The 144,179-nt window shown below is 46.9% G+C and overlaps 1 protein-coding gene across 1 annotated transcript; it reads right to left on the reverse strand.

Annotated features, from left to right (window-relative positions):
* Positions 1-72,853: 72,853 nt before the first annotated feature.
* On the reverse strand, positions 72,854-118,213 carry trib1 (tribbles pseudokinase 1). The gene is made up of 3 exons (XM_071374396.1): positions 117,432-118,213; positions 114,432-114,724; positions 72,854-75,486 (listed from the first exon to the last, which is right to left on the reverse strand). Exons 1-3 carry the CDS (start codon positions 117,738-117,740, stop codon positions 75,018-75,020), a joined length of 1,071 nt encoding a protein of 356 aa, XP_071230497.1. The 5' UTR covers positions 117,741-118,213; the 3' UTR covers positions 72,854-75,017.
* Positions 118,214-144,179: the final 25,966 nt, after the last annotated feature.

The raw sequence follows: 144,179 nt of genomic DNA on the forward strand, positions 1-144,179 counted from the left end.
TACTGAGATGAAACCTGTATTTAGTAGGGTCATACTGAGATGAAACCTGTATTTAGTAGGGTCGTACTGAGATGAAACCTGTATTTAGTAGGGTCATACTGAGATGAAACCTGTATTTAGTAGGGTCGTACTGAGATGAAACCTGTATTTAGTAGGGTCACTCTGAGATGAAACCTGTATTTAGTAGGGTCGTACTGAGATGAAACCTGTATTTAGTAGGGTCATACTGAGATGAAACCTGTATTTAGTAGGGTCATACTGAGATGAAACCTGTATTTAGTAGGGTCGTACTGAGATGAAACCTGTATTTAGTAGGGTCATACTGAGATGAAACCTGTATTTAGTAGGGTCATACTGAGATGAAACCTGTATTTAGTAGGGTCGTACTGAGATGAAACCTGTATTTAGTAGGGTCATACTGAGATGAAACCTGTATTTAGTAGGGTCATACTGAGATGAAACCTGTATTTAGTAGGGTCACTCTGAGATGAAACCTGTGTTTAGTAGGGTCGTACTGAGATGAAACCTGTATTTAGTAGGGTCGTACTGAGATGAAACCTGTATTTAGTAGGGTCGTTCTGAGATGAAACCTGTATTTAGTAGGGTCGTACTGAGATGAAACCTGTATTTAGTAGGGTCGTACTGAGATGAACCCTGTATTTAGTAGGGTCACTCTGAGATGAAACCTGTATTTAGTAGGGTCGTACTGAGATGAAACCTGTATTTAGTAGGGTCATACTGAGATGAAACCTGTATTTAGTAGGGTCATACTGAGATGAAACCTGTATTTAGTAGGGTCGTACTGAGATGAAACCTGTATTTAGTAGGGTCACTCTGAGATGAAACCTGTATTTAGTAGGGTCATACTGAGATGAAACCTGTATTTAGTAGGGTCATACTGAGATGAAACCTGTATTTAGTAGGGTCGTACTGAGATGAAACCTGTATTTAGTAGGGTCATACTGAGATGAAACCTGTATTTAGTAGGGTCATACTGAGATGAAACCTGTATTTAGTAGGGTCGTACTGAGATGAAACCTGTATTTAGTAGGGTCACTCTGAGATGAAACCTGTATTTAGTAGGGTCATACTGAGATGAAACCTGTATTTAGTAGGGTCATACTGAGATGAAACCTGTATTTAGTAGGGTCGTACTGAGATGAAACCTGTATTTAGTAGGGTCATACTGAGATGAAACCTGTATTTAGTAGGGTCGTACTGAGATGAAACCTGTATTTAGTAGGGTCACTCTGAGATGAAACCTGTATTTAGTAGGGTCATACTGAGATGAAACCTGTATTTAGTAGGGTCATACTGAGATGAAACCTGTATTTAGTAGGGTCGTACTGAGATGAAACCTGTATTTAGTAGGGTCATACTGAGATGAAACCTGTATTTAGTAGGGTCGTACTGAGATGAAACCTGTATTTAGTAGGGTCACTCTGAGATGAAACCTGTATTTAGTAGGGTCGTACTGAGATGAAACCTGTATTTAGTAGGGTCATACTGAGATGAAACCTGTATTTAGTAGGGTCATACTGAGATGAAACCTGTATTTAGTAGGGTCGTACTGAGATGAAACCTGTATTTAGTAGGGTCATACTGAGATGAAACCTGTATTTAGTAGGGTCATACTGAGATGAAACCTGTATTTAGTAGGGTCGTACTGAGATGAAACCTGTATTTAGTAGGGTCATACTGAGATGAAACCTGTATTTAGTAGGGTCATACTGAGATGAAACCTGTATTTAGTAGGGTCACTCTGAGATGAAACCTGTATTTAGTAGGGTCATACTGAGATGAAACCTGTATTTAGTAGGGTCACTCTGAGATGAAACCTGTATTTAGTAGGGTCACACTGAGATGAAACCTGTATTTAGTAGGGTCGTACTGATATGAAACCTGTATTTAGTAGGGTCATACTGAGATGAAACCTGTATTTAGTAGGGTCATACTGAGATGAAACCTGTATTTAGTAGGGTCATACTGAGATGAAACCTGTATTTAGTAGGGTCACTCTGAGATGAAACCTGTATTTAGTAGGGTCATACTGAGATGAAACCTGTATTTAGTAGGGTCATACTGAGATGAAACCTGTATTTAGTAGGGTCATACTGAGATGAAACCTGTATTTAGTAGGGTCACTCTGAGATGAAACCTGTATTTAGTAGGGTCACTCTGAGATGAAACCTGTGTTTAGTAGGGTCGTACTGAGATGAAACCTGTATTTAGTAGGGTCGTACTGAGATGAAACCTGTATTTAGTAGGGTCGTTCTGAGATGAAACCTGTATTTAGTAGGGTCATACTGAGATGAATCCTGTATTTAGTAGGGTCGTACTGAGATGAAACCTGTATTTAGTAGGGTCACTCTGAGATGAAACCTGTATTTAGTAGGGTCGTACTGAGATGAAACCTGTATTTAGTAGGGTCATACTGAGATGAAACCTGTATTTAGTAGGGTCATACTGAGATGAAACCTGTATTTAGTAGGGTCGTACTGAGATGAAACCTGTATTTAGTAGGGTCACTCTGAGATGAAACCTGTATTTAGTAGGGTCATACTGAGATGAAACCTGTATTTAGTAGGGTCATACTGAGATGAAACCTGTATTTAGTAGGGTCGTACTGAGATGAAACCTGTATTTAGTAGGGTCATACTGAGATGAAACCTGTATTTAGTAGGGTCATACTGAGATGAAACCTGTATTTAGTAGGGTCGTACTGAGATGAAACCTGTATTTAGTAGGGTCATACTGAGATGAAACCTGTATTTAGTACGGTCATACTGAGATGAAACCTGTATTTAGTAGGGTCATACTGAGATGAAACCTGTATTTAGTAGGGTCGTACTGAGATGAAACCTGTATTTAGTAGGGTCGTACTGAGATGAAACCTGTATTTAGTAGGGTCGTACTGAGATGAAACCTGTATTTAGTAGGGTCACTCTGAGATGAAACCTGTATTTAGTAGGGTCACACTGAGATGAAACCTGTATTTAGTAGGGTCGTACTGATATGAAACCTGTATTTAGTAGGGTCATACTGAGATGAAACCTGTATTTAGTAGGGTCATACTGAGATGAAACCTGTATTTAGTAGGGTCATACTGAGATGAAACCTGTATTTAGTAGGGTCACTCTGAGATGAAACCTGTATTTAGTAGGGTCATACTGAGATGAAACCTGTATTTAGTAGGGTCATACTGAGATGAAACCTGTATTTAGTAGGGTCATACTGAGATGAAACCTGTATTTAGTAGGGTCACTCTGAGATGAAACCTGTATTTAGTAGGGTCACTCTGAGAGGAAACCTGTGTTTAGTAGGGTCGTACTGAGATGAAACCTGTATTTAGTAGGGTCATACTGAGATGAAACCTGTATTTAGTAGGGTCATACTGAGATGAAACCTGTATTTAGTAGGGTCACTCTGAGATGAAACCTGTATTTAGTAGGGTCATACTGAGATGAAACCTGTATTTAGTAGGGTCATACTGAGATGAAACCTGTATTTAGTAGGGTCATACTGAGATGAAACCTGTATTTAGTAGGGTCATACTGAGATGAAACCTGTATTTAGTAGGGTCATACTGAGATGAAACCTGTATTTAGTAGGGTCATACTGAGATGAAACCTGTATTTAGTAGGGTCATACTGAGATGAAACCTGTATTTAGTAGGGTCATACTGAGATGAAACCTGTATTTAGTAGGGTCATACTGAGATGAAACCTGTATTTAGTAGGGTCATACTGAGATGAAACCTGTATTTAGTAGGGTCATACTGAGATGAAACCTGTATTTAGTAGGGTCACTCTGAGATGAAACCTGTGTTTAGTAGGGTCATACTGAGATGAAACCTGTATTTAGTAGGGTCACTCTGAGATGAAACCTGTATTTAGTAGGGTCACTCTGAGATGAAACCTGTATTTAGTAGGGTCACTCTGAGATGAAACCTGTATTTAGTAGGGTCATACTGAGATGAAACCTGTATTTAGTAGGGTCATACTGAGATGAAACCTGTATTTAGTAGGGTCATACTGAGATGAAACCTGTATTTAGTAGGGTCATACTGAGATGAAACCTGTATTTAGTAGGGTCACTCTGAGATGAAACCTGTATTTAGTAGGGTCACTCTGAGATGAAACCTGTATTTAGTAGGGTCATACTGAGATGAAACCTGTATTTAGTAGGGTCACTCTGAGATGAAACCTGTATTTAGTAGGGTCACTCTGAGATGAAACCTGTATTTAGTAGGGTCATACTGAGATGAAACCTGTATTTAGTAGGGTCATACTGAGATGAAACCTGTATTTAGTAGGGTCGTACTGAGATGAAACCTGTATTTAGTAGGGTCACTCTGAGATGAAACCTGTATTTAGTAGGGTCACTCTGAGATGAAACCTGTATTTAGTAGGGTCGTACTGAGATGAAACCTGTATTTAGTAGGGTCACTCTGAGATGAAACCTGTATTTAGTAGGGTCATACTGAGATGAAACCTGTATTTAGTAGGGTCATACTGAGATGAAACCTGTATTTAGTAGGGTCATACTGAGATGAAACCTGTATTTAGTAGGGTCATACTGAGATGAAACCTGTATTTAGTAGGGTCACTCTGAGATGAAACCTGTATTTAGTAGGGTCATACTGAGATGAAACCTGTATTTAGTAGGGTCATACTGAGATGAAACCTGTATTTAGTAGGGTCATACTGAGATGAAACCTGTATTTAGTAGGGTCATACTGAGATGAAACCTGTATTTAGTAGGGTCACTCTGAGATGAAACCTGTATTTAGTAGGGTCATACTGAGATGAAACCTGTATTTAGTAGGGTCACTCTGAGATGAAACCTGTATTTAGTAGGGTCATACTGAGATGAAACCTGTATTTAGTAGGGTCGTACTGAGATGAAACCTGTATTTAGTAGGGTCGTACTGAGATGAAACCTGTATTTAGTAGGGTCACTCTGAGATGAAACCTGTATTTAGTAGGGTCGTACTGAGATGAAACCTGTATTTAGTAGGGTCATACTGAGATGAAACCTGTATTTAGTAGGGTCATACTGAGATGAAACCTGTATTTAGTAGGGTCGTACTGAGATGAAACCTGTATTTAGTAGGGTCATACTGAGATGAAACCTGTATTTAGTAGGGTCGTACTGAGATGAAACCTGTATTTAGTAGGGTCACACTGAGATGAAACCTGTATTTAGTAGGGTCATACTGAGATGAAACCTGTATTTAGTAGGGTCGTACTGAGATGAAACCTGTATTTAGTAGGGTCATACTGAGATGAAACCTGTATTTAGTAGGGTCACTCTGAGATGAAACCTGTATTTAGTAGGGTCATACTGAGATGAAACCTGTATTTAGTAGGGTCATACTGAGATGAAACCTGTATTTAGTAGGGTCGTACTGAGATGAAACCTGTATTTAGTAGGGTCACACTGAGATGAAACCTGTATTTAGTAGGGTCACTCTGAGATGAAACCTGTATTTAGTAGGGTCATACTGAGATGAAACCTGTATTTAGTAGGGTCATACTGAGATGAAACCTGTATTTAGTAGGGTCATACTGAGATGAAACCTGTATTTAGTAGGGTCGTACTGAGATGAAACCTGTATTTAGTAGGGTCGTACTGAGATGAAACCTGTATTTAGTAGGGTCATACTGAGATGAAACCTGTATTTAGTAGGGTCATACTGAGATGAAACCTGTATTTAGTAGGGTCATACTGAGATGAAACCTGTATTTAGTAGGGTCATACTGAGATGAAACCTGTATTTAGTAGGGTCATACTGAGATGAAACCTGTATTTAGTAGGGTCATACTGAGATGAAACCTGTATTTAGTAGGGTCACTCTGAGATGAAATCCTGTATTTAGTAGGGTCATACTGAGATGAAACCTGTATTTAGTAGGGTCATACTGAGATGAAACCTGTATTTAGTAGGGTCATACTGAGATGAAACCTGTATTTAGTAGGGTCACTCTGAGATGAAACCTGTATTTAGTAGGGTCATACTGAGATGAAACCTGTATTTAGTAGGGTCGTACTGAGATGAAACCTGTATTTAGTAGGGTCATACTGAGATGAAACCTGTATTTAGTAGGGTCACACTGAGATGAAACCTGTATTTAGTAGGGTCATACTGAGATGAAACCTGTATTTAGTAGGGTCATACTGAGATGAAACCTGTATTTAGTAGGGTCATACTGAGATGAAACCTGTATTTAGTAGGGTCATACTGAGATGAAACCTGTATTTAGTAGGGTCGTACTGAGATGAAACCTGTATTTAGTAGGGTCGTACTGAGATGAAACCTGTATTTAGTAGGGTCACACTGAGATGAAACCTGTATTTAGTAGGGTCATACTGAGATGAAACCTGTATTTAGTAGGGTCACACTGTGATGAAACCTGTATTTAGTAGGGTCATACTGAGATGAAACCTGTATTTAGTAGGGTCACTCTGAGATGAAACCTGTATTTAGTAGGGTCATACTGAGATGAAACCTGTATTTAGTAGGGTCGTACTGAGATGAAACCTGTATTTAGTAGGGTCATACTGAGATGAAACCTGTATTTAGTAGGGTCATACTGAGATGAAACCTGTATTTAGTAGGGTCACACTGAGATGAAACCTGTATTTAGTAGGGTCATACTGAGATGAAACCTGTATTTAGTAGGGTCATACTGAGATGAAACCTGTATTTAGTAGGGTCATACTGAGATGAAACCTGTATTTAGTATGGTCATACTGAGATGAAACCTGTATTTAGTATGGTCATACTGAGATGAAACCTGTATTTAGTATGGTCATACTGAGATGAAACCTGTATTTAGTAGGGTCGTACTGAGATGAAACCTGTATTTAGTAGGGTCATACTGAGATGAAACCTGTATTTAGTAGGGTCATACTGAGATGAAACCTGTGTTTAGTAGGGTCGTACTGAGATGAAACCTGTATTTAGTAGGGTCGTACTGAGATGAAACCTGTATTTAGTAGGGTCGTACTGAGATGAAACCTGTATTTAGTAGGGTCATACTGAGATGAAACCTGTATTTAGTAGGGTCATACTGAGATGAAACCTGTATTTAGTAGGGTCGTACTGAGATGAAACCTGTATTTAGTAGGGTCATACTGAGATGAAACCTGTATTTAGTAGGGTCATACTGAGATGAAACCTGTATTTAGTAGGGTCATACTGAGATGAAACCTGTATTTAGTAGGGTCACTCTGAGATGAAACCTGTATTTAGTAGGGTCATACTGAGATGAAACCTGTATTTAGTAGGGTCGTACTGAGATGAAACCTGTATTTAGTAGGGTCATACTGAGATGAAACCTGTATTTAGTAGGGTCGTACTGAGATGAAACCTGTATTTAGTAGGGTCGTACTGAGATGAAACCTATATTTAGTAGGGTCATACTGAGATGAAACCTGTATTTAGTAGGGTCATACTGAGATGAAACCTGTATTTAGTAGGGTCACTCTGAGATGAAACCTGTATTTAGTAGGGTCGTACTGAGATGAAACCTGTATTTAGTAGGGTCATACTGAGATGAAACCTGTATTTAGTAGGGTCATACTGAGATGAAACCTGTATTTAGTAGGGTCACTCTGAGATGAAACCTGTATTTAGTAGGGTCGTACTGAGATGAAACCTGTATTTAGTAGGGTCGTACTGAGATGAAACCTGTATTTAGTAGGGTCATACTGAGATGAAACCTGTATTTAGTAGGGTCATACTGAGATGAAACCTGTATTTAGTAGGGTCGTACTGAGATGAAACCTGTATTTAGTAGGGTCATACTGAGATGAAACCTGTATTTAGTAGGGTCGTACTGAGATGAAACCTGTATTTAGTAGGGTCGTACTGAGATGAAACCTGTATTTAGTAGGGTCGTACTGAGATGAAACCTGTATTTAGTAGGGTCGTACTGAGATGAAACCTGTATTTAGTAGGGTCGTACTGAGATGAAACCTGTATTTAGTAGGGTCATACTGAGATGAAACCTGTATTTAGTAGGGTCACTCTGAGATGAAACCTGTATTTAGTAGGGTCACTCTGAGATGAAACCTGTATTTAGTAGGGTCATACTGAGATGAAACCTGTATTTAGTAGGGTCATACTGAGATGAAACCTGTGTTTAGTAGGGTCATACTGAGATGAAACCTGTATTTAGTAGGGTCATACTGAGATGAAACCTGTATTTAGTAGGGTCATACTGAGATGAAACCTGTATTTAATAGGGTCATACTGAGATGAAACCTGTATTTAGTAGGGTCATACTGAGATGAAACCTGTATTTAGTAGGGTCATACTGAGATGAAACCTGTATTTAGTAGGGTCGTACTGAGATGAAACCTGTATTTAGTAGGGTCATACTGAGATGAAACCTGTATTTAGTAGGGTCATACTGAGATGAAACCTGTATTTAGTAGGGTCACTCTGAGATGAAACCTGTATTTAGTAGGGTCATACTGAGATGAAACCTGTATTTAGTAGGGTCATACTGAGATGAAACCTGTATTTAGTAGGGTCATACTGAGATTAAACCTGTATTTAGTAGGGTCACACTGAGATGAAACCTGTATTTAGTAGGGTCATACTGAGATGAAACCTGTATTTAGTAGGGTCATACTGAGATGAAACCTGTATTTAGTAGGGTCATACTGAGATGAAACCTGTATTTAGTAGGGTCATACTGAGATGAAACCTGTATTTAGTAGGGTCATACTGAGATGAAACCTGTATTTAGTAGGGTCATACTGAGATGAAACCTGTATTTAGTAGGGTCATACTGAGATGAAACCTGTATTTAGTAGGGTCATACTGAGATGAAACCTGTATTTAGTAGGGTCATACTGAGATGAAACCTGTATTTAGTAGGGTCATACTGAGATGAAACCTGTATTTAGTAGGGTCGTACTGAGATGAAACCTGTATTTAGTAGGGTCATACTGAGATGAAACCTGTATTTAGTAGGGTCATACTGAGATGAAACCTGTATTTAGTAGGGTCATACTGAGATGAAACCTGTATTTAGTAGGGTCATACTGAGATGAAACCTGTATTTAGTAGGGTCATACTGAGATGAAACCTGTATTTAGTAGGGTCATACTGAGATGAAACCTGTATTTAGTAGGGTCACTCTGAGATGAAACCTGTATTTAGTAGGGTCATACTGAGATGAAACCTGTATTTAGTAGGGTCATACTGAGATGAAACCTGTATTTAGTAGGGTCATACTGAGATGAAACCTGTATTTAGTAGGGTCATACTGAGATGAAACCTGTATTTAGTAGGGTCATACTGAGATGAAACCTGTATTTAGTAGGGTCGTACTGAGATGAAACCTGTATTTAGTAGGGTCATACTGAGATGAAACCTGTATTTAGTAGGGTCGTACTGATATGAAACCTGTATTTAGTAGGGTCGTACTGAGATGAAACCTGTATTTAGTAGGGTCATACTGAGATGAAACCTGTATTTAGTAGGGTCATACTGAGATGAAACCTGTATTTAGTAGGGTCATACTGAGATGAAACCTGTATTTAGTAGGGTCGTACTGAGATGAAACCTGTATTTAGTAGGGTCATACTGAGATGAAACCTGTATTTAGTAGGGTCATACTGAGATGAAACCTGTATTTAGTAGGGTCATACTGAGATGAAACCTGTATTTAGTAGGGTCGTACTGAGATGAAACCTGTATTTAGTAGGGTCATACTGAGATGAAACCTGTATTTAGTAGGGTCATACTGAGATGAAACCTGTATTTAGTAGGGTCATACTGAGATGAAACCTGTATTTAGTAGGGTCGTACTGAGATGAAACCTGTATTTAGTAGGGTCATACTGAGATGAAACCTGTATTTAGTAGGGTCATACTGAGATGAAACCTGTATTTAGTAGGGTCATACTGAGATGAAACCTGTATTTAGTAGGGTCATACTGAGATGAAACCTGTATTTAGTAGGGTCACACTGAGATGAAACCTGTATTTAGTAGGGTCATACTGAGATGAAACCTGTATTTAGTAGGGTCGTACTGAGATGAAACCTGTATTTAGTAGGGTCATACTGAGATGAAACCTGTATTTAGTAGGGTCATACTGAGATGAAACCTGTATTTAGTAGGGTCATACTGAGATGAAACCTGTATTTAGTAGGGTCATACTGAGATGAAACCTGTATTTAGTAGGGTCATACTGAGATGAAACCTGTATTTAGTAGGGTCACTCTGAGATGAAACCTGTATTTAGTAGGGTCATACTGAGATGAAACCTGTATTTAGTAGGGTCGTACTGAGATGAAACCTGTATTTAGTAGGGTCATACTGAGATGAAACCTGTATTTAGTAGGGTCATACTGAGATGAAACCTGTATTTAGTAGGGTCATACTGAGATGAAACCTGTATTTAGTAGGGTCATACTGAGATGAAACCTGTATTTAGTAGGGTCATACTGAGATGAAACCTGTATTTAGTAGGGTCATACTGAGATGAAACCTGTATTTAGTAGGGTCATACTGAGATGAAACCTGTATTTAGTCGGGTGATACTCTGAGATTAGGCTTGTGTTTAGTCGGGTGATAGACTGAGATTAAGGGTTGGCAGAACTCAGTACTCTTATTTATATACTGTGTTATATTATCACTGGACCAGGGATCTATCTGTTAGAACCAGGACTGGGCTGGATACTGTGTTATATCCTGATAGACTAGGTGTGTTTACTCAGCGGTGTGTTGGCAGAACTCAGTACTCTTATTTATGTTATATAGTGCTTGTCCAAACTAGTGCACTATGTAGGAAACAGTGTATCATTTGGGATAGACCATAGCTTTGTGTGGTGGTGAGGTAAAACGATCAAACTAACCAACAGCACTGGAGTTTTCACTTTTCACTGTGAAACTCAATTCATAAACGTTAGCTAATTTGCATTATATTATGTGACCTATCAGGAAGACACAAAACGTTCCACTGATCTTTTAAGCCCATTACAGCTCGTTATCAATTCATCTGGAGGGGTGTTTCATTTAACAGGGTGGATAATGTGGCTTATTGGGGGGGGGGTGGGAGTGTCTTATGGGGGGGGTGGGGGGGGGGGGGGGGGGGGGAAAAAGTGTCTTCTGGGGGGGGGGGGGGGGTTGCTTTAAGCATTTGTTCTTCTTTTCTGATGTCCTGCTTTTACCTGAGCTGTGCCTTCGCGTCTTCCAACTCGTTGTCATTGGTCACAGTGTCCCTCGTCTTTAGTAGCCCCCCCCCCCGGGTGAAGCTTCAAAGTGTCTCTTTCATTTTGGTAAGCCATGTATACAATTATGCAAATATTACACGAATAAGATATAGTTGGGTAATTTTATTTTTTAACATCTGTGCTTATCATGGATAAAGTCCTATTATGCTGTGTAGTGGAATCAGACAAACATCGAGCTCTGATGTAACCCACAGAACATCAAGTCATTTACATAACGTTAACACCGTAACTACTGTTTTGGATCATTCCTGCGTCTGTGTTGGGTAGAGGTGAAAGGGAGGGAGTGTAGAGAGAGTGTGTTGGGTAGAGATGAAAGGGAGGGAGTGTAGAGAGAGTGTGTTGGGTAGAGATGAAAGGGAGGGAGTGTAGAGAGAGTGTGTTGGGTAGAGGTGAAGGGAGGGAGTGTAGAGAGAGTGTGTTGGGTAGAGATGAAAGGGAGGGAGTGTAGAGAGAGTGTGTTGGGTAGAGGTGAAGGGAGGGAGTGTAGAGAGAGTGTGTTGGGTAGAGATGAAAGGGAGGGAGTGTAGAGAGAGTGTGTTGGGTAGAGATGAAAGGGAGGGAGTGTAGAGAGAGTGTGTTGGGTAGAGGTGAAGGGAGGGAGTGTAGAGAGAGTGTGTTGGGTAGAGATGAAAGGGAGGGAGTGTAGAGAGAGTGTGTTGGGTAGAGGTGAAGGGAGGGAGTGTAGAGAGAGTGTGTTGGGTAGAGATGAAAGGGAGGGAGTGTAGAGAGAGTGTGTTGGGTAGAGATGAAAGGGAGGGAGTGTAGAGAGAGTGTGTTGGGTAGAGGTGAAGGGAGGGAGTGTAGAGAGAGTGTGTTGGGTAGAGATGAAAGGGAGGGAGTGTAGAGAGAGTGTGTTGGGTAGAGATGAAAGGGAGGGAGTGTAGAGAGAGTGTGTTGGGTAGAGATGAAAGGGAGGGAGTGTAGAAAGAGTGTGTTGGGTAGAGGTGAAGGGAGGGAGTGTAGAGAGAGTGTGTTGGGTAGAGGTGAAAGGGAGGGAGTGTAGAGAGAGTGTGTTGGGTAGAGATGAAAGGGAGGGAGTGTAGAGAGAGTGTGTTGGGTAGAGGTGAAGGGAGGGAGTGTAGAGAGAGTGTGTTGGGTAGAGATGAAAGGGAGGGAGTGTAGAGAGAGTGTGTTGGGTAGAGGTGAAAGGGAGGTAGTGTAGAGAGAGTGTGTTGGGTAGAGGTGAAAGGGAGGTAGTGTAGAGAGAGTGTGTTGGGTAGAGATGAAAGGGAGGGAGTGTAGAGAGAGTGTGTTGGGTAGAGATGAAAGGGAGGGAGTGTAGAGAGAGTGTGTTGGGTAGAGGTGAAGGGAGGGAGTGTAGAGAGAGTGTGTTGGGTAGAGGTGAAGGGAGGGAGTGTAGAGAGAGTGTGTTGGGTAGAGATGAAAGGGAGGGAGTGTAGAGAGAGTGTGTTGGGTAGAGGTGAAGGGAGGGAGTGTAGAGAGAGTGTGTTGGGTAGAGGTGAAAGGGAGGGAGTGTAGAGAGAGTGTGTTGGGTAGAGATGAAAGGGAGGGAGTGTAGAGAGAGTGTGTTGGGTAGAGGTGAAGGGAGGGAGTGTAGAGAGAGTGTGTTGGGTAGAGGTGAAAGGGAGGTAGTGTAGAGAGAGTGTGTTGGGTAGAGGTGAAAGGGAGGTAGTGTAGAGAGAGTGTGTTGGGTAGAGATGAAAGGGAGGGAGTGTAGAGAGAGTGTGTTGGGTAGAGATGAAAGGGAGGGAGTGTAGAGAGAGTGTGTTGGGTAGAGGTGAAGGGAGGGAGTGTAGAGAGAGTGTGTTGGGTAGAGATGAAAGGGAGGGAGTGTAGAGAGAGTGTGTTGGGTAGAGGTGAAGGGAGGGAGTGTAGAGAGAGTGTGTTGGGTAGAGATGAAAGGGAGGGAGTGTAGAGAGAGTGTGTTGGGTAGAGGTGAAGGGAGGGAGTGTAGAGAGAGTGTGTTGGGTAGAGGTGAAAGGGAGGGAGTGTAGAGAGAGTGTGTTGGGTAGAGATGAAAGGGAGGGAGTGTAGAGAGAGTGTGTTGGGTAGAGGTGAAGGGAGGGAGTGTAGAGAGAGTGTGTTGGGTAGAGATGAAAGGGAGGGAGTGTAGAGAGAGTGTGTTGGGTAGAGGTGAAAGGGAGGTAGTGTAGAGAGAGTGTGTTGGGTAGAGGTGAAAGGGAGGTAGTGTAGAGAGAGTGTGTTGGGTAGAGATGAAAGGGAGGGAGTGTAGAGAGAGTGTGTTGGGTAGAGATGAAAGGGAGGGAGTGTAGAGAGAGTGTGTTGGGTAGAGGTGAAGGGAGGGAGTGTAGAGAGAGTGTGTTGGGTAGAGATGAAAGGGAGGGAGTGTAGAGAGAGTGTGTTGGGTAGAGGTGAAGGGAGGGAGTGTAGAGAGAGTGTGTTGGGTAGAGGTGAAGGGAGGGAGTGTAGAGAGAGTGTGTTGGGTAGAGATGAAAGGGAGGGAGTGTAGAGAGAGTGTGTTGGGTAGAGATGAAAGGGAGGGAGTGTAGAGAGAGTGTGTTGGGTAGAGATGAAAGGGAGGGAGTGTAGAGAGAGTGTGTTGGGTAGAGGTGAAGGGAGGGAGTGTAGAGAGAGTGTGTTGGGTAGAGGTGAAAGGGAGGGAGTGTAGAGAGAGTGTGTTGGGTAGAGATGAAAGGGAGGGAGTGTAGAGAGAGTGTGTTGGGTAGAGGTGAAGGGAGGGAGTGTAGAGAGAGTGTGTTGGGTAGAGATGAAAGGGAGGGAGTGTAGAGAGAGTGTGTTGGGTAGAGGTGAAAGGGAGGTAGTGTAGAGAGAGTGTGTTGGGTAGAGGTGAAAGGGAGGTAGTGTAGAGAGAGTGTGTTGGGTAGAGATGAAAGGGAGGGAGTGTAGAGAGAGTGTGTTGGGTAGAGATGAAAGGGAGGGAGTGTAGAGAGAGTGTGTTGGGTAGAGGTGAAGGGAGGGAGTGTAGAGAGAGTGTGTTGGGTAGAGGTGAAGGGAGGGAGTGTAGAGAGAGTGTGTTGGGTAGAGATGAAAGGGAGGGAGTGTAGAGAGAGTGTGTTGGGTAGAGGTGAAGGGAGGGAGTGTAGAGAGAGTGTGTTGGGTAGAGGTGAAAGGGAGGGAGTGTAGAGAGAGTGTGTTGGGTAGAGATGAAAGGGAGGGAGTGTAGAGAGAGTGTGTTGGGTAGAGGTGAAGGGAGGGAGTGTAGAGAGAGTGTGTTGGGTAGAGGTGAAAGGGAGGTAGTGTAGAGAGAGTGTGTTGGGTAGAGGTGAAAGGGAGGTAGTGTAGAGAGAGTGTGTTGGGTAGAGATGAAAGGGAGGGAGTGTAGAGAGAGTGTGTTGGGTAGAGATGAAAGGGAGGGAGTGTAGAGAGAGTGTGTTGGGTAGAGGTGAAGGGAGGGAGTGTAGAGAGAGTGTGTTGGGTAGAGATGAAAGGGAGGGAGTGTAGAGAGAGTGTGTTGGGTAGAGGTGAAGGGAGGGAGTGTAGAGAGAGTGTGTTGGGTAGAGATGAAAGGGAGGGAGTGTAGAGAGAGTGTGTTGGGTAGAGGTGAAGGGAGGGAGTGTAGAGAGAGTGTGTTGGGTAGAGGTGAAAGGGAGGGAGTGTAGAGAGAGTGTGTTGGGTAGAGATGAAAGGGAGGGAGTGTAGAGAGAGTGTGTTGGGTAGAGGTGAAGGGAGGGAGTGTAGAGAGAGTGTGTTGGGTAGAGGTGAAAGGGAGGGAGTGTAGAGAGAGTGTGTTGGGTAGAGGTGAAAGGGAGGTAGTGTAGAGAGAGTGTGTTGGGTAGAGGTGAAAGGGAGGTAGTGTAGAGAGAGTGTGTTGGGTAGAGATGAAAGGGAGGGAGTGTAGAGAGAGTGTGTTGGGTAGAGATGAAAGGGAGGGAGTGTAGAGAGAGTGTGTTGGGTAGAGGTGAAGGGAGGGAGTGTAGAGAGAGTGTGTTGGGTAGAGATGAAAGGGAGGGAGTGTAGAGAGAGTGTGTTGGGTAGAGGTGAAGGGAGGGAGTGTAGAGAGAGTGTGTTGGGTAGAGATGAAAGGGAGGGAGTGTAGAGAGAGTGTGTTGGGTAGAGGTGAAGGGAGGGAGTGTAGAGAGAGTGTGTTGGGTAGAGGTGAAAGGGAGGGAGTGTAGAGAGAGTGTGTTGGGTAGAGATGAAAGGGAGGGAGTGTAGAGAGAGTGTGTTGGGTAGAGGTGAAAGGGAGGTAGTGTAGAGAGAGTGTGTTGGGTAGAGGTGAAAGGGAGGGAGTGTAGAGAGAGTGTGTTGGGTAGAGATGAAAGGGAGGGAGTGTAGAGAGAGTGTGTTGGGTAGAGGTGAAAGGGAGGGAGTGTAGAGAGAGTGTGTTGGGTAGAGGTGAAAGGGAGGGAGTGTAGAGAGAGTGTGTTGGGTAGAGGTGAAAGGGAGGGAGTGTAGAGAGATTGTGTTGGGTAGAGGTGAAGGGAGGGAGTGTAGAGAGAGTGTGTTGGGTAGAGGTGAAAGGGAGGGAGTGTAGAGAGAGTGTGTTGGGTAGAGGTGAAGGGAGGGAGTGTAGAGAGAGTGTGTTGGGTAGAGGTGAAGGGAGGGAGTGTAGAGAGAGTGTGTTGGGTAGAGGTGAAAGGGAGGGAGTGTAGAGAGAGTGTGTTGGGTAGAGATGAAAGGGAGGGAGTGTAGAGAGAGTGTGTTGGGTAGAGGTGAAGGGAGGGAGTGTAGAGAGAGTGTGTTGGGTAGAGGTGAAAGGGAGGGAGTGTAGAGAGAGTGTGTTGGGTAGAGGTGAAGGGAGGGAGTGTAGAGAGAGTGTGTTGGGTAGAGATGAAAGGGAGGGAGTGTAGAGAGAGTGTGTTGGGTAGAGGTGAAGGGAGGGAGTGTAGAGAGAGTGTGTTGGGTAGAGGTGAAAGGGAGGTAGTGTAGAGAGAGTGTGTTGGGTAGAGGTGAAAGGGAGGGAGTGTAGAGAGAGTGTGTTGGGTAGAGATGAAAGGGAGGGAGTGTAGAGAGAGTGTGTTGGGTAGAGGTGAAGGGAGGGAGTGTAGAGAGAGTGTGTTGGGTAGAGGTGAAAGGGAGGGAGCGTAGAGAGAGTGTGTTGGGTAGAGGTGAAGGGAGGGAGCGTAGAGAGAGTGTGTTGGGTAGAGGTGAAAGGGAGGGAGTGTAGAGAGAGTGTGTTGGGTAGAGGTGAAAGGGAGGGAGTGTAGAGAGAGTGTGTTGGGTAGAGGTGTAAGGGAGGGAGTGTTGAGAGAGTGTGTTGGGTAGAGGTGAAGGGAGGGAGTGTAGAGAGAGTGTGTTGGGTAGAGGTGAAAGGGAGGGAGTGTAGAGTGTTTATAGGGCTGGAACAAAGCAGAGGGTGAGTAGTCAAACAATAGTATGCAAGTATAAACACCATGGGACCATGCAGCCATCATACCGCTCAGGAAGGAGACCCGATCTGTCTCCTAGAGATGAATGTACTTTGGGGCGAAAAGTGTAAATTAATCCCAGAACAACAGCAAAGGACCTTGTGAAGATGCTGGAGGAAATAGATACAAAATTATCTATATTCACAGTAAAACGAGTCCTATATCGACATAACCTGAAAGGCCGCTCAGCAAGGAAGGAGCCACTTCTCCAAAACCGCCATACAAAAAGCCAGACTACGGTTTGCAACTGCACATGGGGACAAAGATCGTACTTTTTGGAGAAATATCCTCTGGTCTGATGAAACAAAAATAGAACTGTTTGGCCATAATGACCATCGGCTTACAAGCCGAAGAACACCATCTCAGCCGTGAAGCACGGGGGTGGCAGCATCATGTTGTGGGGGTGCTTTGCTGCAGGAGGGACTGGTGCACTTCACAAAATAGATGGCTTCATGAGGAGGGAAAATGATGTGGATATTGTGGCAAAGAAGGGGGTCGAGTGATAAACGGCAGATATGTGAGAGCAGAACTAATAAACGGGCTCTGCCCGATCATTAAAATGGCCACCCAGATCAGAACTACAGATCACAACATGGCCGACTGCCAAAACTACAATTCCCAGAAGCAAGGGGAACCCTCAGAAGGTGGGGCCGACCCACAGATAAAGGGTCAAGACAAACCAGGAAGAGAGATAGAGAGGACTGGAACGATCTGTGAACCGTAGAGAAAGAGACGATATATATTGACTGAATTTACCGTGTATGAGCTGGACTGTTTTGGACTGTTGGCGTATGGACCGGGACCTACTGAGAACCCAATTCGTGTACCGAACCCTGCTATCCTTGACCTTGTCTGCAGCCTGGGTGGACCAGGACGGAGAAACAAACACAGGTACTGTCCTGTTCAAAATAACTCTAATTCTGGGGTGATTTTGGTGACGGCTTCCCACTTAATTTGTGACGAACGCTCCTAACCTTGAAGAGGTTTGCCACAATATATTGAAGCAACATCTCAAGACATCAGTCAGGAAGTTAAAGCTTGGTTGCAAATGGGTCTTCCAAATGGACAATGACCCCAAGCATACTTCCAAAGTTGTGGCAAATTCCCTAAGGACAACAAAGTCAAGGTATTGGAGTGGCCACCACAAAGCCCTGACCTCAACCCTGTAGAAAATTTGTGGGCAGAACTGAAAAAGCGTCTGCGAGCAAGGAGGCCTACAAAACTGACTCAGTTACACCAGCTCTGTCAGTAGGAATGGGCCAAAATTCACACAACTTATTGTGGGAAGCTTGTGGAAGGCTACCCGAAACGTTTGACCCGAAGTTAAACAATTTAAAGGCAATGCTACCAAATACCTCTCCTCTCTTCCTCTCCTCCTTCTCCTCCTCCTATCCTCCTTCACTACTCTTCCTTTCCTCCTCTTCATCTTCTCTCCTTGTCATCTCTTCCTTTCCTCCTTCTCTCCTCCTTCTATACTCTCCTCCTCTCCTCCTTTCCTCCTTCTGTCCTCTTTCTCTCCTCTTCCTGTTCTCCTCCTCCTCTGCTCTTTCACTCCTCCTTCTCTCTTCCTTATCCACTCATCTCCCCCTCCTCTCCTCCTTCTCCCCCATCTCTTCTCTTCCCTTCCTCTTGTTCTCCTTCTCTCCTTCTCTCCTCCTTTCCTCATCCTTCTCTGCTCCTTCTCTCCACCTTCTCATATCATCCTCTTCTTTCTCCTCCTCTCATCCTTCTCACCCTCTCTTTCTCTCATCCTCTCCTCATCCTTTCCTCCTCATTTTCTACTCTCCTCCTCTCCTCTTCCTGTCCTCCTCCTTTCCTCCTTCTCTACTCTCCTTCTCTCCTCATCCTCTCCTCATCTCTCCTCCTCTCCCATCTCTCCTCCTTCTCTCCTCTTCCTCTCTACTCTTCCTGTCCTCCTTTCCTCATCTTTCTCTGCTCTCTCCTACTCTCCACCTACTCTTCTCCTTCTCATCTCCTCTTCTCGTCCTCTCCTTCTCCTCCTTCTCCCTGTCCTCCTTCTCTCCTCCTTCCCTCCTTCTCTACTCTCCTCTCTCCTCTCTTTCTCTCGTCCTCCTCTCCTCATCCTCTCCTCCTCCTTCTATACTCTCCTCCTTCTCTCCTCATCCTCATCTTTCCTCCTCTCCTCCTTCTCTCCTCTTCCTCTCTCCTCCGCTCCCATCTCTCCTCTTCCTCTACTCTTCCTGTCCTCCTCCTTTCCTCATCATTCTCTGCTCTCTCCTACTCCTTCTCATCTCCTCTTCTCCTTCTCCCTGTCCTCCTTCTCTCCCCATCTCTCCTCCCTTTCTCCTTACTCTTCTTCTCCCCTCTCCACCCCTCCTTCTTTTCTCCTCCTCTCCTTCATCTTCTCCTGCTCCTTCACTCCTCCTTCTCCCCTCTCATCTCCTTCTCTCCTCCTTATCCACTCTCATCTCCTTCTCTCCTCCTTATCCACTCATCTCCTCCTCCTCTCCTCCTTCTCCCCCATCTCTTCTCTTCCCTTCTTCTTGTCCTCCTTCTCTCCTCCTCTCCTCCTTTCCTCATCCTTCTCTGCTCCTTCTCTCCACCTTCTCATCTCCTCCTCTTATTTCTCCTCCTCTCATCTTTCTCTCACCCTCCTCTCTTTCTTTCATCCTCCTCTCCTCATCCTCTTCTCCTAATTTTCTACTCTCCTCCTCTCCTCTTCCTGTCCCCCTTTCCTCCTTCTCTCCTGTCCTCCTCCTCTCCTCCTCTCCTCCTTCTCTACTCTCCCCCTCTCCTCCTTCTCTCCTCATCCTCATCTCTCCTCCTCCTCTCTTCCTCTCTCCTCCTCTCCCATCTCTCCTCTTCCTCTAATCTTCCTGTCCTCCTCCTTTCCTCTTCCTGTCCTCCTCCTTTCCTCATCCTTCCTGCTCTCTCTCCTACTCTTCTCCTCCCTTTCTCCTTACGCTCCTTCCTCTCCTCCTCTCCTCCTCTCCTCCTCTCCTTCTTCTCTACTCTCCTCCTCTCCTCTCCTTCTCCCCTCCTTCTCTGCTCCAACTCTCCTCCTCTCCGTGTCTCTCCTGTTCCCGTCCTCCTTCTCTCATTCCTCCTCCTCTCCTCCTGTCTCTCCTCCTCTCCCTCCTTCTCTCCCATCTCTCCTCTTCCCCTCCTCCTCCTCCCCTTCTCTCCTTCTCCTCTCCACTTTTTCTCCTATCCTCCTCATTTTCTCTTCCTCCATTCCTCCTCTCCTCTTTCTCTCATCCTTCTCTCCTCTTTCTCTTCTCTCTTCCTCTCCTCTCCCCCTCTCATCCTTTCCTCCGTCTCTCCTCTCCTCCTCCACTCCTCCGTCTCTCCTTCTGTCCTCCTCCTCTCCTCTTTCTCTCCTCCTCTCTTCCTTCTCTCTCTCTCCATCTAACTCCACATGTAGATAGTTAATTTATTCTCGGTCACATCGCTCTCTGTTTCTGGTACAAGAAACCCTTAAGGCTAAGAGTTCTCACAGAGACATATTTGAAACAGCTTTATAAAATAGTACACACGTCTTCAATTCATTAAAGGTGCACTATGCAGAAATCGCTCTGCCATTTCCTGGTTGCTAAAATTCTAATAGTTCTCATAATTTCAGTTTGTGTCAAAACAAGCGAATATAGTTTTTAGAGAATCATTGTACCATCTAAACCACTGTGAAATATATTTTCCATAACCAAAAATATAGTATTTTCATCTGTTTGAAGCTGGTGTACAAAACCTAAACTAAAAGATACAAAAACTAGAGTACACAGAACAGATCGTGCACTTCTTAGATTTGCTTTCAATGAGAATGACAGATCTATAACTCGCATTTCTATGTGAATTTGTTCAGGTCGCCCAAAAAGTTACATAGCTTTAAATACTATTTCTCAACATGGTTAATCCTAGGAAATTGCTACTGTAAATATTGCTACTTTTTGGCTGTCAGGCATGGTTACCGCCTGCCGTTCCAAAGCTAATGTGATCCATTCACTGCAGCAGCTCCCTAAGAATCATTAGAAATTCAAATTAGGCTACGGTAACTAAATCTCTAGCTATCAGCATATAGAAGGTAGTTATATCTCCAGGACTCTATCTATCCCCACCACCCAGAAAGAAAACACTTTATTCATGCTACAAATGGAGTCTGAGACTACCAATAGCATCCCAGCCTGAGAAGTAAGTACCTTTTCAATCCTATGGCACGGTAACATTTCCTGGTTCCAGACCCTTGGTCTCTTCTGTGATGCAGAGCATGCTTCCCCTATTTGACCCTGGCCCATAGAGACTATATAGGGAATAGGGGGCTATTTGACCCTGGCCCGTAGAGACTATATAGGGAATAGGGGACTATTTGACCCTGGCCCGTAGAGACTATATAGGGAATAGGAGGCTATTTGACCCTGGCCCATAGAGACTATATAGGGAATAGGAGGCTATTTGACCCTGGCCCATAGAGACTATATAGGGAATAGGAGGCTATTTGACCCTGGCCCGTAGAGACTATATAGGGAATAGGAGGCTATTTGACCCTGGCCCGTAGAGACTATATAGGGAATAGGGGGCTATTTGACCCTGGCCCGTAGAGACTATATAGGGAATAGGGGACTATTCGACCCTGGCCCATAGAGACTATATAGGGAATAGGGGGCTATTTGTAGCACACAATAGACTGCATTGCACTCTTTTAATCAGTCAGGAGCCCCGACATCTTCTCATTACCAATACCCATGAATTATATCTTCAGTATTTCCCCCTAATTATAGCCAAACTGAATATCTGCATCGCAGCAGGAGTCAGGAGTTGTCCTGGTCAGACCTGGTGGAGTCGGGAGTTATCCTGGTCAGACCTGGTGGAGTCGGGAGTTATCCTGGTCGGACCTGGTGGAGTCGGGAGTTATCCTGGTCAGACCTGGTGGAGTCGGGAGTTATCCTGGTCAGACCTGGTGGAGTCGGGAGTTATCCTGGTCGGACCTGATGGAGTCGGGAGTGATCCTGGTCGGACCTGGTGGAGTCGGGAGTGATCCTGGTTGGACCTGGTGGAGTCGGGAGTGATCCTGGTCGGACCTGGTGGAGTCGGGAGTTGTCCTGGTCGGACCTGGTGGAGTCGGGAGTGATCCTGGTCGGACTTGGTGGAGTCGGGAGTGATCCTGGTCGGACCTGGTGGAGTCGGGAGTTATCCTGGTCAGACCTGGTGGAGTCGGGAGTTATCCTGGTCGGACCTGGTGGAGTCGGGAGTGATCCTGGTGGAGTCGGGAGTGATCCTGGTCGGACCTGGTGGAGTCGGGAAAGAGAAGAGATGGAGAAAAAGCAGGCTTGGGCAGGTCGAACCCAGAGTAGTGATGGACTCAGCTGAATTTGGACTTTTATGTGTCAACATTTGGAGTCATTGGTGCTGCTTGCACATGGTGAAGACTATAAAAAGGTTCCATTCAGGGGTGAAAGCTGAGAGACGTCACTCTGAAACTCAACTATGGAAAATACATTAAAAATCTAATTTTCACATGACAAAATGATTTCACTCCCGGCACCCAGTTCCCCGGGTTCCCCCCTGATTCCATCCTGTAATAATGCCTAGTTGCAGTTCCAGTCCTGTAATAATGCCTAGTTGCAGTTCCAGTCCTGTAATAATGCCTAGTTGCAGTTCTAGTCCTGTAATAATGCCTAGTTGCAGTTCTAGTCCTGTAATAATGCCTAGTTGCAGTTCTAGTCCTGTAATAATGCCTAGTTGCAGTTCTAGTCCTGTAATAATGCCTAGTTGCAGTTCTAGTCCTGTAATAATGCCTAGTTGCAGTTCTAGTCCTGTAATAATGCCTAGTTGCAGTTCTAGTCCTGTAATAATGCCTAGTTGCAGTTCTAGTCCTGTAATAATGCCTAGTTGCAGTTCTAGTCCTGTAATAATGCCTAGTTGCAGTTCCAGTCCTGTAATAATGCCTAGTTGCAGTTCCAGTCCTGTAATAATGCCTAGTTGCAGTTCTAGTCCTGTAATAATGCCTAGTTGCAGTTCTAGTCCTGTAATAATGCCTAGTTGCAGTTCTAGTCCTGTAATAATGCCTAGTTGCAGTTCTAGTCCTGTAATAATGCCTAGTTGCAGTTCTAGTCCTGTAATAATGCCTAGTTGCAGTTCTAGTCCTGTAATAATGCCTAGTTGCAGTTCTAGTCCTGTAATAATGCCTAGTTGCAGTTCTAGTCCTGTAATAATGCCTAGTTGCAGTTCTAGTCCTGTAATAATGCCTAGTTGCAGTTCTAGTCCTGTAATAATGCCTAGTTGCAGTTCTAGTCCTGTAATAATGCCTAGTTGCAGTTCTAGTCCTGTAATAATGCCTAGTTGCAGTTCTAGTCCTGTAATAATGCCTAGTTGCAGTTCCAGTCCTGTAATAATGCCTAGTTGCAGTTCCAGTCCTGTAATAATGCCTAGTTGCAGTTCCAGTCCTGTAATAATGCCTAGTTGCAGTTCCAGTCCTGTAATAATGCCTAGTTGCAGTTCCAGTCCTGTAATAATGCCTAGTTGCAGTTCTAGTCCTGTAATAATGCCTAGTTGCAGTTCTAGTCCTGTAATAATGCCTAGTTGCAGTTCTAGTCCTGTAATAATGCCTAGAGACAGTTCCAGTCCTGTAATAATGCCTAGAGACAGTTCCAGTCCTGTAATAATGCCTAGTTGCAGTTCTAGTCCTGTAATAATGCCTAGTTGCAGTTCTAGTCCTGTAATAATGCCTAGAGACAGTTCTAGTCCTGTAATAATGCCTAGTTGCAGTTCTAGTCCACACTGGGATACAATAGCAACATGTAACAATGCTATGATCCTTTAATTACACTGATTACTAATATACAAGAGTTTCTGTGTGTGTGTGTGTGTGTGTGTGTGTGTGTGTGTGTGTGTGTGTGTGTGTGTGTGTGTGTGTGTGTGTGCACACGCACGCCAAGTCCCTGATCGATGCTTCTGTCTGGTCAAGAGGTAGGGAACAAAACACAGTCTCTCTCGCCCTCCAAGGGGCTTGATTGGCATGGGAAACATATGTTAACATTGCCAAAGCAAGTGAAGTAGATAATATACAAAAGTGAAAGGAACAGTAAACATTAAACTCCCAGAAGTTCCAAAAGAATAAAGACATTTCAAATGTCATATTATGTATATAAAGTTGAAGTCGAAAGTTTACATACAGCTTAGCCAAATTCCCCGTCTTAGGTCAGTTATGATCACCACTTTATTTTAATCTTGTCACTACAGGGGGTGCTGTTTCAACTTCGACATTTAGCGTTCCCAAATTAAACTGCCTCGTACTCAATTCTTGCTCGTACAATATTCATATTATTATTACTATTGGATAGAAAACAATCTCTAGTTTCTAAAACCGTTTGAATTATGTCTGTGGGTGAACCAGAACTCTTTCTGCAGCGAAATTCATGACAGGAACTGCGAAGGTCTGAACTAGGCTCTGTTCTCAGATCAGTTTAAAGCTCTGTATGTATCCTATGGGTCGACATGAACTGCACCCGCCTTCCCCTGGATGTCAGTAACCAATGAGAATTGGAATGGAGTTTCTACGTAGCTCTCAGACCTTATAAAAGGCCATGACATGCAGTGTCCGCTCTTTTCGACTTTCGTCAAGACGCAGAGGAGGACATCAGGATGGCATGCTCAAACGCTCTCGTTTTAGGTCTTATATATGTCCATCTGTGATTTAATTCGATATAGGTGTTAGAAACATCATAACGAAGTTATTTTAAACCGAGTTATATCAGTTTATGCAAGTATATTGCTATTTTCGGTATTTCCTTAGTATTGCGCACTGACGATTTGGGCATGTCTGTGCGACATAGCTATTGTTAGCTGCTAATTCCAAAGTTGAAGAGGACGTTTTACAACTGTGCAACGATTCTTTTGGACAAAGGACAACTTGCCCAAGATTCTGATGGAAGCTCGTCCAAAAGTAAGAGCTATTTATGATGTTATTCCGTATTTATGTGGAAAAATGTAAAAGTGTTTGGCCGCTATTATTGCGGCACTGGTCTGGCTGTAACGCACACTGTATGTCTAGTAACGTTAATTTAAAAAATCTAACACAGCGATTGCATTAAGAACTAATTTATCTTTCATTTGCTGTCCAACTTGTATTTTTTAGTCAAGTTTATGAATAGTTTTCGATTAGAATAGGTGCTTCTCCAAGATGGCGCCGGACAGATTGCTCTAAGTTTTGGCCACTATTCTCATTGTATAACCACGATTTGTGCCGCTAAATATGCACATTTTCGAACAAACTCCATATGCATTGTGTAATATGATGTTATAGGACTGTCATCTGAAGAATTCTGAGAAGGTTAGTGAAAAAATTAATATATTTTGGTGGCTTATACTTATCGCTATGTTTTTGCTTGAATCAATGCTGTTGTGATGTTTGCTATTGTGGTAAGCTAATATAACGTTATATTGTGTTTTCGCTGTAAAACACTTAGAAAATCTGAAATATTGTCTGGATTCACAAGATCTGTGTCTTTCAATTGCTGTACGCTGTGTATTTTTAAGAAATGTTTTATGATGAGTAATTAGGTAATACACGTTGCTCTCTGTAGTTATTCTAGTCGCTTCGGTGAGAGTTGTGATGGTGGCTGCAATGGTAAACTATGATTTATACCTGAAATATGCACATTTTTCTAACAAAACATATGCTATACAATAAATATGTTATCAGACTGTCATCTGATGAAGTTTTTTCTTGGTTAGTGGCTATTTATATCTTTATTTGGTCGAATTTGTGATAGCTACCTATGCAGGGAAAAATGGTGGAGAAAAAAAAAGTTGTGTCTTTTGCTATGGTGGTTAGCTAATAGAAATACATATTTTGTCTTCCCTGTAAAACATTTAAAACATCGGAAACGATGGCTGGATTCACAAGATCTGTATCTTTCATTTGGTGTCTTGGACTTGTGATTTCATGAACATTTTATTATATGATATCCCTGTGGCTTTAGGCTAGGCTATGCTTTGTCAGCTTTTTTGATGGGGGGATCCCGGATCCGGGTTTGTGACTCGTTAGAGGTTAAGAATGTGAAATGTCAGAATAATAGTAGAGAGAATTATTTATTTCAGCTTTTATTTCTTTCATCACAATCCCAGTGGGTCAGAAGTTTACATACACTCTATTAGTATTTGGTACCATTGCCTTTAAATTGTTTAACTTAGGTAAAATGTTTCGGGTAGCTTCCCACAATAAGTTGGGTGAATTTTGGCCCATTCCTCCTGACAGAGCTGGTGTAACTGAGTCAGGTTTGTAGGCCTCCTTGCTCGCACACGCTTTTTCAGTTCTGTCCACAAATTTTTCAATAGGATTGAGGTCAGGGCTTTGTGAACTTTGGAAGTATGCTTGGGGTCATTGTCCATTTGGAAGACCCATTTGCGACAAAGCTTTAACTTCCTGACTGATGTCTTGAGATGCTGCTTCAAATCAAATGTTATTGGTCACATGGTTAGCAGATGTTAATGCGAGTGTAACGAAGTAACGAAGCTTCTAGTTACGACCATGCAGTAATATCTAACAATATCTAACAATTTCACAACAACTACCTTATACACACAAGTGTAAAGGAATGAATAAGAATATGTACATATAAATATATGGATGAGCGATGGCCGAATACATCCACATACATTTCCTCCCTCATGATGCCATCTATTTTGTGAAGTGCACTAGTCTCTCCTGCAGCAAAGCACCCCCACAACATGATGCTGCCACCCCCGTGCTTCACGGTTGGGATGTGTTCTTCGGCTTGCAAGCCTCCCCCTTTTTCCTCCAAACATAACAATGGTCATTATGGCCAAACAGTTCTATTTTTTTTTTCATCAGACCAGAAGACATTTCTCCAAAAAGTACAATCTTTGTCCCCATGTGCAGTTGCAAACCGTAGTCTGGCTTTTTTTATGGCGGTTTTGGAGCAGTGGCTTCTTCCATGCTGAGCGGCCTTTCAGGTTATGTCGATATAGGACTTGTTTTACTGTGGGTATAGATAATTTTGTATTTATTTCCTCCAGCATCTTCACAAGGTCCTTTACTGTTGTTCCGTGATTGATTTGCACTTTTTGCACCAAAGTACGTTCATCTCTAGGAGACAGAACGCATCCTCCTTCCTGAGCGGTATGACGGCTGCGTGGTCCCATGGTGTTTATACTTGCGTTCTATTGTTTGTACAGATGAACGTGGTATCTTCAGGCATTTGGAAATTGCTCCCAAGGATGAACCAGACTTGTGGAGGTCCACAATTTTTTTTCTGAGGTCTTGGCTCATTTCTTTTGATTTTCCCATGATGTCAAGCAAAGGCACTAAGTTTGAAGGTAGGCCTTGAAATACATCCACAGGTACACCTCCAATTGACTCCAATTATGTTAATTAGCCTATCAGAAGCTTCTAAAGCCAAGACATAATTTTCTGTAATTTTCCAAGCTGTTTCACCACTTCTGGGAAAATTGGAAAGCTCTAAACAAACAACAAAACAAAGAATTATCTATCCAAAAAGGAGATGTATGGGTAAAGCACTTCTCCAATCTTTTTGGCTCCGTAACAAAGAACATACAGCAAAAACATTTACATGATCAATTACAAATCTCAGAATCAACTATTAAAGACTACCAGAACCCACTGGATTCTACAATTACCTTGAATGAACTACAGGACAAAATGAAAACCATCCAACACAAATTCCAATTGGCTATACTAAAACTCTTTAACTTCATCCTCAACTCTGGCATCTTTCTCAATATTTGGATCCAAGGACTGATCCCCCCAATCCACAAAAGTGGAGACAAATTTGACCCCAGTAACTACCGTGGAATATGCGTCAACAGCAACAAAGGGAAAATACTCTGCATTATCATTAACAGCAGACTCGTACGTTTCCTCAGTGAAAACAATGTACTGAGCAAATGTCAAATTGTCTTTTTACCAAATTATCATACGACAGACCACGTATTCACCCTGCACACCCTAATTTAAAAACAAACAAACCAAAACAAAGGCAAAGTCTTCTCATGCTTTGTTGATTTAAAAAAATCCTTCAACTCAATTTGGCATGAGGGTCTGCTATACAAATTGATGGAAGGTGGTGGTTGGGGGAAAAACATACAACATACAACAAGTGTGCGGTTAAAATAGGCAAATAACACAAATTTCTTCCCACAGGGCCGTGGGGTGAGACAGGGATGCAGCTTAAGCCCCACCCTCTTCAACATATATATCAATGAGGGCAATGGAAAAGTCTGCAGCACCCAGCCTCACCCTACTAGAATCTGAAGTCAAATGTCTACTGTTTGCTGATGATCTGGTGCTTCTGTCCCCAACCAAGGAGGGCCTACAGCAGCACCTAGATCTTCTGCACAGATTCTGCCAGAACTGGGCACTGACAGTAAATCTCAGTAAGACCAAAATAATGGTGTTCCCAAAAAGGTCCAGTCGCCAGGACCACAAATACAAATTCCGTCTAGACACGTTGCACACAAAAAAACTATAAATACCTTGGCCTAAACATCAGCGCCACAGGTAACTTCCACAAAGCTGTGAACGATCTGAGAGACAAGGCAAGAAGGGCATTCTATGCCATCAAAAGGAACATGAAATTTGACATACCAATTAGGATCTGGCTAAAAATATTTGAATCAGTTATAGAACCCATTGTCCTTCATGGTTGCGAGGTCTGGGGTCCGCTCACCAACCAAGAATTCACAAAATGGGACAAACTGTCACACCCTGATCAGTTTCCTCGATTTTGTCTCCACCCCCTACAGGTGTTGCTTGTTTTCCCCAGTGTATATATCCCTGTGTTTCATGTCTCTCTGTGCCAGTGTATATATCCCTGTGTTTCCTGTCTCTCTGAGCCAGTTCGTCTTGTATGTTTCCAAGTCAACCAGCGTTTTTTCCCGTTTTCCTGTATTTGCATTCTCCTTTTTTCTAGTCCTCCCGGTTTTGACCCTTGCCTGTTTCTGGACTTTGTACCCACCTGCCTGACCATTCTGCCTGCCTTGACCACGAGCCTGTCTGCCACTCTGTACCTCCTGGACTCTGTTCTGGATTTGACCTTTTTGCATGTCAACGACCATTTTGTTGCCTACTCCTTTGATTTATTAAACATTGTTAGACTCCAACTATCTGCCTCCTGGGTCTGCAGTTGGGTATCGCCTTGATACAAACACCAAATTGAGACTGCATGCAGAATTCTGCAAAAATATCCTCCGTGTACAACGTAGAACACCAGATAATGCATGCAGAGCAGAATTAGGCTAATACCCGCTAATTAACAAAATCCAGAAAAGAGCCGTTAAATTCTACAACCACCTGAAAGGAAACGATTCACAAACCTTCCATAACAAAGCCATCACCTACAGAGAGATGAACCTGGAGGAGAGTCCCCTAAGCAAGCCATCTATAGCATTTCTTAATATTATTCACTTCCTTTGGCTTTGATGCCTCATGATTGAGTATTACTCTGTTCAAGTAGACTGTGATTTTGCTGTGATCTGATAGGGGTGTCAGTGGACTGACTGTGAACGCTCTGAGAGACTCTGGGTTGAGGTCAGTGATAAAGTAGTCTACAGTGCTACTGCCAAGAGATGAGCTATAGGTGTACCTACCATAGGAGTCCCCTCGAAGCCTACTATTGACTACGTACATACCCAGCGTAAGACAGAGTTGCAGGAGTTGTGACCCGTTTCTGTTGGTTATGTTGTTATAGTTGTGCCTAGGGGGGCATATGGGGGAGGGAATGTTGTCACCTCCAGGTAGGTGTTTGTCCCCCTGTGTGCTGAGGGTGTCAGGTTCTTGTCCAGTTCTGGCATTTAGGTCACCACAGACTAGTACATGTCCCTGGGCCTGGAAATGATTGATTTCCCCCTCCAGGATGGAGAAGCTGTCTTCATTAAAGTATGGGGATTCTAGTGGGAGGATATAGGTAGCACACAGGAGGAAATATTTCTCTGTTGAGATAATATCCTTATTATTTTCTAGCCAAATGTAAAATGTTCCTGTTTTGATTAATTTAATAGAGTGAGTTAGGTCTGCTCTATATTAGCATACCCCCTGAGTCTCTTCCCTGTTTCACACCTGGTAGTTTGGTGGATGGGACTACCAGCTCTCTGTAACCTAGAGGGCAACCAGTGGGTCCGTCTCCTCTATACCACCCACCTGGTAGTGTGGTGGATGGGACTACCAGCTCTCTGTAACCTAGAGGGCAACCAGTGGGTCCGTCTCCTCTATACCATGTTTCTTGTAGGATGACAATGTCTGTATTTATGATTTCTTTAATGAAGTTCAGGTTCCTGCTCTTTAGGCCAAAGGCAGATGACCTCAGGCCTTGGATATTCCAGGATGAGATAGTGAAGGCTTTGTGTTCCATAAATTGTTCAATGTTGTTGGTCGTGTGGTTTCAGGTCTCTCTCTCTATGTCTCTGTGTCTCTCTGTCTGTGTCTCTCTCCCTCCCCTGCCTCTCCCTCCTGTCTCTCCCTCCTCTGTCTCTCCCTCCTTTCTCTCTCCCTCTCCTTTCTCTCGCTCTCTCGCTCCTCTCTGTCTCTCTGTCTAATTTGCTTTGTTGGCATGAGAAAACAATGTAATGATAAAATGAATCAATATTGTCAGCGGGACAACAGTAACAACAATAATCAAATGTCAAAATAACCATACGTTGAACAATAACAATAAGCACAGAGGACAGGTTGGTTGGTCTGTCAGACTCTGTCCTTCATCAATGTAGTGCCAACCCACAGCTCTATACTCTTTCCTGAATTCCTCAGTCCATTAAGACTAATATAACATGTGGTGTGACTTTACAGAGGCTTATCTGGACCTCAGCGCTATGTCCCAAATCAAATTGTATTGTTCACATACACGTGGTTAGCAGATGTTATTGTGAGTGTAGCAAAATTCTTGTGCTTCTAGTTCCGACAGTGCAGTAATATCTAACATTCTAACAACAACTAACTTATACACACACATATAAATAAAGGAATGGGAAAATAATTCAACAAAAAAATTAATATGTACACATAAATATATGGATGAGCAATGACTGAGTGGCATAGGCAAGATGGAACGGTATATAAATATGAGATGAGTAATGTAAGATATGTTAACACTAATAAAGCGACTAGTGATCCATTTATTAAAGTGGCCAATGATTTCAAGTCTGTATTTAGGCAGCAGCCGCTCTGTGTCAGTGACTGCTTGCTGTTTAACAGTCTGATGGCCTTGAGATAGAAGCTGTTTTTCAGTCTCTCGGTCCCAGCTTTGATGCACCTGTACTGACCTCGCCTTCTGGATGATAGCGGGGTGAACAGGCAGTGGCTCGGTGTGTTTGTTGTCCGTGATGATCTTTTTGGCCTTCCTGTGACATCGGGTGGTGTAGGTGTCCTGGAGGGCAGGTAGTTTGCCCCCGGTGATGCGTTGTGCAGACCTCACTACCCTCTGGAGAACCCTGCGGTCGAGGGCGGTGCAGTTGCTGTACCAGGCGGTGATACAGCCCGACAGGATGCTCTCAATTGCGCATCTGTAAAAGTTTGAGGGTTTTAGGTGACAAGCCAAATTTATTCAGCCTCCTGAGGTTGAGAAGGCGTTGTTGCACCTTCTGTTCCACACTGTTTGTGTACACCAAGGAACTTAAAACGTTCCACCTTCTCCACTGCTGACCCTTCGACGTGGATAGGGCGGTGCTCCTTTCGCTGTTTCCTGAAGTCCACGATCATCTCCTTTATTTTGTTGACGTTGAGTGAGAGGTTATTTTCCTGACACAACACTTCGAGTGCCCTCACCTCCTCCCTGTAGGCTGTCTCATCATTGTTGGTAATCAAGCCCACTATTGTTGTCGTCTGCAAACTTGATGATTGAGTTGGTGGCGTGAATGGCCACGCAGTCATGGGTGAACATGGAGTACAGGAGGGGCCCCTGTGTTGAGGATCAGCGGGGTGGAGATGTTGTTTCCTACCTTCACCAACTGGGGGTGGCCCATCAGAAAGTCCAGGACCCAATTGCACAGGGCGGGGTTGAGCTTGAAGGGTACTATGGTGTTGAATGCTGAGCTGTAGTCAATGAACAGCATTCTTACATAGGTATTCCTCTTGTCCAGATGGGCAGTGTGATGGTGATTGCATCATCTATGGACCTTTTGAGGCAGTATGCAAATTGAAGTGGGTCTAGGGTGGCAGGTAAGGTGGCGGTGAAATTATCCTTGACTAGTCTCTCAAAGCACTTCATGATGACAGCTTCGGGCGGGAGTCATTTAGTTCAGTTATCTTTGCCTTCTTGTGTACAGGAACAATAGTGGCCATCTTGATGCATGTGGGGACAGCAGACTGGGATAGGGAGAGATTGAACATGGTCTGCGCATGCTCTGAGGACACGGCTAGGGATGCCGTCTGGGCCGGCAGCCTTGCGAGGGTTAAGACATTTATCGCGTTGGTGGCACTGTGTAATCCTCAAAGCGGGCAAAGAAGGTGTTTAGTTTGTCTGGAAGCAGTGTTCGTGACGTGGCTGGTTTTCTTTATTGCATTTTGGCACCAAGACTGAAATAAAATACAGGAAAGATAGGCATTGAGTTACACCTATTGAGCTGCAATAATCCCGTTGCCAGTTGTGAAGAGAAAGAATCCTGCTTAATGCCACGATTCAGAGAGGGCACAGGGCCAGATAGGATGGGTCTTTTATTAGTGTCTAGCAGAAAGTCAATACGTTCTTTAAAATCCAGTTTCAACTGTTCAGAGCTTCCCTTCACAATGTCATTAAAACCCATATGGACTAAGATAGAATCGATGTGGTGGGAAAAAGTACCCAATTGTCATACTTGAGTTAAAGTAAAGATGAAAATGACACAAGTAAAAGTGAAAGTCACCCACTTAAATCCTACTTGAGTAAAAGTCTAAAAGTATTTGGTTTTAAATATACTTAAGTATCAAAAGTACAAATATAAATCACTTCAAATTCATTGTATAAAGCAAACCAGACGGAATAATTTTAAATGTATTTTTATTTATGGATAGCAAGGGGTTCGCTCCAACACTCAGACATCATTTACAAATTAAAATTGTAGGGACAAGGGATTGTCACACCCTGGCCTTAGTTATCTTTGTTTTCTTTATTATTTTAGTTAGGTCAGGGTGTGACATGGGGGATGTATGTGTTTTGTATTGTCTAGGGTTTTTGTATGTTTATGGGGCAGTGTTCAGTCTAGGTGTATGTATGTCTATGGTTGCCTAGATTGGTTCTCAATTAGAGACAGCTGTCTATCGTTGTCTCTGATTGGGAACCATATTTAGGCAGCCATATTCATTAGGTAGTTCGTGGGTGATTGTCTATGTCTTTACGTTAGTTGCTTGTGTCTGCACTTTCGTTTTATAGCTTCACGGTCATTTGTTGTTTTGTATAGTTTGTCAGTGTCCTTCGTTTTGTTTTCGTCTTCAAATAAAAGAAGATGTATAGTTATCACGCTGCGCCTTGGTCCTCCTCTCTTCCACAATGTTACGACGATCGTGACAGGGATATTTTCTTGATAAGCGAATTAGATCATTTTCCTGTCCTGCTAAGCATTCAAAATGTAATAAGTACTTTTGGGTGTCAGGGAAAATGTACGGAGTAAAAATAATATTATTTTCTTTAGGAACGTAGTGAAGTAAAAGTTGTCAAATATATAAATAGTAAAGAAAAGTACAGATACCCCCAAAAACTACTTAAGTAGCACTTTAATACTTTCAAATATTTTTACTTAAGTATTTTACACCACTGGTCTTAGTACATTCAGGAGCAGCTTAGTAATGTAATTTACTTGCGCTCCGGGATAGAACATTGTTTTTGCACCAGGAATGTGCACATTTCTTACCATGGAGCGTGCCCAAAATCACTACCGACTCCCGCGCTTCACAGGATTCGGAGAAACCTTTACGGACGGTCGAGAGACGGGATAACTTGAGCCTGTAGCTCTTGGCGACTGGTGCCTCCGAAAGATGGACAAGTCCCGCTCGATCCAGAGAACGGAAGGTTGTCGACTTGTAGGAGTAGGCACAGCGGCCGCAGACACCGGTACCCCCGGCGACGAAGGTGCAGGAAGATCAGGCTCCAGACACCGGTACCCCCTGCGACGAAGGTGCAGGAAGATCAGGCTCCAGACACCGGTACCCCCCGCGACGAAGGTGCAGGAAGATCTGGCTCCAGACACCGGTACCCCCGGCGACGAAGGTGCAGGAAGATCAGGCTCCAGGGTGGCGGTTATTTTGGTTGTGTATATCCGTTCCGGAACTTGCATTGGGAGTATAGACTGCAATGCGGGAGGCCGCTGTCTTCAGCTTCCTCGGTTCGTGACATGGGGCCATCGTCCTCTTGCTGTGCTCCTTCAACGCCACTATCAGATGGGGGAGGCAGGAGATGGCTCCCCTGAACTCCAGGCAACACTGGCCAGTCAGAAAACGACAAACGACAAGGCGGAGATGCATCTAACAAGCACGAACGCCGTCCAGCCAAAGGCGTAGAAACAAAGCGTAGTAGATACAAACTCCTACAGTGCTGGAAACGTAGCCTCTGCCACTGGCTCTATTTTTTTACAGTGTTGTCTTGTCTTACCCTGTAACTTAAGGAGTTGCCTCTGCTCTAACAGTATTGTCATGTAAGTAAGCATTTCACGGTAAGGTCTACACTTGTTGTATTCGGCCAGGTGACAAAGTTTGGTTTGATTTGATGTCTTGCACTGTAACTTAAGGAGTAGCCTCTGCTACTGGCTCTATGCTCTAACAGTGCTGTCCTGTCTTACACTGTAACTTAAGCCTCTGCCACTGGCTCTCATCTCAACATGAGCGATGCTTCGGAGCCAGGCTTGGGAGCCAGGCTTGGGAGCCAGGAAAAATATTGTAAAATGCCCATGACTCCCCTGCCTGAGGGCAGACCTAGCCAATGGACAAACCTAGCCAGTGGACCGACCTAGCCAATGGACCAGGGGGGTATAAAGGGATGAGGCTGTAGAAAACATAATCAAGTTTCTCGATTTAAGATTTAAAGACTGATTCCGCAGTAGGGGGAAACACTGGCCACCGTAATTGACTACCTCATGAGGCTGGTTGAGAGAATGTCAAGAGTGTGCCAAGCTGTCATAAAGGCAAAGGGCGGCTATTTGAAGATTCTCAAATATAAGTTACCTTGTAGAGGGTTAGGGTTAAGTTACCTTGTAGAGGGTTTTTTTTATTTTTTTATTTCACCTTTATTTAACCAGGTAGGCTAGTTGAGAACAAGTTCTCATTTACAACTGCGACCTGGCCAAGATAAAGCATAGCAGTGTGAACAGACAACACAGAGTTACACATGGAGTAAACAATAAACAAGTCAATAACATGGTAGAAAAAAAAGAGAATCTACAGTGGGGAGAACAAGTATTTGATACACTGCCGATTTTGCAGATTTTCCTACTTAAAAAGCATGTAGAGGTCTGTAATTTTTATCATAGGTACACTTCAACTGTGAGAGACGGAATCTAAAACAAAAATCCAGAAAATCACATTGTATGATTTTTAAGTAATTAATTAGCATTTTATTGCATGACATAAGTATTTGATACATCAGAAAAGCAGAACTTAATATTTGGTACAGAATCCTTTGTTTGCAATTACAGAGATCATACGTTTCCTGTAGTTCTTGACCAGGTTTGCACACACTGCAGCAGGGATTTTGGCCCACTCCTCCATACAGACCTTCTCCAGATCCTTCAGGTTTCGGGGCTGTCGCTGGGCAATACGGACTTTCAGCTCCCTCCAAAGATTTTCTATTGGGTTTAGGTCTGGAGACTGGCTAGGCCACTCCAGGACCTTGAGATACTTCTTACGGAGCCACTCCTTAGTTGCCCTGGCTGTGTGTTTCGGGTCGTTGTCATGCTGGAAGACCCAGCCACGACCCATCATCAATGCTCTTACTGAGGGAAGGAGGTTGTTGGCTAAGATCTCGCAATACATGGCCCCATCCATCCTCCCCTCAATACGGTGCAGTCGTCCTGTCCCCTTTGCAGAAAAGCATCCCCAAAGAATGATGTTTCCACCTCCATGCTTTACGGTTGGGATGGTGTTCTTGGGGTTGTACTCATCCTTCTTCTTCCTCCAAACACGGCGAGTGGAGTTTAGACCAAAAAGCTCTATTTTTGAATCATCAGACCACATGACCTTCTCCCATTCCTCCTCTGGATCATCCAGATGGTCATTGGCAAACTTCAGATGGGCCTGGACATGCGCCTGCTTGAGCAGGGGGACCTTGTGTGCGCTGCAGGATTTTAATCCATGACGGCGTAGTGTGTTACTAATGGTTTTCTTTGAGACTGTGGTCCCAGCTCTCTTCAGGTCATTGACCAGGTCCTGCCGTGTAGTTCTGGGCTGATCCCTCACCTTCCTCATGATCATTGATGCCCCACGAGGTGAGATCTTGCATGGAGCCCCAGACCGAGGGTGATTGACCATCATCTTGAACTTCTTCTATTTTCTTCTATCTTCTAATAATTGCGCCAACAGTTGTTGCCTTCTCACCAAGCTGCTTGCCTATTGTCCTGTAGCCCATCCCAGCCTTGTGCAGGTCTACAATTTTATCCCTGATGTCCTTACACAGCTCTCTGGTCTTGGCCATTGTGGAGAGGTTGGAGTCTGTTTGATTGAGTGTGTGGACAGGTGTCTTTTATACAGGTAACGAGTTCAAACAGGTGCAGTTAATACAGGTAATGAGTGGAGAACAGGAGGGCTTCTTAAAGAAAAACTAACAGGTCTGTGAGAGCTGGAATTCTTACTGGTTGGTAGGTGATCAAATACTTATGTCATGCAATAAAATGCAAATGAATTACTTAAAAATCATACAATGTGATTTTCTGGATTTTTGTTTTAGATTCCGTCTCTCACAGTTGAAGTGTACCTATGATAAAAATTACAGACCTCTACATGCTTTGTAAGTAGGAAAACCTGCAAAATCGGCAGTGTATCAAATACTTGTTCTCCCCACTGTATATACAATGTGTGCAAAAGGCATGAGGTAGGCAATAAATCGAATAATTACAATTTAGCAGATTAACACTGGAGTGATAATTCATCAGATGATCATGTGCAAGAAGAGATACTGGTGTGCAAAAGAGCAGAAAAGTAAATAAATAAAAGCAGTATGGGGGGTGAGGTAGGTCAATTGGGTGGGTAGTTTACAGATGGACTATGTACAGCTGCAGCGATCGGTTAGCTGCTCGGATAGCAGATTTTTAAAGTTGTTGAGGGAGATAAAAGTCTCCAACTTCAGAGATTTTTGCAATTCGTTCCAGTCGCAGGCAGCAGAGAACTGGAAGGAAAGGCGTCCAAATGAGGTTTTGGCTTTAGGGATGATCAGTGAGATACACCTGCTGGAGCGCGTGCTGCGGGTGGGTGTAGCCATCGTGACCAGTGAACTGAGATAAGGCGGCACTTTACCTAGCATAGCCTTGTAGATGACCTGGAGCCAGTGGGTCTGACGACGAACATGTAGCGAGGGCCAGCCGACTAGGGCATACAGGTCGCAGTGGTGGGTCGTATAAGGTGCTTTAGTAACAAAACGAATGGCACTGTGATAAACTGCATCCAGTTTGCTGAGTAGAGTATTGGAAGCTATTTTGTAGATGACATCGCCGAAGTCGAGGATCGGTAGGATAGTCAGTTTTACTAGGGTAAGTTTGGCGGCGTGAGTGAAGGAGGCTTTGTTGCGGAATAGAAAGCCGATTCTTGATTTGATTTTGGATTGGAGATGTTTGATATGAGTCTGGAAGGAGAGTTTGCAGTCTAGCCAGACACCTAGGTACTTATAGATGTCCACATATTCTAGGTCGGAACCGTCCAGGGTGGTGATGCTAGTCGGGCGTGCGGGTGCAGGCAGCGAACGGTTGAAAAGCATGCATTTGGTTTTACTAGCGTTTAAGAGCAGTTGGAGGCCACGGAAGGAGTGTTGTATGGCATTGAAGCTCGTTTGGAGGTTAGATAGCACAGTGTCCAAGGAAGGGCCGGAAGTATATAGAATGGTGTCGTCTGCGTAGAGGTGGATCAGGGAATCGCCCGCAGCAAGAGCAACATCATTGATGTATACAGAGAAAAGAGTCGGCCCGAGAATTGAACCCTGTGGTACCCCCATAGAGACTGCCAGAGGACCGGACAACATGCCCTCCGATTTGACACACTGAACTCTGTCTGCAAAGTAGTTGGTGAACCAGGCAAGGCAGTCATTAGAAAAACCGAGGCTACTGAGTCTGCCGATAAGAATATGGTGATTGACAGAGTCGAAAGCCTTGGCCAGGTCGATGAAGACGGCTGCACAGTAATGTCTTTTATCGATGGCGGTTATGATATCGTTTAGTACCTTGAGCGTGGCTGAGGTGCACCCGTGACCGGCTCGGAAACCGTATTGCACAGCGGAGAAGGTACGGTGGGATTCGAGATGGTCAGTGATCTGTTTGTTGACTTGGCTTTCGAAGACCTTAGATAGGCAGGGCAGGATGGATATAGGTCTGTAACAGTTTGGGTCCAGGGTGTCTCCCCCTTTGAAGAGGGGGATGACCGCGGCAGCTTTCCAATCCTTGGGGATCTCAGATGATACGAAGGAGAGGTTGAACAGGCTGGTAATAGGGGGTGCGACAATGGCGGCGGACAGTTTCAGAAATAGGGGGTCCAGATTGTCAAGCCCAGCTGATTTGTATGGGTCCAGGTTTTCCAGCTCTTTCAGAACATCTGCTATCTGGATTTGGGTAAAGGAGAAGCTGGGGAGGCTTGGGCGAGTAGCAGCGGGGGGGGCGGGGCTGTTGGCCAAGGTTGGAGTCGCCAGGAGGAAGGCATGGCCAGCCATTGAGAAATGCTTGTTGAAGTCTTCGATTATCACGGATTTATCGGTGGTGACCGTGTTACCTAGCCTCAGTGCAGTGGGCAGCTGGGAGGAGGTGCTCTTGTTCTCCATGGACTTTACAGTATCCCAGAACTTTTTGGAGTTAGAGGACAGCTACAGGATGCAAATTTCTGCTTGAAAAAGCTGGCCTTTGCTTTCCTGACTGACTGCGTGTATTGGTTCCTGACTTCCCTGAACAGTTGCATATCGCGGGGGCTCTTCGATGCTATTGCAGTTCGCCACAGGATGTTTTTGTGCTGGTCGAGGGCAGTCAGGTCTGGAGTGAACCAAGGGCTATATCTGTTCTTGGTTCTGCATTTTTTGAACGGAGCATGCTTGTCTAATATGGTGAGGAAGTAACATTTAAAGAATGACCAGGCATCCTCAACTGACGGGATGAGGTCAATATCCTTCCAGGGTACCCGGGCCAGGTCGATTAGAAAGGCCTGCTCGCAGAAGTGTTTTAGGGAGCGTTTGACAGTGATGGGGGGTGGTCGTTTGACCGCGGACCCGTGGCGGATACAGGCAATGAGGCAGTGATCGCTGAGATCTTGATTGAAGACAGCAGAGGTGTATTTGGAGGGCAGGTTGGTCAGGATAATGTCTATTAGGGTGCCCATGTTTACGGATTTAGGGTTGTACCTGGTGGGTTCCTTGATGATTTGTGTCACGCCCTGGCCTTAGTATTATTTGTTTTATTTATTATTTTAGTTAGGTCAGGGTGTGACATGGGTTATGTGTGTATTTTGGGGTATTATATGGTAGAGCGGGGTGTTGGTTGTAGTGTATGGGTTTGTGTTGAGTGTATGTATCTAGCTGTGTCTATGGGTGTGTGTAGTTTTCTAGGAAAGTCTATGGTGGCCTGAATGGGTTCTCAATTAGAGACAGCTGGTTTCTGTTGTCTCTAATTGGGAACCATATTTAAGGCTGCCATAGGCTTTAGCTGTTTGTGGGTCATTGTATATGTATATGTCGACGTAAGTAGTTTGTGTGTGCACTTGCGTTTTAGGTTTCACGATCGTTTGTTGTTTGGTTAATCAATCAATCAATTTTATTTTATATAGCCCTTCGTACATCAGCTAATATCTCGAAGTGCTGTACAGACACCCAGCCTAAAACCCCAAACAGCTAGTAATGCAGGTGTAGAAGCACGGTGGCTAGGAAAAACTCCCTAGTGTGTTAGTGTGTTAAGTGTTACGTGTTCATCTTCGTCGTTATAATTAAAGAAGATGTATTCAAGTCATGTTGCGCCTTGGTCCTCTCTTTCACGTCAACACGATCGTGACAGAATGACCCACCAATCTACGACCAAGCAACATGACCAGCGGCAACAGGAGCAGCGCAAGGAGAAATGGACTTGGGAGGAGATCCTGGACGGTAAAGGACCCTGGGCTCAGCCAGGGGAATATCGCCGTCCCAAGGCGGAGCTGGAGGCAGCGAAGGCAGAGAGGCGCTGGTATGAGGAGGCAGCGCGGCGACGCGGTTGGGAGCCCGAGAGTCAGACCCAAAAATGTCTTGGGGGGGGGAACACGAGGGGTGTGGCAAAGCCGGGTAGGATACCTGAGCCAACTCCCCGTGCTTACCGTGGAGTGAGAGAGCGTCGTACTGGTCAGACACCGTGTTATGCGGTAAAGCGCACGGTGTCCCCAGTACGCGTGCTTAGCCCAGTGCGGGCTATTCCACCTTGCCGCACTGGGAGGGCTAGGTTGGGCATCGAGCCAGATGTCATGAAGCCGGCCCAACGTATCTGGTCTCCAGTACGTCTCCTCGGGCCGGCATACATGGCACCAGCCTTACGAATGGTGTCCCCGGTTCGCCAGCATAGCCCAGTGCGGGCTATTCCACCTCGCCGCACTGGCAGGGCTACGGGCACCATTCAACCTGGTAAGGTTGGGCAGGCTCGGTGCTCAAGAGCACGTGTCCTCCTTCACGGTCCGGTATACCCGGTGCCACCTCCAAGTACCAGTCCACCGGTGGCAGCCCCCCGCACCAGGCTGTCTCTCCGGGTTCTCTCTCCAGCTGCTCCCACCTGTCCAGCGCTGTCAGAGCTTTCCTCCTCTCCAGCGCAGCCAGTGCCTATACCACGCACCAGGCCTACTGTGCGCCTCAGCAGGGCAGAGTCGGCCGTCTGCCCAACGCCTTCTGCACTGCCTGTCTGCCCAGCGCCGTCTGAGCCATCTGTCTGCCCAGCGCCGTCGGAGCCATCTGTCTGCCCAGCGCCGTCGGAGCCATCTGTCTGCCCAGCGCCGTCTGAGCCCGTCTGCCCAGCGGCGCCTGAACTGCCCGTCTGCCCAGCGGCGCCTGAACTGCCCGTCTGCCCAGCGGCGCCTGAACTGCCCGTCTGCCCAGCGGCGCCTGAACTGCCCGTCTGCCCAGCGGTGCCTGAACTGCCCGTCTGCCCAGCGGCGCCTGAACTGCCCGTCTGCCATGAGCCTGCAAAGCTGCCCGTCTGCCATGAGCCTGCAAAGCCGCCCGTCTGCCAAGAGCCTACAGAGCCTTCCGCCAGACCGGATCAGCCAGAGCCTTCCGCCAGACCGGATCAGCCAGAGCCTTCCGCCAGACCGGATCAGCCAGAGCCTTCCGCCAGACCGGGTCAGCCAGAGCCTTCCGCCAGACCGGATCAGCCAGAGCCTTCCGCCAGACCGGATCAGCCAGAGCCTTCCGCCAGACCGGATCAGCCAGAGCCTTCCGCCAGACCGGATCAGCCAGAGCCTTCCGCCACACCGGATCAGCCAGAGCCTTCCGCCAGACCGGATCAGCCAGAGCCGTCCAGCCAGGACCTGCCAGAGCCGTCCAGCCAGGACCTGCCAGAGCCGTCCAGCCAGGACCTGCCAGAGTCCCTCAGCCAGGACCTGCCAGAGTCCCTCAGCCAGGACCTGCCAGAGTCCCTCAGCCAGGACCTGCCAGAGTCCCTCAGCCAGGACCTGCCAGAGTCCCTCAGCCAGGACCTGCCAGAGTCCCTCAGCCAGGACCTGCCCCTTATCCCGGTGCTGCCCCTTATCCCGGTGCTGCCCCTTATCCCGGTGCTGGCCCTTATCCCGGTGCTGCCCCTTATCCCGGTGCTGCCCCTTATCCCGGTGCTGCCCCTTATCCCGGTGCTGCCACTTATCCCGGTGCTGCCCCTTATGACTATGGTGGGGTGGGGACCACGACCAGTGCCGGAGCCGCCGCCGTGGAAGGAAGCCCACCCAGACCCTCCCCTAGACTATGTGCTGGTGCGCCCGGAGTTCGCACCTTAAGGGGGGGGTTATGTCACGCCCTGGCCTTAGTATTATTTGTTTTATTTATTATTTTAGTTAGGTCAGGGTGTGACATGGGTTATGTGTGTATTTTGGGGTATTATATGGTAGAGCGGGGTGTTGGTTGTAGTGTATGGGTTTGTGTTGAGTGTATGTATCTAGCTGTGTCTATGGGTGTGTGTAGTTTTCTAGGAAAGTCTATGGTGGCCTGAATGGGTTCTCAATTAGAGACAGCTGGTTTCTGTTGTCTCTAATTGGGAACCATATTTAAGGCTGCCATAGGCTTTAGCTGTTTGTGGGTCATTGTATATGTATATGTCGACGTAAGTAGTTTGTGTGTGCACTTGCGTTTTAGGTTTCACGATCGTTTGTTGTTTGGTTAGTGTGTTAAGTGTTACGTGTTCATCTTCGTCGTTATAATTAAAGAAGATGTATTCAAGTCATGTTGCGCCTTGGTCCTCTCTTTCACGTCAACACGATCGTGACAATTTGTGTGAGATTGAGGGCATCAAGCTTGGATTGTAGGACTGCCGGGGTGTTAAGCATATCCCAGTTTAGGTCACCTAACAGAACAAACTCTGAAGCTAGATGGGGAGCGATCAATTCACAGATGGTGTCCAGGGCACAGCTGGGAGCTGAGGGGGGTCGGTAGCAGGCGGCAACAGTGAGAGACTTATTTCTGGAGAGATTAATTTTTAAAATTAGAAGTTCGAACTGTTTGGGCATAGACCTGGAAAGTATGACAGAACTTTGCAGGCTATCTCTGCAGTAGATTGCAACTCCTCCCCCTTTGGCAGTTCTATCTTGACGGAAAGTGTTATAGTTGGGTATGGAAATCTCAGAATTTTTGGTGGCCTTCCTAAGCCAGGATTCGGACACGGCAAGGACATCAGGATTGGCAGAGTGTGCTAAAGCGGTGAGTAAGGCAAACTTAGGGAGGAGGCTTCTGATGTTGACATGCATGAGGCCAAGGCTTTTTCGATCACAGAAGTCAACAAATGAGGGTGTCTGGGGACATGCAGGGCCTGGGTTTACCTCCACATCACCCGAGGAACAGAGGAGTAGTAGGATGAGGGTGCGGCTAAAGGCTATCAAAACTGGTCGCCTAGAGCGTTGGGGACAAAGAATAAAAGGAGCAGATTTATGGGCGTGGTAGAATAGATTCTGGGCATAATGTGCAGACAGGGGTATGGTGGGGCGCGGTTACAGCGGAGGTAAGCCCAGGCACTGGGTGATGATAAGAGAGGTTGTATCTCTGGACATGCTGGTCTCAATGGGTGAGGTCACCGCATGTGTGGGGGGTGGGACAAAGGAGGTATCAGAGGTACGGAGAGTGGAACTACAGGGTCCATTGCAAACCAAAACAATGATAATGATGACTAGCCTGAACAACAGTATGCAAGGCATATTGATATTTGAGAGAGACATACAATAAGGCATAAAGTGATTGCAGGTCTTGATTGGGAGAGCTAGCTAAAACAACAGGTAAGATAACAGCAGCAATAACAGGGTGCTAGTCTAACACAGCAACAACAGGTAAAAATGGCGACGACTAGGCAGAGAGGGTCGGATTAACTACACACAGATCCTGAGTTAAAGCACAGAGCCGACAGATAAAACACAAATAAACAGAATGGAGTACCGTGAATTAATGGACAGTCAAGCATGCATCAGCTAAGTAGCCAAGTGATCATAGTGTCCAGGGGGCAGCCGTAGATGGAGCAGGGAGGCCTCCACTAAGCTAGCACGCGGCGTTTAAAGTTAGTAGCCCGGGGGGTGGTCTGCTCAGACGTGGTCGTGTCGACAGAGAATCCAAGCCGGATGGCGAAAGAGAGGTTGTGAATTGTAGAATTGTGTTTGCTAACTGGTGCTAGCTTCGTGGCAGTGGCGCTAGCTGCGCTAGCTGCAAGCTAGCTGTGAGGATCAGAAGTAGTGGCTCAGGGATTACGGCAGGAATCCGGCGTTGTTGTCGAGAGACAGTCCGATGCTGGTAAATTGGTGAGTAATATCCAGGCTAATAACAGGGCTGGTGTCTGTGCAGAAGGTAAAGCTACTAGCAGCGGCAAAAAAAAAATGGCTAAATTAGCTTGTAGCTGATTTAGACCAGTTGTGATGGATTGGCAGGGCTCTGTGTCGGCAAAAAAAGGTCCAGTCCAATTGGCAAAAGAGGTATTGTAGCCCAAGAATTCGCTGGTAGACCTCTTCGGCTAGCCGGCAGATGGGCCTAGCTCGAGGCTAGCTCAAGGCTAACTGGTGCTTGCTTCGGGACAGAGGTGTTAGCCAGTAGTAGCCACTTGGTTGCAGCTAGCTAGCTGTGATGATACGGTGTAATTGTCCAGAGCTTGCGTCAGGAATCCGGTGATGTGGTAGAGAAAAAGCAGTCCTATATGCTCTGGGTTGATATCGCGCTTGCAGACTGGCAGGTATTGGCCCGGTATTGAAGCTGGCTGTGTCCGAGTTGAGGGTGAAGACCGCAGCAGTGGCTAACTGACTACTAGCTAGTAGCTAGTTATCTGGCTAGCTTCTGATTGGGGTTACGGTTCTAAAGTATAAAAAAATAGCAGGTCCGTACCACATTGGGTGAGGCGGAATGTAGGAATGTATATTCAGTTCCTAGATGGAAAGTGAAATTAAAATATATACGAAATGTATACGAAAAATACGAAGACTATTTACACGGGACAAGACAAGACAACACACGTCCGACTGCTACGCCATCTTGGATCACATCCACAGGTTAGGGTTAACTTGTTAGAGGGTTAGGGTTTAGTTACCTAGTAGAGTGTTAGGGTTAAGTTACCTTAGAGGGTTAGGGTTAATGAGTCCTTATGAGGCCTTATTATTATTATGAGTCCTTATGAGTCCTTATTATTATGAGTCCTTATTATGAGGCCTTATTATTATTATGAGTCCTTATGAGTACTTATTAATATGAGTCCTTATTATGCGGCCTTATTATTATTATGAGTCCTTATGAGTACTTATTAATATGAGTCCTTATTATGCGGCCTTATTATTATTATGAGTCATTATTGTTATTATGAGTCCTTATTATTATTATGAGTCCTTATGAGTCCTTATTATTATGAGTCCTTATTATGCATGAAGTTTGTAATGCATTCTGATTGTAGTGCATTCTGTTATTACTAAATGTGGAATATCATAGGTATTTTAATATTACTAACACAAACAAACATTTGTTTAATAAAATATTTAATCAGTCTTTCTCAAATGAAGGGGATAATGACGCAATCTTGGAGTTTGTGAGAGGGAGGGAATCAGATTTTATCGGTCCTCAACTCGCAGCTCAGACAGGATGAATGGAGTTAGCCCTCAATTAGCCTGCCCCGGAACAAGCCGCTTCTGAAGGATTCGTTGAAATATATATTTACCTTGCTAAAAGGTGAGCCCCTTTTGTGGTACCAGTTATCCCTAGTTAAATTCAGAGTTGAATAATGTTACCTGGTATCTAGTAGAGGGTTAGGGTTTAGTTACCTGGTGCCTAGTAGAGGGTTAGGGTTAAGTTACCTGGTACCTAGTAGAGGGTTAGGGTTAAGTCACCTGGTACCTAGTAGAGGGTTAGGGTTTAGTTACCTAGTAGAGGGTTAGGGTTTAGTTACCTGGTAGAGGGTTAGGGTTAAGTCACCTGGTACCTAGTGGAGGGTTAGGGTTTAGTTACCTGGTAGAGGGTTAGGGTTTAGTTACCTGGTACCTAGTAGAGGGTTAGGGTTTAGTTACCTAGTAGAGGGTTAGGGTTTAGTTACCTGGTACCTAGTAGAGGGTTAGGGTTTAGTTACCTAGTAGAGGGTTAGGGTTTAGTTACCTAGTAGGGGGTTAGGGTTTAGTTACCTGGTAGAGGGTTAGGGTTTAGTTACCTGGTAGAGGGTTAGGGTTTAGTTACCTGGTACCTAGTAGAGGGTTAGGGTTTAGTTACCTGGTAGAGGGTTAGGGTTTAGTTACCTGGTAGAGGGTTAGGGTTAAGTCACCTGGTACCTAGTAGAGGGTTAGGGTTTAGTTACCTGGTAGAGGGTTAGGGTTTAGTTACCTGGTACCTAGTAGAGGGTTAGGGTTTAGTTACCTAGTAGAGGGTTAGGGTTTAGTTACCTGGTACCTAGTAGAGGGTTAGGGTTTAGTTACCTGGTAGAGGGTTAGGGTTAAGTTACCTAGTAGAGGGTTAGGGTTTAGTTACCTGGTACCTAGTAGAGGGTTAGGGTTTAGTTACCTGGTAGAGGGTTAGGGTTTAGTTACCTAGTAGAGGGTTAGGGTTTAGTTACCTAGTAGAGGGTTAGGGTTTAGTTACCTAGTAGAGGGTTAGGGTTTAGTTACCTAGTAGAGGGTTAGGGTTTAGTTACCTGGTAGAGGGTTAGGGTTTAGTTACCTGGTAGAGGGTTAGGGTTTAGTTACCTGGTAGAGGGTTAGGGTTTAGTTACCTGGTAGAGGGTTAGGGTTTAGTTACCTAGTAGAGGGTTAGGGTTTAGTTACCTGGTAGAGGGTTAGGGTTTAGTTACCTAGTAGAGGGTTAGGGTTTAGTTACCTAGTAGAGGGTTAGGGTTTAGTTACCTAGTAGAGGGTTAGGGTTTAGTTACCTGGTAGAAGGTTAGGGTTTAGTTACCTGGTAGAGGGTTAGGGTTTAGTTACCTGGTAGAGGGTTAGGGTTTAGTTACCTGGTAGAGGGTTAGGGTTTAGTTACCTAGTAGAGTGTTAGGGTTAAGTTATCTTTTAGAGGGTTAGGGTTTAGTTACCTAGTTGAGGGTTAGGGGTAAGTTACCTAGTTGAGGGTTAGGGGTAAGGTACCTAGTAGAGTGTTAGGGTTGTGTACTTTATTGTTGTTGTTTACATCCACGTGTATATTCCAGGTAGTCCACTGTATCTTATTTTACCAGGTCTGTGGACTGAGAACACGTTCTCATTTACAGCTACAACCTGGGGAATAGTTACAGGGGACAAATGAGCCAGTTGGAAGCTGGCGATGATTAGGTGGTCATGATGGTATGAGGGCCAGATTGGGAATTTAGCCAGGACACCAGCTCTTACAATAAGTGCCAAGGGGTCTTTAGTGACCACAGAGAGTTAGGACACCGTTCAACGTCCATTCGGATAAAGACCGCATTCTACACAGGTCAAAGTCCCCAATCACTGCCCTGGGGCAATTGGATATTATTTTAGACCAGAGGAAAGGGTGCCTCCTACTGGCCCTCCATCACTTCCAGTAGCATCTGGTCTCCCATCCAGGGACTAACCAGGACCAACCCTGCTTAGCTTCAGAGACAAGCCAGCAGTGGGACTGACCAGGACCAACCCTGTTTAGCATCAGAGGCAAGCCAGCAGTGGGATGCAGGGTGGTATGCTGCTGGCCCATCACTTTATTCTCCCTGGTAGACTCCAGCTGATCTACTCCATCACTTTATTCTCCCTGGTAGACTCCAGCTCGATCTACTCCATCACTTTATTCTCCCTGGTAGACTCCAGCTGATCCACTCCATCTCTTTATTCTCCCTGGTAGACTCCAGCTGATCCACTCCATCTCTTATTCTCCCTGGTAGACTCCAGCTGATCCACTCCATCTCTTTATTCTCCCTGGTAGACTCCAGCTGATCCACTCCATCTCTTTATTCTCCCTGGTAGACTCCAGCTGATCCACTCCATCTCTTTATTCTCCCTGGTAGACTCCAGCTGATCTACTCCATCTCTTTATTCTCCCTGGTAGACTCCAGCTGATCTACTCCATCTCTTTATTCTCCCTGGTAGACTCCAGCTGATCTACTCCATCTCTTTATTCTTCCTGGTAGACTCCAGCTGATCTACTCCATCTCTTTATTCTCCCTGGTAGACTCCAGCTGATCCACTCCATCTCTTTATTCTCCCTGGTAGACTCCAGCTGATCCACTCCATCTCTTTATTCTCCCTGGTAGACTCCAGCTGATCTACTCCATCTCTTTATTCTCCCTGGTAGACTCCAGCTGATATACTCCATCTCTTTATTCTCCCTGGTAGACTCCAGCTGATCTACTCCATCTCTTTATTCTCCCTGGTAGACTCCAGCTGATCCACTCCATCTCTTTATTCTCCCTGGTAGACTCCAGCTGATCCACTCCATCTCTTTATTCTCCCTGGTAGACTCCAGCTGATCTACTCCATCTCTTTATTCTCCCTGGTAGACTCCAGCTGATCCACTCCATCTCTTTATTCTCCCTGGTAGACTCCAGCTGATCTACTCCATCTCTTTATTCTCCCTGGTAGACTCCAGCTGATCCACTCCATCTCTTTATTCTCCCTGGTAGACTCCAGCTGATCTACTCCATCTCTTTATTCTCCCTGGTAGACTCCAGCTGATCCACTCCATCTCTTTATTCTCCCTGGTAGACTCCAGCTGATCCACTCCATCTCTTTATTCTCCCTGGTAGACTCCAGCTGATCTACTCCATCTCTTTATTCTCCCTGGTAGACTCCAGCTGATCCACTCCATCTCTTTATTCTCCCTGGTAGACTCCAGCTGATCTACTCCATCTCTTTATTCTCCCTGGTAGACTCCAGCTGATCCACTCCATCTCTTTATTCTCCCTGGTAGACTCCAGCTGATCTACTCCATCTCTTTATTCTCCCTGGTAGACTCCAGCTGATCCACTCCATCTCTTTATTCTCCCTGGTAGACTCCAGCTGATCTACTCCATCACTTTATTCTCCCTGGTAGACTCCAGCTGATCTACTCCATCTCTTTATTCTCCCTGGTAGACTCCAGCTGATCCACTCCATCTCTTTATTCTCCCTGGTAGACTCCAGCTGATCTACTCCATCTCTTTATTCTCCCTGGTAGACTCCAGCTGATCCACTCCATCTCTTTATTCTCCCTGGTAGACTCCAGCTGATCTACTCCATCTCTTTATTCTCCCTGGTAGACTCCAGCTGATCCACTCCATCACTTTATTCTCCCTGGTAGACTCCAGCTGATCCACTCCATCACTTTATTCTCCCTGGTAGACTCCAGCTGATCCACTCCATCTCTTTATTCTCCCTGGTAGACTCCAGCTGATCCACTCCATCTCTTTATTCTCCCTGGTAGACTCCAGCTGATCTACTCCATCTCTTTATTCTCCCTGGTAGACTCCAGCTGATCTACTCCATCTCTTTATTCTCCCTGGTAGACTCCAGCTGATCTACTCCATCTCTTTATTCTCCCTGGTAGACTCCAGCTGATCTACTCCATCTCTTTATTCTCCCTGGTAGACTCCAGCTGATCTACTCCATCTCTTTATTCTCCCTGGTAGACTCCAGCTGATCTACTCCATCTCTTTATTCTCCCTGGTAGACTCCAGCTGATCTACTCCATCTCTTTATTCTCCCTGGTAGACTCCAGCTGATCTACTCCATCTCTTTATTCTCCCTGGTAGACTCCAGCTGATCCACTCCATCTCTTTATTCTCCCTGGTAGACTCCAGCTGATCCACTCCATCTCTTTATTCTCCCTGGTAGACTCCAGCTGATCTACTCCATCTCTTTATTCTCCCTGGTAGACTCCAGCTGATCCACTCCATCTCTTTATTCTCCCTGGTAGACTCCAGCTGATCTACTCCATCTCTTTATTCTCCCTGGTAGACTCCAGCTGATCCACTCCATCTCTTTATTCTCCCTGGTAGACTCCAGCTGATCTACTCCATCTCTTTATTCTCCCTGGTAGACTCCAGCTGATCCACTCCATCTCTTTATTCTCCCTGGTAGACTCCAGCTGATCTACTCCATCACTTTATTCTCCCTGGTAGACTCCAGCTGATCTACTCCATCTCTTTATTCTCCCTGGTAGACTCCAGCTGATCCACTCCATCTCTTTATTCTCCCTGGTAGACTCCAGCTGATCTACTCCATCTCTTTATTCTCCCTGGTAGACTCCAGCTGATCCACTCCATCTCTTTATTCTCCCTGGTAGACTCCAGCTGATCTACTCCATCTCTTTATTCTCCCTGGTAGACTCCAGCTGATCCACTCCATCACTTTATTCTCCCTGGTAGACTCCAGCTGATCCACTCCATCACTTTATTCTCCCTGGTAGACTCCAGCTGATCCACTCCATCTCTTTATTCTCCCTGGTAGACTCCAGCTGATCCACTCCATCTCTTTATTCTCCCTGGTAGACTCCAGCTGATCTACTCCATCACTTTATTCTCCCTGGTAGACTCCAGCTGATCCACTCCATCTCTTTATTCTCCCTGGTAGACTCCAGCTGATCTACTCCATCTCTTTATTCTCCCTGGTAGACTCCAGCTGATCTACTCCATCTCTTTATTCTCCCTGGTAGACTCCAGCTGATCTACTCCATCTCTTTATTCTCCCTGGTAGACTCCAGCTGATCTACTCCATCTCTTTATTCTCCCTGGTAGACTCCAGCTGATCTACTCCATCTCTTTATTCTCCCTGGTAGACTCCAGCTGATCTACTCCATCTCTTTATTCTCCCTGGTAGACTCCAGCTGATCTACTCCATCTCTTTATTCTCCCTGGTAGACTCCAGCTGATCTACTCCATCTCTTTATTCTCCCTGGTAGACTCCAGCTGATCTACTCCATCTCTTTATTCTCCCTGGTAGACTCCAGCTGATCTACTCCATCTCTTTATTCTCCCTGGTAGACTCCAGCTGATCCACTCCATCTCTTTATTCTCCCTGGTAGACTCCAGCTGATCCACTCCATCTCTTTATTCTCCCTGGTAGACTCCAGCTGATCTACTCCATCTCTTTATTCTCCCTGGTAGACTCCAGCTGATCCACTCCATCTCTTTATTCTCCCTGGTAGACTCCAGCTGATCTACTCCATCTCTTTATTCTCCCTGGTAGACTCCAGCTGATCTACTCCATCTCTTTATTCTCCCTGGTAGACTCCAGCTGATCTACTCCATCTCTTTATTCTCCCTGGTAGACTCCAGCTGATCCACTCCATCTCTTTATTCTCCCTGGTAGACTCCAGCTGATCCACTCCATCTCTTTATTCTCCCTGGTAGACTCCAGCTGATCTACTCCATCTCTTTATTCTCCCTGGTAGACTCCAGCTGATCTACTCCATCTCTTTATTCTCCCTGGTAGACTCCAGCTGATCTACTCCATCACTTTATTCTCCCTGGTAGACTCCAGCTGATCTACTCCATCTCTTTATTCTCCCTGGTAGACTCCAGCTGATCCACTACATCTCTTTATTCTCCCTGGTAGACTCCAGCTGATCCACTCCATCTCTTTATTCTCCCTGGTAGACTCCAGCTGATCTACTCCTTCTCGTTATTCTCCCTGGTAGACTCCAGCTGATCTACTCCATCTCTTTATTCTCCCTGGTAGACTCCAGCTGATCCACTCCATCTCTTTATTCTCCCTGGTAGACTCCAGCTGATCCACTCCATCTCTTTATTCTCCCTGGTAGACTCCAGCTGATCTACTCCATCTCGTTATTCTCCCTGGTAGACTCCAGCTGATCCACTCCATCTCTTTATTCTCCCTGGTAGACTCCAGCTGATCCACTCCATCTCTTTATTCTCCCTGGTAGACTCCAGCTGATCTACTCCATCTCGTTATTCTCCCTGGTAGACTCCAGCTGATCCACTCCATCTCTTTATTCTCCCTGGTAGACTCCAGCTGATCCACTCCATCTCTTTATTCTCCCTGGTAGACTCCAGCTGATCCACTCCATCTCTTTATTCTCCCTGGTAGACTCCAGCTGATCCACTCCATCTCTTTATTCTCCCTGGTAGACTCCAGCTGATCCACTCCATCTCTTTATTCTCCCTGGTAGACTCCAGCTGATCTACTCCATCTCTTTATTCTCCCTGGTAGACTCCAGCTGGGTCGCGAGGGGAGAACAAGGAGAACAACAGCGTGGCTGTTGCTGAGACAACTGATCCGGGATTTAAACAGAGGTACAATGGGAGCTGTGTGTGTGTTAAACCAGAGGTACAATGAGGGCTATGTACTAAGAAGGCTGAGGGCCTGCTCTCACTAATGGACTCTACACAGGACAAGGCACTATATCATTATAATCAGAACCAATAGCTATGTCATTATAGCCAGGACCAAGCAATACATCATTATAGCCAGGACAAAGCACTACATCATTATAGCCAGGACAAAGCACTACATCATTATAGCCTGGCCCAAGCACTATATCATTATAGCCAGGACCAAGCACTACATCATTATAGCCTGGACCAAGCACTACATCATTATAGCCAGGACCAAGCACTACATCATTATAGCCTGGACCAAGCACTACATCATTATAGCCTGGACAAAGCACTACATCATTACAGCCAGGACCAAGCACTACATCATTATAGCCAGGACCAAGCACTACATCATTATAGCCTGGACCAAGCACTACATCATTATAGCCTGGCCCAAGCACTACATCATTATAGCCTGGACCAAGCACTACATCATTATAGCCTGGACCAAGCACTACATCATTATAGCCTGGACCAAGCACTACATCATTATAGCCTGGACAAAGCACTACATCATTATAGCCAGGACCAAGCACTACATCATTATAGCCTGGCCCAAGCACTACATCATTATAGCCAGGACAAAGCACTACATCATTATAGCCTGGACAAAACAGTACATCATTATAGCCAGGACCAAGCACTACATCATTATAGCCAGGACCAAGCACTACATCATTATAGCCAGGACCAAGCACTACATCATTATAGCCAGGACCAAGCACTACATCATTATAGCCAGGACCAAGCACTACATCATTACAGCCAGGACCAAGCACTACATCATTACAGCCAGGACCAAGCACTACATCATTATAGCCAGGACCAAGCACTACATCATTATAGCCAGGACCAAGCACTACATCATTATAGCCAGGACCAAGCACTACATCATTATAGCCAGGACCAAGCACCACATCATTATAGCCTGGACCAAGCACTACATCATTATAGCCTGGACCAAGCACTACATCGTTATAGCCTGGCCCAAGCACTACATCATTATAGCCAGGACCAAGCATTACATCATTATAGCCAGGACCAAGCATTACATCATTATAGCCAGGACCAAGCACTACATCATTATAGCCTGGACCAAGCACTACATCATTATAGCCTGGACCAAGCACTACATCATTATAGCCTGGACCAAGCACTACATCATTATAGCCAGGACCAAGCACTACATCATTAAATCACCATCATTGTAAAGCCCTAGTTATTTGTTGCTTTGTCAAAGTCATTTCTGTAGATTCTTATTCTTAGTGCATTTTTACAATATAGCCAATTCTGACTTTGCAGCTGGCTCATGAAGTGGAAACCTTTCAGTTATGCCTCCAAGAGAAGAATGGTGACAATAATAACCATCATTAAGCATCATTAACCAAACACAACCATCATTAACCAAACACAACCATCATTAACCAAATACAACCATCATTAACCAAACACAACCATCATTAACCAAACACAACCATCATTAACCAAACATAACCATCATTAAGCCATCATAACCATCATTAACCAAACACAACCATCATTAACCAAACATAACCATCATTAACCAAACACAACCATCATTAACCATCATTAACCAAACACAACCATCATTAACCAAACACAACCATCATTAACCAAACACAACCATCATTAACCAAACACAACCATCATTAACCAAACATAACCATCATTAACCAAACATAACCATCATTAACCAAACATAACCATCATTAACCAAACACAACCATCATTAACCATCATTAACCAAACACAACCATCATTAACCATCATAACCATCATAGGTAGCATTAACATTAGGTGGCTATCTCCCTGTCCTATTCCTCATACTGTACACACACACAGAGCGTACAAGGCCGACGGCAGGAAATAACTAAGAGGCGAGGCGAGCAGCAAAAGCTGTGAATGGATGATTGCTCCTCTCTTCAAATCAAATTTGATTTGTCACGTGCACCAAATACAATAGCTGTAGACCTTACCGTGAAATGCTTACTTACAAGCCTTCAACCAATGCAGTTCAAGAGATAGAGTTAATAAAATATTTACAAAATTAACTAAAGTAAAAAAAAAATCAAATCAATCAAAAAGTAACACAAGAAATTTGCTACCGCTTTCCGTGCATTAGTAGAGAGAATAGTCTATTACTTGGGTGACAGGAGTCTTTGACATTTTTTTGGGCCTTCCTAACACCGCCAAGTATAGAGGTCCTGGATGTCAGGAAGCTTGACCCCAGTGATGTACTGGGCCGTTCGCACTACCCTCTGTAGTGCCTTGCGGTCGGAGGCTGAGCAGTTGCCATACCAGGCGGTGATGCAACCGGTCAGGATGCTCTCGATGGTGCAGCTGTAGAACTTTTTGGAGAATCTGAGGACCCATGCCACATCTTTTCAGTCCTCTGAGGGAGAAAAGGTGTTGTCGTGCCCTCTTCACAACTGTCTTGGTGTGTTTGGACCATGCTAGTTTGTTGGTGATGTGGACACCAAGGAACTTGAAACTCTCGACCCGCTCCACTTCTGTCCCGTCGATGTTAATGGGGGCCTGGTCCTCTCTCTGTATGAGGCTGGTCCTCTCTCTGTATGAGGCTGGTCCTCTCTCTGTATGAGGCTGGTCCTCTCTCTGTATGAGGCTGGTCCTCTCTCTGTATGAGGCTGGTCCTCTCTCTGTATGAGGCTGGTCCTCTCTCTGTATGAGGCTGTGGATAAATGCTCCAGCTGGAGTCAGTTACAAGGCCCTTACTGGAGGCTAGTAGCCTCGCTGTGTGTTTAAATCCCCTGTGTGTTTGTTTAACTATCCTTGTGTGTACCAGAAGTCCTCATAAGGATAGAAAAACAAGGAACATTCTGACAAGTGGGGACATTTTGCTGGTCCCCACAAGGACAAATTGTAGTCTGGGCTTAGGGGTTAGGTTGATGGTTAGGGTTAAGGGTTAGAATTAACGTTAGGGTCAGGAGTTACTTTTAGGTTTAGTTTTAGGGTTTGGGGTTAGGGAAAATAGGATTTTGGATGGGAATCAATTCTTTGGTCCCCACATGGAAAGCAACACAAAACTGTGTGTTTATTCGAGCTGAAGGCTGTAACAGTCTATCAATGAAACCTGTTTATTCGAGCTGAAGGCTGTAACAGTCTATCAATGAAACCTTTGTTGTGGAAATGCTGCAGGACTATTATAATGAATTGAATTTTAATTTTGTCCTACGATCTGTTGAACGCCCCTACATCACGCCCCTACATCACGCCCCAAAGTAATTCCCCTATATCACGCCCCTACATCACGCCCCTACATCACGCCCCTACATCACGCCCCTACATCACGCCCCAAAGTAATTCCCCTATATCACGCCCCTACATCACGCCCCCAAAGTAATTCCCCTACATCACGCCCCTACGTCACGCCCCTACATCACGCCCCTACATCACGCCCCAAAGTAATTCCCCTATATCACGCCCCTACATCACGCCCCAAAGTAATTCCCCTATATCACGCCCCTACATCACGCCCCAAAATAATACCCCTATATCACGCCCCTACATCACGCCCCCAAAGTAATTCCCCTATATCACCCCCCTACATCACGCCCCAAAATAATTCCCCTATATCACGCCCCTACATCACGCCCCAAAATAATTCCCCTATATCACGCCCCTACATCACGCCCCCAAAGTAATTCCCCTACATCACGCCCCTACATCACGCCCCTACATCACGCCCCAAAATAATTCCCCTATATCACGCCCCTACATCACGCCCCTACATCACGCCCCAAAATAATTCCCCTATATCACGCCCCTACATCACGCCCCAAAGTAATTCCCCTACATCGCGCCCCTACGTCACGCCCTTACATAACGCCCCTACCTAACGCCCTTACATAACGCCCTTACATAACGCCCCTACGTCATGCCCCTACCTAACGCCCCTACATAACGCCCCTACGTCGCGCCCCTACATAACGCCCCTACATAACGCCCTACATAACGCCCCTATGTCACGCCCCTACGTCACGCCCCTACGTCACGCCCCTACGTCACGCCCCTACGTCACGCCCTTACATAATGCCCCTATGTCACGCCCCTACGTCACGCCCCTACGTCACGCCCCTACGTCACGCCCTTACATAACGCCACTACGTCACGCCCCTACGTCACGCCCTTACATAACGCCACTACGTCACGCCCCTACGTCACGCCCTTACATAACGCCCCTACGTCATGCCCCTACGTCACGCCCCTACATAACGCCCCTACGTCACGCCCCTACGTCACGGCCCTACATAACGCCCTTACATAACGCCCCTACGTCATGCCCCTACATAACGCCCCTACGTCACGCCCCTACGTCACGCCCCTACGTCACGCCCTTACATAACGCCCCTACATCGCGCCCCTACGTCATGCCCCTACATAACGCCCCTACGTCGCTTCCCTACGTCCCGCCCCTACATAACGCCCTTACATAACGCCCCTACGTCACGCCCCTACGTCACGCCCTTACATAACGCCCCTATGTCACGCCCCTACGTCACGCCCCTACGTCACGCCCCTACGTCACGCCCCTACGTCACGCCCTTACATAACGCCCCTATGTCACGCCCCTACGTCACGCCCCTACATAACGCCCCTACGTCACGCCCCTACGTCACGCCCTTACATAACGCCCCTATGTCACGCCCCTACGTCACGCCCCTACATAACGCCCCTACGTCATGCTCCTACGTCACGCCCTTACATAACGCCCCTACGTCACGCCCCTACGTCACGCCCCTACATAACGCCCCTACGTCATGCTCCTACGTCACGCCCTTACATAACGCCACTACGTCACGCCCCTATGTCACGCCCCTACATAACGCCCCTACGTCACGCCCCTACGTCATTCCCCTACTTAACGCCCCTACGTCACGCCCCTACGTCACGCCCCTACGTCACGCCCCTACGTCACGCCCCTACGTCACGCCCCTACGTCACGCCCCTACGTCACGCCCCTACGTCACGCCCCTACGTCACGCCCCTACGTCATGCCCCTACGTCACGCCCCTACATAACGCCCCTACGTCACGCCCCTACGTCACGGCCCTACATAACGCCCTTACATAACGCCCCTACGTCATTCCCCTCCTTAAGACCCCTACATCGCGCCCCTACGTCATGCCCCTACATAACGCCCCTACGTCGCTTCCCTACGTCCCGCCCCTACATAACGCCCCTACGTCACGCCCCTACGTCACGCCCTTACATAACGCCCCTATGTCACGCCCCTACGTCACGCCCCTACGTCACGCCCCTACGTCACGCCCCTACGTCACGCCCTTACATAACGCCCCTATGTCACGCCCCTACGTCACGCCCCTACATAACGCCCCTATGTCACGCCCCTACGTCACGCCCTTACATAACGCCCCTATGTCACGCCCCTACGTCACGCCCCTACATAACGCCCCTACGTCATGCTCCTACGTCACGCCCTTACATAACGCCCCTACGTCACGCCCCTACGTCACGCCCCTACATAACGCCCCTACGTCATGCTCCTACGTCACGCCCTTACATAACGCCACTACGTCACGCCCCTATGTCACGCCCCTACATAACGCCCCTACGTCACGCCCCTACTTAACGCCCCTACGTCATTCCCCTACTTAACGCCCCTACGTCACGCCCCTACGTCACGCCCCTACATAACGCCCCTACGTCACGCCCCTACGTCATTCCCCTACTTAACGCCCCTACGTCACGCCCCTACGTCACGCCCCTACGTCACGCCCCTACGTCACGCCCCTACGTCACGCCCCTACGTCACGCCCCTACGTCACGCCCCTACGTCACGCCCCTACGTCACGCCCCTACGTCATGCCCCTACGTCACGCCCCTACATAACGCCCCTACGTCACGCCCCTACGTCACGGCCCTACATAACGCCCTTACATAACGCCCCTACGTCATTCCCCTCCTTAAGACCCCTACATCGCGCCCCTACGTCATGCCCCTACATAACGCCCCTACGTCGCTTCCCTACGTCCCGCCCCTACATAACGCCCCTACGTCACGCCCCTACGTCACGCCCTTACATAACGCCCCTATGTCACGCCCCTACGTCACGCCCCTACGTCACGCCCCTACGTCACGCCCCTACGTCACGCCCTTACATAACGCCCCTATGTCACGCCCCTACGTCACGCCCCTACATAACGCCCCTATGTCACGCCCCTACGTCACGCCCTTACATAACGCCCCTATGTCACGCCCCTACGTCACGCCCCTACATAACGCCCCTACGTCATGCTCCTACGTCACGCCCCTACATCACGCCCCTACGTCACGCCCCTACGTCACGCCCCTACATAACGCCCCTACGTCATGCTCCTACGTCACGCCCTTACATAACGCCACTACGTCACGCCCCTATGTCACGCCCCTACATAACGCCCCTACGTCACGCCCCTACTTAACGCCCCTACGTCATTCCCCTACTTAACGCCCCTACGTCACGCCCCTACGTCACGCCCCTACGTCACGCCCCTACGTCACGCCCCTACGTCACGCCCCTACGTCACGCCCCTACGTCACGCCCCTACGTCACGCCCCTACGTCACGCCCCTACGTCACGCCCCTACGTCACGCCCCTACGTCGCGCCCCTACTTAACGCCCCTAAGTCACGCCCCTAAGTCACGCCCCTAAGTCACGCCCCTACGTCACGCCCCTACATAATGCAGTTGTGGTTGAATTGCCCCAAAGGAGACTGTTTTACCTATTTTTATCATGGAGAGAGAAATCCTGACAAAGGAGGCCATAGCCAACCTCATTAAGGAGGAGGAGCTCTACCACAGTCTCATACAGGACATTCATCCAAACCGCTTGAGGTCAGAACAGAGAGTAGGTGCTCTCTGGTGTATATATATCTTCTCAGTAAGGAAGCAAGGGCAAGGCTTCTGATCAGAGGAAAACATGTTGTGTTCAAAGAGAATAATCTGTTCAGTTTGAAGTCGCGCGTGGCTGACCAGAACTCTGTTCAAGTTACAATTAAAGAACTACCCGGAATCAGCAGATGGAAGTGTTGTGACTGAGTTTCTGGCTGAAGCTGGATTCAAGGTGGTGTGGAGAGAGCGATGAGGCGCATGATAAGATACAAAGGTCAACTTACAATCTGCTACAATAGGGGTCCTTATGTATATGTTGCAGCAGCACCCATCATTCCTATAACACGGTCTGTAAAGATGGGAACTCACTGGATCCAAGTATTTTATGATGGACAAGGTGGTGCTCGTAGACAGGACTGGCTGATACCATCCCACGCTAGAGGGGGTGTCAGGAGATGGTACAGTCCTATTACACTGGACAACGTAAGATGCATCGAGGAAAGGTTTTCCCACTATGTGCACGACAACAATCCTGTCCCCATGAGTAGAGCAGACGTATCACATATCTCAGCTGAAATGACTGAACGTGTGAGACTGAGGTTGAAGAGGATAAGTCCTCGGCTCCACAGGACAAAGACGGAGTGAATGAAACATTGGAGTTGGTACCTGGTGAGTCTGCAACAGTGACCTCTCATTACAAGAAAAACAAGAAGAAAAAAAAGAGGAAACATGATAAAAATGAAGCTGGGAAAGTGGCTCCTGAGACCAGTGACAATCATAACCCAATAGAAAACCTTGGGACTATAGGGTTTACTTACCCACACACATACCTCTTTCCCCCCGCACCATTGGTTAGAGCCTGTCAGTAAGCATTTCACTGTAATGTCTACACCTGTGGTATTCGGCGCACGTGACAAATAAACTTTGATTTGATTTGTAGTGAATAGGGTTCAGAGCCTATAGGATGTAGTGAATAGGGTTCGGGGCCTATAGGGTGTAGTGAATAGGGTTCAGGGCCCATAGGGTGTAGTGAATAGGGTTCGGGGCCAATAGGGTGTAGTGAATAGGGTTCAGGGCCCATAGGGTGTAGTGAATAGGGTTCGGGGCCAATAGGGTGTAGTGAATAGGGTTCAGGGCCCATAGGGTGTAGTGAATAGGGTTCAGGGCCCATAGGGTGTAGAGAATAGGGTTCAGGGCCCATAGGGTGTAGTGAATAGGGTTCAGGGCCCATAGGGTGTAGTGAATAGGGTTCAGGGGCTATAGGGTGTAGTTAATAGGGTTCAGGGCCCATAGGGTGTAGTGAATAGGGTTCGGGGCCTATAGGGTGTAGTGAATAGGGTTCATGGCCTATAGGGTGTAGTGAATAGGGTTCAGGGCCCATAGGGTGTAGTGAATAGGGTTCAGAGCCCATAGGGTGTAGTGAATAGGGTTCAGGGCCCATAGGGTGTAGTGAATAGGGTTCAGGGGCTATAGGGTGTAGTTAATAGGGTTCAGGGCCCATAGGGTGTAGTGAATAGGGTTGAGGGCCCATAGGGTGTAGTGAATAGGGTTCAGGGCCCATAGGGTGTAGTGAATAGGGTTCAGGGCCCATAGGGTGTAGTGAATAGGGTTCAGGGCCCGTAGGGTGTAGAGAATAGGGTTCAGGGCCCATAGGGTGTAGAGAATAGGGTTCAGGGCCCATAGGGTGTAGTGAATAGGGTTCAGGGCCCATAGGGTGTAGTGAATAGGGTTCAGGGCCCATAGGGTGTAGTGAATAGGGTTCAGGGCCCATAGGGTGTAGTGAATAGGGTTCAGGGCCCATAGGGTGTAATGAATAGGGTTCAGGGCCCATAGGGTGTAGGGAATAGGGTTCAGGGCCCATAGGGTGTAGTGAATAGGGTTCAGGGCCCGTAGGGTGTAGTGAATAGGGTTCAGGGCCCATAGGGTGTAGTGAATAGGGTTCAGGGCCTATAGGGTGTAGTGAATAGGGTTCAGGGCCCATAGGGTGTAGTGAATAGGGTTCAGGGCCCATAGGGTGTGGAAAATAGGGTTCAGGGCCCATAGGGTGTAGTGAATAGGGTTCAGGGCCCATAGGGTGTAGTGAATAGGGTTCAGGGCCCATAGGGAGTGGAAGATAGGGTTCAGGGCCCATAGGGTGTAGTGAATAGGGTTCAGGGCCCATAGGGTGTAGTGAATAGGGTTCAGGGCCCATAGGGTGTAGTGAATAGGGTTCAGGGCCCATAGGGTGTAGTGAATAGGGTTCAGGGCCCGTAGGGTGTAGTGAATAGGGTTCGGGGCCTATAGGGTGTAGTGAATAGGGTTCAGGGCTCATAGGGTGTAGTGAATAGGGTTCAGGGCCCCTAGGGTGTAGTGAATAGGGTTCAGGGCCCATAGGGTGTAGTGAATAGGGTTCAGGGCCCCTAGGGTGTAGTGAATAGGGTTCAGGGCCCATAGGGTGTAGTGAATAGGGTTCAGGGCCCATAGGGTGTAGTGAATAGGGTTCAGGGCCTATAGGGTGTAGTGAATAGGGTTCAGGGCCCATAGGGTGTAGTGAATAGGGTTCAGGGCCCATAGGGTGTGGAAAATAGGGTTCAGGGCCCATAGGGTGTAGTGAATAGGGTTCAGGGCCCATAGGGTGTAGTGAATAGGGTTCAGGGCCCATAGGGAGTGGAATATAGGGTTCAGGGCCCATAGGGTGTAGTGAATAGGGTTCAGGGCCCATAGGGTGTAGTGAATAGGGTTCAGGGCCCATAGGGTGTAGTGAATAGGGTTCAGGGCCCATAGGGTGTAGTGAATAGGGTTCAGGGCCCATAGGGTGTAGTGAATAGGGTTCAGGGCCCATAGGGAGTGGAATATAGGGTTCAGGGCCCATAGGGTGTAGTGAATAGGGTTCAGGGCCCATAGGGTGTAGTGAATAGGGTTCAGGGCCCATAGGGTGTAGTGAATAGGGTTCAGGGCCCATAGGGTGTAGTGAATAGGGTTCAGGGCCCATAGGGTGTAGTGAATAGGGTTCAGGGCCCGTAGGGTGTAGTGAATAGGGTTCGGGGCCTATAGGGTGTAGTGAATAGGGTTCAGGGCTCATAGGGTGTAGTGAATAGGGTTCAGGGCCCCTAGGGTGTAGTGAATAGGGTTCAGGGCCCATAGGGTGTAGTGAATAGGGTTCAGGGCCCCTAGGGTGTAGTGAATAGGGTTCAGGGCCCATAGGGTGTAGTGAATAGGGTTCAGGGCCCATAGGGTGTAGTGAATAGGGTTCAGGGCCCCTAGGGTGTAGTGAATAGGGTTCAGGGCCCATAGGGTGTAGTGAATAGGGTTCAGGGCCCCTAGGGTGTAGTGAATAGGGTTCAGGGCCCATAGGGTGTAGTGAATAGGGTTCAGGGCCCATAGGGTGTAGTGAATAGGGTTCAGGGCCCCTAGGGTGTAGTGAATAGGGTTCAGGGCCCATAGGGTGTAGTGAATAGGGTTCAGGGCCCATAGGGTGTAGTGAATAGGGTTCAGGGCCCATAAGGTGTAGACTTCCATTTCGGAAGCAGATAAGCAGTTGTCATCTAGAGGTCACTGTAAATGATTGTAGGTCTTGGACGTGATGACACTGGTGGAAAAGTAACTGCCGTTCCATAAATGTCCAGAAGGTGGCAGCAGAGGTATTCCAGCAACAGTGTGATTTGTGTTAGTCTGTGTGTGGAAATACCATCCATCCATTTTCCTCCACAAAGCCTGGAAAATGAATGCGATATTGAACCCAGATCAATGCAATACCTCAGATTCCTCTTGGGCTTGATATAAATCAGGCCATAGTGACATTTAAACACACGTTTAAACAGACTACACAGTTTCCATTACGTCAATGGGAGCACCTGTCTGAGTCCAACCATCTCAGCTTCCAGGAACATTCTAGACTAGTTACAGAGACACTGAGTCCAACCATCTCAGACACACTCCCCCACCCCACCCCAACACACAGACACACTCCCCCACCCCAACACACAGACACACTCCCCCACCCCAACACACAGACACACTCCCCCACCCCAACACACAGACACACTCCCCCACCCCAACACAGACACACTCCCCCACCCCACCCCACCCCACCCCAACACACAGACACACTCCCCCACCCCAACACACAGACACACTCCCCCACCCCAACACAGACACACTCCCCCACCCCACCCCACCCCACCCCAACACACAGACACACTCCCCCACCCCAACACACAGACACACTCCCCCACCCCAACACACAGACACACTCCCCCACCCCAACACACAGACACACTCCCCCACCCCAACACACAGACACACTCCCCCACCCCAACACACAGACACACTCCCCCACCCCAACACACAGACACACTCCCCCACCCCACCCCAACACACAGACACACTCCCCCACCCCAACACACAGACACACTCCCCCACCCCAACACACAGACACACTCCCCCACCCCACCCCAACACACAGACACACTCCCCCACCCCAACACACAGACACACTCCCCCACCCCAACACACAGACACACTCCCCCACCCCAACACACAGACACACTCCCCCACCCCAACACACAGACACACTCCCCCACCCCAACACACAGACACACTCCCCCACCCCACCCCAACACACAGACACACTCCCCCACCCCAACACACAGACACACTCCCCCACCCCAACACACAGACACACTCCCCCACCCCAACACACAGACCCCCAGTGGTGGAAAAAGTAACCAACTGTCCTACTTGAGTTGAAGTCTAAAAGTATTTGGTTTTAATTATACTTAAGTATCAAAAGTCTTTATAATTGCTAATCTTCATGCATGTGTGTGTGTGAGCGAGAGAGAGAATGTGTGTGTTTGTGCATGTGTGTGAGAGGGAGAGTGTGTATGTGAATCTGTGTGCGTGGGCAAATTAGAGCCCTACGCCGGGCATGAATTGCAATCCCGAATCCTAACCATTTTAATTTTAAATGTTTTTATTTCACCTTTATTTAACCAGGTAGGCTAGTTGAGAACAAGTTATCATTTACAACTGCGACGTGGCCAAGATAAAGCAAAGCAGTTCGACACATACAGCAACACAGAGTTACACATGGAATAAACAAGCGTACAGTCAATAACACAATAGAAAAAACAAAAGTCTATATACAGTGTGTGCAAATGGCATGAGGAGGTAAGGCAATAAATAGGCCATAGTAGCAAAGTAATTACAATTTAGCAGATTAACACTGGAGTGATAGATGAGCAGATGATGATGAGCAGATGATGGTGTGTAAGTAGTGATACTGGTGTGCAAAAGAGCAGCAAAGTAAATAAAAACAATATGGGGATGAGGTAGGTAGATTGGGTGGGCTATTTACAGATGGACTACGTACAGCTGCAGCGATCGGTTAGCTGCTCAGATAGCTGATGTTTAAAGTTAGTGAGGGAAATGTAAGTCTCCAGCTTCAGCGATTTTTGCAATTCGTTCCAGTCACTGGCAGCAGAGAACTGGAAGGAAAGGAGGCCAAAGGAGGTGTTGGCTTTGGGGATGACCAGTGAGATACACCTGCTGGAGCGCGTGCTACGGGTGGGTGTTGTTATCGTGACCAGTGCTGAGATAAGGCGGAGCTTTACCTAGCATAGACTTATAGATGACCTGGAGCCAGTGGGTCTGGCGACGAATATGTAGCGAGGGCTAGCCGACTAGAGCATACAGGTCGCAGTGGTGGGTGGTATAAGGGGCTTTGGTAACAAAACGGATGGCACTGTGTAGGCTGCATCCAGTTTGCTGAGTAGAGTATTGGAAGCTATTTTGTAAATGACATCGCCGAAGTCGAGGATCGGCAGGATAGTCAGTTTTACAAGGGTAAGTTTGGCGGCGTGAGTGAAGGAGGCTTTGTTGCGAAATAGAAAGCTGATTCTAGATTTGATTTTGGATTGGAGATGTTTGATATGAGTCTGGAAGGAGAGTTTACAGTCAACCCATGCCCGAGCCCTTCCCAATCCCAACCCATGCCCGAGCCCTTCCCAATCCCAACCCATGCCCGAGCCCTTCCCAATCCCGAGCCCTTCCCAATCCTGAGCCATTCCCAATCCCGAGCATTACCCATGCCCGAGTTCTTCCCAATCCCGAGCCATTCCCAATCCCGAGCCTTACCCATGCCCGAGCCCTTTCCCAATCCCGAGCCTTACCCATGCCCGAGCCTTACCCATGCCCGAGCCCTTCCCAATCCCGAGCCTTAACCAATCCCGAGCCTTAACCAATCCCGAGCCTTACCCAATCCCGAGCCTTACCCAATCCCGAGCCTTACCCATGCCCGAGCCCTTCCCAATCCCGAGCCTTACCCATGCCCGCGTAGTTCAAAACATTACCATACCCAGGCCTGATTTCTTCTGAGAAATTTTTGGCCCGGCCCTGCCTGAAACCCGAAACCAAAAATATCTTCCTCAGTTAGTAAATCTATTAGCTGCTCCTCTGTGCCTGTCACTCCTGCACACAGCTCGCTCTGCATGGGCTCTTCTCATGGCGACTCTGTGAGTATCCATAGCAACGGATCCCCTTGATGTTTTGTTCGATGACGAGACGTTAGAGAGCAGTTAGCTGTTCGCTACTTTTCCTCACTCTAAACTCTAGGAACATTATTATTTTCTGTGAAATAATCTATCCTGTTTTATATTTTGACGCACTTCTAACACCATGTTATGATCTTAGTCAGATATGACTGTACTGAGCAGCAGAGCACGAGCAAATGGCCCAGCTTTAAAATGTTACTGATCAATTTAGTGATACCCTGCATAGCAATAACTCGATGTATAATGTCGGTGCCAGGGTCAGGTAGGAAAGGTCTAAGACAAATATACAATAAACAACAGAATATGAAACAAATTCGATATTTATTCAATTTCTCCACACATTTACAATATACATATTTACATGTTTTTTTTATATTAAATAATATTTTCTCTTTTAACCTATGTGGCCAACCCTTCAGGTCGTGTCACAAATACAGAATTCAGAGTGCAATATAAATGTTGTTCACTCGTGCCAGTTAAAGTCGATTTGCTTGTGCATGTGGCTCACCATGTGGCTCACCCTGTGGCTCACCCTGTGGCTCACCCTGTGGCTCACCCTGTGGCTCACCCTGTGGCTCACCCTGTGGCTCACCCTGTGGCTCACCCTGTGGCTCACCCTGTGGTTCACCCTGTGGCTCACCCTGTGGCTCACCCTGTGGCGAACTGCATTTCAAAGGAAATAGAGAACATCAGAGATTTTCTAATTCATATAGAAAAACAACATGAGACCTAATTCTAATAGAAAAACAACATAAATCTTATAATTCAAGTCCTAATAAAACCAATAGTTGATTGTAGATTAATTTGTCTAAACGGTTTTGAGGAAACTCTAGCTGGGCCACAACAGACGGGAGGAGAATCAAGGAGAAGATCACTGTCATAGGAGAACGAATGAGAAGATCACTGTCATAGGAGAACGAATGAGAAGATCACTGTCATAGGAGAACGAATGCCAGACTGAGCACTAAGGAGAGGGAAGATCACTGTCATAGGAGAACGAAAGAGAAGATCACCGTCATAGGAGAACGAATGAAAAGATCACTGTCATAGGAGAACGAATGAGAAGATCACTGTCATAGGAGAACGAATGAGAAGATCACTGTCATAGGAGAATCAATGCCAGACTGAGCACTAAAGAGAGGGAAGATTACTGTCATAGGAGAACGAATGAGAAGATCACTGTCATAGGAGAATCAATGCCAGACTGAGCACTAAGGAGAGGGAAGATCACTGTCATAGGAGAACGAATGAGAAGATACACTGTCATAGGAGAACGAATGCCAGACTGAGCCAGACTGAGCACTAAGGAGAGGGAAGATCACTGTCATAGGAGAACGAATGAGAAGATCACTGTCATAGGAGAATCAATGCCAGACTGAGCACTAAGGAGAGGGAAGATCACTGTCATAGGAGAACGAATGAGAAGATCACTGTCATAGGAGAACGAATGCCAGACTGAGCCAGACTGAGCACTAAGAAGAAGAAAGATCACTGTCATAGGAGAACGAATGAGAAGATCACTGTCATAGGAGAATCAATGACAGACTGAGAACTAGGGGGAGGGAAGATCACTGTCATAGGAGAACGAATGAGAAGATCACTGTCATAGGAGAACGAATGCCAGACTGAGCCAGACTGAGCACTAAGGAGAGGGAAGATCACTGTCATAGGAGAATGAATGCCAGACTGAGCACTAAGGAGAGGGAACTTCACTGTCATAGGATAATGAATGCCAGACTGAGCACTAAGGAGAGGGAAGATCACTGTCATAGGAGAATCAATGCCAGACTGAGCACTAAAGAGAGGGAAGATTACTGTCATAGGAGAACGAATGAGAAGATCACTGTCATAGGAGAATCAATGCCAGACTGAGCACTAAGGAGAGGGAAGATCACTGTCATAGGAGAACGAATGAGAAGATCACTGTCATAGGAGAACGAATGCCAGACTGAGCCAGACTGAGCACTAAGGAGAGGGAAGATCACTGTCATAGGAGAACGAATGAGAAGATCACTGTCATAGGAGAATCAATGCCAGACTGAGCACTAAGGAGAGGGAAGATCACTGTCATAGGAGAACGAATGAGAAGATCACTGTCATAGGAGAACGAATGCCAGACTGAGCCAGACTGAGCACTAAGGAGAAGAAAGATCACTGTCATAGGAGAACGAATGAGAAGATCACTGTCATAGGAGAATCAATGCCAGACTGAGAACTAGGGGGAGGGAAGATCACTGTCATAGGAGAACGAATGAGAAGATCACTGTCATAGGAGAACGAATGCCAGACTGAGCCAGACTGAGCACTAAGGAGAGGGAAGATCACTGTCATAGGAGAAAGAATGCCAGACTGAGCACTAAGGAGAGGGAACTTCACTGTCATAGGATAATGAATGCCAGACTGAGCACTAAGGAGAGGGAAGATCACTGTCATAGGAGAATCAATGCCAGACTGAGCACTAAGGAGAGGGAACTTCACTGTCATAGGAGAACGAATGCCAGACTGAGCACTAAGGAGAGGGAAGATCACTGTCATAGGAGAACGAATGCCAGACTGAGCACTAAGGAGAGGGAAGATCACTGTCATAGGAGAACGAATGCCAGACTGAGCACTAAGGAGAGGGAACTTCACTCTCATAGGAGAACGAATGAGAAGATCACTGTCATAGGAGAACGAATGCCAGACTGAGCACTAAGGAGAGGGAAGATCACTGTCATAGGAGAACGAATGCCAGACTGAGCACTAAGGAGAGGGAAGATCACTGTCATAGGAGAACGAATGCCAGACTGAGCACTAAGGAGAGGGAACTTCACTCTCATAGGAGAACGAATGAGAAGATCACTGTCATAGGAGAACGAATGAGCTCACCCTGTGGCTCACCATGTGGCTCACCCTGTGGCGAATGCCAGACTGAGCATTAAGGAGAGGGAAGATCACTGTCATAGGAGAATGAATGCCAGACTGAGCACTAAGGAGAGGGAAGATCACTGTCATTAGGAGAATCAATGCCAGACTGAACACTAAGGAGAGGGAAGATCACTGTCATAGGAGAACGAATGCCAGACTGAACATTAAGGAGAGGGAAGATCACTGTCATAGGAGAACGAATGCCAGACTGAGCACTAAGGAGAGGGAACTTCACTGTCATAGGAGAACGAATGCCAGACTGAGCACTAAGGAGAGGGAACATCACTGTCATAGGAAAACGAATGCCAGACTGAACATTAAGGAGAGGGAGGATCACTGTCATAGGAGAATCAAGGAGAAGATCGCTGTCATAGGAGAACGAATGCCAGACTGAACATTAAGGAGAGGGAAAATCACTGTCATAGGAGAATCAATGCCAGACTGAACACTAAGGAGAGGGAAGATCAGTGTCATAGGAGAACGAATGCCAGACTGAACATTAAGGAGAGGGAAGATCACTGTCATAGGAGAACGAATGCCAGACTGAGCACTAAGGAGAGGGAACCTCACTGTCATAGGAGAACGAATGCAAGACTGAGCACTAAGGAGAGGAAAGATCACTGTCATAGGAGAACGAATGCCAGACTGAGCACTAAGGAGAGGGAACATCACTGTCATAGGAGAATGAATGCCAGACTGAGCACTAAGGAGAGGGAACTTTACTATCATAGGAGAACGAATGCCAGACTGAACACTAAGGAGAGGGAAGATCACTGTCATAGGAGAACGAATGCCAGATTGAGCACTAAGGAGAGGGAACTTTACTGTCATAGGAGAACGAATGCCAGACTGAGCACTAAGGAGAGGGAACTTTACTGTCATAGGAGAACGAATGCCAGACCGAACACTAAGGAGAGGGAAAATCACTGTCATAGGAGAATGAATGCCAGACTGAGCACTAAGGAAAGGGAACTTTACTGTCATAGGAGAACGGATGCCAGACTGAGCACTAAGGAGAGGGAAGATCACTGTCATAGGAGAACGAATGCCAGACTGAGCACTAAGGAGAGGGAACATCACTGTCATAGGAGAACAAATGCCAGACTGAACATTAAGGAGAGGGAAGATCATTGTCAAAGGAGAATCAAGGAGAAGATCACTGTCATAGGAGAACGAATGCCAGACTGAACATTAAGGAGAGGGAAGATCACTGTCATAGGAGAATCAAGGAGAAGATCACTGTGATAGGAGAGTGAATGCCAGACTGAGCACGAAGGAGAGGGAAGTTCACTGTCATAGGAGAACGAATGCCAGACTGAGCACTAAGGAGAGGGAAGATCACTGTCATAGGAGAATGAACGCCAGACTGAGCACGAAGGAGAGGGAAGATCACTGTCATAGGAGAACGAATGCCAGACTGAGCACTAAGGAGAGGGAAGATCACTGTCATAGGAGAATCAATGCCAGACTGAGCACTAAGGAGAGGGAACATCACTGTCATAGGAGAACGAATGCCAGACTGAGCACTAAAGAGAGAAAACATCACTGTCATAGGAGAATCAATGTCAGACTGAGCACTAAGGAGAGGGAACTTCACTGTCATAGGAGAATCAATGCCAGACTGAGCACTAAGGAGAGGGAACTTCACTGTCATAGGAGAATGAATGCCAGACTGAACATTAAGGAGAGGGAACTTCACTGTCATAGGATAATGAATGCCAGACTGAGCACTAAGGAGAAGGAAGATCACTGTCATAGGAGAACGAATGCCAGACTGAGCACTAAGGAGAGGGAACTTCACTGTCATAGGAAAACGAATGCCAGACTGAACATTAAGGAGAGGGAAGATCACTGTCATAGGAGAACGAATGCCAGACTGAGCACTAAGGAGAGGGAATTTTACTGTCATAGGAGAATCAAGGAGAAGATCACTGTCATAGGAGAACGAATGCCAGACTGAACATTAAGGAGAGGGAAGATCACTGTCATAGGAGAATCAAGGAGAAGATCACTGTCATAGGAGAACGAATGCCAGACTGAGCACTAAGGAGAGGGAAGTTCACTGTCATAGGAGAACGAATGCCAGACTGAGCACTAAGGAGAGGGAAGATCACTGTCATAGGAGAACGAATGCCAGACTGAACATTAAGGAGAGGAAAGATCACTGTCATAGGAGAATGAATGCCAGACTGAGCACTAAGGAGAGGGAAGATCACTGTCATAGGAGAATCAATGCCAGACTGAGCACTAAGGAGAGGGAAGCTCACTGTCATAGGAGAACGAATGCCAGACTGAGCACTAAAGAGAGAGAACATCACTGTCATAGGAGAATCAATGCCAGACTGAGAACTAAGGAGAGGGAACTTCACTGTCATAGGAGAATCAATGCCAGACTGAGCACTAAGGAGAGAGAAGATCACTGTCATAGGAGAACGAATGCCAGACTGAGCACTAAGGAGAAGGAAGATCACTGTCATAGGAGAATCAATGCCAGACTGAGCACTAAGGAGAGGGAACATCACTGTCATAGGAGAACGAATGCCAGACTGAGCACTAAAGAGAGAAAACATCACTGTCATAGGAGAATCAATGTCAGACTGAGCACTAAGGAGAGGGAACTTCACTGTCATAGGAGAATCAATGCCAGACTGAGCACTAAGGAGAGGGAACTTCACTGTCATAGGAGAATGAATGCCAGACTGAACATTAAGGAGAGGGAACATCACTGTCATAGGATAATGAATGCCAGACTGAGCACTAAGGAGAAGGAAGATCACTGTCATAGGAGAACGAATGCCAGACTGAGCACTAAGGAGAGGGAACTTCACTGTCATAGGAAAACGAATGCCAGACTGAACATTAAGGAGAGGGAAGATCACTGTCATAGGAGAACGAATGCCAGACTGAGCACTAAGGAGAGGGAATTTTACTGTCATAGGAGAATCAAGGAGAAGATCACTGTCATAGGAGAACGAATGCCAGACTGAACATTAAGGAGAGGGAAGATCACTGTCATAGGAGAATCAAGGAGAAGATCACTGTCATAGGAGAACGAATGCCAGACTGAGCACTAAGGAGAGGGAAGTTCACTGTCATAGGAGAACGAATGCCAGACTGAGCACTAAGGAGAGGGAAGATCACTGTCATAGGAGAACGAATGCCAGACTGAACATTAAGGAGAGGAAAGATCACTGTCATAGGAGAATGAATGCCAGACTGAGCACTAAGGAGAGGGAAGATCACTGTCATAGGAGAATGAATGCCAGACTGAACATTAAGGAGAGGGAACATCACTGTCATAGGATAATGAATGCCAGACTGAACATTAAGGAGAGGGAACATCACTGTCATAGGAGAATCATTGCCAGACTGAACATTAAGGAGAGGGAACTTCACTGTCATAGGAGAACGAATGCCAGACTGAACATTAAGGAGAGGAAATATCACTGTCATAGGAGAATGAATGCCAGACTGAGCACTAAGGAGAGGGAAGATCACTGTCATAGGAGAATCAATGCCAGACTGAGCACTAAGGAGAGGGAAGCTCACTGTCATAGGAGAACGAATGCCAGACTGAGCACTAAAGAGAGAGAACATCACTGTCATAGGAGAATCAATGCCAGACTGAGAACTAAGGAGAGGGAACTTCACTGTCATAGGAGAATCAATGCCAGACTGAGCACTAAGGAGAGAGAAGATCACTGTCATAGGAGAACGAATGCCAGACTGAGCACTAAAGAGAGAGAAGATCACTGTCATAGGAGAATCAATGCCAGCCTGAGCAGTAAGGAGAGGGAACTTCACTGTCATAGGAGAATCAATGCCAGACTGAGCACTAAGGAGAGGGAACTTCACTGTCATAGGAGAACGAATGCCAGACTGAGCACTAAAGAGAAAGAAGATCACTGTCATAGGAGAATCAATGCCAGACTGAGCACTAAGTAGAGGGAAGATCACTGTCATAGGAGAATCAATGCCAGACTGAGCACTAAGGAGAGCGAACTTCACTGTCATAGGAGAATCAATGCCAGACTGAGCACTAAGGAGAGGGAACTTCACTGTCATAGGAGAATGAATGCCAGACTGAACAGTAAGGAGAGGGAACTTCACTGTCATAGGATAATGAATGCCAGACTGAGCACTAAGGAGAGGGAACATCACTGTCATAGGAGAATGAATGCCAGACTGAACATTAAGGAGAGGGAACATCACTGTCATAGGATAATGAATGCCAGACTGAACATTAAGGAGAGGGAACATCACTGTCATAGGAGAATCATTGCCAGACTGAACATTAAGGAGAGGGAACTTCACTGTCATAGGAGAATCAATGCCAGACTGAGCACTAAGGAGAGGGAACTTCACTGTCATAGGAGAATCAATGCCAGACTGAGCACTAAGGAGAGGGAACTTCACTGTCATAGGAGAATCAATGCCAGACTGAGCACTAAGGAGAGGGAAGATCACTGTCATAGGATAATGAATGCCAGACTGATCACTAAGGAGAGGGAACATCACTGTCATAGGAGAATGAATGCCAGACTGAACATTAAGGAGAGGGAACTTCACTGTCATAGGAGAATGAATGCCAGACTGAACATTAAGGAGAGGGAAGATCACTGTCATAGGAGAATCAATGCCAGACTGATCATTAAGGAGAGGGAACTCACTGTCATAGGAGAATGAATGCCAGACTGAGCACTAAGGAGAGGGAACTCACTGTCATAGGAGAATGAATGCCAGACTGAGCACTAAGGAGAGGGAACTTCACTGTCATAGGAGAACGAATGCCAGACTGAACATTAAGGAGAGGGAACTTCACTGTCATAGGATAATGAATGCCAGACTGAGCACTAAGGAGAGGGAACTTCACTGTCATAGGAGAACGAATGCCAGACTGAACATTAAGGAGAGGGAACTCACTGTCATAGGAGAATGAATGCCAGACTGAGCACTAAGGAGAGGGAACATCACTGTCATAGGAGAATGAATGCCAGACTGAACATTAAGGAGAGGGAACATCACTGTCATAGGATAATGAATGCCAGACTGAACATTAAGGAGAGGGAACATCACTGTCATAGGAGAATCATTGCCAGACTGAACATTAAGGAGAGGGAACTTCACTGTCATAGGAGAATCAATGCCAGACTGAGCACTAAGGAGAGGGAACTTCACTGTCATAGGAGAATCAATGCCAGACTGAGCACTAAGGAGAGGGAACTTCACTGTCATAGGAGAATCAATGCCAGACTGAGCACTAAGGAGAGGGAAGATCACTGTCATAGGATAATGAATGCCAGACTGATCACTAAGGAGAGGGAACATCACTGTCATAGGAGAATGAATGCCAGACTGAACATTAAGGAGAGGGAACTTCACTGTCATAGGAGAATGAATGCCAGACTGAACATTAAGGAGAGGGAAGATCACTGTCATAGGAGAATCAATGCCAGACTGAACATTAAGGAGAGGGAACTCACTGTCATAGGAGAATGAATGCCAGACTGAGCACTAAGGAGAGGGAACTCACTGTCATAGGAGAATGAATGCCAGACTGAGCACTAAGGAGAGGGAACTTCACTGTCATAGGAGAACGAATGCCAGACTGAACATTAAGGAGAGGGAACTTCACTGTCATAGGATAATGAATGCCAGACTGAGCACTAAGGAGAGGGAACTTCACTGTCATAGGAGAACGAATGCCAGACTGAACATTAAGGAGAGGGAACTCACTGTCATAGGAGAACGAATGCCAGACTGAACATTAAGGAGAGGGAACTCACTGTCATAGGAGAACGAATGCCAGACTGAGCACTAAGGAGAGGGAACTCACTGTCATAGGAGAACGAATGCCAGACTGAACATTAAGGAGAGGGAACTTCACTGTCATAGGAGAACGAATGCCAGACTGAGCACTAACCTCCTAATATGGCTAAATGTTCATCTGCCTCACCTAAAGCCCATTCTGGTGGGAAGCTGCTATAGACCACCAAGTGATAACAGTCAGCATCTGGATAACATGTGTGAAATGCTTGATAATGTATGTGATATCAACAGAGAGGTATATTTTCTGGGGGATTTAAACATTGACCTGCTTTCATCAAGCTGCCCACTCAAGAAAAAACTTCAAACTGTAACCAGTTCCTGCAACCTGGTTCAGGTTGTCAGTCAACCTACCAGGGTAGTTACAAACAGCATGTATTGATCACATCTTTACTAATGCTGCAGAAATCTGCTGTAAGGCAGTATCCAGATCCATCAGATGTAGTGATCACAATATAGTATATAGTAGCCATATCTAGGAAAACCAACGTTCCAAGGCTGGGCCTAATATAGTGTATATGAGGTCATACAAGTTGTAGTGATTCCTATGTTGTTGATGTAAATAATATCTGTTGGTCCGTGGTGTGTAATGAGGAGCAAACAGACATTACAACTTGACACATTTATGTAATTGCTTATTCCAGTTACTAATAAACATGCATCCATTAAGAAAATGACTGTAAAAACTGTTAAATCCCCTTGGATTGATGAGGAATTGAAAAATTGTGTGGTTGAGAGGGACGAGGCAAAAGGAATGGCAAATAAGTCTGGCTGCACAACTGATTGGCAAACATGCTGCAAAATGAGAAATGTGTCATGTGACTAAACTAAATAAAAGAAGAAGAAACTACACTGAAACAAAGATAAATTATATAAAGAATGATAGTAAAAGGCTTTGGGGAACCTTCAATGACATTTTGGGAAAAAAGGCAAACTCATTTTAGGCAAAAATATAAAAAAAGGGGTCTATCCCTAAAACGTTTTAATCTAGTAAACAATGTGATGGTGAGCTGGTTTTAAGCACCAAATTACTACTTTCTGTGAACACACACAACGGACAATGATGGTGGTGTACTTTAAACAACGCCCTTATTCTAACATATAGACAAACAATAGTTTGAGTTAAAAGCTTGTGTCTGATCTGCATACAGCAAAGTATACAACCATAACAAAGGTAACCTTCTCAAATCTGCCACAAAAGAAAATGAAAAAAACATATATACTCATATTTTTGCTCTGATTCCACTCGAGGGGTTAAGTGAGTCATAGGGATTCATCCCATCGATCAACAGAACAGATCATCCTCCTCTTCCGTGTCACAGGAAGGCACTGTCTGTTCCGACGAATCCACTTCCTGTTCACTGACACCTGTTTCCTGTACGTTGGTGGTGTGGAACCACGGATGGATAAGCACCTCGGCGGCAGTCAGTCTGTCCCATGGTTCTTTCCTCAGCAGGGATCGCAGCAGGCACTTGGCCCGGGGAGAGAGGCCCTCGGGTAGGCAGCACTGGCCCCGGCGGATCTTGGAGAAGAGGGTAGCTGGGTCTGGGTCGTGGAAAGGGTAGCGTCCCACCAGCATAGTGTAGAGCATCACCCCTAGGGACCAGACGTCCGCCTGCTTCCCTGAGTAGGAGCTGGAGCCGTTCAGGATCTCTGGGCTGATGTAGGCTGGGCAGCCGTAGGTGTCTGACGTGGAGTCATCATCTCCTTCTAGAACCCTGCAGTCCTCCAGGCCTTCCAGCTTCACATGGGTCCTACAGGACAGAAAGAGCATGGGTTATTAGCAGAGAGGAAGAGGCAAAGCAAGAGGCTCCACTCCCTTAAAAATCTGTTCACGTGAGAATACAACAATAAGCAGACCAAGTGGAGATTTTTTGTATTGCGGTTTATGAAAGAGTTGCAGATTTGATCAACATAAAAAATGTGATTGATAATTTCAATAGAAGTTCCGTAATCTTTAGGTTGTTACGTTATTAGTAGAATTCACAATTCTGTCCTACAGGACAATGCTGAACATGGGTTGGTTGTTTATTTTGCTTATTGTTTAATCAGAATATATTTCAAATTCTATGAAGGACAAATTACTAAGGCATACCATCATGCTTAAAGACAACACAGCATGGTTTGGGTATTAGAGACAGGACAACACAGCATGGTTTGGGTATTAGAGACAGGACAACACAGCATGGTTTGGGTATTAGAGACAGGACAACACAGCATGGTTTGGGTATTAGAGACAGGACAACACAGCATGGTTTGGGTATTAGAGACAGGACAACACAGCATGGTTTGGGTATTAGAGACATGACAACACAGCATGGTTTGGGTATTAGAGACAGGACAACACAGCATGGTTTGGTTATTAGAGACAGGACAACACAGCATGGTTTGGGTATTAGAGACAGGACAATACAGCATGGTTTGGTTATTAGAGACAGGACAATACAGCATGGTTTGGTTATTAGAGACAGGACAATACAGCATGGTTTGGTTATTAGAGACAGGACAATACAGCATGGTGTGGGTATTAGAGACAGGACAACACAGCATGGTTTGGGTATTAGAGACAGGACAACACAGCATGGTTTGGGTATTAGAGATGGGACAATACAGCATGGTTTGGTTATTAGAGACAGGACAACACAGCATGTTTTGGGTATTAGAGACAGGACAACACAGCATGGTTTGGGTATTAGAGACAGGACAATACAGCATGGTTTTGGTATTAGAGACAGGACAACACAGCATGGTTTGGGTATTAGAGACAGGACAACACAGCATGGTTTGGGTATTAGAGACAGGACAACACAGCATGGTTTGGTTATTAGAGACAGGACAACACAGCATGGTTTGGGTATTAGAGACAGGACAACACAGCATGGTTTGGTTATTAGAGACAGGACAACACAGTATGGTTTGGGTATTAGAGACAGGACAACACAGCATGGTTTGGTTATTAGAGATAGGACAACACAGCATGGTTTGGGTATTAGAGACAGGACAACACAGCACGGTTTGGGTATTAGAGACAGGACAACACAGCATGGTTTGGGTATTAGAGACAGGACAACACAGCATGGTTTGGTTATTAGAGACAGGACAATACAGCATGGTTTGGTTATTAGAGACAGGACAATACAGCATGGTTTGGTTATTAGAGACAGGACAATACAGCATGGTGTGGGTATTAGAGACAGGACAACACAGCATGGTTTGGGTATTAGAGACAGGACAACACAGCATGGTTTGGGTATTAGAGATGGGACAATACAGCATGGTTTGGTTATTAGAGACAGGACAACACAGCATGTTTTGGGTATTAGAGACAGGACAACACAGCATGGTTTGGGTATTAGAGACAGGACAATACAGCATGGTTTTGGTATTAGAGACAGGACAACACAGCATGGTTTGGGTATTAGAGACAGGACAACACAGCATGGTTTGGGTATTAGAGACAGGACAACACAGCATGGTTTGGTTATTAGAGACAGGACAACACAGCATGGTTTGGTTATTAGAGACAGGACAACACAGCATGGTTTGGGTATTAGAGACAGGACAACACAGCATGGTTTGGTTATTAGAGACAGGACAACACAGCATGGTTTGGGTATTAGAGACAGGACAACACAGCATGGTTTGGGTATTAGAGACAGGACAACACAGCATGGTTTGGGTATTAGAGACAGGACAACACAGCATGGTTTGGGTATTAGAGACAGGACAACACAGCATGGTTTGGGTATTAGAGACAGGACAATACAGCATGGTTTTGGTATTAGAGACAGGACAACACAGCATGGTTTGGGTATTAGAGACAGGACAACACAGCATGGTTTGGGTATTAGAGACAGGACAACACAGCATGGTTTGGTTATTAGAGACAGGACAACACAGCATGGTTTGGTTATTAGAGACAGGACAACACAGCATGGTTTGGGTATTAGAGACAGGACAATACAGCATGGTTTGGTTATTAGAGACAGGACAACACAGCATGGTTTGGGTATTAGAGACAGGACAACACAGCATGGTTTGGTTATTAGAGATAGGACAACACAGCATGGTTTGGGTATTAGAGACAGGACAACACAGCATGGTTTGGGTATTAGAGACAGGACAACACAGCATGGTTTGGGTATTAGAGACAGGACAACACAGCATGGTTTGGGTATTAGAGACAGGACAACACAGCATGGTTTGGTTATTAGAGACAGGACAACACAGCATGGTTTGGTTATTAGAGACAGGACAACACAGCATGGTTTGGTTATTAGAGACAGGACAACACAGCATGGTTTGATTATTAGAGACAGGACAACACAGCATGGTTTGGGTATTAGAGACAGGACAACACAGCATGGTTTGGTTATTAGAGACAGGACAACACAGCATGGTTTGGGTATTAGAGACAGGACAACACAGCATGGTTTGGGTATTAGAGACAGGACAACACAGCATGGTTTGGGTATTAGAGACAGGACAACACAGCATGGTTTGGGTATTAAAGACAGGACAACACAGCATGGTTTGGTTATTAGAGACATGACAACACAGCATGGTTTGGTTATTAGAGACAGGACAACACAGCATGGTTTGGGTATTAGAGACAGGACAACACAGCATTGTTTGGGTATTAGAGTCAGGACAACACAGCATGGTTTGGTTATTAGAGACAGGACAACACAGCATGGTTTGGGTATTAGAGACAGGACAACACAGCATGGTTTGGTTATTAGAGACGGGACAACACAGCATGGTTTGGGTATTAGAGACAGGACAACAAAGCATGGTTTGGTTATTAGAGACAGGACAACACAGCATGGTTTGGGTATTAGAGACAGGACAACACAGCATGGTTTGGTTATTAGAGACAGGACAACACAGCATGGTTTGGGTATTAGAGACAGGACAACACAGCATGGTTTGGGTATTAGAGACAGGACAATACAGCATGGTTTGGATATTAGAGACAGGACAACACAGCATGGTTTGGTTATTAGAGACAGGACAACACAGCATGGTTTGGGTATTAGAGACAGGACAACACAGCATGGTTTGGGTATTAGAGACAGGACAACACAGCATGGTTTGGGTATTAGAGACAGGACAATACAGCATGGTTTGGGTATTAGAGACAGGACAACACAGCATGGTTTGGGTATTAGAGACAGGACAACACAGCATGGTTTGGGTATTAGAGACAGGACAACACAGCATGGTTTGGTTATTAGAGACAGGACAACACAGCATGGTTTGGTTATTAGAGACAGGACAACACAACATGGTTTGGGTATTAGAGACAGGACAACACAGCATGGTTTGGTTATTAGAGATAGGACAACACAGCATGGTTTGGGTATTAGAGACAGGACAACACAGCATGGTTTGGGTATTAGAGACAGGACAACACAGCATGGTTTGGGTATTAGAGACAGGACAACACAGCATGGTTTGGGTATTAGAGACAGGACAACACAGCATGGTTTGGTTATTAGAGACAGGACAACACAGCATGGTTTGGTTATTAGAGACAGGACAACACAGCATGGTTTGGTTATTAGAGACAGGACAACACAGCATGGTTTGATTATTAGAGACAGGACAACACAGCATGGTTTGGGTATTAGAGACAGGACAATACAGCATGGTTTGGTTATTAGAGACAGGACAACACAGCATGGTTTGGGTATTAGAGACAGGACAACACAGCATGGTTTGGGTATTAGAGACAGGACAACACAGCATGGTTTGGGTATTAGAGACAGGACAACACAGCATGGTTTGGGTATTAAAGACAGGACAACACAGCATGGTTTGGTTATTAGAGACAGGACAACACAGCATGGTTTGGTTATTAGAGACAGGACAACACAGCATGGTTTGGGTATTAGAGACAGGACAACACAGCATTGTTTGGGTATTAGAGTCAGGACAACACAGCATGGTTTGGTTATTAGAGACAGGACAACACAGCATGGTTTGGTTATTAGAGACAGGACAACACAGCATGGTTTGGTTATTAGAGACGGGACAACACAGCATGGTTTGGGTATTAGAGACAGGACAACAAAGCATGGTTTGGTTATTAGAGACAGGACAACACAGCATGGTTTGGGTATTAGAGACAGGACAACACAGCATGGTTTGGTTATTAGAGACAGGACAACACAGCATGGTTTGGGTATTAGAGACAGGACAACACAGCATGGTTTGGGTATTAGAGACAGGACAATACAGCATGGTTTGGATATTAGAGACAGGACAACACAGCATGGTTTGGTTATTAGAGACAGGACAACACAGCATGGTTTGGGTATTAGAGACAGGACAACACAGCATGGTTTGGGTATTAGAGACAGGACAACACAGCATGGTTTGGGTATTAGAGACAGGACAATACAGCATGGTTTGGGTATTAGAGACAGGACAACACAGCATGGTTTGGGTATTAGAGACAGGACAACACAGCATGGTTTGGGTATTAGAGACAGGACAACACAGCATGGTTTGGTTATTAGAGACAGGACAACACAGCATGGTTTGGTTATTAGAGACAGGACAACACAACATGGTTTGGGTATTAGAGACAGGAGAACACAGCATGGTTTGGTTATTAGAGACAGGACAACACAGCATGGTTTGGGTATTAGAGACAGGACAACACAGCATGGTTTGGTTATTAGAGACAGGACAACACAGCATGGTTTGGGTATTAGAGACAGGACAACACAGCATGGTTTGGGTATTAGAGACAGGACAACACAGCATGGTTTGGGTATTAGAGACAGGACAACACAGCATGGTTTGGGTATTAGAGACAGGACAACACAGCATGGTTTGGTTATTAGAGACAGGACAACACAGCATGGTTTGGTTATTAGAGACAGGACAACACAGCATGGTTTGGTTATTAGAGACAGGACAACACAGCATGGTTTGGGTATTAGAGACAGGACAACACAGCATGGTTTGGGTATTAGAGACAGGACAACACAGCATGGTTTGGTTATTAGAGACAGGACAACACAGCATGGTTTGGGTATTAGAGACAGGACAACACAGCATGGTTTGGGTATTAGAGACAGGACAACACAGCATGGTTTGGGTATTAGAGACAGGACAACACAGCATGGGTTGGGTATTAGAGACAGGACAACACAGCATGTTTTGGTTATTAGAGACAGGGCAACACAGCATGGTTTGGGTATTAGAGACAGGACAACACAGCATGGTTTGGTTATTAGAGACAGGACAACACAGCATGGTTTGGTTATTAGAGACAGGACAACACAGCATGGTTTGGTTATTAGAGACAGGACAATACAGCATGGTTTGGGTATTAGAGACAGGACAACACAGCATGGTTTGGTTATTAGAGACAGGACAACACAGCATGGTTTGGTTATTAGAGACAGGACAACACAGCATGGTTTGGTTATTAGAGACAGGACAACACAGCATGGTTTGGTTATTAGAGACAGGACAACACAGCATGGTTTGGTTATTAGAGACAGGACAACACAGCATGGTTTGGTTATTAGAGACAGGACAACACAGCATGGTTTGGTTATTAGAGACAGGACAACACAGCATGGTTTGGTTATTAGAGACAGGACAATACAGCATGGTTTGGGTATTAGAGACAGGACAACACAGCATGGTTTGGTTATTAGAGACAGGACAACACAGCATGGTTTGGTTATTAGAGACAGGACAACACAGCATGGTTTGGTTATTAGAGACAGGACAACACAGCATGGTTTGGTTATTAGAGACAGGACAACACAGCATGGTTTGGTTATTAGAGACAGGACAATACAGCATGGTTTGGGTATTAGAGACAGGACAACACAGCATGGTTTGGTTATTAGAGACAGGACAACACAGCATGGTTTGGTTATTAGAGACAGGACAACACAGCATGGTTTGGTTATTAGAGACAGGACAACACAGCATGGTTTGGTTATTAGAGACAGGACAACACAGCATGGTTTGGTTATTAGAGACAGGAAAACACAGCATGGTTTGGGTATTAGAGACAGGACAACACAGCATGGTTTGGGTATTAGAGACAGGACAACACAGCATGGGTTGGGTATTAGAGACAGGACAACACAGCATGTTTTGGTTATTAGAGACAGGACAACACAGCATGGTTTGGTTATTAGAGACAGGACAACACAGCATGGTTTGGTTATTAGAGACAGGACAACACAGCATGGTTTGGTTATTAGAGACAGGACAACACAGCATGGTTTGGTTATTAGAGACAGGACAATACAGCATGGTTTGGGTATTAGAGACAGGACAACACAGCATGGTTTGGTTATTAGAGACAGGACAACACAGCATGGTTTGGTTATTAGAGACAGGACAACACAGCATGGTTTGGTTATTAGAGACAGGACAACACAGCATGGTTTGGTTATTAGAGACAGGACAACACAGCATGGTTTGGTTATTAGAGACAGGACAATACAGCATGGTTTGGGTATTAGAGACAGGACAACACAGCATGGTTTGGTTATTAGAGACAGGACAACACAGCATGGTTTGGTTATTAGAGACAGGACAACACAGCATGGTTTGGTTATTAGAGACAGGACAACACAGCATGGTTTGGTTATTAGAGACAGGACAACACAGCATGGTTTGGTTATTAGAGACAGGACAACACAGCATGGTTTGGGTATTAGAGACAGGACAACACAGCATGGTTTGGGTATTAGAGACAGGACAACACAGCATGGTTTGGTTATTAGAGACAGGACAACACAGCATGGTTTGGGTATTAGAGACAGGACAACACAGCATGGTTTGGTTATTAGAGACAGGACAATACAGCATGGTTTGGTTATTAGAGACAGGACAACACAGCATGGTTTGGTTATTAGAGACAGGACAACACAGCATGGTTTGGTTATTAGAGACAGGACAACGCAGCATGGTTTGGTTATTAGAGACAGGACAACACAGCATGGTTTGGTTATTAGAGACAGGACAATACAGCATGGTTTGGTTATTAGAGACAGGACAACACAGCATGGTTTGGTTATTAGAGACAGGACAATACAGCATGGTTTGGTTATTAGAGACAGGACAACACAGCATGGTTTGGTTATTAGAGACAGGACAATACAGCATGGTTTGGTTATTAGAGACAGGACAACACAGCATGGTTTGGTTATTAGAGACAGGACAACACAGCATGGTTTGGGTATTAGAGACAGGACAACACAGCATGGTTTGGTTATTAGAGACAGGACAATACAGCATGGTTTGGTTATTAGAGACAGGACAACACAGCATGGTTTGGTTATTAGAGACAGGACAATACAGCATGGTTTGGTTATTAGAGACAGGACAACACAGCATGGTTTGGGTATTAGAGACAGGACAACACAGCATGGTTTGGGTATTAGAGACAGGACAATACAGCATGGTTTGGTTATTAGAGACAGGACAACACAGCATGGTTTGGTTATTAGAGACAGGACAACACAGCATGGTTTGGTTATTAGAGACAGGACAATACAGCATGGTTTGGGTATTAGAGACAGGACAACACAGCATGGTTTGGTTATTAGAGACAGGACAACACAGCATGGTTTGGTTATTAGAGACAGGACAACACAGCATGGTTTGGTTATTAGAGACAGGACAACACAGCATGGTTTGGGTATTAGAGACAGGACAACACAGCAAGGTTTGGGTATTAGAGACAGGACAACACAGCATGGTTTGGGTATTAGAGACAGGACAACACAGCATGGTTTGGTTATTAGAGACAGGACAACACACATTGATGTACTACAGTATCAAGAGGACAAGTTAGTGATCTGAGACTGGATGGGATGTGTCCCAACGAGAGCCCTATTCCCTACACAGGGCCTATAGGGCTCTGGTCAAAAGTAGTGCACTATAAACACTGAGTGCACTAAACATGAGGTCAACCTTCAGGGCACCAAAGCAAATGTTATTGGTTACATACACATGGTTAGCAGATGTTATTGGTCACAGACACGTGGTTAGCAGATGTTATTGGTCACGTACACATGTTCAGCAGATGTTATTGGTCACGTACACATGTTCAGCAGATGTTATTGGTCACATACACATGGTTAGCAGATGTTATTGGTTACATACACGTGTTCAGCAGATGTTATTGGTCACATGGTTAGCAGATGTTATTGGTCACATACACGTGTTCAGCAGATGTTATTGGTCACATGGTTAGCAGATGTTATTGGTCACATGGTTAGCAGGTGTTATTGGTCACGTACACGTGGTTAGCAGGTGTTATTGGTCACATGGTTAACAGATGTTATTGGTCACATGGTTAGCAGATGTTATTGGTCACATGGTTAGCAGATGTTATTGGTCACATGGTTAGCAGATGTTATTGGTCACATGGTTAGCAGATGTTATTGGTCACAAGGTTAGCAGATGTTATTGGTCACATGGTTAGCAGATGTTATTGGTCACGTACACCTGGTTAGCAGATGTTATTGGTCACATACACATGGTTAGCAGATGTTATTGGTCACATGGTTAGCAGATGTTATTGGTCACATGGTTAGCAGATGTTATTGGTCACATGGTTAGCAGATGTTATTGGTCACATGGTTAGCAGATGTTATTGGTCACATACACATGGTTAGCAGATGTTATTGGTCACATGGTTAGCAGATGTTATTGGTCACATGGTTAGCAGATGTTATTGGTCACATGGTTAGCAGATGTTATTGGTCACATGGTTAGCAGATGTTATTGGTCACATGGTTAGCAGATGTTATTGGTCACGTACACCTGGTTAGCAGATGTTATTGGTCACATACACATGGTTAGCAGATGTTATTGGTCACATGGTTAGCAGATGTTATTGGTCACATGGTTAGCAGATGTTATTGGTCACATACACATGGTTAGCAGATGTTATTGGTCACATGGTTAGCAGATGTTATTGGTCACATACACATGGTTAGCAGATGTTATTGGTCACGTACACGTGGTTAGCAGATGTTACTGGTCACGTACACGTGGTTAGCAGATGTTATTGGTCACATGGTTAGCAGATGTTATTGGTCACATGGTTAGCAGATGTTATTGGTCACATGGTTAGCAGATGTTATTGGTCACATGGTTAGCAGATGTTATTGGTCACATGGTTAGCAGATGTTATTGGTCACGTACACCTGGTTAGCAGATGTTATTGGTCACATACACATGGTTAGCAGATGTTATTGGTCACATGGTTAGCAGATGTTATTGGTCACATGGTTAGCAGATGTTATTGGTCACGTGTTTAGCAGATGTTATTGGTCACATGGTTAGCAGATGTTACTGGTCACATACACGTGGTTAGCAGATGTTATTGGTCACATACACATGGTTAGCAGATGTTAATGGTCACATACACATGGTTAGCAGATGTTACTGGTCACATACACATGGTTAGCAGATGTTATTGGTCACATGGTTAGCAGATGTTAATGGTCACATACACATGGTTAGCAGATGTTATTGGTCACATGGTTAGCAGATGTTATTGGTCACGTGTTTACCAGATGTTATTGGTCACATACACATGGTTAGCAGATGTTAATGGTCACATACACATGGTTAGCAGATGTTATTGGTCACATACACATGGTTAGAAGATGTTATTGGTCACATGGTTAGCAGATGTTATTGGTCACATGTTCAGCAGATGTTATTGGTCACATGGTTAGCAGATGTTATTGGTCACATGTTCAGCAGATGTTATTGGTCACGTGGTTAGCAGATGTTATTGGTCACATACACATGGTTAGCAGATGTTATTGGTCACATACACATGGTTAGCAGATGTTATTGGTCACGTGGTTAGCAGATGTTATTGGTCACATACACATGTTCAGCAGATGTTATTGGTCACATGGTTAGCAGATGTTATTGGTCACATGTTCAGCAGATGTTATTGGTCACATACACATGGTTAGCAGATGTTATTGGTCACATGGTTAGCAGATGTTAATGGTCACATACACGTGGTTAGCAGATGTTATTGGTCACATGGTTAGCAGATGTTAATGGTCACATACACATGGTTAGCAGATGTTATTGGTCACATGGTTAGCAGATGTTAATGGTCACATACACGTGTTCAGCAGATGTTATTGGTCACATACACATGGTTAGCAGATGTTATTGGTCACATACACATGGTTAGCAGATGTTATTGGTCACATGGTTAGCAGATGTTATTGGTCACATGGTTAGCAGGTGTTATTGGTCACATACACATGGTTAGCAGATGTTATTGCTGGTGTAGCGAAATGCTTGCGTTTCTAGCTCCGACAGTGCAGTAATATCTAACAATTTCACAACATATACCCAATACACACAAGTCTAAGTAAAGGAATGGAATGAAGAATATATAAATATATGGACGAGCGATGACAGAGCGGCATAGACTAAGACTCTACAAGGCGTTGAAAACACTCCACAGCTGGCCCATGTTGACTCCAAGGCTTCCACACAGTTGTGTGGCTGGATGTCCTTTGGTTGGTGGACTGTTCTTGATAAACACACAAAACTGTGGAGCGATGAAAACCCTGATACAAACCTGTGCGCCTGGCACCTACTATCATACCCTGTTCAAAGGGCACTTTAATCTGTTGGTCTTTCCCATTCACCCTCTGAATTACACAAATACACATCTCAAAAGGCTTAATCATCCTCCTTTAACCTGTCTCCTCCTCTTCATCGGAGTTCTGTCAGTGTCGTGTTCCTGGTTTCGTTGTTTTATTAAAAACCTTTCACCTGCTTCCCGACTCACCGCCCCATCGTTACACATCTACACTGATTTGAAATGGGTTTAACAGGTGACATCAGTAAGGAATCATAGCTTTCACCTGGATTCACCTGGTCAGTCTGTCATGGAAATGGTTTATACCCTCAGTGTATATATAGGGAATACAGTGCCATTTGGGATTTAGCCAATATCTGGCCCACTTGTAACCCAAGAAAGACCACGTAGAGAGTTTTAACAGCGGCTAACATTGTGGTCTGTCAGAGAGAGGGGCTGCAAACAGCCCTGGTGCATAGCGACACAACGGAAGAGAGAGAGAGAGACATCTCAATGTGGAGTACAGTAATCCCTCGTTTATCGCGGGGGTTACGTTCCGAAAATGACCCGCGATAAGTGAAATCCGCGAAATAGAAAACTTTTTTTTTTTTTACAATTAGCAACTATTACATGTATACAAATACAGTGACTCACGTGTAGGCCGTTTCACTGCTCTTCAGACTGGGCCGCTGCATCCTGACTGCGCTCTGCAGTGTTCTCTTCTTCTGAAGCCCGCGGTGCAGGTGTGTTTGTTCGGGAGAAGAACATAGTGATAGGCAGCTGTTGTCGCTCTTTTTTCTTCTTTGCAAAAAGATCCTTGTACACCGACATGCCACCATCGATTACGTTGGAGAACTGTAATGAACGGCTCATCAAAGGGTCCCATTCCTCAGCTACTCGCTTAAGTTCAGTGGCCATTCGCACCATGGTTGCTAAGCGACCAAGCGTTAGTCCTTCCTTCCTTCCTGGCCAACTTAATGTAAATTTGCCAAGCTGTTTTATGTACGTACACATAACTGCACGAGACGACAAAATGATAGCACAATTCGTAGCATGTTTTGATACAAGAAGCGGGAGTGAGTTTTTAGCGAATCAGAATGCAGAGCACAATGCACCAAAAAAAAAAAAAAAATGCATTATGAAAATCCGCGAAATAGCGAATCCGCGATAAGTGAACCGCGAAGTGGCGAGGGATCACTGTAGTCCTCTTCTCTTTTCCCCTCCTCTTCTCTCCTCTCTACTCCCTCTCCTCACCTCCTCTCCTCCCCCCTTCCTCTCCTCCCCCCTCCCCTTCTCTCTTCTCCTCCCCTCTCTCCTCTCCTCTGGCAGGTCAAGCTGTCATCTAGGTCAAATGTCTGGTGGGTCTGTCTGCCTGGTGTGTGTCTATGTATCTGACCTGGCAGCAGAGTGTTGCAATGTCAACCACCCACGTCAACGTCTAGCTAGCTAAAATTATCTCTGTGCAAGGCTGGCTGTATTCACAAAGTCTCGGTTCATGATCTCCAACTTTCTCTGAGCGCCTCCCTCCCTCCCTCCCTCCCTCCCTCCCTCCCTCCCTCCCTCCCTCCCTCCCTCCCTCCCTCCCTCCCTCCCTCCCTCCCTCCCTCCCTCCCTCATTACCTCCCTCATTCCCTCCCTCCCTCCCCTCATTCCCTCCCTCCCTCCCGCCCCTCCCTCCCTCATTCCCTCCCTCTCTCCCTCCTCCCCTACAGACAGACCTTGAGGCTGTCTGTAGGGGAGGAGGCGGAGGAGGTGTTCTACAGTAAGACATTGAGGCTGTCTGTAGGGGGAGGAGGGGGAGGAGGTGTTCTACAGTAAGACATTGAGGCTGTCTGTAGGGGAGGAGGGGGAGGAGGTGTTCTACAGTAAGACATTGAGGCTGTCTGTAGGGGGAGGAGGGGGAGGAAGTGTTCTACAGTAAGACATTGAGGCTGTCTGTAGGGGAGGAGGTGTTCTACAGTAAGACATTGAGGCTGTCTGTAGGGGGATGAGGGGGAGGAGGTGTTCTACAGTAAGACATTGAGGCTGTCTGTAGGGGGAGGAGGTGTTCTACAGTAAGACATTGAGGCTGTCTGTAGGGGAGGAGGGGGAGGAGGTGTTCTACAGTAAGACATTGAGGCTGTCTGTAGGGGAGGAGGGGGAGGAGGTGTTCTACAGTAAGACATCGAGGCTGTCTGTAGGGGGAGGAGGTGTTCTACAGTAAGACATTGAGGCTGTCTGTAGGGGGAGGAGGTGTTCTACAGTAAGACATTGAGGCTGTCTGTAGGGGAGGAGGTGTTCTACAGTAAGACATTGAGGCTGTCTGTAGGGGAGGAGGGGGAGGAGGTGTTCTACAGTAAGACATTGAGGCTGTCTGTAGGGGGAGGAGGTGTTCTACAGTAAGACATTGAGGCTGTCTGTAGGGGGAGGAGGTGTTCTACAGTAAGACATTGAGGCTGTCTGTAGGGGAGGAGGTGTTCTACAGTAAGACATTGAGGCTGTCTTTAGGGGAGGAGGGGGAGGAGGTGTTCTACAGTAAGACATTGAGGCTGTCTGTAGGGGAGGAGGTGTTCTACAGTAAGACATTGAGGCTGTCTGTAGGGGGAGGAGGTGTTCTACAGTAAGACATTGAGGCTGTCTGTAGGGGGAGGAGGTGTTCTACAGTAAGACATTGAGGCTGTCTGTAGGGGGAGGAGGTGTTCTACAGTAAGACATTGAGGCTGTCTGTAGGGGGAGGAGGGGGAGGAGGTGTTCTACAGTAAGACATTGAGGCTGTCTGTAGGGGGAGGAGGGGGAGGAGGTGTTCTACATTAAGACATTGAGGCTGTCTGTAGGGGGAGGAGGTGTTCTACAGTAAGACATTGAGGCTGTCTGTAGGGGGAGGAGGTGTTCTACAGTAAGACATTGAGGCTGTCTGTAGGGGGAGGAGGTGTTCTACAGTAAGACATTGAGGCTGTCTGTAGGGGGAGGAGGTGTTCTACAGTAAGACATTGAGGATGTCTGTAGGGGGAGGAGGTGTTCTACAGTAAGACATTGAGGCTGTCTGTAGGGGGAGGAGGTGTTCTACAGTAAGACATTGAGGCTGTCTGTAGGGGAGGAGGTGTTCTACAGTAAGACATTGAGGCTGTCTGTAGGGGGAGGAGGGGGAGGAGGTGTTCTACATTAAGACATCGAGGCTGTCTGTAGGGGGAGGAGGTGTTCTACAGTAAGACATTGAGGCTGTCTGTAGGGGGAGGAGGTGTTCTACAGTAAGACATTGAGGCTGTCTGTAGGGGAGGAGGTGTTCTACAGTAAGACATTGAGGCTGTCTGTAGGGGGAGGAGGGGGAGGAGGTGTTCTACAGTAAGACATTGAGGCTGTCTTTAGGGGAGGAGGGGGAGGAGGTGTTCTACAGTAAGACATTGAGGCTGTCTGTAGGGGAGGAGTTGTTCTACAGTAAGACATTGAGGCTGTCTGTAGGGGGAGGAGGTGTTCTACAGTAAGACATTGAGGCTGTCTGTAGGGGGAGGAGGTGTTCTACAGTAAGACATTGAGGCTGTCTGTAGGGGAGGAGTTGTTCTACAGTAAGACATTGAGGCTGTCTGTAGGGGAGGAGGTGTTCTACAGTAAGACATTGAGGCTGTCTGGAGGGGGAGGGGGGGGAGGAGGTGTTCTACAGTAAAGACATTGAGGCTGTCTGTAGGGGAGGAGGTGTTCTACAGTAAGACATCGAGGCTGTCTGTAGGGGGAGGAGGGGAGGAGGTGTTCTACAGTAAGACATTAAGGCTGTCTGGAGGGGGGGAGGTGTTCTACAGTAAGACATTGAGGCTGTCTGTAGGGGGAGGAGGGGGAGGAGGTGTTCTACAGTAAGACATTGAGGCTGTCTGTAGGGGAGGAGGGGGAGGAGGTGTTCTACAGTAAGACATTGAGGCTGTCTGTAGGGGGAGGAGGGGGAGGAAGTGTTCTACAGTAAGACATTGAGGCTGTCTGTAGGGGAGGAGGTGTTCTACAGTAAGACATTGAGGCTGTCTGTAGGGGGATGAGGGGGAGGAGGTGTTCTACAGTAAGACATTGAGGCTGTCTGTAGGGGGAGGAGGTGTTCTACAGTAAGACATTGAGGCTGTCTGTAGGGGAGGAGGGGGAGGAGGTGTTCTACAGTAAGACATTGAGGCTGTCTGTAGGGGAGGAGGGGGAGGAGGTGTTCTACAGTAAGACATCGAGGCTGTCTGTAGGGGGAGGAGGTGTTCTACAGTAAGACATTGAGGCTGTCTGTAGGGGGAGGAGGTGTTCTACAGTAAGACATTGAGGCTGTCTGTAGGGGAGGAGGTGTTCTACAGTAAGACATTAAGGCTGTCTGGAGGGGGAGGAGGTGTTCTACAGTAAGACATTGAGGCTGTCTGTAGGGGAGGAGGGGGAGGAGGTGTTCTACAGTAAGACATTGAGGCTGTCTGTAGGGGGAGGAGGTGTTCTACAGTAAGACATTGAGGCTGTCTGTAGGGGGAGGAGGTGTTCTACAGTAAGACATTGAGGCTGTCTGTAGGGGAGGAGGTGTTCTACAGTAAGACATTGAGGCTGTCTTTAGGGGAGGAGGGGGAGGAGGTGTTCTACAGTAAGACATTGAGGCTGTCTGTAGGGGAGGAGGTGTTCTACAGTAAGACATTGAGGCTGTCTGTAGGGGGAGGAGGTGTTCTACAGTAAGACATTGAGGCTGTCTGTAGGGGGAGGAGGTGTTCTACAGTAAGACATTGAGGCTGTCTGTAGGGGGAGGAGGTGTTCTACAGTAAGACATTGAGGCTGTCTGTAGGGGGAGGAGGGGGAGGAGGTGTTCTACATTAAGACATTGAGGCTGTCTGTAGGGGGAGGAGGTGTTCTACAGTAAGACATTGAGGCTGTCTGTAGGGGGAGGAGGTGTTCTACAGTAAGACATTGAGGCTGTCTGTAGGGGAAGGAGGTGTTCTACAGTAAGACATTGAGGCTGTCTGTAGGGGGAGGAGGTGTTCTACAGTAAGACATTGAGGATGTCTGTAGGGGGAGGAGGTGTTCTACAGTAAGACATTGAGGCTGTCTGTAGGGGGAGGAGGTGTTCTACAGTAAGACATTGAGGCTGTCTGTAGGGGAGGAGGTGTTCTACAGTAAGACATTGAGGCTGTCTGTAGGGGGAGGAGGGGGAGGAGGTGTTCTACATTAAGACATCGAGGCTGTCTGTAGGGGGAGGAGGTGTTCTACAGTAAGACATTGAGGCTGTCTGTAGGGGGAGGAGGTGTTCTACAGTAAGACATTGAGGCTGTCTGTAGGGGAGGAGGTGTTCTACAGTAAGACATTGAGGCTGTCTGTAGGGGGAGGAGGGGGAGGAGGTGTTCTACAGTAAGACATTGAGGCTGTCTTTAGGGGAGGAGGGGGAGGAGGTGTTCTAAAGTAAGACATTGAGGCTGTCTGTAGGGGAGGAGTTGTTCTACAGTAAGACATTGAGGCTGTCTGTAGGGGGAGGAGGTGTTCTACAGTAAGACATTGAGGCTGTCTGTAGGGGGAGGAGGTGTTCTACAGTAAGACATTGAGGCTGTCTGTAGGGGGAGGAGGAGGAGGAGGTGTTCTACAGTAAGACATTGAGGCTGTCTGTAGGGGGAGGAGGGGGAGGAGGTGTTCTACAGTAAGACATTGAGGCTGTCTGTAGGGGGAGGAGGTGTTCTACAGTAAGACATTTGGCTGTCTGTAGGGGAGGAGGGGGAGGAGGGGGTAATAGCATATTACCAGTAAACTCTGATTGACATGAAGGAATTCTGAGTGTAGTAGAAAACAGTACTGTGAATAGGTGACCGTGAAAAACAATAAACATTTTATTTGGCCAATAACCCGAATTACACCGTGAAACCAAAGTCTTCTTCCTCATCGGACTAAGGTTCAGAGTTGGGTAACACTTTACTTAAATGCTTGCAGTTAATAAATTATCACAAAGATGTCTCTTCCCGTTTATCTTCTAGGGGGGAATGTGTTGTGAAATCGTGTAGGAAGGAATCGAAGTCTCCTCACTTGCAGAAGGAAACCATAGACGGTACAGTTTAAAGATAGACTGAAACTGCTTATGCAATAGAAATCCCCGATCACACTTGTAGGTGATGTCATGGCGACTTTGGCTAGCTCAGCTCATACGTAGAAACACGTCATCGGGTCTAAAGGTCATCCCGCTCCGAACTGCATGTGCAGGCCGTCAAATCAAAGGCACTTCTTTGATATAAAGTTGTTTACGATTACATTTTTTTTTAAACGTGTCAGTTTGTCACTTTCACGAGGTTGGAGTAGTAACATGTTCAACTACTGTAGACTTTAGCTCAAATCTAGGTTGTGTCATTGACTTGTCAAACCCCAAACCCCGGCCTGGTCTGCCTGGTCTGTTTCGTAAGCGTTCCCTGAAGTCTCACCATGTTGCACCTCTGGGTTTAGAAACTCTAATGAGGAAACTCTTGGCCAAACCCCTTCCATCCCGCATAGTAGGTGGTGGGATGAATATTACATTTTGTGATCGACAATATACCACAGAAGAAGAACCCCTCCCTCCCATCCCGCATAGTAGGTGGTGGGATGAATATTACATTTTGTGATCGACAATATACCATAGAAGAAGAACCCCTCCCTCCCATCCCGCATAGTAGGTGGTGGGATGAATATTACATTTTGTGATCGACAATATACCATAGAAGAAGAACCCCTCCCTCCCATCCCGCATAGTAGGTGGTGGGATGAATATTACATTTTGTGATCGACAATATACCATAGAAGAAGAACCCCTCCCTCCCATTCCGCATAGTAGGTGGTGGGATGAATATTACATTTTGTGATCGACAATATACCATAGAAGAAGAACCCCTCCCTTCCGCTAATTTACATTTTACATTCTAGTCATTTAGCAGACACTCTTATCCAGAGTAACTTACAGGAGCAATTAGGGGTTAAGTGCCTTTTGCTCAAGGGCACATCGGCAGATTTTTCACCTAGTCGGATCTGGGATTCAAACCAGCGTCCTTTCGGGTTACTGGCCGACCGCTCTTAAATCAGCTGGACTACCTGCCTCCCGTCTTCATGATCCGGTTGGACGTGCACGAAGCAGTAAACATGGAAGATGTGAGTGAGGATGTTTTCAACACAGTTATTTAAAATCGTAGCAGTGTCCATTCCATCCTGTCATTTAAGCCACTGCAACAGTTACGCTTATAAAATGTGACTGGCAAAGGGAATTGTTTTGCATGCTTGCCAACTGGCTATGGCAAAGGGAACGTTGTATACAGCTGGCCGGCCAGCTGCATCATTCATTCTACTTTACTATCAACTGCCAGCTCTATCAATATATCTACTTTACTGTCAACTGGCCAGCTGTATCAGGCATCTTTAGATGAAAACAAATGTATTTGCTAGCTATTCATTTGATTGATTGAGAATGCCATGAACTAGTTTGCTAGATTGAAACTGCTGGGGGAAAGATACTTTTAGTCATGTAGTGTATGTAGACTGTATGGGCTCAATTTCGCACCATATGTATTGAATTCAATATAAAATTAAATGTGAACATGAACAATAAGGTTGAGAATGTAAACATTATATTTTCGAGGACGGGTGAAATAATGGATGTTGAAATCAAAAACCAAACAATTCAAAAGCAAAATGTCTAGAAGACATCAAGAGCAAACCTAATTTTAAAGCGAGAGCAAAACTCTATGAAAAATGATTTTTAAAAAATGTTTGAAAACGAATCCAAAACTAGTTTCCACTTAAACTTTCCCAGCAACCAATCCTATCGAATACATTTTGCCTAGTCTCTTGCCTGCATGTACTACCATTTGGTTACGCTACTCGTATCTTTTGGTTACGCTACTCGTATCTTTTGGTTACGCTACTCGTATCTTTTGGTTACGCGACTCGTATCTTTGCTTTCAATGTCTGTTTCTTTGCTTTCACCGCAAGTCTTTTCGATTGCGAGTTTTGTCATTATTTTTCCGTGAAGGGCGGTGTTTAGAGGGAGGCGTAGACAATAAGTCTCCATTGGTCCGCTAGGTTTGGAGTGACGGTCCAGCCTCCACTCTTCTGGGAAGGCTTTCCACTAGATGATGGAACATTGCTGCTATAACAGCCTCCACTCTTCTGGGAAGGCTTTCCAATAGATGTTGGAACATTGCTGCTATAACAGCCTCCACTCTTCTGGGAAGACTTTCCACTAGATGTTGGAACATTGCTGCTATAACAGCCTCCACTCTTCTGGGAAGACTTTCCACTAGATGTTGGAACATTGCTGCTATAACAGCCTCCACTCTTCAGGGAAGGCTTTCCACTAGATGATGGAACATTGCTGCTATAACAGCCTCCACTCTTCTGGGAAGGCTTTCCACTAGATGTTGGAACATTGCTGCTATAACAGCCTCCACTCTTCTGGGAAGGCTTTCCACTAGATGATGGAACATTGCTGCTATAACAGCCTCCACTCTTCTGGGAAGGCCTTCCACTAGATGTTGGAACATTGCTGTTATAACAGCCTCCACTCTTCTGGGAAGGCCTTCAACTAGATGATGGAACATTGCTGCTATAACAGCCTCCACTCTTCTGGGAAGGCTTTCCACTAGATGTTGGAACATTGCTGCTATAACAGCCTCCACTCTTCTGGGAAGGCTTTCCACTAGATGTTGGAACATTGCTGCTATAACAGCCTCCACTCTTCTGGGAAGGCTTTCCACTATATGTTGGAACATTGCTGCTATAACAGCCTCCACTCTTCTGGGAAGGATTTCCACTAGATGATGGAACATTGCTGCTATAACAGCCTCCACTCTTCTGGGAAGGCTTTCCACTAGATGATGGAACATTGCTGCTATAACAGCCTCCACTCTTCTGGGAAGGCTTTCCACTAGATGATGGAACATTGCTGCTATAACAGCCTCCACTCTTCTGGGAAGGCTTTCCACTAGATGATGGAACATTGCTGCTATAACAGCCTCCACTCTTCTGGGAAGGCTTTCCACTAGATGATGGAACATTGCTGCTATAACAGCCTCCACTCTTCTGGGAAGGCTTTCCACTAGATGATGGAACATTGCTGCTATAACAGCCTCCACTCTTCTGGGAAGGCTTTCCACTAGATGATGGAACATTGCTGCTATAACAGCCTCCACTCTTCTGGGAAGGCTTTCCACGAGATGATGGAACATTGCTGCTATAACAGCATCCACTCTTCTGGGAAGGCTTTCCACGGGATGATGGAACATTGCTGCTATAACAGCCTCCACTCTTCTGGGAAGGCTTTCCACTAGATGTTGGAACATTGCTGCTATAACAGCCTCCACTCTTCTGGGAAGGCCTTCCACTAGATGTTGGAACATTGCTGCTATAACAGCCTCCACTCTTCTGGGAACGCTTTCCACTAGATGTTGGAACATTGCTGCTATAACAGCCTCCACTCTTCTGGGAAGGCTTTCCACTAGATGTTGGAACATTGCTGTTATAACAGCCTCCACTCTTCTGGGAAGGCTTTCCACTAGATGTTGGAACATTGCTGCTATAACAGCCTCCACTCTTCTGGGAAGGCTTTCCACTAGATGTTGGAACATTGCTGCTATAACAGCCTCCACTCTTCTGGGAAGGCTTTCCACTAGATGTTGGAACATTGCTGCTGTAACAGCCTCCACTCTTCTGGGAAGGCTTTCCACTAGATGTTGGAACATTGCTGTTATAACAGCCTCCACTCTTCTGGGAAGGCTTTCCACTAGATGTTGGAACATTGCTGTTATAACAGCCTCCACTCTTCTGGGAAGGCTTTCCACTAGATGATGGAACAGTGCTGCTATAACAGCCTCCACTCTTCTGGGAAGGCTTTCCACTAGATGATGGAACATTGCTGCTATAACAGCCTCCACTCTTCTGGGAAGGCTTTCCACTAGATGATGGAACATTGCTGCTATAACAGCCTCCACTCTTCTGGGAAGGCTTTCCACTAGATGTTGGAACATTGCTGCTATAACAGCCTCCACTCTTCTGGGAAGGCTTTCCACTAGATGATGGAACATTGCTGCTATAACAGCCTCCACTCTTCTGGGAAGGCTTTCCACTAGATGATGGAACATTGCTGCTATAACAGCCTCCACTCTTCTGGGAAGGCTTTCCACGAGATGATGGAACATTGCTGCTATAACAGCCTCCACTCTTCTGGGAAGGCTTTCCACTAGATGATGGAACATTGCCGCTATAACAGCCTCCACTCTTCTGGGAAGGCTTTCCACTAGATGATGGAACATTGCTGCTATAACAGCCTCCACTCTTCTGGGAAGGCTTTCCACTAGATGATGGAACATTGCTGCTATAACAGCCTCCACTCTTCTGGGAAGGCTTTCCACTAGATGATGGAACATTGCTGCTATAACAGCCTCCACTCTTCTGGGAAGGCTTTCCACGAGATGATGGAACATTGCTGCTATAACAGCCTCCACTCTTCTGGGAAGGCTTTCCACGGGATGATGGAACATTGCTGCTATAACAGCCTCCACTCTTCTGGGAAGGCTTTCCACTAGATGTTGGAACATTGCTGCCATAACAGCCTCCACTCTTCTGGGAAGGCCTTCCACTAGATGTTGGAACATTGCTGCTATAACAGCCTCCACTCTTCTGGGAACGCTTTCCACTAGATGTTGGAACATTGCTGCTATAACAGCCTCCACTCTTCTGGGAAGGCTTTCCACTAGATGTTGGAACATTGCTGTTATAACAGCCTCCACTCTTCTGGGAAGGCTTTCCACTAGATGTTGGAACATTGCTGCTATAACAGCCTCCACTCTTCTGGGAAGGCTTTCCACTAGATGTTGGAACATTGCTGCTGTAACAGCCTCCACTCTTCTGGGAAGGCTTTCCAATAGATGTTGGAACATTGCTGTTATAACAGCCTCCACTCTTCTGGGAAGGCTTTCCACTAGATGTTGGAACATTGCTGTTATAACAGCCTCCACTCTTCTGGGAAGGCTTTCCACTAGATGATGGAACAGTGCTGCTATAACAGCCTCCACTCTTCTGGGAAGGCTTTCCACTAGATGATGGAACATTGCTGCTATAACAGCCTCCACTCTTCTGGGAAGGCTTTCCACTAGATGATGGAACATTGCTGCTATAACAGCCTCCACTCTTCTGGGATGGCTTTCCACTAGATGATGGAACATTGCTGCTATAACAGCCTCCACTCTTCTGGGAAGGCTTTCCACTAGATGTTGGAACATTGCTGCTATAACAGCCTCCACTCTTCTGGGAAGGCTTTCCACTAGATGTTGGAACATTGCTGCTATAACAGCCTCCACTCTTCTGGGAAGGCTTTCCACTAGATGATGGAACATTGCTGCTATAACAGCCTCCACTCTTCTGGGAAGGCTTTCCAATAGATGTTGGAACATTGCTGCTATAACAGCCTCCACTCTTCTGGGAAGACTTTCCACTAGATGTTGGAACATTGCTGCTATAACAGCCTCCACTCTTCTGGGAAGACTTTCCACTAGATGTTGGAACATTGCTGCTATAACAGCCTCCACTCTTCAGGGAAGGCTTTCCACTAGATGATGGAACATTGCTGCTATAACAGCCTCCACTCTTCTGGGAAGGCTTTCCACTAGATGATGGAACATTGCTGCTATAACAGCCTCCACTCTTCTGGGAAGGCTTTCCACGAGATGATGGAACATTGCTGCTATAACAGCCTCCACTCTTCTGGGAAGGCTTTCCACTAGATGTTGGAACATTGCTGCTATAACAGCCTCCACTCTTCTGGGAAGGCCTTCCACTAGATGTTGGAACATTGCTGTTATAACAGCCTCCACTCTTCTGGGAACGCTTTCCACTAGATGTTGGAACATTGCTGCTGTAACAGCCTCCACTCTTCTGGGAAGGCTTTCCACTAGATGTTGGAACATTGCTGTTATAACAGCCTCCACTCTTCTGGGAAGGCTTTCCACTAGATGATGGAACATTGCTGCTATAACAGCCTCCACTCTTCTGGGAAGGCTTTCCACTAGATGATGGAACATTGCTGCTATAACAGCCTCCACTCTTCTGGGAAGGCTTTCCACTAGATGATGGAACATTGCTGCTATAACAGCCTCCACTCTTCTGGGAAGGCTTTCCACTAGATGTTGGAACATTGCTGCTATAACAGCCTCCACTCTTCTGGGAAGGCTTTCCACTAGATGATGGAACATTGCTGCTATAACAGCCTCCACTCTTCTGGGAAGGCTTTCCACTAGATGATGGAACATTGCTGCTATAACAGCCTCCACTCTTCTGGGAAGGCTTTCCAATAGATGTTGGAACATTGCTGCTATAACAGCCTCCACTCTTCTGGGAAGACTTTCCACTAGATGTTGGAACATTGCTGCTATAACAGCCTCCACTCTTCAGGGAAGGCTTTCCACTAGATGATGGAACATTGCTGCTATAACAGCCTCCACTCTTCTGGGAAGGCTTTCCACTAGATGTTGGAACATTGCTGCTATAACAGCCTCCACTCTTCTGGGAAGGCTTTCCACTAGATGATGGAACATTGCTGCTATAACAGCCTCCACTCTTCTGGGAAGGCTTTCCACTAGATGATGGAACATTGCTGCTATAACAGCCTCCACTCTTCTGGGAAGGCTTACCACGAGATGATGGAACATTGCTGCTATAACAGCCTCCACTCTTCTGGGAAGGCCTTCCACTAGATGTTGGAACATTGCTGTTTAACAGCCTCCACTCTTCTGGGAACGCTTTCCACTAGATGTTGGAACATTGCTGCTGTAACAGCCTCCACTCTTCTGGGAAGGCTTTCCACTAGATGTTGGAACATTGCTGTTATAACAGCCTCCACTCTTCTGGGAAGGCTTTCCACTAGATGATGGAACATTGCTGCTATAACAGCCTCCACTCTTCTGGGAAGGCTTTCCACTAGATGATGGAACATTGCTGCTATAACAGCCTCCACTCTTCTGGGAAGGCTTTCCACTAGATGATGGAACATTGCTGCTATAACAGCCTCCACTCTTCTGGGAAGGCTTTCCACTAGATGATGGAACATTGCTGCTATAACAGCCTCCACTCTTCTGGGAAGGCTTTCCACTAGATGTTGGAACATTGCTGCTATAACAGCCTCCACTCTTCTGGGAAGGCTTTCCACTAGATGATGGAACATTGCTGCTATAACAGCCTCCACTCTTCTGGGAAGTCTTTCCACTAGATGATGGAACATTGCTGCTATAACAGCCTCCACTCTTCTGGGAAGGCTTTCCACGAGATGATGGAACATTGCTGCTATAACAGCCTCCACTCTTCTGGGAAGGCTTTCCACGAGATGATGGAACATTGCTGCTATAACAGCCTCCACTCTTCTGGGAAGGCTTTCCACTAGATGTTGGAACATTGCTGCTATAACAGCCTCCACTCTTCTGGGAAGACTTTCCACTAGATGTTGGAACATTGCTGCTATAACAGCCTCCACTCTTCAGGGAAGGCTTTCCACTAGATGATGGAACATTGCTGCTATAACAGCCTCCACTCTTCTGGGAAGGCTTTCCACTAGATGTTGGAACATTGCTGCTATAACAGCCTCCACTCTTCTGGGAAGGCTTTCCACTAGATGATGGAACATTGCTGCTATAACAGCCTCCACTCTTCTGGGAAAGCTTTCCACTAGATGATGGAACATTGCTGCTATAACAGCCTCCACTCTTCTGGGAAGGCTTTCCACGAGATGATGGAACATTGCTGCTATAACAGCCTCCACTCTTCTGGGAAGGCTTTCCACGAGATGATGGAACATTGCTGCTATAACAGCCTCCACTCTTCTGGGAAGGCTTTCCACTAGATGTTGGAACATTGCTGCTATAACAGCCTCCACTCTTCTGGGAAGGCTTTCCACTAGATGTTGGAACATTGCTGCTATAACAGCCTCCACTCTTCTGGGAAGGCTTTCCACTAGATGTTGGAACATTGCTGCTATAACAGCCTCCACTCTTCTGGGAAGGATTTCCACTAGATGATGGAACATTGCTGCTATAACAGCCTCCACTCTTCTGGGAAGGCTTTCCACTAGATGATGGAACATTGCTGCTATAACAGCCTCCACTCTTCTGGGAAGGCTTTCCACGAGATGATGGAACATTGCTGCTATAACAGCCTCCACTCTTCTGGGAAGGCTTTCCACTAGATGTTGGAACATTGCTGCTATAACAGCCTCCACTCTTCTGGGAAGGCCTTCCACTAGATGTTGGAACATTGCTGCTATAACAGCCTCCACTCTTCTGGGAACGCTTTCCACTAGATGTTGGAACATTGCTGCTGTAACAGCCTCCACTCTTCTGGGAAGGCTTTCCACTAGATGTTGGAACATTGCTGTTATAACAGCCTCCACTCTTCTGGGAAGGCTTTCCACTAGATGATGGAACATTGCTGCTATAACAGCCTCCACTCTTCTGGGAAGGCTTTCCACTAGATGATGGAACATTGCTGCTATAACAGCCTCCACTCTTCTGGGAAGGCTTTCCACTAGATGTTGGAACATTGCTGCTATAACAGCCTCCACTCTTCTGGGAAGGCTTTCCACTAGATGATGGAACATTGCTGCTATAACAGCCTCCACTCTTCTGGGAAGGCTTTCCACTAGATGTTGGAACATTGCTGCTATAACAGCCTCCACTCTTCTGGGAAGGCTTTCCAATAGATGTTGGAACATTGCTGCTATAACAGCCTCCACTCTTCTGGGAAGACTTTCCACTAGATGTTGGAACATTGCTGCTATAACAGCCTCCACTCTTCAGGGAAGGCTTTCCACTAGATGATGGAACATTGCTGCTATAACAGCCTCCACTCTTCTGGGAAGGCTTTCCACTAGAAGTTGGAACATTGCTGCTATAACAGCCTCCACTCTTCTGGGAAGGCTTTCCACTAGATGATGGAACATTGCTGCTATAACAGCCTCCACTCTTCTGGGAAGGCTTTCCACTAGATGATGGAACATTGCTGCTATAACAGCCTCCACTCTTCTGGGAAGGCTTTCCACGAGATGATGGAACATTGCTGCTATAACAGCCTCCACTCGTCTGGGAAGGCTTTCCACGAGATGATGGAACATTGCTGCTATAACAGCCTCCACTCTTCTGGGAAGGCTTTCCACTAGATGTTGGAACATTGCTGCTATAACAGCCTCCACTCTTCTGGGAAGGCTTTCCACTAGATTTTGGAACATTGCTGCTATAACAGCCTCCACTCTTCTGGGAAGGCTTTCCACTAGATGTTGGAACATTGCTGCTATAACAGCCTCCACTCTTCTGGGAAGGATTTCCACTAGATGATGGAACATTGCTGCTATAACAGCCTCCACTCTTCTGGGAAGGCTTTCCACTAGATGGTGGAACATTGCTGCTATAACAGCCTCCACTCTTCTGGGAAGGCTTTCCACTAGATGATGGAACATTGCTGCTATAACAGCCTCCACTCTTCTGGGAAGGCTTTCCACTAGATGATGGAACATTGCTGCTATAACAGCCTCCACTCTTCTGGGAAGGCTTTCCACTAGATGATGGAACATTGCTGCTATAACAGCCTCCACTCTTCTGGGAAGGCTTTCCACTAGATGATGGAACATTGCTGCTATAACAGCCTCCACTCTTCTGGGAAGGCTTTCCACTAGATGATGGAACATTGCTGCTATAACAGCCTCCACTCTTCTGGGAAGGCTTTCCACGAGATGATGGAACATTGCTGCTATAACAGCCTCCACTCTTCTGGGAAGGCTTTCCACGAGATGATGGAACATTGCTGCTATAACAGCCTCCACTCTTCTGGGAAGGCTTTCCACTAGATGTTGGAACATTGCTGCTATAACAGCCTCCACTCTTCTGGGAAGGCCTTCCACTAGATGTTGGAACATTGCTGCTATAACAGCCTCCACTCTTCTGGGAAGGCTTTCCACTAGATGTTGGAACATTGCTGCTATAACAGCCTCCACTCTTCTGGGAAGGCTTTCCACTAGATGTTGGAACATTGCTGTTATAACAGCCTCCACTCTTCTGGGAAGGCTTTCCACTAGATGTTGGAACATTGCTGCTATAACAGCCTCCACTCTTCTGGGAAGGCTTTCCACTAGATGTTTGAACATTGCTGCTATAACAGCCTCCACTCTTCTGGGAAGGCTTTCCACTAGATGTTGGAACATTGCTGCTGTAACAGCCTCCACTCTTCTGGGAAGGCTTTCCACTAGATGTTGGAACATTGCTGTTGTAACAGCCTCCACTCTTCTGGGAAGGCTTTCCACTAGATGTTGGAACATTGCTGTTATAACAGCCTCCACTCTTCTGGGAAGGCTTTCCACTAGATGATGGAACATTGCTGCTATAACAGCCTCCACTCTTCTGGGAAGGCTTTCCACTAGATGATGGAACATTGCTGCTATAACAGCCTCCACTCTTCTGGGAAGGCTTTCCACTAGATGATGGAACATTGCTGCTATAACAGCCTCCACTCTTCTGGGAAGGCTTTCCACTAGATGTTGGAACATTGCTGCTATAACAGCCTCCACTCTTCTGGGAAGGCTTTCCACTAGATGATGGAACATTGCTGCTATAACAGCCTCCACATTTCTGGGAAGGCTTTCCACTAGATGATGGAACATTGCTGCTATAACAGCCTCCACTCTTCTGGGAAGGCTTTCCACTAGATGATGGAACATTGCTGCTATAACAGCCTCCACTCTTCTGGGAAGGCTTTCCACTAGATGTTGGAACATTGCTGCTATAACAGCCTCCACTCTTCTGGGAAGGCTTTCCACTAGATGATGGAACATTGCTGCTATAACAGCCTCCACTCTTCTGGGAAGGCTTTCCACTAGATGATGGAACATTGCTGCTATAACAGCCTCCACTCTTCTGGGAAGGCTTTCCAATAGATGTTGGAACATTGCTGCTATAACAGCCTCCACTCTTCTGGGAAGGCTTTCCACTAGATGTTGGAACATTGCTGCTATAACAGCCTCCACTCTTCAGGGAAGGCTTTCCACTAGATGATGGAACATTGCTGCTATAACAGCCTCCACTCTTCTGGGAAGGCTTTCCACTAGATGTTGGAACATTGCTGCTGTAACAGCCTCCACTCTTCTGGGAAGGCTTTCCACTAGATGATGGAACTTTGCTGCTATAACAGCCTCCACTCTTCTGGGAAGGCTTTCCACTAGATGTTGGAACATTGCTGCTATAACAGCCTCCACTCTTCTGGGAAGGCTTTCCACTAGATGTTGGAACATTGCTACTGTAACAGCCTCCACTCTTCTGGGAAGGTTTTCCACTAGATGTTGGAACATTGCTGCTATAACAGCCTCCACTCTTCTGGGAAGGCTTTCCACTAGATGATGGAACATTGCTGTTATAACAGCCTCCAGTCTTCTGGGAAGGCTTTCCACTAGATGCTGGAACTTTGCTGCTTTAACAGCCTCCCCTCTTCTGGGAAGGCTTTCCACTAGATGTTGGAACATTGCTGCTGTAACAGCCTCCACTCTTCTGGGAAGGCTTTCCACTAGATGTTGGAACATTGCTGTTATAACAGCCTCCACTCTTCTGGGAAGGCTTTCCAATAGATGTTGGAACATTGCTGTTATAACAGCCTCCACTCTTCTGGGAAGGCTTTCCACTAGATGATGGAACATTGCTGCGATAACAGCCTCCACTCTTCTGGGAAGGCTTTCCACTAGATGATGGAACATTGCTGCTATAACAGCCTCCACTCTTCTGGGAAGGCTTTCCACTAGATGATGGAACATTGCTGCTATAACAGCCTCCACTCTTCTGGGAAGGATTTCCACTAGATTATGGAACTTTGCTGCTATAACAGCCTCCACTCTTCTGGGAAGGCTTTCCACTAGATGATGGAACATTGCTGCTATAACAGCCTCCACTCTTCTGGGAAGGCTTTCCAATAGATGTTGGAACATTGCTGCTATAACAGCCTCCACTCTTCTGGGAAGGCTTTCCACTAGATGTTGGAACATTGCTGCTATAACAGCCTCCACTCTTCAGGTAAGGCTTTCCACTAGATGATGGAACATTGCTGCTATAACAGCCTCCACTCTTCTGGGAAGGCTTTCCACTAGATGTTGGAACATTGCTGCTGTAACAGCCTCCACTCTTCTGGGAAGGCTTTCCACTAGATGTTGGAACATTGCTGCTATAACAGCCTCCACTCTTCTGGGAAGGCTTTCCACTAGATGATGGAACATTGCTGTTATAACAGCCTCCACTCTTCTGGGAAGGCTTTCCAATAGATGTTGGAACATTGCTGCTATAACAGCCTCCACTCTTCTGGGAAGGCTTTCCACTAGATGATGGAACATTGCTGCTATAACAGCCTCCACTCTTCTGGGAAGGCTTTCCACTAGATGTTGGAACATTGCTGCTATAACAGCCTCCACTCTTCTGGGAAGGCTTTCCACTAGATGTTGGAACATTGCTGCTATAACAGCCTCCACTCTTCTGGGAAGGCTTTCCACTAGATGTTGGAACATTGCTGCTATAACAGCCTCCACTCTTCTTGGAAGGCTTTCCACTAGATGTTGGAACATTGCTGCTATAACAGCCTCCACTCTTCTGGGAAGGCTTTCCACTAGATGATGGAACATTGCTGCTATAACAGCCTCCACTCTTCTGGGAAGGCTTTCCACTAGATGATGGAACATTGCTGCTATAACAGCCTCCACTCTTCTGGGAAGGCTTTCCACTAGATGTTGGAACATTGCTGCTATAACAGCCTCCACTCTTCTGGGAAGGCTTTCCACTAGATGATGGAACATTGCTGCTATAACAGCCTCCACTCTTCTGGGAAGGCTTTCCACTAGATGTTGGAACATTGCTGCTATAACAGCCTCCACTCTTCTGGGAAGGCTTTCCACTAGATGATGGAACATTGCTGCTATAACAGCCTCCACTCTTCTGGGAAGGCTTTCCACTAGATGATGGAACATTGCTGCTATAACAGCCTCCACTCTTCTGGGAAGGCTTTCCAATAGATGTTGGAACATTGCTGCTATAACAGCCTCCACTCTTCTGGGAAGGCTTTCCACTAGATGTTGGAACATTGCTGCTATAACAGCCTCCACTCTTCAGGGAAGGCTTTTCACTAGATGATGGAACATTGCTGCTATAACAGCCTCCACTCTTCTGGGAAGGCTTTCCACTAGATGTTGGAACATTGCTGCTATAACAGCCTCCACTCTTCTGGGAAGGCTTTCCACTAGATGATGGAACATTGCTGCTATAACAGCCTCCACTCTTCTGGGAAGGCTTTCCACTAGATGTTGGAACATTGCTGCTATAACAGCCTCCACTCTTCTGGGAAGGCTTTCCACTAGATGATGGAACATTGCTGCTATAACAGCCTCCACTCTTCTGGGAAGGCTTTCCACTAGATGATGGAACATTGCTGCTATAACAGCCTCCACTCTTCTGGGAAGGCTTTCCAATAGATGTTGGAACATTGCTGCTATAACAGCCTCCACTCTTCTGGGAAGGCTTTCCACTAGATGTTGGAACATTGCTGCTATAACAGCCTCCACTCTTCAGGGAAGGCTTTTCACTAGATGATGGAACATTGCTGCTATAACAGCCTCCACTCTTCTGGGAAGGCTTTCCACTAGATGTTGGAACATTGCTGCTGTAACAGCCTCCACTCTTCTGGGAAGGCTTTCCACTAGATGATGGAACTTTGCTGCTATAACAGCCTCCACTCTTCTGGGAAGGCTTTCCACTAGATGTTGGAACATTGCTGCTATAACAGCCTCCACTCTTCTGGGAAGGCTTTCCACTAGATGTTGGAACATTGCTGCTGTAACAGCCTCCACTCTTCTGGGAAGGTTTTCCACTAGATGTTGGAACATTGCTGCTATAACAGCCTCCACTCTTCTGGGAAGGCTTTCCACTAGATGATGGAACATTGCTGTTATAACAGCCTCCAGTCTTCTGGGAAGGCTTTCCACTAGATGTTGGAACTTTGCTGCTTTAACAGCCTCCACTCTTCTGGGAAGGCTTTCCACTAGATGTTGGAACATTGCTGCTGTAACAGCCTCCACTCTTCTGGGAAGGCTTTCCACTAGATGTTGGAACATTGCTGTTATAACAGCCTCCACTCTTCTGGAAAGGCTTTCCAATAGATGTTGGAACATTGCTGTTATAACAGCCTCCACTCTTCTGGGAAGGCTTTCCACTAGATGATGGAACATTGCTGCTATAACAGCCTCCACTCTTCTGGGAAGGCTTTCCACTAGATGATGGAACATTGCTGCTATAACAGCCTCCACTCTTCTGGGAAGGCTTTCCACTAGATGATGGAACATTGCTGCTATAACAGCCTCCACTCTTCTGGGAAGGCTTTCCACTAGATGTTGGAACAATGCTGCTATAACAGCCTCCACTCTTCTGGGAAGGCTTTCCACTAGATGATGGAACTTTGCTGCTATAACAGCCTCCACTCTTCTGGGAAGGCTTTCCACTAGATGATGGAACTTTGCTGCTATAACAGCCTCCACTCTTCTGGGAAGGCTTTCCACTAGATGATGGAACATTGCTGCTATAACAGCCTCCACTCTTCTGGGAAGGCTTTCCAATAGATGTTGGAACATTGCTGCTATAACAGCCTCCACTCTTCTGGGAAGGCTTTCCACTAGATGTTGGAACATTGCTGCTATAACAGCCTCCACTCTTCAGGTAAGGCTTTCCACTAGATGATGGAACATTGCTGCTATAACAGCCTCCACTCTTCTGGGAAGGCTTTCCACTAGATGTTGGAACATTGCTGCTGTAACAGCCTCCACTCTTCTGGGAAGGCTTTCCACTAGATGTTGGAACATTGCTGCTATAACAGCCTCCACTCTTCTGGGAAGGCTTTCCACTAGATGATGGAACATTGCTGTTATAACAGCCTCCACTCTTCTGGGAAGGCTTTCCAATAGATGTTGGAACATTGCTGCTATAACAGCCTCCACTCTTCTGGGAAGGCTTTCCACTAGATGATGGACCATTGCTGCTATAACAGCCTCCACTCTTCTGGGAAGGCTTTCCACTAGATGATGGAACATTGCTGCTATAACAGCCTCCACTCTTCTGGGAAGGCTTTCCACTAGATGTTGGAACATTGCTGCTATAACAGCCTCCACTCTTCTGGGAAGGCTTTCCACTAGATGTTGGAACATTGCTGCTATAACAGCCTCCACTCTTCTGGGAAGGCTTTCCACTAGATGTTGGAACATTGCTGCTATAACAGCCTCCACTCTTCTGGGAAGGTTTTCCACTAGATGATGGAACATTGCTGCTATAACAGCCTCCACTCTTCTGGGAAGGCTTTCCACTAGATGATGGAGCATTGCTGCTATAACAGCCTCCACTCTTCTGGAAAGGCTTTCCACTAGATGATGGAACATTGCTGCTATAACAGCCTCCACTCTTCTGGGAAGGCTTTCCACTAGATGATGGAACATTGCTGCTATAACAGCCTCCACTCTTCTGGGAAGGCTTTCCACTAGATGATGGAACATTGCTGCTATAACAGCCTCCACTCTTCTGGGAAGGCTTTCCACTAGATGATGGAACATTGCTGCTATAACAGCCTCCACTCTTCTGGGAAGGCTTTCCACTAGATGATGGAACATTGCTGCTATAACAGCCTCCACTCTTCTGGGAAGGCTTTCCACGAGATGATGGAACATTGCTGCTATAACAGCCTCCACTCTTCTGGGAAGGCTTTCCACGAGATGATGGAACATTGCTGCTATAACAGCCTCCACTCTTCTGGGAAGGCTTTCCACTAGATGTTGGAACATTGCTGCTATAACAGCCTCCACTCTTCTGGGAAGGCCTTCCACTAGATGTTGGAACATTGCTGCTATAACAGCCTCCACTCTTCTGGGAATGCTTTAAACTAGATGTTGGAACATTGCTGTTATAACAGCCTCCACTCTTCTGGGAAGGCTTTCCACTAGATGTTGGAACATTGCTGTTATAACAGCCTCCACTCTTCTGGGAAGGCTTTCCACTAGATGTTGGAACATTGCTGCTATAACAGCCTCCACTCTTCTGGGAAGGCTTTCCACTAGATGTTGGAACATTGCTGCTATAACAGCCTCCACTCTTCTGGGAAGGCTTTCCACTAGATGTTGGAACATTGCTGCTGTAACAGCCTCCACTCTTCTGGGAAGGCTTTCCTTTAGATGTTGGAACATTGCTGTTATAACAGCCTCCACTCTTCTGGGAAGGCTTTCCACTAGATGTTGGAACATTGCTGTTATAACAGCCTCCACTCTTCTGGGAAGGCTTTCCACTAGATGTTGGAACATTGCTGTTATAACAGCCTCCACTCTTCTGGGAAGGCTTTCCACTAGATGATGGAACATTGCTGCTATAACAGCCTCCACTCTTCTGGGAAGGCTTTCCACTAGATGATGGAACATTGCTGCTATAACAGCCTCCACTCTTCTGGGAAGGCTTTCCACTAGATGATGGAACATTGCTGCTATAACAGCCTCCACTCTTCTGGGAAGGCTTTCCACTAGATGTTGGAACATTGCTGCTATAACAGCCTCCACTCTTCTGGGAAGGCTTTCCACTAGATGTTGGAACATTGCTGCTATAACAGCCTCCACTCTTCTGGGAAGGCTTTCCACTAGATGATGGAACATTGCTGCTATAACAGCCTCCACTCTTCTGGGAAGGCTTTCCACTAGATGTTGGAACATTGCTGCGATAACAGCCTCCACTCTTCTGGGAAGGCTTTCCACTAGATGTTGGAACATTGCTGCTATAACAGCCTCCACTCTTCAGGGAAGGCTTTCCACTAGATGATGGAACATTGCTGCTACAACAGCCTCCACTCTTCTGGGAAGGCTTTCCACTAGATGTTGGAACATTGCTGCTGTAACAGCCTCCACTCTTCTGGGAAGGCTTTCCACTAGATGTTGGAACATTGCTGCTATAACAGCCTCCACTCTTCTGGGAAGGCTTTCCACTAGATGATGGACCATTGCTGTTATAACAGCCTCCAGTCTTCTGGGAAGGCTTTCCACTAGATGTTGGAACATTGCTGCTGTAACAGCCTCCACTCTTCTGGGAAGGCTTTCCACTAGATGTTGGAACATTGCTGCTGTAACAGCCTCCACTCTTCTGGGACGGCTTTCCACTAGATGTTGGAACATTGCTGCTATAACAGCCTCCACTCTTCTGGGAAGGCTTTCCACTAGATGTTGGAACATTGCTGCTATAACATTCTCCACTCTTCTGGGACGGCTTTCCACTAGATGTTGGAACATTGCTGCTATAACAGCCTCCACTCTTCTGGGAAAGCGTTCCACTAGATGATGGAACATTGCTGTTACAACAGCCTCCACTCTTCTGGGAAGGCTTTCCACTAGATGTTGGAACATTGCTGCTATAACAGCCTCCACTCTTCTGGGAAGGCTTTCCACTAGATGTTGGAACATTGCTGCTATAACAGCCTCCACTCTTCTGGGAAGGCTTTCCACTAGATGTTGGAACATTGCTGCTGTAACAGCCTCCACACCTCTGGGAAGGCTTTCCACTAGATGTTGGAACATTGCTGCTATAACAGTCTCCACTCTTCTGGGAAGGCTTTCCACTAGATGTTGGAACATTGCTGCTATAACAGCCTCCACTCTTCTGGGAAGGCTTTCCACTAGATGTTGGAACATTGCTGCTATAACAGCCTCCACTCATCTGGGAAGGCTTTCCACTAGATGTTGGAACATTGCTGTTATAACAGCCTCCACTCTTCTGGGAAGGATTTCCACTAGATGTTGGAACATTGCTGCTATAACAGCTTCCACTCTTCTGGGAAGGCTTTCCACTAGATGTTGGAACATTGCTGCTATAACAGCCTCCACTCTTCTGGGAAGGCTTTCCACTAGATGTTGGAACATTGCTGCTATAACAGCCTCCACTCTTCTGGGAAGGCTTTCCACTAGATGTTGGAACATTGCTGTTATAACAGCCTCCACTCTTCTGGGAAGGCTTTCCACTAGATGTTGGAACATTGCTGCTATAACAGCCTCCACTCTTCTGGGAAGGCTTTCCACTAGATGTTGGAACATTGCCGCTATAACAGCCTCCACTCTTCTGGGAAGGCTTTCCACTAGATGTTGGAATATTGCTGCTATAACAGCCTCCACTCTTCTGGGAAGGCTTTCCCCTAGATGTTGGAACATTGCTGTTATAACAGCCTCCACTCTTCTGGGAAGGCTTTCCACTAGATGATGGAACATTGCTGTTACAACAGCCTCCACTCTTCTGGGAAGGCTTTCCACTAGATGTTGGAACAGTGCTGCTATAACAGCCTCCACTCTTCTGGGAAGGCTTTCCACTAGATGATGGAACATTGCTGTTATAACAGCCTACACTCTTCTGGGAAGGCTTTCCACTAGATGATGGAACATTGCTGTTATACCAGCCTCCACTCTTCTGGGAAGGCGTTCCACTAGATGATGGAACATTGCTGCTATAACAGCCTCCACTCTTCTGGGAAGGCTTTCCACTAGATGATGGAACATTGCTGCTATAACAGCCTCCACTCTTCTGGGAAGGCTTTCCACTAGATGTTGGAACATTGCTGCTATAACAGCCTCCACTCATCTGGGAAGGCTTTCCACTAGATGATGGAACATTGCTGCTATAACAGCCTCCACTCTTCTGGGAAGGCTTTCCACTAGATGTTGGAACATTGCTGCTATAACAGCCTCCACTCTTCTGGGAAGGCTTTCCATTAGATGTTGGAACATTGCTGCTATAACAGCCTCCACTCTTCTGGGAAGGCTTTCCAATAGATGTTGGAACATTGTTGCTATAACAGCCTCCACTCTTCTGGGAAGGCTTACCACTAGATGTTGGAACATTGCTGTTATAACAGCCTCCACTCTTCTGGGAAGGCTTTCCACTAGATGTTGGAACATTGCTGCTATAACAGTCTCCACTCTTCTGGGAAGGCTTTCCAATAGATGTTGGAACATTGCTGCTATAACAGCCTCCACTCATCTGGGAAGGCTTTCCACTAGATGTTGGAACATTGCTGCTATAACAGCCTCCACTCTTCTGGGAAGGCTTTCCACTAGATGTTGGAACATTGCTGCTATAACAGCCTCCACTCTTCTGGGAAGGCTTTCCACGAAATGTTGGAACATTGCTGCTATAACAGCCTCCACTCTTCTGGGAAGGCTTTCCACTAGATGTTGGAACATTGCTGCTATAACAGCCTCCACTCTTCTGGGAAGGCTTTCCACTAGATGATGGAACATTGCTGCTATAACAGCCTCCACTCTTCTGGGAAGGCTTTCCACTAGATGATGGAACATTGCTGTTATAACAGCCTACACTCTTCTGGGAAGGCTTTCCACTAGATGATGGAACATTGCTGTTATACCAGCCTCCACTCTTCTGGGAAGGCGTTCCACTAGATGATGGAACATTGCTGCTATAACAGCCTCCACTCTTCTGGGAAGGCTTTCCACTAGATGATGGAACATTGCTGCTATAACAGCCTCCACTCTTCTGGGAAGGCTTTCCACTAGATGTTGGAACATTAATGCTATAACAGCCTCCACTCATCTGGGAAGGCTTTCCACTAGATGATGGAACATTGCTGCTATAACAGCCTCCGCTCTTCTGGGAAGGCTTTCCACTAGATGTTGGAACATTGCTGCTATAACAGCCTCCACTCTTCTGGGAAGGCTTTCCATTAGATGTTGGAACATTGCTGCTATAACAGCCTCCACTCTTCTGGGAAGGCTTTCCACTAGATGTTGGAACATTGTTGCTATAACAGCCTCCACTCTTCTGGGAAGGCTTACCACTAGATGTTGGAACATTGCTGTTATAACAGCCTCCACTCTTCTGGGAAGGCTTTCCACTAGATGTTGGAACATTGCTGCTATAACAGCCTCCACTCTTCTGGGAAGGCTTTCCAATAGATGTTGGAACATTGCTGCTATAACAGCCTCCACTCTTCTGGGAAGGCTTTCCACTAGATGTTGGAACATTGCTGCTATAACAGCCTCCACTCTTCTGGGAAGGCTTTCCACTAGATGTTGGAACATTGCTGCTATAACAGCCTCCACTCTTCTGGGAAGGCTTTCCACTAGATGTTGGAACATTGCTGCTATAACAGCCTCCACTCTTCTGGGAAGGCTTTCCACTAGATGTTGGAACATTGCTGCTATAACAGCCTCCACTCTTCTGGGAAGGCTTTCCACTAGATGTTGGAACATTGCTGCTATAACAGCCTCCACTCTTCTGGGAAGGCTTTCCACTAGATGTTGGAACATTGCTGCTATAACAGCCTCCACTCTTCTGGGAAGGCTTTCCACTAGATGTTGGAACATTGCTGCTATAACAGCCTCCACTCTTCTGGGAAGGCTTTCCACTAGATGTTGGAACATTGCTGCTATAACAGCCTCCACTCTTCTGGGAAGGCTTTCCACTAGATGATGGAACATTGCTGCTATAACAGCCTCCACTCTTCTGGGAAGGCTTTCCACTAGATGTTGGAACATTGCTGCGGGGACTTGCTTCCATTCAGCGTTATTGAGGTTGGGCACTGATGTTGGGCGATTAGGTCTGGCTCGCAGTCGGCGTTCCAATTCATCCAAGAGGTGTTCGATGGGGTTGGGGTCAGGGCTCTGTGCAGGCCAGTCAAGTTCTTCCACACCGATCTTGACAAACCATTTCTGTATAGACCTCGCTTTGTGCACGGAGGCATTGTCATGCTGAAACAGGAACGGGCCTTCCCCAAACTGTTGCCACGAAGTTGGAAGCACAGAATCGTCTAGAATGTCATTGTATACTGTAGCATTACGTTTTCCCTTCACTGGAGCTAAGGGGCTCGTCCCGAAGCATAAAACACAGCCCTAAATACTGTCCATATAGTCTACAGTACATGCACTAATGTGAAACATGGCATTTTAATGAAAATATCAATGTCGAATGAACGGTCTGTCGTCAGTGTTCGCCTAGGAGTACAATAACTACTGCGCACAGGGCTTGATATCACTGCGCACAGGGCTTGATATCACTGCGCCAGTTTAAGCACCACTTTCGCCTAATCCTGATTCGTCTAAATAATCAATGAAGAAAAGCCAAACCAGAAACTAGTGCTGATCACAATCATATAATTCTACATGAGTCTTGACAGATTCTCACTGTTTACATGGGAATCTGTCCACAAGAGATTACTACAATTATAAGACTTTCAAAAGCATGTACAACCCCTTATATTGCATCATTATCCCCTCCTCCTCCGCCCACCCTGTCTTGCTGCGTATACTGCGTGTCTCTACAAAAATGTCAATGACATCAATCTAGGGCCCTTTCACGTTACATAGCTGAGCTGAGCTGAGTCGAGCTGAGCTGAGTCGAGCTGAGCTGAGTCGAGCTGAGCTGAGTCGAGCTGAGCTGAGTCGAGCTGAGTCGAGCTGAGTCGAGCCGAGCTGAGCTGAGTCGAGTCGAGTCGAGCCGAGCTGAGCTGAGCTGAGTCGAGCTGAGTCGAGCCGAGCTGAGCTGAGCTGAGTCGAGTCGAGTCGAGTCGAGCCGAGCTGAGTCGAGCCGAGCTGAGCTGAGTCGAGTCGAGTCGAGCCGAGCTGAGCTGAGTCGAGCCGAGCTGAGCTGAGTCGAGCTGAGCTGACCCGAGCTGAGTCGAGCTGAGCTGACCCGAGCTGAGTCGAGTTGACCCGAGTTGAGTCGAGCTGACCCGAGCTGAGTCGAGCTGACCCGAGTTGAGTCGAGCTGACCCGAGCTGAGTCGAGCTGACCCGAGCTGAGTCGAGCTGAGCTGACCCGAGCTGAGTCGAGCTGAGCTGAGTCGAGCTGAGTCGAGCTGAGTCGAGCTGAGTCGAGCTGAGCCGAGCTGAGCTGAGCTGAGTCGAGTCGAGCTGACCCGAGCTGAGTCGAGCTGAGCCAAGCTGTGTTGTGCTGGCCTGGATACATATCCACCATAAGTGCTGAAACAGTGCAGTCAAAAGAAAGGCAATATCTGACCCAGCTTGGTACGGGTTGGGTTGACAGGATAGTGTGTGAAAACGGTACACGTGTCATCTCAAGTCTCTCTCTACCTTTTCCTGTCGGAGAAGACAAACTTGCGTAGCTTCAGGTCTCCTAATACGATGCCATGCTGGTGACAGTGTGTCACGGCCGACGCCACCTGGTGAAAGAGATGTGCCGCCCGCCCCTCGTCCAAACGCTTGCAGCTCTTAACGAAGGTGTGCATGTCCCCGTGGTCCTTCTCTAGGAAGACATATGCCCAGCGCTCCCCCAGGACAATGTCTCGGATACGGCGGATGTTCCTGTGGACCGGCAGGATGCGGTAGGCCCGGAGCTTCTCCTGGTACAGACCCATCTCAAACACCTGTGAGAACAGAGAGAGGGATCTATCAGGGTGGATTCAGATGTATCAGCTTAGAGTTTGGCCCCATTGGTGTGAGTCAATACGTATTATAATCGTCTAACAAATCCAATCCATTGAAAACAACTGATTTCTAATGTTAAGTGTTTAAACCTGAGGAGACACAGATGCAGGCTATCAGTGTGGGCTCAGCTTCTTTATGAGAGTTATGCCCCCAAGGGGTGGAGAAAGTGGATTTACACCAATGATAAAATGAGACTGTTATTTAATGTGTTAAAATTACGGGACGCAGGTCTCCTAAACTACACCTGGCTTTAACCTCATCTGAGATCAAGTCTTTATTTAAGCACCTGGAACAGGAGAACGACAGCTCTACATTTCCACTCCGATGTTGATCATATTTCAGCCATGGCCTAGTCTACTGACTTGAACACAAATGAGAGGACCGATGTTGATCATATTTCAGCCATGGCCTAGTCTACTGACTTGAACACAAATGAGAGGACCGATGTTGATCATATTTCAGCCATGGCCTAGTCTACTGACTTGAACACAAATGAGAGGACCGATGTTGATCATATTTCAGCCATGGCCTAGTCTACTGACTTGAACACAAATGAGAGGACCGATGTTGATCATATTTCAGCCATGGCCTAGTCTACTGACTTGAACACAAATGAGAGGACCGATGTTGATCATATTTCAGCCATGGCCTAGTCTACTGACTTGAACACAAATGAGAGGACCGATGTTGATCATATTTCAGCCATGGCCTAGTCTACTGACTTGAACACAAATGAGAGGACCGATGTTGATCATATTTCAGCCATGGCCTAGTCTACTGACTTGAACACAAATGAGAGGACCGATGTTGATCATATTTCAGCCATGGCCTAGTCTACTGACTTGAACACAAATGAGAGGACCGATGTTGATCATATTTCAGCCATGGCCTAGTCTACTGACTTGAACACAAATGAGAGGACCGATGTTGATCATATTTCAGCCATGGCCTAGTCTACTGACTTGAACACAAATGAGAGGACCGATGTTGATCATATTTCAGCCATGGCCTAGTCTACTGACTTGAACACAAATGAGAGGACCGATGTTGATCATATTTCAGCCATGGCCTAGTCTACTGACTTGAACACAAATGAGAGGACCGATGTTGATCATATTTCAGCCATGGCCTAGTCTACTGACTTGAACACAAATGAGAGGACCGATGTTGATCATATTTCAGCCATGGCCTAGTCTACTGACTTGAACACAAATGAGAGGACCGATGTTGATCATATTTCAGCCATGGCCTAGTCTACTGACTTGAACACAAATGAGAGGACCGATGTTGATCATATTTCAGCCATGGCCTAGTCTACTGACTTGAACACAAATGAGAGGACCGATGTTGATCATATTTCAGCCATGGCCTAGTCTACTGACTTGAACACAAATGAGAGGACCGATGTTGATCATATTTCAGCCATGGCCTAGTCTACTGACTTGAACACAAATGAGAGGACCGATGTTGATCATATTTCAGCCATGGCCTAGTCTACTGACTTGAACACAAATGAGAGGACCGATGTTGATCATATTTCAGCCATGGCCTAGTCTACTGACTTGAACACAAATGAGAGGACCGATGTTGATCATATTTCAGCCATGGCCTAGTCTACTGACTTGAACACAAATGAGAGGACCGATGTTGATCATATTTCAGCCATGGCCTAGTCTACTGACTTGAACACAAATGAGAGGACCGATGTTGATCATATTTCAGCCATGGCCTAGTCTACTGACTTGAACACAAATGAGAGGACCGATGTTGATCATATTTCAGCCATGGCCTAGTCTACTGACTTGAACACAAATGAGAGGACCGATGTTGATCATATTTCAGCCATGGCCTAGTCTACTGACTTGAACACAAATGAGAGGACCGATGTTGATCATATTTCAGCCATCTTATTATTAATCTATTACCTTATTATTCTGCTATTACCTTATTATTAGACTATTACCTTATTATTAGGCTATTACCTTATTATTAGGCTATTACCTTATTATTAGGCTATTACCTTATTATTAATCTATTACCTTATTATTAGGCTATTACCTTATTATTAATCTATTACCTTAATATTAATCTATTACCTTATTATTAGGCTATTACCTTAATATTAATCTATTACCTTATTATTCATCTATTACCTTATTATTAGGCTATTACCTTAATATTAATCTATTACCTTAATATTAATCTATTACCTTATTATTAATCTATTACCTTATTATTAATCTATTACCTTAATATTAATCTATTACCTTATTATTAGGCTATTACCTTAATATTAATCTATTACCTTAATATTAATCTATTACCTTATTATTAGGCTATTACCTTATTATTAGGCTATTACCTTATTATTACGTAATGCACAATAGGTGCACGAGGTATTGGATCATTGGCCACTCATCAAATCATTGGCTGAACATAATGGATAAATTAATGATTCCCGATTATTTAAATAGCCAACTGTCACATTAGTCTCAGTTAAAACATTGTATAATGACACCAAAGGGTTAATGAAGATCAGGATATGCATCATGTGAGGTTGGTGCTGTTGAGCAACACAGGACGTATCAGAAACAGTCATTCATTCAAAGGTATTGCACAATGAATGGGTATAGTCTTTGCGCTTACCTTGCACACCATCGCGTCTCCCGTATCAATGTTGAGTGCGCTGTGTATCCTGTCCCTGTCAGCCATATGTAGGAGCAGAAACTGGCCTATCCGAAACGGACCTTGATGGGTCGGGGAGCCGCTCAAGAGTACCGGGGAAACAGGGGACACCGGCGAGCTACCGAGGAGCCCCACGTCCCACATACACTCGATCAGCCTAGCGCATTTGGACACCGGCTCGTCACCTGCTGTTTCTGAGTCCACACGTTTCTGTCCGACTTTTCCACTGCGGATGCATTGGACCGGGTTGCTCCACTGAACGTTCATCATTCTAATACAGCGCGAGTTGTTATGATGAATTGTAAATGGTGCGTTCTATTGTTGCTAGCTTATGCGCACGAGCAGCTGCAGTCCTAATGGTTTTCATCCAATTGGCAAATCTAACTTCTCAGGCTAAATATATATTTGAATGCTGATCAGAATTTTGGGGGGGGGGGGTGGATCCTTCAAATATGACAAATTCCTTCCTTCATCCAGGTTCTGTGTCAAGCACTGTCTTCGGTTTTGGACGACATTCCCAGTCAGTCCACAAAATGTCTCCCAACGGTGCGTCTGGACTGGAGACAGATGTCCGGCGAGAGAGCGCTATACTTTTCGGTGTGAAATTCTCAGCGCCGTATCGAGTAGTGAGAGACTGTCTAGCTCAAGCAGAGAGAGAGAGAGATCTTACACAGCTCTGTTGATTGCAAAGCCCTTTGCTCAGTCAATCATTGCGCCGCCCTCCGCCCGGTTCAGCCTCTTGAAAAGCACTGCACCACCCCAGCGATGTAGCAATCCACACACGCACACAAGTAAAATAACCATGTTTGGTTCCGCCATCCGTGGTAAAAACATCAGACCAACAGGTGAATGGTTACGTATTGTTATGACATGCCAATAACAAACCATATGACGCAAATGCAATACTGTTTGATTCATCAAAAAAAGTGACCCCGGGACAATGATTAACTTTTTATTTCGACAGTTCTTGCTCTTCTGATAAACTCGGCACACTAACCTAGGCTACATTTCAGTGATGATATAACCCCTAATCATAATTTAATGTCAGTCATATCATGTGACAAGCCGCAAATAAACAGTGCATATGAACCAAATGGTCCTACTATGAACAGGGTTAATACTGCAGTAGGAGTTTTCCATAGTAGAAGCACTAGCATCATCTAAAGCGCTAGTATGTAGCAGCACAACGTGTTTTCCTTTTCCGGCATGTTAGTTTCCTTTTCGGGATGTTAGTTTCCTTTTCGGGCATGTTAGTTTCCTTTTCGTGCATGCTAGTTTCCTTTTCCGGCATGTTAGTTTCCTTTTCGGGATGTTAGTTTCCTTTTCGGGCATGTTAGTTTCCTTTTCGGGCATGTTAGTTTCCTTTTCGTGCATGCTAGTTTCCTTTTCCGGCATGTTAGTTTCCTTTTCGGGATGTTAGTTTCCTTTTCGGGCATGTTAGTTTCCTTTTCGGGCATGTTAGTTTCCTTTTCGTGCATGCTAGTTTCCTTTTCCGGCATGTTAGTTTCCTTTTCGTGCATGTTAGTTTCCTTTTCGTGCATGCTAGTTTCCTTTTCCGGCATGTTAGTTTCCTTTTCGGGATGTTAGTTTCCTTTTCGGGCATGTTAGTTTCCTTTTCGGGCATGTTAGTTTCCTTTTCGTGCATGCTAGTTTCCTTTTCCGGCATGTTAGTTTCCTTTTCGGGATGTTAGTTTCCTTTTCGGGCATGTTAGTTTCCTTTTCGGGCATGTTAGTTTCCTTTTCGGGCATGTTAGTTTCCTTTTCGGGCATGTTAGTTTCCTTTTCGGGCATGTTAGTTTCCTTTTCGGGATGTTAGTTTCCTTTTCGGGCATGTTAGTTTCCTTTTCCGGCATGTTAGTTTCCTTTTCGTGCATGTTAGTTTCCTTTTCGAGCATGTTAGTTTCCTTTTCGGGCATGTTAGTTTCCTTTTCAGGCATGTTAGTTTCCTTTTCGGGCATGTTAGTTTCCTTTTCGTGCATGCTAGTTTCCTTTTCGGGATGTTAGTTTCCTTTTCCGGCATGTTAGTTTCCTTTTCCGGCATGTTAGTTTCCTTTTCGGGCATGTTAGTTTCCTTTTCGTGCATGTTAGTTTCCTTTTCGGGCATGTTAGTTTCCTTTTCGTGCATGTTAGTTTCCTTTTCGTGCATGTTAGTTTCCTTTTCGGGCATGTTAGTTTCCTTTTCGGGCATGTTAGTTTCCTTTTCGGGATGTTAGTTTCCTTTTCGGGCATGTTAGTTTCCTTTTCGTGCATGTTAGTTTCCTTTTCGTGCATGTTAGTTTCCTTTTCGTGCATGTTAGTTTCCTTTTCGAGCATGTTAGTTTCCTTTTCGGGCATGTTAGTTTCCTTTTCAGGCATGTTAGTTTCCTTTTCGGGCATGTTAGTTTCCTTTTCGTGCATGCTAGTTTCCTTTTCGGGATGTTAGTTTCCTTTTCCGGCATGTTAGTTTCCTTTTCCGGCATGTTAGTTTCCTTTTCGGGCATGTTAGTTTCCTTTTCGTGCATGTTAGTTTCCTTTTCGTGCATGTTAGTTTCCTTTTCGTGCATGTTAGTTTCCTTTTCGTGCATGTTAGTTTCCTTTTCGAGCATGTTAGTTTCCTTTTCGGGCATGTTAGTTTCCTTTTCGGGCATGTTAGTTTCCTTTTCGGGCATGTTAGTTTCCTTTTCGGGCATGTTAGTTTCCTTTTCGGGCATGTTAGTTTCCTTTTCGAGCATGTTAGTTTCCTTTTCGTGCATGTTAGTTTCCTTTTCCGGCATGTTAGTTTCCTTTTCGGGATGTTAGTTTCCTTTTCGTGCATGTTAGTTTCCTTTTCGGGCATGTTAGTTTCCTTTTCCGGCATGTTAGTTTCCTTTTCCGGCATGTTAGTTTCCTTTTCGTGCATGTTAGTTTCCTTTTCGTGCATGTTAGTTTCCTTTTCGAGCATGTTAGTTTCCTTTTCGGGCATGTTAGTTTCCTTTTCGGGCTTGTTAGTTTCCTTTTCGTGCATGCTAGTTTCCTTTTCGGGATGTTAGTTTCCTTTTCGGGCATGTTAGTTTCCTTTTCGGGCATGTTAGTTTCCTTTTCGGGCATGTTAGTTTCCTTTTCCGGCATGTTAGTTTCCTTTTCGGGCATGTTAGTTTCCTTTTCGGGCATGTTAGTTTCCTTTTCGAGCATGTTAGTTTCCTTTTCGGGCATGTTAGTTTCCTTTTCGGGCATGTTAGTTTCCTTTTCGGGCATGTTAGTTTCCTTTTCGGGCTTGTTAGTTTCCTTTTCGGGCATGTTAGTTTCCTTTTCCGGCATGTTAGTTTCCTTTTCGGCATGTTAGTTTCCTTTTCGGGCATGTTAGTTTCCTTTTCGGGCATGTTAGTTTCCTTTTCGTACATGTTAGTTTCCTTTTCCGGCATGTTAGTTTCCTTTTCGGCATGTTAGTTTCCTTTTCCGGCATGTTAGTTTCCTTTTCCGGCATGTTAGTTTCCTTTTCGGCATGTTAGTTTCCTTTTCCGGCATGTTAGTTTCCTTTTCGTGCATGTTAGTTTCCTTTTCGGGCATGTTAGTTTCCTTTTCGGGCATGTTAGTTTCCTTTTCGGGCATGTTAGTTTCCTTTTCGGGCATGTTAGTTTCCTTTTCGGGCATGTTAGTTTCCTTTTCGGGCATGTTAGTTTCCTTTTCGTGCATGTTAGTTGTGTTCATGAATCTACCTCCATAAAGGTTGAGTGGTGGAAGAGTAGTCTATAGTCTGGCTCAAACATTCACATCAACTGCAGGCCTTCTTGTCGGTGGTGTAAAGTACTTAAGTAAAAATACTTTAAAATACTACTTTGTCTTTTTTTTGGGGGTTATCTACTATTTCTATTTTTTGACTACTTTTTTATTTTATTTTACTACATTCCTAAAGAAAATAATGCACTTTTACTCTATACATTTTCTTTGACACCCAAACAAACTCGTTACATTTTGAAAAGGAAAATAGTCCAATTGATGCATTTATCAAGAGAACATCCCTGGTCATCTCTACCTCCTCTGATCTGGCGGACTCACTAAACAGAGAACATCCCTGGTCATCTCTACCTCCTAGTTACACTTGTGTGTATAAGGTAGTAGTTGTGGAATTGTTAGGTTAGATTACTCGTTGGTTATTACTGCATTGTCGGGAACTAGAAGCACAAGCATTTCGCTACACTCGCATTAACATCTGCTAACCATGTGTATGTGACAAATACAATCTGATTTGATTTCTGAGCTGGCGGACTCACTAAACTCACATTATTCGTTTATAAATAATGTCTGAATGCTGTAGTGTGCCCCTGGCTATCCGTAACTGAAATATACAAGAAAATGGTTCCGTCTGCCACTTTTTGATACTTATCATATTTAAAACCAAATACTTTATGACTTTTACTAAAGTAGTATTTTACTGGGTGACTTTTACTTGAGTCATTTTCTATGAAGACATCTTTACTTTTATTCAAGTTGAACAGTTGGGTACGTTTTCCACCAGTGCTTCTTGTGAACGAGACTATAGCAGGATCACAGAAAGATTAACAGGGTATTGCCATGAAGTCAAAGCTCAATGTATCTCAACCAAAATAACCAGGAATATAATCATTCTATAGCAATACACGTACAGTCAAATATTTTCATACCAGTCAGAGTGCAAAGGGAACAGTCAGCACCCTCTTTCTGTTGAATACAAAGTTAAAGTGAGAGTTAGAGTCCTAAATGCCACTCTGTTTCCTATAAAGGGCACTACTTTAGGTCAAACAGTGGACTAGCTTAGGTCAAACATAGGGCACTACTTTAGGTCAAACAGTGGACTAGCTTAGGTCAAACATAGGGCACTACTTTAGGTCAAACATAGGACACTACTTTAGGTCAAACATAGGACACTACTTTAGGTCAAACATAGGACACTACTTTAGGTCAAACATAGGGCACTACTTTAGGTCAAACAGTGGACTAGCTTAGGTCAAACATAGGGCACTACTTTAGGTCAAACATAGGGCACTACTTTAGGTCAAACATAGGACACTACTTTAGATCAAACAGTGGACTAGCTTAGGTCAAACAGTGGACTAGCTTAGGTCAAACAGTGGACTAGCTTAGGTCAAACATAGGGCAATACTTTAGGTCAAACATAGGACACTACTTTAGGTCAAACAGTGGACTAGCTTAGGTCAAACATAGGACACTACTTTAGGTCAAACATAGGGCACTACTTTAGGTCAAACATAGGGCACTACTTTAGGTCAAACATAGGGCACTACTTTAGATCAAACATAGGGCACTACTTTAGATCAAACATAGGACACTACTTTAGGTCAAACATAGGGCACTACTTTAGGTCAAACATAGGGCACTACTTTAGGTCAAACATAGGGCACTACTTTAGATCAAACATAGGGCACTACTTTAGGTCAAACATAGGGCACTACTTTAGATCAAACATAGGGCACTACTTTAGATCAAACATAGGGCACTACTTTAGATCAAACATAGGGCACTACTTTAGATCAAACATAGGGCACTACTTTAGATCAAACATAGGGCACTACTTTAGATCAAACATAGGGCACTACTTCTGTTGGTGAGTTAGTCTCTGTGCAGTGGTCTCCCTGTTGGTGAGTTAGTCTCTGTGCAGTGGTCCCCCTGTTGGTGAGTTAGTCTCTGTGCAGTAGTCTCCCTGTTGGTGAGTTAGTCTCTGTGCAGTAGTCTCCCTGTTGGTGAGTTAGTCTCTGTGCAGTAGTCTCTCTGTTGGTGAGTTAGTCTCTGTGCAGTAGTCTCCCTGTTGGTGAGTTAGTCTCTGTGCAGTGGTCCCCCTGTTGGTGAGTTAGTCTCTGTGCAGTAGTCTCCCTGTTGGTGAGTTAGTCTCTGTGCAGTGGTCCCCCTGTTGGTGAGTTAGTCTCTGTGCAGTGGTCCCCCTGTTGGTGAGTTAGTCTCTGTGCAGTGGTCTCTCTGTTGGTGAGTTAGTCTCTGTGCAGTGGTCCCCCTGTTGGTGAGTTAGTCTCTGTGCAGTGGTCTCCCTGTTGGTGAGTTAGTCTCTGTGCAGTAGTCTCTCTGTTGGTGAGTTAGTCTCTGTGCAGTGGTCTCTCTGTTGGTGAGTTAGTCTCTGTGCAGTGGTCTCTCTGTTGGTGAGTTAGTCTCTGTGCAGTGGTCTCTCTGTTGGTGAGTTAGTCTCTGTGCAGTGGTCTCTCTGTTGGTGAGTTAGTCTCTGTGCAGTGGTCCCCCTGTTGGTGAGTTAGTCTCTGTGCAGTGGTCCCCCTGTTGGTGAGTTAGTCTCTGTGCAGTGGTCCCTCTGTTGGTGAGTTAGTCTCTGTGCAGTGGTCCCCCTGTTGGTGAGTTAGTCTCTGTGCAGTGGTCTCCCTGTTGGTGAGTTAGTCTCTGTGCAGTGGTCTCCCTGTTGGTGAGTTAGTCTCTGTGCAGTAGTCTTCCTGTTGGTGAGTTAGTCTCTGTGCAGTGGTCTCCCTGTTGGTGAGTTAGTCTCTGTGCAGTGGCCTCCCTGTTGGTGAGTTAGTCTCTGTGCAGTAGTCTTCCTGTTGGTGAGTTAGTCTCTGTGCAGTAGTCTTCCTGTTGGTGAGTTAGTCTCTGTGCAGTGGTCTCCCTGTTGGTGAGTTAGTCTCTGTGCAGTAGTCTTCCTGTTGGTGAGTTAGTCTCTGTGCAGTGGTCCCCCTGTTGGTGAGTTAGTCTCTGTGCAGTGGTCTCCCTGTTGGTGAGTTAGTCTCTGTGCAGTAGTCTTCCTGTTGGTGAGTTAGTCTCTGTGCAGTAGTCTTCCTGTTGGTGAGTTAGTCTCTGTGCAGTGGTCCCCCTGTTGGTGAGTTAGTCTCTGTGCAGTGGTCTCCCTGTTGGTGAGTTAGTCTCTGTGCAGTAGTCTCCCTGTTGGTGAGTTAGTCTCTGTGCAGTGGTCTCTCTGTTGGTGAGTTAGTCTCTGTGCAGTGGTCTCCCTGTTGGTGAGTTAGTCTCTGTGCAGTGGCCTCCCTGTTGGTGAGTTAGTCTCTGTGCAGTAGTCTTCCTGTTGGTGAGTTAGTCTCTGTGCAGTGGCCTCCCTGTTGGTGAGTTAGTCTCTGTGCAGTAGTCTTCCTGTTGGTGAGTTAGTCTCTGTGCAGTGGTCTCCCTGTTGGTGAGTTAGTCTCTGTGCAGTAGTCTTCCTGTTGGTGAGTTAGTCTCTGTGCAGTGGTCCCCCTGTTGGTGAGTTAGTCTCTGTGCAGTGGTCTCCCTGTTGGTGAGTTAGTCTCTGTGCAGTAGTCTTCCTGTTGGTGAGTTAGTCTCTGTGCAGTAGTCTTCCTGTTGGTGAGTTAGTCTCTGTGCAGTGGTCCCCCTGTTGGTGAGTTAGTCTCTGTGCATTGGTCTCCCTGTTGGTGAGTTAGTCTCTGTGCAGTAGTCTCCCTGTTGGTGAGTTAGTCTCTGTGCAGTGGTCTCTCTGTTGGTGAGTTAGTCTCTGTGCAGTGGTCTCCCTGTTGGTGAGTTAGTCTCTGTGCAGTGGCCTCCCTGTTGGTGAGTTAGTCTCTGTGCAGTGGTCCCCCTGTTGGTGAGTTAGTCTCTGTGCAGTGGTCTCTCTGTTGGTGAGTTAGTCTCTGTGCAGTGGTCTCCCTGTTGGTGAGTTAGTCTCTGTGCAGTGGTCCCCCTGTTGGTGAGTTAGTCTCTGTGCAGTGGTCTCCCTGTTGGTGAGTTAGTCTCTGTGCAGTGGTCCCCCTGTTGGTGAGTTAGTCTCTGTGCAGTGGTCTCCCTGTTGGTGAGTTAGTCTCTGTGCAGTGGTCTCTCTGTTGGTGAGTTAGTCTCTGTGCAGTGGTCTCTCTGTTGGTGAGTTAGTCTCTGTGCAGTAGTCTTCCTGTTGGTGAGTTAGTCTCTGTGCAGTGGTCTCTCTGTTGGTGAGTTAGTCTCTGTGCAGTGGTCTTCCTGTTGGTGAGTTAGTCTCTGTGCAGTAGTCTTCCTGTTGGTGAGTTAGTCTCTGTGCAGTGGTCTCTCTGTTGGTGAGTTAGTCTCTGTGCAGTGGTCTTCCTGTTGGTGAGTTAGTCTCTGTGCAGTAGTCTCCCTGTTGGTGAGTTAGTCTCTGTGCAGTGGTCCCCCTGTTGGTGAGTTAGTCTCTGTGCAGTGGTCTCCCTGTTGGTGAGTTAGTCTCTGTGCAGTGGTCCCCCTGTTGGTGAGTTAGTCTCTGTGCAGTGGTCTCTCTGTTGGTGAGTTAGTCTCTGTGCAGTGGCCTCCCTGTTGGTGAGTTAGTCTCTGTGCAGTGGTCTTCCTGTTGGTGAGTTAGTCTCTGTGCAGTGGTCCCCCTGTTGGTGAGTTAGTCTCTGTGCAGTGGTCTCCCTGTTGGTGAGTTAGTCTCTGTGCAGTGGTCTTCCTGTTGGTGAGTCACCGTGCAGCTGGCTGACTGACGCGTGTGTTTGTCATGCAGTGTAACAGGACTGACCTGTTATAGGACAGCTGCTGTAGAGTAGACAGGATAGTGTGCAACAGGGTGTGTGTGTCTCTTTGTGTGTCTCTGTTTGTCTGTGTGTGTGAATGCCCGTGTGTGTTGTTGTATTCTGAGGTCCTTCCCATAGTGCACTATATAGGGAATAGGGTGCCATAGGGCTCTGGTCTAAAGTAGTGCACTATATAGGGAATAGGGTGCCATAGTGCTCTGGTCTAAAGTAGTGCACTATATAGGGAATAGGGTACCATAGGGCTCTGGTCTAAAGTAGTGCACTATGTAGGGAATTGGGTGCCATAGGGCTCTGGTTTAAAGTAGTGTACTATATAGGGAATAAGGTGCCATTTGGAACTTAGCCGAGTAGACATTGTGGATTTGTTTCCACAACCATAGAATAGTCTAATCTGATCTGGCAGGCTTCCAGAAGCAGAGTAAATGATTCTCTACTTGGGTTGTTGATCACACACATGTTCCCATCGCTTGGCAGTTTAGTTCAGAGTGCTGTGTGTGTGTGGCTGACTGGCTCCTGACTAATGTAATGAAATTGCACTGGCATAGCCAGCTTTCACAACACAAACACGCACACACACACACACCCCAGTGGTGTAGTGCAGTTTGCACTCCCCTGGCAAAAACATTTATACTTTTTTAAATAAAAATGTGCAGTATTATAGCTAATCCCTTTTGTGGACATTTGCCGTGAGGCTGAGAGAAAACGTTGCTGTTTTAGAGCTCAGGGATCAACTTTTTTCCCGCAAATATTTGTGTTAATATTAAGAAAAGTTTAATTATATATTTTGATAGACCAAAGAATCAGCTATCACACATGTTAAGGAACAAACTTCTAATTATTTTATATATTGTTTTGAAAATGCAACTGACCTGATTCATGTCAACTCTGCCAGACACCATAAAAGGCATTTTATTTGTCCAATGAGTGTTTAAAGGCATTGGTTGTTTAATTCTAACATTAGTTTATTAAAATATGCAATACAAATCTCCAAATGTATTTTTGTTGTTGTTTTATAGAACTATTAAATTGTTCGGGTTTAATTTCCTTCGCATTCTGTCATCTTCTTCTAGATTTAGAACATAAAGCAAACATGAACAGTTTGGAGATTACGGAAAAATTATTAAAGGTGAAGACAAAATACTTAATCTGACAGAAGACCGCATTTGCTATAATTGCCTGATGGCCAATTCACCGCAATAGTGGTACTATTATTATACTACATGAGCTTTATGATATGGAAAAGTGAAGTCTGGACTAATGGGTGTTTGGCTTGTATGACAAAGCGGTATTTATTAAAATCCTCAATGTCTCATCTTTGAAAATACATTGAATCCTCTTACTTTACAACATTTCTGTCACGTAGACACAGGAAGTCAGGAGGCAGGTGCAGATGGTGAGTTTAATAATAACGAACATGGAGAGTTACAAAACAAGAGAAACGTCTGGACATGAATTGAACCAATACTGCCTGAAGAGTGATGCTAGGGAGTACCAGATAAAGGGGAAGTAATCAGGGTAGTGATGGAGTTCAGGTGTGCCTCACGATGGGGCGCAGGTGTGCGTAATGAGGGTTGCCAGGTGTGCCTCACGATGGGGCGCAGGTGTGCGTAATGAGGGTTGCCAGGCGTGCATAATAATGGGTACCAGGACCGGTGGTTAGTAGCGCCGGAGAGGGTGAGTAGAGGTGACAATTTCCCTCACTCAGACAACAAAAAAATGTGCACAAGTTGCCAATGAGCGGGAGGGATGGGGGCAACTTGTTGTCTCGCACTGTGTTTTAGTTCAGAACCACTGTCAGTCAAAACCAATGAAGCGGAGACCTTGAGCACTGATGTCATGTATAGCATACTATTATTGTAAAGCCACTACATTCCAATTTAGGCACTTAGTGTCCAAATAGTCTAACTATAGACCACTCAGTTTGTGTTCAGCAGCTGTCTTCTTCTAGTCAGGCAGCCAGTCATCTGTCTTCATCTAGTCAGGCAGCCAGTCATCTGTCTTCATCTAGTCAGGCAGCCAGTCATCTGTCTTCATCTAGTCAGGCAGCCAGTCATCTGTCTTCATCTAGTCAGGCAGCCAGTCATCTGTCTTCATCCTCTATTATTATTATTCAGAGCTTAACCTCATTTCCACAACGACGTGATGTTGAAGTTGATGGTGATTGAGTGAGCAGCCAGCCAGTCAGCCAGCCAGCCAGCCAGCCAGGCAGCCAGCCAGCCAGCCAGCCAGCCAGCCAGCCAGCCAGTCAGCCAGCCAGCCAGCCAGGCAGCCAGCCAGCCAGGCAGCCAGGCAGCCAGTCAGTCAGCCAGCCAGTCAGCCAGTCAGTCAGCCAGCCAGTCAGCCAGTCAGCCAGCCAGCCAGCCAGTCAGCCAGCCAGCCAGCCAGCCAGCCAGCCAGCCAGTCAATAGTGTGTTTGTTTGTACCTCAAGTACCTGAAAGCTGGAGGCTGTGTGAAGATGTTGTGTCGTCATGTAGGCTGTTGTAATTAAAGCACCAGGAAACATGCATCATTCATCATAATAGAGGACGTGATCTGTCGTTCACTGATACCAACTGACTGCGGGGCGTGTTGATGTTGCTCTGTGGGAGCTTGACAGATATCCAGACACACACGCAGGGAGGCAGGAATGAACACAGACACACAAAACACTCAATGACTGGGTAGTGGTGACATTAGCAGTAAACAGCAGTGTTTCTATTCAATATCTGGTAGGTTCCAGCTCCTCGTCCGGTAGGTTTCAGATCCTCGTCCGGTAGGTTTCAGATCCTCGTCCGGTAGGTTTCAGATCCTCGTCCGGTAGGTTTCAGATCCTCGTCCGGTAGGTTTCAGATCCTCGTCCGGTAGGTTTCAGATCCTCGTCCGGTAGGTTTCAGATCCTCGTCCGGTAGGTTTCAGATCCTCGTCCGGTAGGTTTCAGATCCTCGTCCGGTAGGTTTCAGATTCTCGTCCGGTAGGTTTCAGATCCTCGTCCGGTAGGTTTCAGATCCTCGTCCGGTAGGTTTCAGATCCTCGTCCGGTAGGTTTCAGACCCTCGTCCGGTAGGTTTCAGATCCTCGTCCGGTAGATTTCAGATCCTCGTCCGGTAGGTTTCAGATCCTCGTTCCTCGTCCGGTAGGTTTCAGATCCTCGTCCGGTAGGTTTCAGAACCTCGTCCGGTAGGTTTCAGCTCCTCGTCCGGTAGGTTTCAGCTCCTCGTCCGGTAGGTTTCAGATCCTCGTCCGGTAGGTTTCAGATCCTCGTCCGGTAGGTTTCAGATCCTCGTCCGGTAGGTTTCAGATCCTCGTCCGGTAGGTTTCAGCTCCTCGTCTGGTAGGTTTCAGATCCTCGTCCGGTAGGTTTCAGATCCTCGTCCGGTAGGTTTCAGATCCTCGTCCGGTAGATTTCAGATCCTCGTCCGGTAGGTTTCAGATCCTCGTTCCTCGTCCGGTAGGTTTCAGATCCTCGTCCGGTAGGTTTCAGAACCTCGTCCGGTAGGTTTCAGCTCCTCGTCCGGTAGGTTTCAGATCCTCGTCCGGTAGGTTTCAGATCCTCGTCCGGTAGGTTTCAGATCCTCGTCCGGTAGGTTTCAGATCCTCGTCCGGTAGGTTTCAGCTCCTCGTCCGGTAGGTTTCAGATCCTCGTCTGGTAGGTTTCAGATCCTCGTCTGGTAGGTTTCAGATCCTCGTCCGGTAGGTTTCAGATCCTCGTCCGGTAGGTTTCAGATCCTCGTCCGGTAGGTTTCAGATCCTCGTCCGGTAGGTTTCAGATCCTTGTCCGGTAGGTTTCAGATCCTCGTCTGGTAGGTTTCAGTTCCTCGTCCGGTAGGTTTCAGATCCTCGTCCGGTAGGTTTCAGATCCTCGTCTGGTAGGTTTCAGATCCTCGTCTGGTAGGTTTCAGATCCTCGTCCGGTAGGTTTCAGATCCTCGTCCGGTAGGTTTCAGATCCTCGTCCGGTAGGTTTCAGATCCTCGTCCGGTAGGTTTCAGATCCTCGTCCGGTAGGTTTCAGATCCTCGTCCGGTAGGTTTCAGTTCCTCGTCCGGTAGGTTTCAGATCCTCGTCCGGTAGGTTTCAGATCCTCGTCCGGTATGTTTCAGATCCTCGCCCGGTAGGTTTCAGATCCTCGTCCGGTAGGTTTCAGATCCTCGTCCGCTAGGTTTCAGATCCTCGTCCGGTAGGTTTCAGATCCTCGTCCGGTAGGTTTCAGATCCTCGTCCGGTAGGTTTCAGATCCTCGTCCGGTAGGTTTCAGATCCTCGTCCGGTAGGTTTCAGTTCCTCGTCCGGTAGGTTTCAGATCCTCGTCCGGTAGGTTTCAGATCCTCGTCCGGTAGGTTTCAGATCCTCGTCCGGTAGGTTTCAGATCCTCGTCCGGTAGGTTTCAGATCCTCGTCCGGTAGGTTTCAGATCCTCGTCCGGTAGGTTTCAGATCCTCGTCCGGTAGGTTTCAGATCCTCGTCCGGTAGGTTTCAGATCCTCGTCTGGTAGGTTTCAGATCCTCATCTGGTAGGTTTCAGAACCTCGTCCGGTAGGTTTCAGATCCTCGTCTGGTAGGTTTCAGATCCTCGTCTGGTAGGTTTCAGATCCTCGTCTGGTATGTTTGTGTGTGTGTTTTGTGTGTGTGTGTGGTACGTGTGTCTGTGTGGTACGTGTGTGTGTGGTTTGTTTGTGTGTGTGTGTGTGATACGTGTGTCTGTGTGGTGTGTGGTACGTGTGTGTGTGGTACGTGTGTCTGTGTGGTACGTGTGTTTGTGTGGTACGTGTGTGTGTGGTATGTGTGTGAGGTACGTGTGTTTGTGTGGTACGTGTGTGTGTATGTGTGTATGAGTGTGTGTGGTTTGTGTGTGTGTGTGGCACGTGTCTGTGTGTTACGTGTGTGTGTGGTATGTTTGTGAGGTACGTGTGTTTGTGTGGTACGTGTGTGTGTGTGTGGTACGTGTGTGTGTGTGTGTGTGTGTGTGTGTGTTTGTGGTACGTGTGTGTGTGTGTGTGTGTGTGTTTGTGGTTCGTGTGTGTGTGTGTGTGTGTGTGTGTGTGTGTGTGTGTGTGTGTGTGTGTGTGTGTGTGTGTGTGTGTGTGTGTGTGTGTGTGTGTGTGTGTGTGTGTGTGTGTGTGTGTGTGTGTGTGTGTGTGTGTGTGTGTGTGTGTGTGTGTACTGTATGTGCTCCAGGTTATCAGTGTTTCCAGCCTTCATTAACTGTCTATAATATTCCCCTTGGAGTTGAAACTCCAATTTAACCCTCATATTCTGGGGGAACATAAACACAGCATGTACTGTCCTACAGCTACGGGCTACGGAGACCATGATCACACAGTGGTCTGGAACTGCGCCACTTGGGTTCCCGAGACCCTGGTTCGAGTCCAGGCTGTATCACAACTGGCCTTGACTGGGAGTCCTATAGGGCGGCGTACAATTGGCCCAGCGCTGTCCGGGTTTGGCTGTGGTAGGCCGTCTTCGTAAATAAGAATTTGTTCTGAACTGACTTGCCTAGTTAAATAAAGGCATGGTGGTGGTAGTGTGATGGTTTGGGGTCAGCATGGTGGTGGTAGTGTGATGGTTTGGGGTCAGCATGGTGGTGGTGGTAGTGTGATGTTTTGGGGTCAGCATGGTGGTGGTAGTGTGATGGTTTGGGGTCAGCATGGTGGTGGTAGTGTGATGGTTTGGGGTCAGCATGGTGGTGGTAGTGTGATGGTTTAGGGGTCAGCATGGTGGTGGTAGTGTGATGGTTTGGGGTCAGCATGGTGGTGGTAGTGTGATGGTTTAGGGGTCAGCATGGTGGTGGTAGTGTGATGGTTTAGGGGTCAGCATGGTGGTGGTAGTGTGATGGTTTGGGGTCAGCATGGTGGTGGTGGTAGTGTGATGGTTTGGGATCAGCATGGTGGTGGTGGTAGTGTGATGGTTTGGGGTCAGCATGGTGGTGGTGGTAGTGTGATGGTTTGGGGTCAGCATGGTGGTGGTAGTGTGATGGTTTGAGGTCAGCATGGTGGTGGTAGTGTGATGGTTTGGGGTCAGCATGGTGGTGGTAGTGTGATGGTTTGGGATCAGCATGGTGGTGGTGGTAGTGTGATGGTTTGGGGTCAGCATGGTGGTGGTGGTAGTGTGATGGTTTGGGGTCAGCATGGTGGTGGTGGTAGTGTGATGGTTTGGGGTCAGCATGGTGGTGGTAGTGTGATGGTTTGGGGTCAGCATGGTGGTGGTAGTGTGATGGTTTGGGGTCAGCATGGTGGTGGTGGTAGTGTGATGGTTTGGGGTCAGCATGGTGGTGGTAGTGTGATGGTTTGGGGTCAGCATGGTGGTGGTGGTAGTGTGATGGTTTGGGGTCAGCATGGTGGTGGTAGTGTGATGGTTTGGGGTCAGCATGGTGGTGGTAGTGTGATGGTTTGTGGTCAGCATGGTGGTGGTAGTGTGATGGTTTGGGGTCAGCATGGTGGTGGTAGTGTGATGATTTGGGGTCAGCATGGTGGTGGTAGTATGATGGTTTAGGGGTCAGGATGGTGGTGGTAGTGTGATGGTTTAGGGGTCAGCATGGTGGTGGTAATGTGATGGTTTAGGGTCAGCATGGTGGTGGTAGTACGAATGTTTGGGGTCAGCATGGTGGTGGTAGTGTGATGGTTTGGGGTCAGCATGGTGGTGGTAGTGTGATGGTTTGGGGTCAGCATGGTGGTGGTAGTGTGATGGTTTAGGGGTCAGCATGGTGGTGGTAGTGTGATGGTTTGGGGTCAGCATGGTGGTGGTAGTGTGATGTTTGGGGTCAGCATGGTGGTGGTAGTGTGATGGTTTAGGGGTCAGCATGGTGGTGGTAGTGTGATGGTTTGGGGTCAGCATGGTGGTGGTAGTGTGATGGTTTAGGGGTCAGCATGGTGGTGGTAATGTGATAGTTTGGGGTCAGCATGGTGGTGGTAGTGTGATGGTTTGGGGTCAGCATGGTGGTGGTAGTGTGATGGTTTGGGGTCAGCGTGGTGGTGGTGGTAGTGTGATGGTTTGGGGTCAGCATGGTGGTGGTAGTGTGATGGTTTGGGGTCAGCATGGTGGTGGTAGTGTGATGGTTTGGGGTCAGCATGGTGGTGGTGGTAGTGTGATGGTTTGGGGTCAGCATGGTGGTGGTGGTAGTGTGATGTTTTGGGGTCAGCATGGTGGTGGTGGTAGTGTGATGGTTTGGGGTCAGCATGGTGGTGGTGGTAGTGTGATGGTTTGGGGTCAGCATGGTGGTGGTAGTGTGATGGTTTGGGGTCAGCATGGTGGTGGTGGTAGTGTGATGGTTTGGGGTCAGCATGGTGGTGGTAGTGTGATGGTTTGGGGTCAGCATGGTGGTGGTAGTGTAATGGTTTGGGGTCAGCATGGTGGTGGTGGTAGTGTGATGGTTTGGGGTCAGCATGGTGGTGGTGGTAGTGTGATGGTTTGGGGTCAGCATGGTGGTGGTAGTGTGATGGTTTAGGGGTCAGCATGGTGGTGGTAGTGTGATGGTTTGGGGTCAGCATGGTGGTGGTAGTGTGATGGTTTGGGGTCAGCATGGTGGTGGTGGTAGTGTGATGGTTTGGGGTCAGCATGGTGGTGGTGGTAGTGTGATGGTTTGGGGTCAGCATGGTGGTGGTAGTGTGATGGTTTGAGGTCAGTTGGTTGTGGTAGTGTGATGGTTTGGGGTCAGCATGGTGGTGGTGGTAGTGTGATGGTTTGGGGTCAGCATGGTGGTGGTGGTAGTGTGATGGTTTGGGGTCAGCATGGTGGTGGTAGTGTGATGGTTTGGGGTCAGCATGGTGGTGGTAGTGTGATGGTTTGGGGTCAGCATGGTGGTGGTAGTGTGATGGTTTGGGGTCAGCATGGTGGTGGTGGTAGTGTGATGGTTTGGGGTCAGCATGGTGGTGGTAGTGTGATGGTTTGGGGTCAGCATGGTGGTGGTAGTCTGATGGTTTGGGGTCAGCATGGTGGTGGTAGTGTGATGGTTTAGGGGTCAGCATGGTGGTGGTAGTGTGATGTTTGGGGTCAGCATGGTGGTGGTAGTGTGATGGTTTAGGGGTCAGCATGGTGGTGGTAGTGTGATGGTTTGGGGTCAGCATGGTGGTGGTAATGTGATGGTTTGGGGTCAGCATGGTGGTGGTAGTGTGATGGTTTGGGGTCAGCGTGGTGGTGGTGGTAGTGTGATGGTTTGGGGTCAGCGTGGTGGTGGTGGTAGTGTGATGGTTTGGGGTCAGCATGGTGGTGGTAGTGTGATGGTTTGGGGTCAGCATGGTGGTGGTAGTGTGATGGTTTGGGGTCAGCATGGTGGTGGTAGTGTGATGGTTTGGGGTCAGCATGGTGGTGGTAGTGTGATGGTTTGGGGTCAGCATGGTGGTGGTAGTGTGATGGTTTGGGGTCAGCATGGTGGTGGTAGTGTAATGGTTTGGGGTCAGCATGGTGGTGGTGGTAGTGTGATGGTTTGTGGTCAGCATGGTGGTGGTGGTAGTGTGATGGTTTGGGGTCAGCATGGTGGTGGTGGTAGTGTGATGTTTTGGGGTCAGCATGGTGGTGGTGGTAGTGTGATGGTTTGGGGTCAGCATGGTGGTGGTGGTAGTGTGATGGTTTGGGGTCAGCATGGTGGTGGTAGAGTGATGGTTTGGGGTCAGCATGGTGGTGGTAGTGTGATGGTTTGGGGTCAGCATGGTGGTGGTATTGTGATGGTTTGGGGTCAGCATGGTGGTGGTAGTGTGATGGTTTGGGGTCAGCATGGTGGTGGTTTGGGGTCAGCATGGTGGTGGTGGTAGTGTGATGGTTTGGGGTCAGCATGGTGGTGGTAGTGTGATGGTTTGGGGTCAGCATGGTGGTGGTAGTGTAATGGTTTGGGGTCAGCATGGTGGTGGTGGTAGTGTGATGGTTTGGGGTCAGCATGGTGGTGGTGGTAGTGTGATGGTTTGGGGTCAGCATGGTGGTGGTAGTGTGATGGTTTGGGGTCAGCATGGTGGTGGTAGTGTGATGGTTTGGGGTCAGCATGGTGGTGGTAGTGTGATGGTTTGGGGTCAGCATGGTGGTGGTGGTAGTGTGATGGTTTGGGGTCAGCATGGTGGTGGTGGTAGTGTGATGGTTTGGGGTCAACTTGGTGGTGGTAGAGTGATGGTTTGGGGTCAGCATGGTGGTGGTAGTGTGATGGTTTGGGGTCAGCATGGTGGTGGTAGTGTGATGGTTTGGGGTCAGCATGGTGGTGGTGGTAGTGTGATGGTTTGGGTTCAGCATGGTGGTGGTAGTGTGATGGTTTGGGGTCAGCATGGTGGTGGTGGTAGTGTGATGGTTTGGGGTCAGCATGGTGGTGGTGGTAGTGTGATGGTTTGGGGTCAGCATGGTGGTGGTAGTGTGATGGTTTGGGGTCAGCATGGTGGTGGTGGTAGTGTGATGGTTTGGGGTCAGCATGGTGGTGGTAGTGTGATGGTTTGGGGTCAGCATGGTGGTGGTAGTGTGATGGTTTGGGGTCAGCATGGTGGTGGTGGTAGTGTGATGGTTTGGGGTCAGCATGGTGGTGGTGGTAGTGTGATGGTTTGGGGTCAGCATGGTGGTGGTGGTAGTGTGATGGTTTGTGGTCAGCATGGTGGTGGTAGTGTGATGGTTTGGGGTCAGCATGGTGGTGGTAGTGTGATGGTTTGGGGTCAGCATGGTGGTGGTAGTGTGATGGTTTGGGGTCAGCATGGTGGTGGTAGTGTGATGGTTTGGGGTCAGCATGGTGGTGGTGGTAGTGTGATGGTTTGGGGTCAGCATGGTGGTAGTGTGATGGTTTGTGGTCAGCATGGTGGTGGTGGTAGTGTGATGGTTTGGGGTCAGCATGGTGGTGGTAGTGTGATGGTTTGTGGTCAGCATGGTGGTGGTAGTGTGATGGTTTGTGGTCAGCATGGTGGTGGTGGTAGTGTGATGGTTTGGGGTCAGCATGGTGGTGGTGGTAGTGTGATGGTTTGGGGTCAGCATGGTGGTGGTGGTAGTGTGATGGTTTGGGGTCAGCATGGTGGTGGTAGAGTGATGGTTTGGGGTCAGCATGGTGGTGGTAGTGTGATGTTTTGGGGTCAGCATGGTGGTGGTAGTGTGATGGTTTGGGGTCAGCATGGTGGTGGTGGTAGTGTGATGGTTTGGGGTCAGCATGGTGGTGGTAGTGTGATGGTTTGGGGTCAGCATGGTGGTGGTGGTAGTGTGATGGTTTGGGGTCAGCATGGTGGTGGTGGTAGTGTGATGGTTTGGGGTCAGCATGGTGGTGGTGGTAGTGTGATGGTTTGGGGTCAGCATGGTGGTGGTAGAGTGATGGTTTGGGGTCAGCATGGTGGTGGTAGTGTGATGGTTTGGGGTCAGCATGGTGGTGGTAGTGTGATGGTTTGGGGTCAGCATGGTGGTGGTGGTAGTGTGATGGTTTGGGGTCAGCATGGTGGTGGTAGTGTGATGGTTTGGGGTCAGCATGGTGGTGGTGGTAGTGTGATGGTTTGGGGTCAGCATGGTGGTGGTGGTAGTGTGATGGTTTGGGGTCAGCATGGTGGTGGTAGTGTCATGGTTTGGGGTCAGCATGGTGGTGGTAGTGTGATGGTTTGGGGTCAGCATGGTGGTGGTGGTAGTGTGATGGTTTGGGGTCAGCATGGTGGTGGTAGTGTGATGGTTTGGGGTCAGCATGGTGGTGGTAGTGTGATGGTTTGGGGTCAGCATGGTGGTGGTAGTGTGATGGTTTTGGGTCAGCATGGTGGTGGTAGTGTGATGGTTTGGGGTCAGCATGGTGGTGGTAGTGTGATGGTTTGGGGTCAGCATGGTGGTGGTAGAGTGATGGTTTGGGGTCAGCATGGTGGTGGTAGTGTGATGGTTTGGGGTCAGCATGGTGGTGGTAGTGTGATGGTTTGGGGTCAGCATGGTGGTGGTGGTAGTGTGATGGTTTGGGGTCAGCATGGTGGTGGTGGTAGTGTGATGGTTTGGGGTCAGCATGGTGGTGGTGGTAGTGTGATGGTTTGTGGTCAGCATGGTGGTGGTAGTGTGATGGTTTGGGGTCAGCATGGTGGTGGTAGTGTGATGGTTTGGGGTCAGCATGGTGGTGGTAGTGTGATGGTTTGGGGTCAGCATGGTGGTGGTGGTAGTGTGATGGTTTGGGGTCAGCATGGTGGTAGTGTGATGGTTTGTGGTCAGCATGGTGGTGGTGGTAGTGTGATGGTTTGGGGTCAGCATGGTGGTGGTAGTGTGATGGTTTGTGGTCAGCATGGTGGTGGTAGTGTGATGGTTTGTGGTCAGCATGGTGGTGGTGGTAGTGTGATGGTTTGGGGTCAGCATGGTGGTGGTGGTAGTGTGATGGTTTGGGGTCAGCATGGTGGTGGTGGTAGTGTGATGGTTTGGGGTCAGCATGGTGGTGGTAGAGTGATGGTTTGGGGTCAGCATGGTGGTGGTAGTGTGATGTTTTGGGGTCAGCATGGTGGTGGTAGTGTGATGGTTTGGGGTCAGCATGGTGGTGGTGGTAGTGTGATGGTTTGGGGTCAGCATGGTGGTGGTAGTGTGATGGTTTGGGGTCAGCATGGTGGTGGTGGTAGTGTGATGGTTTGGGGTCAGCATGGTGGTGGTGGTAGTGTGATGGTTTGGGGTCAGCATGGTGGTGGTGGTAGTGTGATGGTTTGGGGTCAGCATGGTGGTGGTAGAGTGATGGTTTGGGGTCAGCATGGTGGTGGTAGTGTGATGGTTTGGGGTCAGCATGGTGGTGGTAGTGTGATGGTTTGGGGTCAGCATGGTGGTGGTGGTAGTGTGATGGTTTGGGGTCAGCATGGTGGTGGTAGTGTGATGGTTTGGGGTCAGCATGGTGGTGGTGGTAGTGTGATGGTTTGGGGTCAGCATGGTGGTGGTGGTAGTGTGATGGTTTGGGGTCAGCATGGTGGTGGTGGTAGTGTGATGGTTTGGGGTCAGCATGGTGGTGGTAGTGTCATGGTTTGGGGTCAGCATGGTGGTGGTAGTGTGATGGTTTGGGGTCAGCATGGTGGTGGTGGTAGTGTGATGGTTTGGGGTCAGCATGGTGGTGGTAGGGTGATGGTTTGGGGTCAGCATGGTGGTGGTAGTGTGATGGTTTGGGGTCAGCATGGTGGTGGTAGTGTGATGGTTTTGGGTCAGCATGGTGGTGGTAGTGTGATGGTTTGGGGTCAGCATGGTGGTGGTAGTGTGATGGTTTGGGGTCAGCATGGTGGTGGTAGAGTGATGGTTTGGGGTAAGCATGGTGGTGGTAGTGTGATGGTTTGGGGTCAGCATGGTGGTGGTAGTGTGATGGTTTGGGGTCAGCATGGTGGTGGTGGGAGTGTGATGGTTTGGGGTCAGCATGGTGGTGGTAGTGTGATGGTTTGGGGTCAGCATGGTGGTGGTGGTAGTGTGATGGTTTGGGGTCAGCATGGTGGTGGTGGTAGTGTGATGTTTTGGGATCAGCATGGTGGTGGTAGTGTGATGGTTTGGGGTCAGCATGGTGGTGGTGGTAGTGTGATGGTTTGGGGTCAGCATGGTGGTGGTAGTGTGATGGTTTGGGGTCAGCATGGTGGTGGTGGTAGTGTGATGGTTTGGGGTCAGCATGGTGGTGGTGGTAGTGTGATGGTTTGGGGTCAGCATGGTGGTGGTAGTGTGATGGTTTGGGGTCAGCATGGTGGTGGTGGTAGTGTGATGGTTTGGGGTCAGCATGGTGGTGGTAGTGTGATGGTTTGGGGTCAGCATGGTGGTGGTAGTGTGATGGTTTGGGGTCAGCATGGTGGTGGTAGTGTGATGGTTTGGGGTCAGCATGGTGGTGGTGGTAGTGTGATGGTTTGGGGTCAGCATGGTGGTGGTAGTGTGATGGTTTGGGGTCAGCATGGTGGTGGTAGTATGATGGTTTGGGGTCAGCATGGTGGTGGTAGTGTGATGGTTTGGGGTCAGCATGGTGGTGGTAGTGTGATGGTTTTGGGTCAGCATGGTGGTGGTAGTGTGATGGTTTGGGGTCAGCATGGTGGTGATGGTAGTGTGATGGTTTGGGGTCAGCATGGTGGTGGTGGTAGTGTGATGGTTTGGGGTCAGCATGGTGGTGGTGGTAGTGTGATGGTTTGGGGTCAGCATGGTGGTGGTGGTAGTGTGATGGTTTGGGGTCAGCATGGTGGTGGTAGAGTGATGGTTTCGGGTCAGCATGGTGGTGGTAGTGTGATGGTTTGGGGTCAGCATGGTGGTGGTAGTGTGATGGTTTGGGGTCAGCATGGTGGTGGTGGTAGTGTGATGGTTTGGGGTCAGCATGGTGGTGGTAGTGTGATGGTTTGGGGTCAGCATGGTGGTGGTGGTAGTGTGATGGTTTGGGGTCAGCATGGTGGTGGTGGTAGTGTGATGGTTTGGGGTCAGCATGGTGGTGGTAGTGTGATGGTTTGGGGTCAGCATGGTGGTGGTGGTAGTGTGATGGTTTGGGGTCAGCATGGTGGTGGTAGTGTGATGGTTTGGGGTCAGCATGGTGGTGGTAGTGTGATGGTTTGGGGTCAGCATGGTGGTGGTGGTAGTGTGATGGTTTGGGGTCAGCATGGTGGTGGTAGTGTGATGGTTTGGGGTCAGCATGGTGGTGGTAGTGTGATGGTTTGGGGTCAGCATGGTGGTGGTAGTGTGATGGTTTGGGGTCAGCATGGTGGTGGTAGTGTGATGGTTTTGGGTCAGCATGGTGGTGGTAGTGTGATGGTTTGGGGTCAGCATGGTGGTGGTGGTAGTGTGATGGTTTGGGGTCAGCATGGTGGTGGTGGTAGTGTGATGGTTTGTGGTCAGCATGGTGGTGGTAGTGTGATGGTTTGGGGTCAGCATGGTGGTGGTAGTGTGATGGTTTGGGGTCAGCATGGTGGTGATAGTGTGATGGTTTGGGGTCAGCATGGTGGTGGTGGTAGTGTGATGGTTTGGGGTCAGCATGGTGGTAGTGTGATGGTTTGTGGTCAGCATGGTGGTGGTGGTAGTGTGATGGTTTGGGGTCAGCATGGTGGTGGTGGTAGTGTGATGGTTTGGGGTCAGCATGGTGGTGGTAGTGTGATGGTTTGGGGTCAGCATGGTGGTGGTAGTGTGATGGTTTGGGGTCAGCATGGTGGTGGTGGTAGTGTGATGGTTTGGGGTCAGCATGGTGGTGGTGGTAGTTTGATGGTTTGGGGTCAGCATGGTGGTGGTGGTAGTGTGATGGTTTGGGGTCAGCATGGTGGTGGTAGAGTGATGGTTTGGGGTCAGCATGGTGGTGGTAGTGTGATGGTTTGGGGTCAGCATGGTGGTGGTAGTGTGATGGTTTGGGGTCAGCATGGTGGTGGTGGTAGTGTGATGGTTTGGGGTCAGCATGGTGGTGGTAGTGTGATGGTTTGGGGTCAGCATGGTGGTGGTGGTAGTGTGATGGTTTGGGGTCAGCATGGTGGTGGTGGTAGTGTGATGGTTTGGGGTCAGCATGGTGGTGGTAGTGTGATGGTTTGGGGTCAGCATGGTGGTGGTGGTAGTGTGATGGTTTGGGGTCAGCATGGTGGTGGTAGTGTGATGGTTTGGGGTCAGCATGGTGGTGGTAGTGTGATGGTTTGGGGTCAGCATGGTGGTGGTGGTAGTGTGATGGTTTGGGGTCAGCATGGTGTAGGTAGTGTGATGGTTTGGGGTCAGCATGGTGGTGGTAGTGTGATGGTTTGGGGTCAGCATGGTGGTGGTAGTGTGATGGTTTTGGGTCAGCATGGTGGTGGTAGTGTGATGGTTTGGGGTCAGCATGGTGGTGGTAGTGTTATGGTTTGGGGTCAGCATGGTGGTGGTAGAGTGATGGTTTGGGGTCAGCATGGTGGTGGTAGTGTGATGGTTTGGGGTCAGCATGGTGGTGGTGGTAGTGTGATGGTTTGGGGTCAGCATGGTGGTGGTGGTAGTGTGATGGTTTGGGGTCAGCATGGTGGTGGTAGTGTGATGGTTTGGGGTCAGCATGGTGGTGGTGGTAGTGTGATTGTTTGGGGTCAGCATGGTGGTAGTGTGATGGTTTGTGGTCAGCATGGTGGTGGTGGTAGTGTGATGGTTTGGGGTCAGCATGGTGGTGGTGGTAGTGTGATGGTTTGGGGTCAGCATGGTGGTGGTAGTGTGATGGTTTGGGGTCAGCATGGTGGTGGTGGTAGTGTGATGGTTTGGGGTCAGCATGGTGTAGGTAGTGTGATGGTTTGGGGTCAGCATGGTGGTGGTAGTGTGATGGTTTGGGGTCAGCATGGTGGTGGTAGTGTGATGGTTTGGGGTCAGCATGGTGGTGGTGGTAGTGTGATGGTTTGGGGTCAGCATGGTGGTGGTGGTAGTGTGATGGTTTGGGGTCAGCATGGTGGTGGTAGTGTGATGGTTTGGGGTCAGCATGGTGGTGGTGGTAGTGTGATTGTTTGGGGTCAGCATGGTGGTAGTGTGATGGTTTGTGGTCAGCATGGTGGTGGTGGTAGTGTGATGGTTTGGGGTCAGCATGGTGGTGGTGGTAGTGTGATGGTTTGGGGTCAGCATGGTGGTGGTAGTGTGATGGTTTGGGGTCAGCATGGTGGTGGTGGTAGTGTGATGGTTTGGGGTCAGCATGGTGTAGGTAGTGTGATGGTTTGGGGTCAGCATGGTGGTGGTAGTGTGATGGTTTGGGGTCAGCATGGTGGTGGTAGTGTGATGGTTTTGGGTCAGCATGGTGGTGGTAGTGTGATGGTTTGGGGTCAGCATGGTGGTGGTAGTGTTATGGTTTGGGGTCAGCATGGTGGTGGTAGAGTGATGGTTTGGGGTCAGCATGGTGGTGGTAGTGTGATGGTTTGGGGTCAGCATGGTGGTGGTGGTAGTGTGATGGTTTGGGGTCAGCATGGTGGTGGTGGTAGTGTGATGGTTTGGGGTCAGCATGGTGGTGGTAGTGTGATGGTTTGGGGTCAGCATGGTGGTGGTGGTAGTGTGATTGTTTGGGGTCAGCATGGTGGTAGTGTGATGGTTTGTGGTCAGCATGGTGGTGGTGGTAGTGTGATGGTTTGGGGTCAGCATGGTGGTGGTGGTAGTGTGATGGTTTGGGGTCAGCATGGTGGTGGTAGTGTGATGGTTTGGGGTCAGCATGGTGGTGGTAGTGTGATGGTTTGGGGTCAGCATGGTGGTGGTGGTAGTGTGATGGTTTGGGGTCAGCATGGTGGTGGTGGTAGTGTGATGGTTTGGGGTCAGCATGGTGGTGGTGGTAGTGTGATGGTTTGGGGTCAGCATGGTGGTGGTAGAGTGATGGTTTGGGGTCAGCATGGTGGTGGTAGTGTGATGGTTTGGGGTCAGCATGGTGGTGGTAGTGTGATGGTTTGGGGTCAGCATGGTGGTGGTGGTAGTGTGATGGTTTGGGGTCAGCATGGTGTAGGTAGTGTGATGGTTTGGGGTCAGCATGGTGGTGGTAGTGTGATGGTTTGGGGTCAGCATGGTGGTGGTAGTGTGATGGTTTTGGGTCAGCATGGTGGTGGTAGTGTGATGGTTTGGGGTCAGCATGGTGGTGGTAGTGTTATGGTTTGGGGTCAGCATGGTGGTGGTAGAGTGATGGTTTGGGGTCAGCATGGTGGTGGTAGTGTGATGGTTTGGGGTCAGCATGGTGGTGGTGGTAGTGTGATGGTTTGGGGTCAGCATGGTGGTGGTGGTAGTGTGATGGTTTGGGGTCAGCATGGTGGTGGTAGTGTGATGGTTTGGGGTCAGCATGGTGGTGGTGGTAGTGTGATGGTTTGGGGTCAGCATGGTGGTGGTGGTAGTGTGATGGTTTGGGGTCAGCATGGTGGTGGTAGTGTGATGGTTTGGGGTCAGCATGGTGGTGGTAGTGTGATGGTTTGGGGTCAGCATGGTGGTGGTAGTGTGATGGTTTGGGGTCAGCATGGTGGTGGTAGTGTGATGGTTTTGGGTCAGCATGGTGGTGGTAGTGTGATGGTTTGGGGTCAGCATGGTGGTGGTGGTAGTGTGATGGTTTGTGGTCAGCATGGTGGTGGTAGTGTGATGGTTTGGGGTCAGCATGGTGGTGGTAGTGTGATGGTTTGGGGTCAGCATGGTGGTGATAGTGTGATGGTTTGGGGTCAGCATGGTGGTGGTGGTAGTGTGATGGTTTGTGGTCAGCATGGTGGTGGTAGTGTGATGGTTTGGGGTCAGCATGGTGGTGGTAGTGTGATGGTTTGGGGTCAGCATGGTGGTGGTAGTGTGATGGTTTGGGGTCAGCATGGTGGTGGTGGTAGTGTGATGGTTTGGGGTCAGCATGGTGGTGGTAGTGTGATGGTTTGGGGTCAGCATGGTGGTGGTAGTGTGATGGTTTGGGGTCAGCATGGTGGTGGTAGTGTGATGGTTTGGGGTCAGCATGGTGGTGGTAGTGTGATGGTTTTGGGTCAGCATGGTGGTGGTAGTGTGATGGTTTGGGGTCAGCATGGTGGTGGTGGTAGTGTGATGGTTTGGGGTCAGCATGGTGGTGGTGGTAGTGTGATGGTTTGTGGTCAGCATGGTGGTGGTAGTGTGATGGTTTGGGGTCAGCATGGTGGTGGTAGTGTGATGGTTTGGGGTCAGCATGGTGGTGATAGTGTGATGGTTTGGGGTCAGCATGGTGGTGGTGGTAGTGTGATGGTTTGGGGTCAGCATGGTGGTAGTGTGATGGTTTGTGGTCAGCATGGTGGTGGTGGTAGTGTGATGGTTTGGGGTCAGCATGGTGGTGGTGGTAGTGTGATGGTTTGGGGTCAGCATGGTGGTGGTAGTGTGATGGTTTGGGGTCAGCATGGTGGTGGTAGTGTGATGGTTTGGGGTCAGCATGGTGGTGGTGGTAGTGTGATGGTTTGGGGTCAGCATGGTGGTGGTGGTAGTTTGATGGTTTGGGGTCAGCATGGTGGTGGTGGTAGTGTGATGGTTTGGGGTCAGCATGGTGGTGGTAGAGTGATGGTTTGGGGTCAGCATGGTGGTGGTAGTGTGATGGTTTGGGGTCAGCATGGTGGTGGTAGTGTGATGGTTTGGGGTCAGCATGGTGGTGGTGGTAGTGTGATGGTTTGGGGTCAGCATGGTGGTGGTAGTGTGATGGTTTGGGGTCAGCATGGTGGTGGTGGTAGTGTGATGGTTTGGGGTCAGCATGGTGGTGGTGGTAGTGTGATGGTTTGGGGTCAGCATGGTGGTGGTAGTGTGATGGTTTGGGGTCAGCATGGTGGTGGTGGTAGTGTGATGGTTTGGGGTCAGCATGGTGGTGGTAGTGTGATGGTTTGGGGTCAGCATGGTGGTGGTAGTGTGATGGTTTGGGGTCAGCATGGTGGTGGTGGTAGTGTGATGGTTTGGGGTCAGCATGGTGTAGGTAGTGTGATGGTTTGGGGTCAGCATGGTGGTGGTAGTGTGATGGTTTGGGGTCAGCATGGTGGTGGTAGTGTGATGGTTTTGGGTCAGCATGGTGGTGGTAGTGTGATGGTTTG

The sequence above is a fragment of the Salvelinus alpinus genome, chromosome 29 (assembly GCF_045679555.1).
Source record: "Salvelinus alpinus chromosome 29, SLU_Salpinus.1, whole genome shotgun sequence".
Lineage (NCBI taxonomy): Eukaryota > Metazoa > Chordata > Actinopteri > Salmoniformes > Salmonidae > Salvelinus > Salvelinus alpinus.

Bases quoted from the DNA above. Each gene is read 5' to 3' on its own strand.
- trib1 (XM_071374396.1), bottom strand. From the start codon at position 117,740: ATGATGAACGTTCAGTGGAGCAACCCGGTCCAATGCATCCGCAGTGGA. The intron at 114,725-117,431 runs GTAAGCGCAAAG...CTGTTCTCACAG, and splicing joins GAGACGCGATGGTGTGCAAG to GTGTTTGAGATGGGTCTGTA. The intron at 75,487-114,431 runs GTAGAGAGAGAC...TCTGTCCTGTAG, and splicing joins GTCTTCTCCGACAGGAAAAG to GACCCATGTGAAGCTGGAAG.